The sequence below is a fragment of the Apodemus sylvaticus genome, chromosome 11 (assembly GCF_947179515.1).
Source record: "Apodemus sylvaticus chromosome 11, mApoSyl1.1, whole genome shotgun sequence".
In the NCBI taxonomy this organism is placed as follows: domain Eukaryota; kingdom Metazoa; phylum Chordata; class Mammalia; order Rodentia; family Muridae; genus Apodemus; species Apodemus sylvaticus.
The window spans coordinates 90,373,312-90,517,490 of record NC_067482.1 but is presented as its reverse complement, the minus strand read 5'-3'; the positions used below and the strand labels follow the sequence as shown (position 1 = coordinate 90,517,490).

The 144,179-nt window shown below is 36.0% G+C and overlaps 1 non-coding gene across 1 annotated transcript; it reads right to left on the bottom strand.

The window, feature by feature from the left end:
* Nucleotides 1-24,718: 24,718 nt before the first annotated feature.
* LOC127696975 (U6 spliceosomal RNA) lies at nt 24,719-24,824 on the bottom strand. Its single transcript, XR_007980396.1, has one exon. It is a non-coding gene; the product is annotated as a U6 spliceosomal RNA (small nuclear RNA).
* Nucleotides 24,825-144,179: the final 119,355 nt, after the last annotated feature.

Here is a 144,179-nt window from a genome sequence, read left to right as displayed (position 1 = left end):
ATACTGTCATGTTCATAAACCAGGGTCATTCCTAACTGAATTCTGAATATGTACCTTTTTTTCTATCCACTTAGAAGTGTAGTTCTCATCCTTCATCAAAAAAGGTTCTTTTGTAGTCAATCAAGAGCATTATACAAGGCCACATCTGCTCAAAATACAGATAACCATTGACTGCAGCGTTCCCAATACTCATCAATACATACAAAATAATATCCTTATGTCTACGGCTCTAGGTAAATTGATGAAGAGGTATACAGAAAGATTATAAGGGTTACAAAACCTAGACTGAAGTACATCTGCAGTGTAGTAGAATCTTCTAATAATGGTGGTTCTCAACCTGTGGGTTATGAACTCTTTGAGGGTTGAAAGATTCTTTCATAGCGGTTTGAAAACACAAATGTTTACATTATAATTTATAACAGTAGCAAATGTTATGAAATGGTGATGAAATTAATTTTATGGTAGTGAGTCACCATAACATAAGGAGCTATATTAAAGTCTCATAGTAATAGCACAATTGAAAATCACTCTACTACTGGGAAGCTGCATCAAGGAAATTTCACAAATATGGTCAAAATGACAATTCTTGGCTAAGCAAGAATAGAAATGGCAATAAAAATTGAATGCAAATGCTGATGAAGTTATTCTCATGGTCCTTCACCTCTAGAAAGACAGTTAAGCTAGTGGTTGGAAGAGGGAGAATCAGTCTTCTAGTGGGACAAATGTGATAGGTTAGTTACACCTTTGAGATCAGCCTAGCATATAACAGCAACCCTACATGATTCCTACTCCTCATTATTTTTAATATTTCTCTTTAATCTTTTTCTATAGCCCAGTCATTGTCCCCCTTCTGGTCTAGACTTCTACTGTACTTCATCCTATTCCTCCTCATCCCTGTCTTCAAGATGATGTCCTCACACTTTTAGAAAGAAGCAATTTTGAGTCAGAGTTTTGACTGTAGCCCGGCAACCTCATCACTCTACTTGATTCCCTGTCTTTTACTCCTTCATTTCTGGTGGGATTGACATCTGGTACAATCACTCTGGAAATCAATCTGTAAGTTTTTCAGAAACCTGGAAATAGAATATGCCTTGAGATCCAGTTATACTACTCTTGGGCATATACCCAAAAGATGGATAACCATGCCACAGAGACAAGTGCTTTGCTATGTTTATAGTGGCCTTATTTGTGATATGCAGAAGCTGGAAATAATCCAGTTGTCCTACAACAGAATGAAATGCGATTCATGTACACAATGGAATACTATTCAGCTATTAAGAAAAGGCCTCACATAGGATGATATTTTTCAGTTCCACCCATTTACCTAAGAATTTCATGAGTTCATTGTTTTTAAAAGCTGAGTAGTATTCCATTGTATAAATATACCACATTTTCTGTATCCATTCCTCCATTGAGGGAAATCTGGGTTCTTTCCAGTTTCTGGATATTATAATAAGGCTACTATGAACATAGTGGAGCATGTGTCCTTATTACATGATGGAGAATCCTCTGGGTATATGCCTAGGAGTGGCATCCTCCAGTAGTAATATGGTCAGTTTTCTGAGAAATCACCAAACTGATTCCCAGAGTGGTTGAACCAGCTTGCAATCCAACCAACAGTAGAGGAGTGTTCCTCCCTCTGTACATCCTCACCCGAACCTGCTGTCTCCCGAGTTTTTTATCTGAGCTGTTCTGACTGGTGTGAGGTAAAATCTCAGGATTGTTTTGATATGCATTTCCCAGATGACTAAGGATGTTGAACATTTCTTTAGATGCTTCTCACCCATTCGATATTCCTCAGGTGAAAATTTGTTGTTTAGCTCCGTACCCCATTTTTAATAGGGATATTTAGTTTTCTGGAGCCTAACTTTTTGAGTTCTTTATATATATTGGGTATTAGCCCTCTGTCAGATATAGGTTTGGTAAAGATCTATTCCCAATTTGTTGGTTGCAGTTTTGTCCTATTGACAGTGTCTTTTACCTTAGAGAAACTTGTAATTTTATAAGGTCCCATTTGTCAATTCTTGATCTTAGAGCATAAGCTAGGTAACCCCAAGTGAGGTAACCTAATCACAAAAGAACACACATGGTATACACTCACTGATAAGTGGATATTAGCCCAAAAGCTTGGAATACTCAAGACACAATTCACAGATCAAATGATGCCCAAGAGGGAAGAATAATGTATGGATACTCTGGTTCTTCTTAGAAGGGGGAACCAAAAACAGAAGGAGATATAAAGTCTGGAGCAGAGTCTGAGGAAAAGACCATCCAGAGACTACCTCACCTAGTGATCCATCTCATATATACTTCTAAAACCCAGACACTAGTATTGGTGCCCACAAGTACTTGCTAACCAGAGCTGGATATAGCTGTCACCTGGTTCTGCTAGTGCATGACAAATACGGAGGGGGACACTCACACCAGCAATTGAACTGAGAACAAGGTTCCCAATGGGGGAGCTAGAGAAAGGACCCAATAAGCTGAAGGGGTTTGCTGCACAATAGGAGGAACAAAATATGAGCCACCCAGTACTCCCAGATCTCCCAAGGACAAAAACATCACGCAAATAGTACACTTGGTGTTACCCATGGCACCTGATGGATCAGAAGCAGAGGATGGCCTTGTTGGACATCAAAGGGAGGAGAGGCTCCTGGTCCTGGAAATTCTAGATGCAGCAATGTAGGGGAATACCTGGACAGGGATGAAGGAGATGATTGGGGAACAGGGGAGGGGAAATGGCTTATGGGATTTTTGGGGGCAGGAGAGACCAGGAAAGGGGAAGTCATTTGAAATGTAAATAAAGAATATATCTAATAAAAAATAATTTAAAAAAGGAGAAAAAGGCCTGAGCTTTGCAGTCAAATGGATGGAACTAGAAAATATCATCCTGAATAGGTAACTCAGACCCAAAAGGACATGCATGGTTTGTTCTCACTAATAAGTGGATATTAGCAAAAAGAAAAAAAAAAAGCTCTAGAAGGCTAACAAGCCAAATGGCCCAAGTGAGTGTGATTTAATCCCACTTGGGAGGGAGAAGAAGGCAATCAAGAGGAATGCATAGAGACAGAGAGAGGGAGGGATCTGGGGGGAGAGGGAAAGGAAGGGTAGGGGAAAAGGGGAAAATGATCAGGCATTGGGGGGTGGGAATAGTAGTGAAGCCCTAAGGGTGAGCCAAATGACTGAAACTATGCAAACTCCAGAGGTGGGAGGGAGGCTCTAGAATGTACCAGAGACATGGGAGGTGAGAGACTCTCAGAACTCAAAGGGAGAAAACTTAGATGAAATGCCCAACAGTAGGGAAAGGCAACTTAGAGAGTTCTCATATTTTTAATAACAACTTCTCCTTCAACATCTTCACAGATATTAAGCTGTCTGTAGTTTTAGTCTTTGTATACTTACTGAATTTTCTTTTCTTTTCTAATCAATGGTTAATTGTATATCTATCAAGGATATATTCTCTGTGATTTCAGAGAATAATCTTCCTTACATTATCTTGTCTGATGTTTACATTATTTTAAAGTAAATACTTACTGATTACTAGATTGAACTATTTGAAGAAAAGATGGAACATATATAACTATCATTAGAAAATTTCTGTCTCTGATTTCTGATTATATCCTCCATTCTTACAAAACAAAGGAAAAATGGCAAGAAGAAATAATTTATTCTGAGACTGATGTGAATGTTTGTATCACACAGATCAGGTTGAATGGAATGACATAGTCACTGTAGGACTTTTATAGTCACAAAGCAAAAGAAAAAAAAAACACAAGTAAATAAATTTACCAGACAGATTTTCAAGCATATAAGTCTGGCAGGTTATAGCAAATGAGGCCATCTAATTCTCAATTTGAAATACTGTCTTATGATGACATTCTCAGATTTTTTGGTTGATAGAATTTAGTGCTATATTAAGAGAAAACATTCTAAAGCTGCTGTATAACCATCTCAAGGATGTTAGATCTGATATAGTAGCTGGTAAAAATGTCACATAAGCTAAACATAGCCTAAGGTAATTTTGGTCATCAAACTATATCACCTCAGCTTTTTGTAATGAGAGTTTGAATCAGTCAGTGTGTTTACAGAATCTTTGACAGAGGTGGGGCTTTTATCAGAGAGCTTGAGTTCATAGTTTTATTGTAAGAAGGTCACTGTCAATTGCATGGAATTTTAGAAATCTCTGTGTTTCTGAAGATCCAAACAGATATGTATCAGCAAAACCCAAACCAAACCAGACTAAACCATCAAAAACAACAAACCAGTTCCCTCAGTATCTAGAATAATGTCCTGGGAATTTCTACCTGAACTGTTGGACAGCAGAAAACTTCAGATTCAATTTTGCAGATAATATAACCAAAGGTTGAAATGTCAAGGGGTAAAAAGCTCAAATGAGCCTTGTGTTTTCTCATTGGAAGAGTTTCTTTAACTCAACATCTATTTGCTCTTATTTTAGTTTGTCAACACAGACCAGCAAGCACAGAAGCCTACTTCTGTGTTTTCTTTTCTTTCTTTCTTTCTTTTTTTCTTTCTTTCTTTGTTTCTTTCTTTCTTTCTTTCTTTCTTTCTTTCTTTCTTTCTTTCTTTCTTTCTTTCTTTTTCTCTTTCTTTCTTCTTTCCTTTATTTTCATTGTTTTATTTCTAAAGTCTTTTTTTCGATATAATTTATTTACATTTCAAATGATTTCCCCTTTCCTAGCCCCCCCACTCCCCGAAAGTCCTGTAAGCCCCCTTCTCTTCCCCTGTCCTCCCACCCAACCCTTCCCACTTCCCCGTTCTGGTTTTGCCGAATACTGTTTCACTGAGTCTTTCCAGAACCAGGGGCCACTCCTCCTTTCTTCTTCTACCTCATTTGATGTGTGGATTATGTTTTGGGTATTCCAGTTTTCTAGGTTAATATCCACTTATTAGTGAGTGCATACCATGATTCACCTTTTGAGTCTGGGTTACCTCACTTAGTATGATGTTCTCTAGCTCCATCCATTTGCCTAAGAATTTCATGAATTCATTGTTTCTAATGGCTGAATAGTACTCCATTGTGTAGATATACCACATTTTTTGCATCCACTCTTCTGTTGAGGGATACCTGGGTTCTTTCCAGCATCTGGCAATTATAAATAGGGCTGCTAAATCACTTATACTCTTGTCATTCCTTCTCCTTAGTGTAAATATTAACCAACATGAAAACTGTAGTTTTAAATTTAGAGTGAAAATTTATATTTGCTTGTCTTTTATTTTTTAAATATATACTTATATATGTGTGTGTACATACATATATATGTGTATGTATGTTATTTCTTAGATAGTTTGAAATGTTAATAGTTGTCTTCTGAGATATTAGTTATTATGCACATTTTGAACATTACTGTGTGTCTTGGTAAAGGTAGTCTGAAGCCTTAATTTACCAAAGTCTGACTTCCATTATGTTTTACCTAGTCCCAAGAAATACATGGACTGTTGAGTCTTTTTTGTATTAACCATAGTGGCAATCAGGTTTTGGTTGCTCTGATTGCCAAATTATATCACATACCCTGATGGTATATAATATATAGATTGTCAGTTAGGTCAAAGATGTAGATATTATACTGTTAGGTTCACATTTTTCTGGCATAAAAATAGGTGGCCTCATGCTCATTAGTAGTTGGTAAAAACAAAAGAGCCTTCATGTTTTTTGTTTCTTTCTTTGGTTTTAATTTTTTCCCTAAAAATAGAAAGAAAAACCTTGTTCAGCAGTTCAAGAGATAGAAAATGTCTGACAGGATTTAGGCCATGGAAGAAGTATCCTGAAAACATAATGTATGACAAATTTAAATAGACAGAAAAACAGAGAAACAGGTGGTACTGCATCATGTAACTTTATTATTTATTTATTTATCTATTTATTTTAAACTCCATATTTTATTCCCCACCCGGTCCACTTCCTGCTCCACATCCAGTATCTCCTCCCTGCCCCTCTGTCTCCAAGAGGATGTCTCAACCCCCACCCCCACCCTTCACCCCACCTCTAAACTCCCTGAGGCCTCCAGTTTCTTCAGGGTTATGTGCATCTTCTGTGACTAAATCCAGACGCATTAATCTTCTGTTGTACATATGTTGGGGGTCCTCATATCAGCTGCTGCATGCTGGCTAGTTAGTGGTCCAGTGTCTGAGAGATCTCAGGGGTACAGGTTAACTGAGACTGCTGGTCCTTCTACAGAGTCCTTCTCCTCCTCAGCTTCTTCTAGTTTTCTACAAATTCAACCACAGGGATCAGCACCTACTGTCCATTGGTTTGGTGCAAATATCTGCATCTGACTCTTTGAGTTGCTTGTTGAGTCTTTTGAAGGGCAATGATGATACATCCCTTTTTTGGTGAGCACTCCACAGGCTCAATAATAGTGTCAGGCCTTGAGGCCTCACCTTGAGATGGATCCTGCTTTGGACATGTTTCCTCAAGGTCCTCTCCATTTCTATCCCTGCAGTTCCTTTAGACAGGAACAGTTATGGATCAGAGTTTTGACTTGATGCCCTGTCTTTCTGCTGGAGGTAAGCTCTTCAAGTTCCCTCTCTCCAATGTGAGATATTCCACCTAAGGTCCCTCCCTTTGAGTCCTGTGAGTCTCATCTTTGAGAGTATTTTATTTATTTACTTTTTTGCTTTGTTTCACTCAGAATGTTCATTTTTCCAAATGAGTGGATCTCATTCATTTTTAACCTCAACTCAAAGGCTGTGGGATGGAGGATGTATCACAACTCCACTAAGCAGGTCTTTCTTGACGTTTGTATTTCCATCTCTCATCATTTTTCACCTGTTCAAATGTGCTCTGACATCTCAGTACCTTTCCAGAGTTAGTGATTGAAACTGGCAAGGATCAAAGACCTGCTGCATCTGCTTCTGTAGTGGTTCATCTTCCTTTATACCTCTGTGTTGGCTGTGCTCACTTAAAATAAAAGGCATTTTCATTGTTATTTTCTTGGTTTAATTTGATTTGGAGTTTAGTTCTTTTTGTTTTTCAATTGGATGCTTTGGATATTTTTTGTTTGTTAGTTTGGGTTTTCTGGTTTTGGTCAGTATTTACAGTGGCAGAGTATTGGCAGGGATTTAGTGTATTCATTTGCAATTCATAGAGTGATTTTAGAGCAGTCACAAGTTATAGTTGGAGCTACATAAAAAATAATTCTGTTTTTACTTTAACTCCCAATGAACAGGAAAAATAATCTTTTAAATAAGAACTTTATGGTGTCACTCATCATTATTCTTTAAATATTTATATTATTTATTTTGCTTTACTGAAATACATGCTGATACCTTAAACTCTCCAAAGTAGTGGGATTAAGATTTCTCAACCAGTTGTCCCTTCTCAAACTATCTCAAGTCCTAAGCATTTTGCCCATTAAATATTACTATTGAATATTTCCTATCTTGAGCCAGTCAGCATGAAAATGTATTGCAGTAAATTAAAATAGACAATTTATGTTAACATTATCCTGCAGTGTGATAGAAATGAAGTATTCAGAATTCACCTGTAGAATTAATCTCATCCAATCAATAACATAGACAATCTGATGGTTTTTATTCTAGATAAACAAAACACAATTTATCAAGCAGTACTATTATTAGATACATGTATAAATAATCAGAAGTAGCAATATGTTATGGAGTATATTTTGTAAGTATTTTGAAGATATAAAAGCTTCCAATGTATTTTATATGACACTAGTCATAAAATCATGGCATCCACTTAAGGACATTTTTCATAAATATGATGAGACCTTCTGTAATAACAGTAGAATTTTCAGCATAAACATGAATTGAAATATGAGAAAATTTTGTTGAATGAAGGAAGTAAGATTGTTTTCTTTTCTGAAGCAATAATTTTTCATATACACCTTTTTTTCCCCTCAGAACTTTATCAAGGGCTTATTATTCTAACTGCCTGTCTTGTTATCCCCACAGAAATTCTTCATTGATTTTCTAATATAAATAATTTCAAAGGACCCTATTATTCACTCAAGTCTTAGATTGTATTATTCACACAATCAGGTTACAGAAAGATGTCAAAGTCATCTTTATGAATTTTATATATATATATATATATATATATATATATATATATATATATATATGTACATTTCAGATCAGGGGTTGATGAGAACTTTAAAAGGGCAGTCCTACCTCTCTTTGGTAATGTTATCAACCACTATCCAACCCTTAGATCAGTATAATGTTTACCATTGCTCAAGCTTTATACAGAACTGCTTCCTAGCAACCAGTGACTATTAATGTCACATATACTATTTGTTCAAAATCAGTCAAGAGTTATATACTTTTGTGTAAAAAGGAAGTATGTAACCCACAAAGATATTGGGAGAAGTTTATAATGGAGGTAGTTTTCTAAAAATATTTTAAGTGAAAGCATATACAATAAAAATAAACAGAGTTAATTTAATGACTTCTAATCAAAGCTTCTACTAAAAGTGATCCCCATCTAGCAACTTTCACTGTGTCATTTTTCTTTCTTTAACTCATTGTAAGGATTTGCAATTTAACATGAAAAAAATAAAGAGATAATGAAAGTCTTGGACTTAATTATATAATAGTAAAACCAGCTAACAGCTATTTTGTTTATTTTTTCCAGAATTTACTGTAAATATTATGTGTTAATGAGTCAACTCAGTTCTCTCACCAGTCCTAGGAAGTAGATTTGGATAATTATTTATTTGTCTTTTCTCAGCTTCAAATGCATCCTTTCTACAATCTTTGATGCTGGCCCTGGAAGTTTACTACCTCTTACCCATACTTTCTAACTTATTAACTCTCTGGTGGGGCATGCCAACTGAAGATCTTCATGGTTCTAGAACATTTTCTGTTGATGTTTGACAAATTGGGATTTCATGATTCTAGAAGGTATTGATCTCTATCTTGTTTCACTATGTGCTTATTAATGTTTTACATATAATTTGGGTGGCCAACTTTCTGTATTAAATTTTGAAATACCTCTACTGGTTTCTACTTATTATAAACTATTACACTATTGCTAAATGCTCAAAGGAATCACAATCCCAACCCCCCCAATTTTAATGGTTGAACAAAATCCAAAATTCTGTAGGAAATTAAAAGTCAGTTCACCTCTACCAAAATAAGCAATTCACTTATGTTTCTTAGAAGGGAAAAGTTACTGTGTTTTCTATTGGTATGTTAAAGTACATGCTGCTTTCAAGGCATTTTCAGTACTACAAGTATGTCTTCAGAGTTCATACTAGCTCTCTCTCTCTCTCTCTCTCTCTCTCTCTCTCTTTCTCTCTCTCTCTTTCTCTCACTCTCTCTCATTTGTCCAATTAAATTTATGTATTTATTTTTATTTTTTATATTTTTATTGTTTATTCTTTACATTTCAAGTGTTTTTCCTTTTTTCAGTTTCCCCTCTACAAACCTTCTATGCCCCCCCCTGCCTCTGTGGGTACTCCCCCTCCCACCCACCCATTCCTGCCTCTATGACCCAGGATAGGGGAATGCTAGAGCAAATCCTGTCTTTTATCATCTCCTTTTCTACTTAAACTTCTCCAGGTTGTGGACGTCCCTTCCACTGCTCTTCACTCTTCTTAAAACACTGCTGTTTAAATATGCTCACTTGTTATGTCTCTGCTCTGTTTAATATCTCTCTGTATGTCTCTTACTCTCTTCCCACTGTCACTTTTCTATTTTCTTCCTCTTCCTCTCCTCCTGATCTGGTCAGCTGGACATGCTTGCTGTCTTTCTTTCTATCTCTGCTCTAGATGCCACCAGATGCCTCTGTCAGTTCTCACTTTCTTATCTACAATCCCCACTTAAGAGTACCATGGAGTTTTCATGTTGTCAAATTATATGTTATTGTTCTCATTTCCATTAAATAGAATAGTCAGGCATAAATAAGTTTAGTGGCTTGCTAAGAGTTATTAAACTACCAAGTTGCAGAACAAGAGTCAAAACCCAAGTACCTGAAATAAGTGATGAATTGCATGGGTAGAGATGTATCCATATGCTCAGAGCTGATTCACTGTGGGGAAGTGAGCTGTGCACAGGCAGCCTGGACCTAGTTGGAGCTCTAACTTTGAACCTGAAAATCTGCTGGGTGCTTGTTGCCAGCATGGGACTGCAGGTGTTTGGCCATGCCTCTTGGGCCCCTGGCTCCTGTCACAGCTATAGCCCTCTACAGACCCCGCCCCCGTAACCCTCCCCAGAAGAGAGGGGTGTGGCTATTAGGAGCAGCACCAAACCCTCACACATGTAAATAAGTTTCCTCCAATCTCTCAGTCCAAGCCAATATGTGCCTGCTGTCAAACCCTGAACTACTCAGAAATTGTATATAAATCATATCCAGAATCCTATAGAGTTGTTACTAAAGGTGTGTGAGAACTAACTACTCTGTCTTCTGAGAGCTTCTGTCATAAGAGCTGAAACACTTAGGAAGAGGTCTACTCTCCTAAGAACACCACCTGCTGCTCCACTGCACTCTTCCATGGCTAGACTGCCTCTTGAAGGCCCAGCCTAATCCAGCTCAGCATAGGGTGATGGAGAGTAACTAAGACAGTGGCATGGCAGAGACAGAAGTAGAGCCAGCTGCAGCAGTGAAAAGCAGTTGGAACGACTTCCCCTCCCTGCTTGTGCCTTCTCCCCTCTCTCAGAACTCTCGAAACTGGCTTGACCAGAGATCTCTGTGGGAAGCCTCTGATACACAGGCCCACAATTCATGACTACAGATGTGACTCCAGGAAAATTATAAATATATATACATATAATATATGTTAATAATACATAAATAAATATTTACTTAAATATATAAATACATAAATATATAAAAACATTTATGTGTATGTTTATAAAATCAGAGCAAAGAATTGGTCTACTTTCAGAGATTTATGACCATATAAGTCAAAGAGTTGTGCTGTAGCTTATAGTACAGTATATTAGTATTCTTTTGTAATTGATCACAAATCAATTGGGAAGCAATAGGGAGGCACCTATAACAGTCACTAATATATTAGTGAATTGATCTTGCCTGGCATGGTGGTGTAGTGTACATATTCCATACATGAGCAGGAACATGTGTTAAAATGGTAGTATACATAATGAGTTATGGCAGTACAGAGTCAGAAAACAGGGAAGGAGGTCATAGTTCGACCCAAATTGGTTTCGTCAAAGAATGAAGCATCATTGGCAAAGGAAATTTTTACAAAGTTTTGGCCTGCAATCAATAACAGTAGCAATAGGCTTTATGGTTCGCGGAGTATCAGAGGTTTCTCATGTCAACAACACATATGGGAGTAACCAAGTTCTTATACTGGGATGTTCCATAAAGAACCATATATCCTCTGGGTGTACCCTGTCATGTCCATGAGGGATATCTTTGTTTAAACTCCTTGACTCTTACTTTTGCCACTCCTCCAGGTTTCTTTAAAATTTTATTTGGAAAGGCACCCAAGTAACCATTTATATGAAGGATGATTTTTCCAAAGGTGACTAAGAATTCTGAAGGCTCACTGGTATGGGATTATCGCTAGCAGCAATTAGTCTTGAATAGCTAAGAGATACCAAATGGGGGGCTGCTATTTGTAAGTTTAATGGAGTTTGAAAGATCTATCAATTGTTTCATCAAAAAACAGCAAAGTTGAAGTGATATAATCCTACTCTATTGTAAAAATAAAAAACAAATAAAAACTCATCTAAAAGTAGAAATAAAGCATCAAGTTTTCCAGAAAATAAAAGGAGAAGAAAAAGGAAAACAATACTAGCAAATGCCATCTTAGCATTGCTTTCTTCTTGCCTCGTAACTCACCTGAAAATATCAGCAAACATTCACAGTCAGTAGAACTCAGTTTGTAACTGTACCCTTTTACAATTATTTGCTACTCACAGTTTTAAAGAGTTCAGCACAAATCATCAGATGTATTTTATGTAAAACATTTGGATATATTGGATTTATAGTGAAAGTATTTGCCTTAAAGAGCTGTGTTGGGTGCAATGTTATGCATAGTACACAACTAGATCTAGCCCTCCAAAATCCGTGGTCATGTTCAGGAGTCATTTGGATTTCTCATCCTGGAAAAGACATTCCATTCCAGAATGTCTGAATAGCTTGCTACCTGATGGAGTCAGTGTGATTGTGGCCCTGGCTTGCAACCTCTGCTCAACTCAGTCCCAAGAGGGAGCTGGGACATGCTGTTTTCTATCATTCATGCTTCTGGAAATTTCTTCCTAGTTCTGACAGGATTTATGCCAGTACAATGGCCCTTGTGTATCAACAGTCACTTCTGGCCAATGGCAGGGCCCCAGCTGGAAAAATACTCTGTGCTTCCAGATCATTTTCTTGTAAAGTCAAATGTATAGAGTGTACTCTTCAGGGATGACTACACTCCTCTAAGAGAAGCTTAATCTTTTTTTTTTTTTTCTTGATCTGTTTTATCATTTTGTCTTCAGTGAAGTGTTGTTGAAATTTTAAAGACTTTTAGAATATCATTAGCAGAACACTTAGCTTTCTGTTAACTTTTCACATAATTACAACTTGATATAAATCTTAACACATTTGCCTGCAAGTGACATAGACAGGTTCCTTTGAATGCTTTCCCATCTTGTCTTATCTCCTTTACATTACTTTAGTTCTTTAAGAACTCTATTTATAGGCCTGTCATTGTTACTAAAATTTGCTAGAGGCTCTCCTACAATATAAATCTTTGCTGGACACATGAACTCAATAAGGCCACTAAAGTTCACCAGGCAAAATAGGACTATATTCATAGGAGACTTTAGGAAGAGATGCCTGATGAATTAATCTCTTCCTTAGTTATCTTGTGACTATAATCCTGTCTGAATTGGTTAAATAGCCATCAAACACTGACTGTTACAGGTACAATTTTCCAAATAATGTCCGTGCTTCTATACTTGTAGTACAAACAGAATTAATCTAGTGATATGCAAGATTCTGTCTCAGCTCATAACTCAGTATAACAGAGACAGGTTTCATGGAATGCCTCAGGTTATGTATTTCTGTGCCTTAAGGTCTGCTTTTCTCATTACCCATCAAAATAAGCACATATCCACCAATAGAATGATGTACCATCTTATACACCATAAAGTAAGGCAGACACTGTTAGATTTCCTTAAAGGATATTCTACCCTAAGAAAAAAACATCCTCAGCTGCACATATTCATCTTCTAAACAGATTGCATGAAATACATCCTTCCAAACTCACATTTGCCCCTGAAATTCCCTATTTGGGCATCAATTATGTTGTGTGATTTTTGCTTGGGATATGTGAGCAAATCTGTCCTTGTTACAAATGTGGCACCACAAAAAATCAAAGGAATGATTCTAACCAAGTCTACTTTAGTGAACAAGGTAGTTTGTTGGGGTACTTGTAAAATTCTGTGGGGCATAAAGGAAGCTGCATCACTAAAATGCCTACTCTAGGATGAATAACAACTTATAAAGCTATATCCACATAGCTTCCTAATTGTTTTAGGCAGCTTAACAGGACGGAAAATCTCTTCTCTCCAAAATGCTGTAGCTACTTACACAATATTCTGAGTCTGAGAACACTCTGAACTTCCTAGGTCTGTGGTTCCAGAAGTCCCTGCCTTCTTAGCCAGAAATTGTATTCAGAAAAAAATGGAGGTAAGGCATCTGTTTCTTTTTCTGTAGGCTTTGCCTATTTTATCACCCTTCAGAGACTTTGCTGTGTGCTGATATCTTTTCCCCGGCAACTTAAAATGAATTAAAGGTGTTTCCTTGAATATTATCAGAAGCACATCACTAAGTGCTACGTTTATAGCTAGAAATTGTTAAGAGAGCCATTGGGATTTTGTTATTTTAGTTTAATTCCTCAACCTCTCATACTCACTCAAACATAAAGTTCTCTGTTCTTACACTGGTGGATGGATGGATGGATAAGTGGATGGTTGGATAAACAAATTGTTTGTTTCAGGGACAAACTGTTAGTTGGATGGGCTAAAGCAGAAAGTGTTTCCCTAAATTTTTCTGCTTAATCAGATAAGAAGTGAGACTCTTAGATCAATAACATGGAACCATCTCAAAGAAAACCCAAATTAACTATGACAATCACTTCTAAAAGAATAATATTATGAATTCCATAAACTTTTCAGGTTTGTGTGTATCTTGTAGTCTTTTATATTTTGGGCTAGAAAAAAATAATTCTCTGGCAGTAATGACTACTCTACTATTCATTTTAGGTTTCACAGGTTAAGACAATGTCTTTAAATATGAATTGTTTCATATCCATCAGATTTTCTCTATTACAAATAAGACTCTAGACACAGTAATATTTAAGGCACTCAATAAAGTCATGTACATAAAAAATGGCTAAGTGGGTTCAAAACTGTGGGTGCAAATCTTTACAAGGGTCCAACTAAGTGCAAGGGAACCAACTTTTAAACAGAGTTTACATTTCTAAATTATTACATCATTTGTCATTTTTAATTGTGGAACTTTGTTCTAATTTTATTTTGTTGGATCCCATTGAGAAGGCATGTCTCCCACTGATATGCTTCAAATACTTCATCAAAGTTAAATGTTAGACTTATTACTTATAGTGTGAACTAAACAGGACATTCAGTAATGCAATATAAGTAAGATTAAAACCAAATCTGCACAATAGTGTATTTAGAGAACTCAAAGAGTTCAAAGATTTTTATTCCATTAAATTACAAATCATAGGGCAAAATATTACAATTAATTTAACATTAGGGCTATTCACATAAAACCCTATGATGCCATGTAAATTCAACTATACCATAATAAAGTGTAGAGTAAGTTCATATTCACAAAGATGATTTTAATGTATCTAGGAAGAAGACATATCAGGATATAAATTATGACAATTTTAGTTAATCATATGATTTACATAATAACCAAGGTAATGCTGTTGAGATGCCAATTACTGTTACAACAAATGTCTCCAGGGAGATTCCTACTAATTGTACACACCCCACTTGCTATTTATGATAATAAAATCTTTGAAATATGTATAAATTGGTATGGGGATTTTTTTTTTGGTAAGTGTAGTAGACAGGCTTTTGTAAAGACCAACAACATTCTGAAAAACTGGGACAGGAGGATCAATGGAACAGGATTCAAGATCCAGAAATGAACCCACACACCTATGGCCACTTGATCCTCGACAAAGGGGCTGAAAACATCCAATGGAAAAAAGATAGCCTTTTTAACAAATGGTGCTGGTTCAACTGGAGGGCAGCATGCAGAAGAATGTGAATTGATCCATCCTTGTCTCCTTGTACTAAGCTCAAATCCAAATGGATCAAGGACCTCCACATAAAGCCAGACACTCTGAAGCTAATAGAAAAGAAACTGGGGAAGACCCTTGAGGACATCGGTACAGGGAGAAAATTTCTGAACAGAACACCAATAGTGTATGCTCTAAGAGCAAGAATTGACAAATGGGACCACATAAAATTACAAAGTTTCTGTAAGGCAAAGGACACCATCAAAAGGACAAATCGGCAACCAACAAATTGGGAAAAGATCTTCACCAATCCTACATCAGATAAAGGGCTAATATCCAATATATATAAAGAACTCAAGAACTTAGACTCCAGAAAACCAAACAACCCTATTAAAAATGAGGTACAGAGTTAAAGAATTCTCACCTGAAGAACTTCGGATGGCCGAGAAGCATCTTAAAAAATGCTTAACTTAGTCATTAGGGAAATGCAAATCAAAACAACCCTGAGATTTCACCTTACACCAGTCAGAATGGCTAAGATTAAAAATTCAGGAGACAGCAGGTGTTGGAGAGGGTGTGGAGAAAAAGGAACACTCCTCCACTGCTGGTGGGGTTGCAAATTGGTACAACCACTCTGGAAATCAGTCTGGAGGTTCCTCCGAAAACTCGGCACCTCACTTCCAGAAGATCATGCTATACCACTCCTGGGCATATACCCAGAGGATTCCCCACCATGTAATAAGGATACATGCTCTACTATGTTCATAGCAGCCCTATTTATAATTGCCAGATGCTGGAAAGAACCCAGGTATCCCTCAACAGAAGAGTGGATGCAAAAAATATAGTATATCTACACAATGGAGTACTTACTATTCAGCCATTAGAAACAATGAATTCATGAAATTCTTAGGCAAATGGATGGAGCTAGAAAACATCATACTAAGTGAGGTAACCCAGACTCAAAAGGTGAATCATGGTATGCACTCACTAATAAATGGATATTAACCTAGAAAACTGGAATACCCCAAACATAATCCATATATCAAATGAGGTACAAGAAGAAAGGAGGAGTGGCCCCTTGTTCTGGAAAGACTCAGTGAAGCAGTATAGGGCAAAACCAGAATGGGGAAGTGGGAAGGGGTGGGTGGGAGGACAGGGGGAGAGAAGGGGGCTTATGGGACTTTCAGGGAGTGGGGGGCTAGAAAGGGGGAAATCATTTGAAATGTAAATAAAAAATATATCGAATTAAAAAAACTGGGACAAAAATAAACCATTCTGTTATCTTGAAGCTGGTAGAAAACACACTGGTTCTGATATAGCCCAGAAGTTTGGAAGGCAACTGACAAATTTATGCTGTGCTATACCATTCAGAGAATCAATTAGGCCACTTTTCACAATGGGGATATTTTGCTTATTTGTTTACTCATCTCACAGTCCACTGTAGTCTATCACACAAATTCCTTTCTCTTGCACTGTTAAAAACAAAGAAGAAATGATAAAATCCCAACTGGGACTTTGTCTATTTTTAGTACAAAATGAACATATGTGTTTGGCATCAACATTTAATTTCTAAACTTTTCTAAGTCAAAAATTTTAGAAAGAAAATAGTCTCAAACTTGCATTCTGTATATATTCTTTGTGCTATAGTGTCAAAGACCAGCCTCATCTTGGAAAGGGATTCTGAGGAAGGTGTGTGTGTGTGAGTGGAGAAAACAAACAACTTGAAGTCAAATCATAGGTCCAAGCTGGCAGCCTATGTCCTGCTGGAGACATCTTCCTAGCCTGCTTTCTCTCTGTTTTGCTTTCTCTTTTCTCTCATCTATTTTCCCTCTCTGTTCTCTGCTCAGGACAGTTCTCCATTTAGTTCTCCTTTGCTATTCTAAGAAATTCTCTGGATATTGCATCTTCTGCAGATGCTTATGCCTAGTCTTTCATTTTACAAATCAATCCAATCATTTACATCAAGTTCCCTTTTGATTATTCTATGAATCAGTATCTGTGAACCCAGGCCAGTAATTCTTAGGAGACAGCAAGCACACATATTCTCTTAACACTACACAAGAATTCAGAGGTCTGCCTGCCTCTGTTAATCACAGACTAGCTAAGAGGGAACCCATCCTGAAATTACCATTACTATCACACCTAGGCCTGCTCTGTCCCAGGCTGACCCTGAAATCAGGAATTTGTCTGCCTTTGTAAACATAAACATAGAAGTAAATCACAGCTGGATGGGAACTCCTGGGATTGATCACAACTACCAATTTTTCTTTATTTCTTCCTTAGTATCCTCTGAAATGTTGGCTCATGAATTCCCTCCTAAAATTCATATTGTATTTTACTTTTTTGAGAAATAATGTATTTTTGTACTTATATTTTTAGAGATTTTTTTCCCCACAGCTTAAAGGCCTTTCTTGAAAGTCCCAGAGTTTAGCATTTTGCTGAGATATTAGCCACACCTTTACTCATGCTGTTTCTGATTATCATAGAGAAATTAAAATTAAAAGGTAAGACACTGATTGAAAGAGGAATGCGTTGCTCCGGCAGCACGGAGCTTAGGTTCTAGTCCTAAGGCCTCTGGCAGGAGCCCTCTGACCTAAACTTCCTAATCCAGAAGAGCCTGGGCTGCAATGCCACATCTCTAGGTCATGCGAGAGGACTGAGGGGCACCGGGGAGGCCAGCTGGGAGGAGTCAGTAACCTCTGGTGAGTCCAGCAGGCCCCTGTGGGAGCCTTCAGGGGTCTGCTTCAGGATCTGAAAGTCCTGGGCCACAGCACTCGGTCTCCAGGAAGTGCAAGAGGCCTGGTGTGCACCTGGAAGCAGACTGGGAGCACACAGCTTGCTCCAGCACGGAGCTTAGGTTCCAGTCCTGAGGCCTCTGGCAGGAGCCTTCAGATCTCCGCTTTGGGATCCAGAACAGCCTGGGCTGCAAGGCCACATCTCTAGGTCCTGCAAGAGGCAAGAGGGGCATCCGGGAGGCCAGCTGGGAGGAGTCAGTGTGCTCTGGTGAGTCCAGCAAGCCCCAGCGGGAGCTTTTAGGTGTCTGCTTCAGGATCTGAACAGATTGGGCCACAGCACCCTGTCTCCAGGCAGTGCAGGAGGTCAGCTGTGCACCAAAGGCCACCTGGGAAGAGGCAGCTTGCACTGGTGAGTCCAGCATTGACAAGACCAACTAACACCAGTGAGAACTAGATGGTAAAAGGCAAATGCAGGAACATCACTAACAGAAATCAAGGGAATATGGCAGTATCTGAACCCAATTCTCCTTTAAGAGCATGTCCTGGATACCCCATCACACCAGTAAAACAAGATTTGGATTTAAAATCAATGGTGATGATGCTAGTACAGGAACACATGAAGGACATACTTAAAGAAATTCAGGAGAAAAATGTATCAAAAGTTAGAAGCCCTTACAAGGGAAACACAAAAATCATTGAAAGAAATTCAGGAGAATACAAAAGCCAATAAGGAGGAAACGCAAAAATCACTTAAAGAAATACAGGAGAACTTTGGTCAACAGGCTGAGGTCATGAAAGAAGAAACACAAAAATCTCTTAAAGAATTACAGGAAAGCACAAACAAGCAAGTGAAGGAGCTAAGCAAAACCATCTAGGTTCAAAAATCAGAAGTAGAAACAACTAAGAAAACTCAAAGGGAGACAACTTTGGAGATAGAAAACCTTGGGAAGAAATCAGGGGACATAGATGCAAATATCAACAAAAGAATACAAGAGATAGAAGAAAGAATCTCAAATGCCGAAGATACCATAGAAACCATGGACACAACAGTTAAAGAAAATGCAAAATGCAAAAAGCTTGTAACCCAAAACATCCAGGAAATCCAGGACACAATGAGAAGACCAAACCTAAGGATTATAGGCATAGATGAGAGTCAAGATTTACAACTTAAAGGGCCAGCAAATATCTTCAATAAAATTATGGAAGAAAACTTCCCTAACCTAAAGAGAGAGATGCCCATGAATATACAAGAAGCCTACAGAACTCCAAACAGACTGGACCAGAACAGAAATACTTCCCGTCACATAATAATCAAAATCCCAAATGTACTAAACAAAGAAAGAATATTAAAGGCAGTAAGAGAAAACGGCCAAGTAACATATAAAGGAAGACCTATCAGAATCACACCAGACATCTCACCTGAGACTATGAAAGCTAGAAGCCCCAGGGCAGATCTCACGCAGACTCTAAGGGAACACAAATGCCAGCCAAAACTACTATACCCAGCAAAACTCTCAATCACCATAGATGGAGAAACTAAGATATTTCTCCTTATCTTTTCAATATTGTACTTGAGGAACTAGCTCGGGCAATTAGACAACATAAGTAGGTCAAAGGGATACAAACTGTAAAGGAAGAAGTCAAACTATCATTATTTGCAGATGATAAGATAGTCTACCTAAGTGACCCAAAAACTCCACTAGAGAACTCCTACAGCTGATAAACAACTTCAGCAAAGTGGCAGGTTGTAAAATCAACTCAAGCAAATCAGTAGCCTTCCTGTACTCAAAGGATAAGCAGGATGAGAAAGAAATTAGCTAAATGATACCCTTCACAATAGCCACAAACAGTATAAAGTACCTTGGGGTAACTCTTACAAAACATGTGAAAGATCTGTATGACATGAACTTCAAGACTGAAAAAGAAAAATGAAAGGAGATCTCAATAAATGAAAAATCTCCCATTCTCATGGATCATCAGGATTAATATAGTTAAAATGGCCATTTTGCCAAAAGCAATATACAGATTCAATGCAATACCCATCAAATTCCTAACTCAGTTCTTCATAGAGTTAGAAAGAGCAATTCTCAAATTCATCTGGAATAACAAAAAACCCAGAATAGCTAAAACTATTCTCAACAACAAAAGAAATTCTGGGGGAATCAGTATCCCTGACCTAAACAATACTACAGAGCAATAGTGTTAAAAACCTGCATGGTATTGGTACAGTGACAGGCAGGCTGATCAATGGAACAGGATTGAAGATCCAGAAATGAACCCACACACCTATGGCCACTTGATCCTCGACAAAGGAGTTGAAAACATCCAATGGAAAAAAGATAGCCTTTTCAACAAATAGTGCTGGTTCAACTAGAGGTCAGCATGCAGAAGAATGCGGAATACGAATTGATCCATCCTTATCTCCTTGTATTAAGGTCAACTCCAAATGGATCAAGGACCTCCACTAATTGAAGCTTTGGTCCAATTAGATTTAATATATATATATATATATGTAACATTATATATATATAACATTATATATATATATAAATATATATATATATATATATAATGTTATATATATATATATAACATTATATCCTAAAGCAAAAAAATATACCTTTTTCTTACCACCTCATGTTACCTTCTCCAAAATTGACCATATAATTGGTCACAAGAGAGACCTCAACAAATATAAGAAGATCGAACTAATCCCATGCCTCCTATCAGATCACTATGGAGTAAAAGTGGTCTTCAATAGCAACAAAAACAACAGAAAACCCACATACACATGGAAACTGAACAATATTCTACTCAATGATACCTTGGTCAAGGAAGAAATAAAGAAAGAAATTAAAGACTTTTTAGAACACAATGAAAATGAAGACACAACATACCCAAATCTATGGGACACAATGAAAGCAGTGCTAAGAGGAAAACTCATAGCCCTGAGTGCCTCCAAAAAGAAAATGGAGAGAGCATACACTAACAGCTTAATGACACACCTGAAAGCCCTGGAACAAAAAGAAGCTATTTCACCCAGGAGGTGTAGAAGGCAGGAAATCATCAAACTCAGGGCCGAAATCAATCAAGTAGAAACAAAGAGAACCATACAAAGAATCAACAAAACCAGGAGCTGGTTCTTTGAGAAAATCAACAAGATAGATAAACCCTTAGCCAGACTAACCAAAGGGCAGAGAGACAGTATGCAGATTATCAAACTTAGAATTGAAAGGGGAGCTATAGCAACAGACACTGAGGAAATTCAAAAAATCATTAGATCCTACTACAAAAGCCTATAATCAACACCACTGGAGAATCTGGAGGAAATGGACAGTTTCGTAGACAGATATCCGACACCAAAACTAAATCAGGATCAAATAAATCAACTGGACAGTCCCATAACACCTAAAGAAATAAAAAGGGTCATAGAAAGTCTCCCAACCAAAAACAGAACGGTACCAGATGGCGTCAGTGCATAATTCTATCAGACCTTCATAGAAGACCTAACACCAATACTCTTCAAACTATTCCACAAAATAAAAACAGAAGGAACTCTACACAACTTGTTCTATGAAGCCACAATTACGCTGATACCAAAACCACACAAAGATCCAACAAAGAAAGAGAATTTCAGGCCAATTTCTCAGATGAATATTGATGTAAAAATACTTAATAAAATTCTTGCCAACTGAATCCAAGAACACATCAAAACAATCATCCACCATAATCAAGTAGGCTTCATCCCAGGGATGCAGGGATGTTTCAATATAAGGAAATCCATCAATGCTATCCATTACATAAACAAACTCAAAGAAAAAAAATATGATCATCTCATTAGATGGAGAAAAAGCATTTGACAAAATTCAGCATCCTTTCATGCTAAAAGTCTTGGAAAGAACAGGAATATAAGGACCATACCTAAACATCATTAAAGCAATATACAGCAAACCAGTAGTCAACATCAAACTAAATGGAAAGTAACCTGAAGCAATCCCACTAAAATCAGGGACTTGACAAGGCTGTCCCCTCTCTCCATATCTTTTCAATATAGTACTTGAAGTTCTAACTAGAGCAATTAGACAACATAAGGAGGTCAAGGGGATACAAATTGGAAAGGAAGAACTCAAATTATCACTATTTGCAGATGACATGATAGTCTACTTAAGTGACACAAAAATGTCCACCAGAGAACTCCTACAGCTGATAAACAACTTCAGCAATGTGGCTGGTTATAAAATCAACTCAAGCAAATCAGTTGCCTTCCTATAGTCAAAGGATAAGCAGGCTGAGAAAGCAGTTAGGGAGATGACACCCTTCACAATAGCCACAAACAATATAAAGTATCTTGGTGTGACTCTAATCAAACAAGTGAAAGATCTATATGACAAGAAGTTCAGGTCTCTGAAGAAGGAAATCGAAGAAGACCTCAGAAAATGGAAAAATCTGCCATGCTCATGGATCGGCAAGATTAATAAAGTTAAAATGGCCATCTTGCCAAAAGCAATCTACAGATTCAATGCAATCCTCATCAAAATCCCAACTCAGTTCTTCACAGAGTTAGGAAAAGCAATTCTCAAATTCATTGGGAATAATAAAAAACCCAGGATAGCTAAAACTATTCTCAACAACAAAAGAAATTCTGGGGCAATCAGGATCCATGACTTCAAGCAATACTACAGAGCAATAGTGTTAAAAACTGCATTGTATTGGCACAGTGACAGGCAAGTGGACCAATGGAATAGAATTGAAGATCCAGAAATGAACCCACACACCTATGGTCACTTGATCTTCGACAAAGGAGCCAAAAATATCCAATGGAAAAAAGATAGCCTTTTCAACACATGGTGCTAGTTCAATAGGAGGTCAGCATACAGAAGAATGCTAATTGATCCATTCTTATCTCCATGTACTAAACGTCACTCGAAGTGGATCAAGGACCTCCATGTAAAACCAGACACTCTGAAACTAATAGAAAAGAAACTGGAGAAGACCCTAGAGGACATGGGCATGGGGGAAAAGTTCCTGAACAGATCGCCAATAGCTTATGCTCTAAGATCAAGAATTGATAAATGGAACCTCCGAAAATTACAAAGTTTCTGTATGGCAAAGGACACTGTTAAAAGGAAAAAACGGCAACCATCAAATTGGGAAAGGATATTCACCAACCCTAGATCTGATAGAGGGCTAATATCCAATATATACAAAGATCTCAAGGAATTAGACCCCAGGGAACCAAATGACCCTATTAAAATGGGGTACAGATATAAACAAAGAATTTTCACCTGAAGAAATTCAGATGGCCAGGAGGCACCTTAAGAAGTGCTCAACATCCTTAGTCATTAGGGAAATGCAAATCAAAACAACCCTGATATTTCACCTTACACCAGTCAGAATGGCTAAGTTCAAAACTCAGGAGACAGCAGGTGTTGGTGAGGATGTGGAGAAAGAGGAACACTCCTCCACTGCTGGTGGGGCTGTAAGATGGTACAACCACTTTGGATATCAGTCTGGCGTTTCCTCAGAAAACTGGACAAGACACTTCCAGAGGACCCTCCTATACCTCTCTTGGGCATATACCCAAAGGATTCCCTAGCATACAATAAAGGCACATGCTCCATTATGTTCATAGTAGCCTTATTTATAATAGCCAGAAACTGGAAAGAACCCAGATGCCCTTCAAAGGAGGAATGGATATAGGAAATGTGGTATATTTACACAATGGAATACTACTCAGCAATTAGAAACAATGAATTCACAAAATTTTTAGGCAAATGGTTTGATCTGGAAAATATCGTCCTAAGTGAGGTAACCCAGTCACAAAAGAATACACATGGAATGCAATCTCTGATAAGTGGACATTAATTAGCCCAGAAGCCCTGAATACGCAAGGCACAAATCACATAACTAATGACTCCCGTGGAGAAGTATGGAGAAGGTCCTGATCCTGGAAAGTATTGATCTAGCATTGGAGGGGAATATAAGGACAGAGGAGAAAAAGGAGGGAGGGGATTGGAGAATGGATGGAGAGGAGAAGATTTATGGCACATATGGGGATGGGGCATCCGGGAAAGGGGAAATCATTTGGAATGTAAACAAAGAATATATAAAATAAAAATATTTAAAAAAAGAGGAATGCAAAATATGCAAATTATACAAACAAGCCCTACTCCATCAGCAGCCACCAGGACCACACACCAACTGGCCCTGTCCCAGGCACAGGAACCGTCTCTTTCTTTCCTCCACAAGACCATGCTGGATTCTTCACTATACCTGTCTTTGATGCTATTGATTCTATGAATAAATTTCACTTTCACAATTTATTTTAATCAGTACATGAATATTTTTGCATTCATTTGTTTCATTTTTCTTCCTTTTCAAAATTTTCCTTGTACAATTTACAAAAAACGTTCAAACTGCAATATGTCCTTCCAGCATGATGTGCTGGGGTAAAGATGACATAGAACTTTGGGGGTGGCTAACTACTGACTGGTCCAGCTTGAGATCCATGCCACAGAGGGCGCTTATGCCAAACACTGACTACAGGATGAGGTTCGATCATTATACTTTCAAGCATTTGGAATCTTTTACACATCAACTTTAGAACACATTAGAAGAACACACTTGAGAAATGTGATTCACATACGTAAATGGGTGTTGAGAGACCCTAACTAATAATTTTCTCAATCTGGCTGGATATCAAGCAGAATGTCTTCACAATTATGAGAGATAGCATATTTTTAAATTTTTATTTAATTTTTATTTTTTAAAAATATGAATTGCTTCACAAACTGGCATGTCATTCCTGCACAGGGGCCATGCTAATCTTCTCTGTATCTTTCTAATTTTAGTAAATATGCTGCCAAACTGAGCAAAATAGGTAGTGTATTTGTTGGGATGACATTTTCTTCACATTGTATAAAGACTTTTCTCTGTATTTTCAGTTGTTATTTCTGTATTGACAGAGAGCTGAGTACTGTTCATATTCTAGTTTTATCATTTCTATGTCTCACTATCAGATTTTTCTATTTTGAAAATAGTCATCCTCCCCTGGCTAATGTTAATATAGAATATATCCAATATGGTCTTCCTACTGATAAGTTGTAATAAAGATCTGACAGCCAAAAGGTAGAGCAGGAAGTAAGAAAATTCTGTGCAGATAGAGTTACATGGGGAAAAAGAAACAGAAATGGGTCATTTGAGATTAGACACGAGGGAATATATGCAAACTGTGGCAGAGTAGAGATATGTAGAGCTAGCCATATGGTGGATCATAGGTAGGATAGTTGGATTAAGTCTGAACACTGGCTGGACACTGTCCAGTCAACATGTCTAAGCTTTAAACTTCAGGAGTTTCTATGTCATTATTTATACCACTGTCAAGTTCAAGAAAATCCCACTATACCTATTGCAGACATTCATAGAGTGTGGGTTAAAATGGTGGCCCACATCAGGTCAGCACTCTGGCCACTGGGTGAGGCAGACAGAGTAGTTAGACTGTGCCCAATGCACACTACAAGTGGGTTGGCCTCAGGCTGTGAGAAGCCACAGGACCCCACTCCAGGAGTGGGAAAGTGCAGTCTGGGGTCCCTGGGAACTGGAAGGGCTGAGATCGTGGGTTCCTGGGCACAGGAGAGGCCAGGGACAACAGGTTCTCTGTCTTGGACACCGCAGACACTAATGGAGGTTGCAGAAGAGCCGACAATGGGATGGGGGCCCATGGGCCCACTCTAGCCCAGGACTGAAGGGAAAAGAGGGATAGAAGATCTCCTGCTGGTTTCTGCTGGGAAGTGATTCATTGATTTGTTCAGCTGCTCAGCTTGGGTTGGAGGAGATCACATCTGGATGGACACAGAGGTTTCTTCTGGGAGACTAGACAGGGCTATTACAAGGAAGACCTGATCCATTGCTCCAGCACAGTGGGTCCAGATAAGAAGAGGTAGTCCATAGTTTTAAAGCATTTATTGTTGGCAGAGCATTGTGATAAGTGAAAAGTAGAGGCTGGCCATGGCTACTGTGAAGAGAGGGGGAAGGAAATGGGGAAAGAGAGGAACCCAAGAGGGCAAGAGAAGAGAGTAAGAGAGGCAAGAGTGTAAGTGGGAGAGCAAGCAGCCCCTTTTACAGTGGACCACTGGTGGGGCTCTGGAGTTTAAACATAGCTCGACCAGAAAACAGGCTGCTTTTCACAGTTGCAAAAGAGAGCTAGAGGAACTAACCATGTAAATGTATATATATATGTGTGTGTGTGTGTGTGTGTGTGTGTGTGTGTGTGTGTGTATTTGCATGTGTGTATATGTATACACCTGCACATGCACATGTAATATGTGTATATATAATAAAAAACAAAGACGTGAGTCAAATAGATGATTCTACTTCAATGTTTAAGAATTTATAATACTGTATATTTTGTGCCTTAAAAATACTAGTTTATTCAGTACAACTAAAAAGGGACCAAGTTGTGCTCTAATAAAGCTCACAGCACTCAAGATAGGAAAATAAATTCATTGTCAAAGTTATATGAGTATCTTAGGGTTCCCCTAGTTCCAGCTACTAGTGAGATGATGCTACAGCTGCACATGATTTCTTTTATTACATTCTAATTTCCATTTATTTAATACTGTAGCGGTTAAGGATTTATTACCTATAGTGAATGGGAAATTAGAAACCACCTCCTTGTCTGTTGTACATCATTGCATGTTATATCCTTTTTTGGATTTTTGTATATAAAATAGAATGCATGGGATAGAAGGGGATTTTATATGACTATATTTATATGACTAAACATCCTCTTCCAGATATAATTTTCTTCTAGCTTTTCCCTATTTGGGATAGATAGCCTGATATCAGTCCACACCTACAGCCTGTCTACTTCCCAAGAGGTCCTGGGTAACCAGGATCACAGACTGCCTGCCTCTCAGGAGGTCAGCAGTAACCAGGAACACAGGAGACCTGCTTTAATCAGAAACACAATAGAACCATCCTAACTAGAGACTTAACTGCCTGCCTCCAAGGAGAGCTTTTCTACCTACCTCCAAAGAGGTCTGCTCCAGTCAGAGACACCCAGGCCAGCTAACACCATAGATAACCAGATGGCCGGTGACAAGCTCAAGATTATAAGCAAAAGAAGCTATTACAAATTGGCACCACTAAAACACATTTCCCCAACCACAGCAAAACCATGGATACCTCAGTATGTCTGAAAATCAAGATAATGACTTAAAATCCCATCTCATAAAGATAATAGAGGCCTTTAAAGAGGATATAAAGAATTAGATAAAAGCAGTCATGGGGTTGGGGGCAGGAGAGGGAGAGAAGGATCAGGCTGGGAGGGAATAAGAAGGGGAAGGGGGCATGATCAGGTAGTAGGGGCAGGGGAGAACAGGACTGAAGTCCTGAGGGCCAGCAGAATAGGAATGGAAACCAACAACCTCGGGATGCAGGAGGTAGGGGCACTCTCTAGTATTTACTGGAGACCTGGGAGATGAGAGCCTCTCAGGACTCAAAAGGAAGGACCTTGGATGAAGTACTGTACAGTGGAGAGGGGCAACTTGTAAAGTCAGATGCCAATGTAGGGACAGGACATCAAATGTAAGAATGGGGTTGCCATCCCACAGTCAAAAACTCTGACCTAGAATTGTGTATGTCTGAAGGAACTATAGGGACAAAATTTGAAAAGAGCATGAAAGGTTCTCTGACAGGCCCAAATTGGGATCCAGCCCAAGGGGTAGCTGGGGATCCTGACATGGTTACTGATGCTGCTCTGTGCTTGGAGACAAGATCCTAGCATGGCTGCCCTCCGAGAGACCCAATAAGCAGTTGAAAGAATCAGAGCAGATGCTAGCACTCAACCAATGAAAAGAAGCCAGGGACTTCTGTGGTTTAATTGGGAAAAAGCTAATAGAAACTGAGGAGGAGGGCTGCCCCATGGGAAGACCAGCAATCTCAACTGACCTGGACCTCTGAGATCTCTCAGACATTGAGCCACAAAATAGGCAGCATACACCAGCTGATATGGGACACTCAACACATATACAGCAAAGGACTGCCTGATCTGGCCTCAGTATGGGGAAGATGCACCTAAACCTCGAGAGAATTGAGGCCCCAAGGAGTGAGGAGATCAGTTGGGGTGGGGTTGGGGAATGCAGATGGATGACCTCTTGGAGACAGGGGGATGGATGCATGAGATGGGGAGCACCTGGTGGGGCAGATAGATAGAGGAATGAAGTTTGTACTGTAAAAAAGGAATAAAAATAAAATAAATAAATTAAAAAAAAAGAAATAAAGGAATATATACATGACGGTTAAAAGTACTTAAAGAGGAAACAAATAAATCCCTTAAAGAAATACAAGAAAATACAATCAAGCAGGTTAAGGATTTCAACAAAATGGTCCAAGAACAAAAAATGGAAATAGAAACAAAAAAAGAAAACACAAAGAGAGGAAATGCTGGCTATGGATAACTTAGGAAAGAAATCAAGAAGTACAGATAAATGCAAACATGACTAACAGAATACGAGAGAAGAGAGAATCTCACGTATAGGAGATACCATAGAATATTGAAACGTCAGTCAAAGAATATACAAAGTGTAAAAATGTCCTAACACAAAATATACAGGAAATTAAAGACACAATGAAAAAAAAAACAACCTAAGAGTAATAGGAATAGAAGAGGATGGACAATCCCAGTTCAAAGGGTGAGAAAATATCTTTACCAAAATTATAGAATAAATCTTCCCTAACCTAAAGAAAGAGATGGCCAAAAATGTACAAGCAACTTACAGAACACCAGATAGATTTGTCCAGAAAAGAAAATTCTTTTTTCATATAATAATCAAAATGCTAAATGCACAGAACAAAGAAAGAATATTTATCATTTTTTAGATTTTTATGTGCTCACATTTACATTTAAAAATGAGTTGTACAAGTAACGGGGTATTAAATTCACTTACTGTGGACAGTTGAATCAATGAGTCTTTGGTGAATTCACTGGATTGTATAAATCTCAGAGATACCTAGTTTTAAAATACTTTGGTATTTCCACTGATTCTTTGTGACCTAATTTTAGGTAAATATTTATTCTCATTTTAACTAGAAGGAACTAATATCACCTACTTAAATATGTTTTAGACTATTTATTCCTGTAGAATCATATATTGTATAATAATTGACCTGTGGCTTCTAACAGGAACACAAGATTGTAAATATAATCCACATGAAGCAGGGATTAATTACTTTCCAAGAAAAGACAAATCGTTTGTAAAAATGTGTCTCATGTTTATAAGTTGAGGGACATTTAATTTACATAAAATTTCTACATTATGAAAATATTTATAAAACAATTGATTTGATATATATTTTTGTCCTCTCTTCTATTTTCTTGGAAGATACCAAGCATAAAATTATTTATACACTTGGGCATCGTGGCATACTCCTTTAATCTCAGCACTGGGGACACAAATGCAAGTAGACCTCTGAATTAAAGAACATCCTGGTATAGGTAGTGACTTTTAGGCCAGCCAGGATTGTATAGTGGGGCTTTGCTTAATTGTAAACACAATAAAATAATAATAATTTATTATATTTATGGCCACATCTGTAAGGAGATTTTAAGAATTGTTTTATTTATTTATATATTTATTAATCATTTTATTTGTGTACATGTCAAATTTTGTTCTCCTTTCCAATCTTCCCTCCATGAATCCCCCACCACATCCCTCTCCCCTTTGCCTCTAAGTGGATGGTGCCCAACCCACTCACCCACTCCTGTCTTACCCATCTAGTATCCCCATTCTCTGGGGCATTAGGCCTTCACAGCACAAAAATCCTTCCCTCCCACTGATGCCAGATGAAACAGTCCTTTGCTACAAATGTAACAGAAGCCATGGTACCACCCATGTATATTTTTTTGGTTTGAGGTTTAGTCCATAGTAGCTCTGAGCAGTCTGATTAATTGATACTGCTGTTCTTCCTATGCGGTTGCAATCCATTTCAGCTCCTTTTGGTCTTACCCTCACTCTTCCATTGTGTTACCAGCATCTGTATTAGTCAGATGTCCACAGAACCTCTCAGAGGACAGCTATAACAAGCTAATGTCTGCAAGCACATCTTGGCATCCACAATAATGTCAGGGTTACTGTGTTCCTGGTGTGATGAAACTTAGTTTTAACTAATGTGTAGATAGCATTATTTCAACTCTGTTTTTAAAGGTTATATTTACTTGACATATAATCTTCAGTAAGTTTATTTCTCTCATAGTTTTATTAGTATTCTTTATTTAAACTTTCACTTACCAAAACAAAGTATGCATTTGTCATTTAATCTTTATTTTGTGTCTCTGCCTGCTTTTTTAAATACTATCTTGCACTCTATACAATATATAACACTCTCTCTCTAAGAGAGAATGTATATATAAATTGTAATAAGAATTTTTATTCTTAATTAATATACTCTGAGACTTATTATTGGTGCTAATTTCAGCTTGCCTGTTTTCAATAATTTATTGATTTCAGCTGAATTTCAGAAAGTGAGAATTTCAATATGTGTATCAATTTCTTCTTGCAGGTATGTCTTTACTACATCTAGAATGGTATTAAACTTTAACAGTCTAGACCAATTATTGATGATATTGCAAATAAAGAAATTATTGACAATATTTCTGCCTCATTTACTTGATATGATTTTATTCATTACATATACTAAACTGTGACTACAATAATGTTTTAAAATAGCTATGTCAACCAAATCTTGATTTATTCCACAAATAATTCAGACAGATTCTAATTTGCTTATAAGTTAACAAATGCTACATAGGTTTTTAAAGATCTTCTTAGATTAATATGCTCAAATTGCATTCTTTTTTTGTTTTTTGAAAAGCATGTTCATTTATTGAAAAAGGAAGTAAAACATTTTGTGATAAAATTGAAGCTTTATGTGGAAGACATTTCTGATATAATAGAAGAAATATATCGCAAAACACATTAAAATTGACAATTTTCATGTAAAATTAAAGAATAAACCGATAGACATAAAAACATTGCTAAATTAATTGAAAAATGAAATAGAAATATTTTATGATCAAATCAAAGATTTAAGTGGAAAATATTTCTAATAAAATTGTATAAAAACATGATAAATTGAAGATTATCGTGGAAAATTTTATATAGATATAATAATGGTAGGCATAAATGTATTCCCAAGTTGTTTGAAAGTGGAATTATAAACATTTTCTGATAAAGTTGAAGATTTACATGGAAAATATTTCTGATAAAATTTAAGAAATATATAGAAAAACATTATTTCTCAAGATAATCTTCAATTTTAATATGTTTTTCCATGTATTTCTTCTATTTTATCAGAAATGTTTTCCATGGTTCTTCCCCAGTTCCTTTTCTATTAGTTTCAGTGTGTCTGTATTTATGTGGATGTCCTTGATCCACTTGGAGTTGAGCTTAGTACAAGGAGATAAGAATGGATCTATTCGTACTCTTCTGCATGCTGACCTCCAGTTGAACCAGCACCATTTGTTGAAAAGGTTATATTTTTTCCACTGGATGGTTTCAGCTCCTTTGTCAAAGATCAAGTGACCATAGGTGTGTGGGTTCATTTCTGGGTCTTCAATCCTATTCCATTGATCTACCTTCCTGTCACTGTACCAATATCTAGCAGCTTTTATCACTATTGTACTATTATAGTACTATTGTACTATTGTACTATAGTACAGTGTGAGGTCCCAGGATACTGATTCCCCCAGAGTTTCTTTTACTGTCGAGAACAGTTTTAGCTATCCTGGGTTTTTTATTATTCCAGATGAATTTGAGAATTGTTCTTTCTAACTCAATGAACAACCGAATTGGGATTTTGATGGGGATTGCATTGAATCTGTATATTGCTTTTGGCAAGAATTCTACTATATTAACTCTGCCAATCCACAAGCATGGAATTTTTTTCTATTTGCTGAGGTCTTCTTCAATTTCCTCCTTGAGAGACCTGAAGTTCTTGTCATACAGATCTTTCACTTGTTTGGTTAGAGTCACACCAAGACACTTTATGTTATTTGTAGATATTGTGAAGGATGTCATTTCCCTAATCTCTTTCTCAGCCTGCTTATCCTTTGAGTATAGGAAGGCTACTGATTTGCTTTGAGTTGATTTTATATCCAGCCACTTTGCTGAAGTTTTTCAGCTGTAGGAGTTCTCTGGTGGAATTTTTTGGGTAACTTAAATATACTGTCTACCATCTGAAAATAGTGATAGTTTGATTACTTCCTTTCCAATTATATCTTTGATCTCCTTACAGTGTCTAATTGCTCTAGCCAGAATTTCAAGTACTATATTGAAAAGATATGGAGAGAAAGGGCAGCCTTGTCTAGTTCCTGATTTCAGTGAGATTTCTCCAATTTCTCTCCATTTAGTTTGCTGTTGGCTACTGGTTTGCTGTATATTGCTTTTACTATGTTTAGGTATGGGTCTTGAATTCCTGTTCTTTCGAAGACTTTTAGCATGAAAGGATGATGAATTTTGTCAGATGTTCCTGGGATGAAGCCTAATTGATCATGGTGAATGATTGTTTTGATGTGTTCTTGCATTCATTTGGGAAGAATTTTATTGAGTGTTTTTGCATCAGTATTCATAAGGGAAATTGGCCTGAAGTTCTCTTTCTTTGTTGGATCTTTGTGTGGTTTTGGTATCAGCATAATTGTGGTTTGGTAGAACGAATTGGGTAGTGTTCCTTCTGTTTCTGTTTTGTGGAATAGTTTGAAGAGTATTGGTGTTAGGTCTTCTTTGAAGGTCTGATAGAATTCTGAACTAAAACAATCTGGCGCTGTGCTTTTTTTTTTTGGTTGGAAGACTTTCTATGACCCCTTCTATTTCTTTAGGGGTTATGGGACTGTTTATATGATGTATCTGATTCTGATTTAATTTTGGTATTTGGTATCTGTCTAGGAAATTGTCCATTTCTTCCAGTTTTTCCAGTTGTGTTGAGTATAGGCTTTTGTAGTAGGATCTGATGATTTTTTGAGTTTCCTCAGGTTCTGTTGTTATATCATCCTAAATCATTCTCAAAAGAACAAACATGGAATGCAGTTACTGATAAGTGGCTATTAGCCCAGAAGCTCTAAATACTCAAGACACAATTCACATATCAAATCATTCCCAAGAAGAAGGAAGGAGAGGGCCCTGGTCCTGGAAAGGCTTGATGCAGCATTGTAGGGAATTACCAGGACAGAGAAGTGGGAGGGGTTTGAATGGGAAATGGTTGAAAGGAAGAGGGCTTATGGGACTTATGGGGAGGGGAGAACCAGGAAAGGTAAAATCATTTGGAATGTAAAGAAATAATACAGAGAATTAAAAAAAAGAAAATAAAGATCAAGATCAGATGAGACCTGTCTATACTTGGAACTAAAATAAAATAAAAGTTTTCCATGTAAATCTTTTATTTTATCTCAAAATGTTTTAATTTTACTTTCAATTAATTTAGAAAGATTTTTTTCCTATCTACCATTTTTACCTGTCTTATTTTCCATGAAATAATCAATTGTAACATGTTCTTCTATATATTTCCTAAATTTAATCAGAAATATTTTTCATGTAAATCTTCAATTTTACCTGAAAATGTTTAAAATTCCACTTTTAGCCAACCTAGAATTATTTTTTTGCCTACCATTGTATCTGTATAATTTCCACTATGGTCTTCAATTTTAACATGTTTTTCTATATATTTCTTCTATTGCATTCTTTTTTTTATAATTTCTTTTTTTATTTATTTATTTTTATTTACATTGCAAATGATTTCCCCTTTTCTGGGTCCCCACTCCCCGCAAATCCCATAAGCCCTCTTCCGTCCCCCTATTCTTTCATCTACCCCTTCCCACTTCCCTGTTCTGGAATTCCCCTATACTCTTGCACTGAGTCTTTCCAGAACCAGGGCCCACTCCTCCATTCTTTTTGGACATCATTTAATTTGTGGATTATGTCCTGGGTATTCAAAGTTTCTAGGCTAATATCCACTTATCAGTGAGTGCATACCATGATTGATCTTTTGAGACTGGGTTACCTCACTTAGTATGATGTTCTCCAGCTCCATCCATTTGTGTAAGAATTTCATGAATTCATTGTTTCTAATGGCTGAATAGTACTCCATTGTATAAATATACCACATTTTTTGTATCCATTCCTCCGTTGAAGGACATCTAGGTTCTTTCCAGCTTCTGGCTACTACAAATAGGGCTGCTATGAACATAGTGGAGCACGTGCCCTTATTGCATGCTGAAGAATCCTCTGGATATATGCCCAGTAGTGGTATAACAGGATCTTCAGGAAGTGACAGGCCCAGTTTTCTGAGGAACCACCAGACTGATTTCCAAAGTGGTTGCACCATCTTGCAATCCCACCAGCAGTGGAGGAATGTTCCTCTTTCTCCACATCCTCGCCAACACCTGCTGTCTCCTGATTTTTTGACCTTAGCCATTCTGACTGATGTGAGGTGAAATCTCAGGGTTGTTTTGATTTGCATTTCCCTAATGATTAATGATGTTGAACATTTCTTAAGGTGTTTCTCAGCTCTCCGAAGTTCTTCATGTGAAAATTCTTTGTTTAGCTCCATACCCCACTTTTTAATGGGGTTATTTGGATCTCTGGGTTCTACGTTCTTGAGTTCTTTGTATATATTAGATATTAGCCCTCTGTCAGATTTAGGGTTGGTGAAGATTCTTTCCCAGTCTGTTGGTTGACGTTTTGTCCTTTTGACGGTGTCCTTTGCTTTACAGAAACTTTGTAGTTTTATGAGGTCCCATTTGTCAATTCTTGATCTTAGAGCATAAGCTATTGGTGTTCTATTCAGGAACTTTTCCCCTGTGCCCATGTCCTCCAGGGTCTTCCCCAGTTTTTTTTCAATTAGTTTCAGTGTGTCAGGTTTTATGTGGAGGTCCTTGATCCATTTGGAGTTGAGCTTGGTACAAGGAGATAAGAATGGATCGATGCACATTCCTCTGCATGCTGACCTCCAATTGAACCAGCACCATTTGTTGAAAAGACTATCTTTTTTTCCACTGGATGCTTTCAGCCCCTTTGTCGAAGACCAAGTGACCATAGGTGTATTGGTTCATTTCTGGGTCTTCAATCCTATTCCATCGATCCGCTTGCCTGATATTGGACCAATATCATACAATTTTTATCACTATTGCTCTGTAGTAGAGTTTAAAGTCGGGGATATTGAATCCCCCTGAAGTTCTTTTACTGTTGAGAATAGTTTTAGCTATCCTGGGTTTTTTGTTATTCCAGATGAATTTGAGAATTGCTCTTTCTAGCTCTATGAAGAACTGGGTTGGGATTTTTATGGGAATAGCATTGAATCTGTAGATTGCCTTTGGCAAGATGGCCATTTTAACTATATTAATCCTGCCAATTCATGAGCATGGAAGGTTTTTCCATTTTCTGAGATCTTCTTCGATTTCCTTCTTCAGAGATCTGAAGTTCTTGTCATATAGGTCTTTCACTTGTTTGGTTAGAGTCACCCCAAGACACTTTATGTTGTTTGTAGCTATTGTGAAGGGGGTCATTTCCCTAATTTCTTTCTCAGTCTGCTTATCCTTTGAATATACTTAAGTGACCCTAAAAACTCTACTAGAGAACTCCTACAGCTGATAAACAACTTCAGCAAAGTGGCTGGCTACAAAATCAATGCAAGCAAATCAGTAGCCTTTATATATTCAATTGCATTCTTTATCTGTCACAGATATCTACTTATAGGTGAGTTTACATCCTGTAGTATATCATTTGTTAGTAATCACTAAATCCTGCCCTGTGTATTTTACTGGAAATGCAGAAATATCACTAATATGAAGGAATGCAAGAAAGATAATAACCCAGATCAAAGAGAATTCCTGAGAGAAGAATTTATAAGAATATAATCTAAGGCTACCAAAACCAAACCCAACACCAGAGATGAAAAATCATATCTATATTTCAGCACTCCAGAAATGGAGACTGGGGTTTACTAGTTTAAAGTAATCTTGTACAGTAACATTGTAACCCTAACAGTAGAAAACAGAAACAAAACTAAATCCGCATGCAATCACAGGTCAGAGACAGAATAAAAAATACCCAAAATGAGCTTCTGTTTCTTGAATGTTTCTAGGAGACCTGCCTCAAGACTTTGCTATCCCAGAGAAGCTGTGAGTTCCTAAAGAAATGAGACATAGAGGAAGTTGAGTCCTCAAGAGAATACCATTTAAGGACATATCAAGACTCATTTGCTCCCTGCTTTTCCTGGCAAGCATTTCATTCAACCACATAATTCTTTGCCCTGTCACAATCCCAAAGACAATGAAGTCAACTGCCCATGGCTTAGAAACTCTGAAATCATTACACAAAATATAAATTTTCCAGGTTTAGTTTTGCCATTTTAAGCTTTTTCTCACAATATCAGGTAACTCACTAAGACATCAAATAATATATATTTTCCTTGACAATTGTATGCCTTTTAATAGTTATGTTACTTTACCCATAACTGCCATTCCAACTTTTTCCCCAGCTGTGAAAATGTTGATGAGAATATGAAACACTGCTCAGTGATTCATATGTATTTATTCAAGAAATTTTCACACAAGAAAATTAAGGAAGTTGAAGTGTTTGCCAAAGTTTACAAAATTTATACTTAAAATTGAGCGACACTGTATGGAAATAATTTTTAAACAATAAAAGAAACAGATAATATCTTATAGAAATGTTTACATCTGGTGGAAAAAGAAGAAGACATTCTTAACAACAGTATTTCCAGGTGTTTTCACACACACACACAAACACACACACACATATATCATATTATATATAATTACTGTATATACATATGTATGCATATATATAATAAAAGAACTGGAAGTCATATTTGAGAGATATTAAGGTAAATATATAGGAGGTGTCAGAAGGGAAAGAAGAAGTATAAAAATAATGTAATTTATTATATTTGCATTTTGAAGAAATTGAAGAAAATGGATGATTTGTCCTAAAAAGAGAATGTAGGGTATTGTCACAAAAAATATTATTTGTATAACCGTATGCATTATGTAAATGGACATATAGCAAATGCATATTTGGGTGCTTCTAGAATAATCTCTTTGTTTGCTGTTCATCCTTTCCCAATATGAACTGTCAAAGGAGACACTGACCATCACAACTATATGAATTCTGTAAAGAGTAATGAAAGTTTATAAGTGTATATATTTTATCATTTATTACTGTCTCTTTTGAAGAACATGAATGGCATATTTACCACAAGCAGAGATTTAGCATCTGTTTTTAAGGAGTGTGCTGAACCTGGAGAATGTCATGAGTAGAGACTTTGGCTACCAGTTTCTCTAAGTCTGTATTGAAAACACATCATAACAAAATAACTATGTAAAGTGACTATGCATTTTGGTGAAAAAGAAATCAATCAAAAAATTTGTAAAACTATAGTTGTTTACACATGTCTTTGAGGTAACCCAGGTATAGAAGTCAGCAACTTAAAATCATTTTCTGACACATGATTGTAGCTTATATTTAGTTCTGAACATATAAATGTTACTAGTCTACTTCCTAATGCTGTGACCCTTTAATACATTTCCTAATGCTGTAGTGACCCTCACCAGTAAAATTATTTTTGTTGCTACTGCATAACTGGAAATTTACTGCTGTTATGAACTGGAATGATATGCAGAATATCTGATATGTGATCTCGGTGAAAATATCATTAGACCACGAAAGGATCATGAAGCAAAGGTTCAGAACCACTGAGAAGTGTTTTGCTTTATTTAATTATTTTTGTATACTAAGAGTGACACAGTAATTAAAGTGAGAAACATGATTGATCACTCATATCCGCTAGCTCTATAAAAAAGGCATATAAGTAAATTAATAACACACATATATGTATAAAGTATTTATCAGATATTTTTCAGTACTTTTCAATTGCTACTATTGCTCACTAAAACTGTGAATTTATAATCGTTTGTTGTAAACCTTCGTTGAAATCCAGGGCTTGTGGTACAACTAAGCCAGGGAGCCCAGCTCAGCATGATCCTGTCTGCCACAGGGAACACAGGTTCTAATTTGTCTGATATCTAAATTTGAGAAAACATGTTAAAAAAACGAGTGAGTACAAGACCAATTTTCAGTAAAATAAATTTTTGGGCTCTACAATTTTTGGAAAATTTCTCATCTACCATTAGTATATTAGGCCTGTCTTTTTTAACTTCACCAGTCCCAAACACTGCAAAAAAAATGCAATTTAACTGCAGCATTAATGAAGCTGACCAGTCTATAACATGCAGGCACAGTTTTATCACCCATTAAAATATCTAATTAAGGTATTTTTTATCCCAATCACTAAAGAGCTAATCCAGTAACTGTTTCATAAGGAAAAAAAAATCTAGAAATATTTGTTCTAATTCTGTTCATGATAAGAACTTTAAAGACAGAAAATCTCAAGGTATAAAAAGAATGTACTTTTTAATTTGATTTTCTCAATGTTACTATACATCTTAAAGCATCTGCAAAAATATATTGAATTTGTGATATTTCCAATGCACAGATCCACAGGGAATGGATATCTAGCTAACACTACAAGTTTGTTACCTAAAGTTTCCTGGGTATTAAAAAGCTATGCCTCCTGTAAATTCCCATGACCAGCAGGGTAAAAGACACTGTGTTACATGAGAAACAAAGGTTTCATTTTGTAGCTCTAAAAATAATGTACTATGGAAACAAATTGTATTTAGTTTTGATAGAAATAAAATAGGACATACAGTCTCTGTTATTACAAAGAAAACCTGGTCATGATTGAGAGAACACAGCCTAGCATCAGAAGACTTTGTTGATGTTTCCATTCCTCATTTTTTCATTACTGAGTCACATGGATTGTGCAGACACCAGCAAACCTCACCAATTTCTGAATAACTTTATGAAATATGATATCAACTCTGACAAAGAAGAAAATGATATTACCTGCTTATACCTTGGGATTTTTTTTTGCAGAATACTATTAATCATTTCAAACAATGCTTCCTTTTCCTGCTTGCAGATATGCTTTCTTATGTTATAATCAGAATTGTTCATATCATTCTATAATTGTGGGATTCTTAAACTTATACCATGTCATAGGGACATGGCCTTCATTTCATAATGTGCAGTGAACATTCTTTTTTTATTTTTGATGGCTTAGTTACTGGGACCTATATCTCAAAATAAGTAGAAAGTATTTCTCATGTACAAATTCACTGGCATATTAAACTTTTAGTTTTGTTTTTACATGAATAAATGGGGTAAGATAAATTGACCATCCAGAATTTTAATATATCTTCTTAGGAAGAAATATTCTATTTATTAGTAAATTAATAATTCACATATGATCCCATATGTTCCCAAAACCTGCAGCTTTATCAAAGGTGAGAATATAGCACACTCTGTATAACTTCCTATTTGAAAGTTAATAGAGAATAACTCAGTGAAAATTTAAAAAATACAGTTGACTTTAAAAAGAAAATTTCAAAATAAGTTACAATAACATGTGTTACATTTTCAAGACATTTAAAAAATATTTAAGTTTTTAACTCTGGCCAATTCTTTGGTAACTTTGTGAAGTATCAGGATGTAATTCACTATAAAACAAATTGATGAATTAAAATGCAGCTGTAATGAATATCAGCCATGGAACATGTAGAGCTGAGCATCTCAGACAGCCATTAACAACTATTCTGAAGGTGAGGAGAATATACCTGAAGATTTGGGGAGGTAGTGCCTTGGTGGTCAGTGAGAACTTTTTTTTCAAAGATCCATTACTGCTAGTAGAGGTATATGTGTATTAGGATTAAAGTGCCTAATAAAACTGATATATTGGAAACTTAACTCCATGAAGCTGTGCTTATGCACTATGTGGCTTAGTGAGATGTGGTTGACAGCCACTGGAGAGTTTACGCTCTTTAGTTAATTGTCTTTGCCTATCATGGGATACGACATATCTGCACTATAAAAGCAAGATCCAACTTTTTGGGTTTTCATTTCTCTACAAGGTCTTTTTGTGTATAACAGGTTGGGCTCAAACTTGTCCTCCCAATGTCCCTGCTCCTATATACTAGATACTGTACTACTAGCAAAGTTTTTATGTACCCATTTAAGATTCCTTGTTTTGAGACCATGATCCCAATGGTACAATACCAAGAGTCCCTAGTTCAGTTCCAGTAATATGCATCCCAATGCAGAAATATGGAAGTTAAGTGAAAATGTGTAACCTGTGCAGTATTCTGTTTTTGATAATTCCCTCAAAAGCCCATGAGCTACAGGCTTATGGAGTGGTGCAGCTTTTTTTTTCTTTTTCTTTTTTTGAACAGAACACCAATAGTTTATGCTCTAAGATCAAGAATTGACAAATGGGACCTCATAAAATTACAAAGTTTCTCTGGTGCATCTTTATGTATAAGGAACTTGTCAGAGATCAATAGGTCATTGGAAGCATGTACTGAACAAAATTCCATTAGTACTGAAAGAGATTCTATTAATCTAACATCTTTTAGCTTCCTAGAATCGCAGGCTTACTGTAATCTATGATGACTAACAATGTCATATGCCATACTCATTAGAGGAACATAGGGCCTCTGGATCCTGGTTGAGAAATTCTAAAATATGTGAGTTAAATAAAACTTTGTTTCATAACCTATCTTATACTGTATAGGGACTCTTGTCTGTGTTACTAGCAGAAAAGAATCTCATGAAATGGGTACTGATAGAAGGCTCTTGGCACAAAGTTACCAGTTTCTTTACTATTTTTGATCTTTGGAATATAGAATTTCACTAAAGCTAAGCAGTAGTCATTGTCCTTTTACCCCCAATAGTCTTTGTACTTCTAACTCCTGACTATTATGTCTCGAGGGATCATTTTCTGTAACACGACCAATGTGCACATAATATATGATGTGGGTTCTCCATTCCATTCCACACTTTTTCCATGACTTTTATTCTTTATTCCTAAATAAACTATCTTCTTAGTCTTTACAGCTTTTCCACTGACACACCACACACACACACACACACACCACCACCACCACAACAGCCACCACCACCAGCAGCAGCAACAGCAACAACAACAAAACCCAATTACATCACTGTGAAAACTGAGTAAGCTTTTTCAATGTAAGATCGTATTGGTTCTCTTGTCTCAGTTAAACAAGAGCAGAGGACACAGACTACCAGGGCTAATGGTATGTCCATGAGTACAAATCTAGTCATGCCACTCAAGTGTTGAAGAAGGCAGGAGTAAACAAAGAGTTGCAAAGTGCATCATAAAATGCTCACTACAATGTGGGTGATTACGTATTGCTATTATGATATTTGCATAAACAAGGAAATGCCAATTCCTTAGAACTCCTGGTCCTTTAAAACGCAGAAATAAATTCCATTGTATTGCTGAAGAAAACTTGCTTGTGCTTAGTTAGATCTTGAGAAAATGCATTTCTACTAGAATGATCTGTATTCCAGGTGTTGGCTTTTCGCTTAGCCTAAACCCAGGGCCAGATCATCTGGAAATAGCACCTTAACCATGAACTATGTAGTACAAAGTGAACACATTTTTAGGTATAGTAATCCAGATTCCTTAAGTGCTTTTCTTCATATACTAGGTCAATTTACCAACATTTCCTTTCATTGAGAATTTTAATTCTGGCATTCAAAAGTAGATGTCCCAAACTAGGGTTACGTATGCCACAGATAAGTAGCCTAATATATTTAAACCATGCAACCCGAAGATGGCTACAGATTATCCTTGCCCTGTCAAAAATGGTGTGCATAAAGTAACATTTTTACCATATTTTTCTATGTCTTATATCTTACCTCACCTGATTTAAGGGGGAAAAAACTACAAAGTACCCAATGTTGGATTAAAAACAACACTTAGTCTTGGCTCTCATCAGAGGCATTTATAATAGCTTAAAATACTCTTGGCCATCTGGTATATATAACACTAAATTTATGAAGTGTTTTCACTCTAGTGATTCAGAAATTGTAGCAGCATTCTTTAACTTCAACAAAGTTTAGCTACACTCCCAAATACCCAAAGAAGTTCATTTATTGATTTGTTCTTATTTCTCACACATTTTCATTAGAATAATGGAGAGTCTCTATATAAATGTCTTACAAACCTTTTCTTATAATAGATTTAGAACTGGATATTCTGTTTTATAAAGGTTATTTCGGTTTATTGTGCTATAATTCAGGCCAGGCTCACTTGTTCAAATCACACAATTCTTTACAAACAAATTCCTATCATATACTTTTCTTTTAAATTCCATTTCCACATCATTGTCAAAGTAATGTTTCTCAAAGCATAATATTGGATGTATGAACACATTACTTGGGCTAGTTTTTGCTTCTAGTTGACTGGTATGTTCAACACTTAACTATAGAATATAAGCTCCAGGAAATTTCATAATTGAACACTGAAATTTTGCTTAACATGTAGGTCCTTTCTGTTTTTTCTTTCTCACATCTGAGATTCTTTTATTTTCTTAAATGTCATCCTTTAACTGTCAGGAACTGAAGAAGATCTTCTATCAGTTTTTATCAATTAATAGTTTTAAAGATTATGTTTTAAAATTACAAGTTTTAGTTTTATAGTATTTCTACTAAACATGATTATTACTTGTGTGTGAGTGTGTGTATGTGTGTGCGTGTGCGCATGTGTGTGTGTGTGTGTGTGTGTGTGTGTGTGTGTGTAAGAACCCTAAGATGCAATCTACCATGATATGATGCAGTCAAGGGGGCCTTCCCTATGCTGTTTGATCTTGTGATATGAGTAATAGCTGTTCCCCATACCTCAGGCACTAAAACACTGGTCCCCAGATAAAATTGACTTTAAATTCATTAATATTCCCAAGTTTACTAGCTATTCATTGGCATAAAAGAAAACAGTTATCTTGATTACAAGTTACATAGCAAATATAATTAGAAGGATTATTAAATTTGAAAGGTATGATGAAATGATATGATAAGGGAGTTGCCAGTTAACTTTTAATGTGTTGTCTTCTGAATTTCTTTGTAAGAATATAACTCTCAGAAACAGGAGTACAAATAAGGCAGATCACAGTATCTGGTAATTGTGTGATTCAGAGTAACTCATCAGGAAATTAACCAATAGCAGATATCTCTGAATATTCCTTTTCTAGTAGCTTGCTATAGGAATGATTTGGTTAATTTTCTCCACATGACTCAAGACAGTATCACCAGGGAAAAGGAAATTTCAAATGGAGAAAATGTCCCAATCAGATTGACCTGTAAACAAGCCTGTGTGGCATTTTCTTGACTGGTATAACCATCTACAATGACTGTTAAAATGCCCTAGGCAGTTGGTCCTAAATAAATCAAGCCAAACAAGTTAAGGAAAGAACAATCTAGTAAGCAGCACTCCTCCATTGTCTCTGATTTAGTTCTGCTTCCAGGTCCCTGCCTTAACTTCCTGACTTGGTTTCCCTAAGTTCATCATATTTTATCAAAGCAGTACAAAGGGAACAAAAACAGAAATTAATATAAAAAGTGAAGTATAATTAACAAGAAGGCAGAAAACAGGAACAATTGCTTGAACCTAAACTTCTGGGAATGTTTTAGCTGAAAAGCAGAAGAATTCAGTTTTGTGATAATATTAGAAACAAATAATTTAAAGGTATCTATAAAGCACTACGGCATTCTGCCAATAGTTCACTTCCATATGCAACTTTCTGGTTAGATTTGAATTAATCAAAAATACATCCATATTATAAAAACATGGGCTTAGCTATCAACCTTATCGTTCTCGTTGTATAAGAAAAACAAAAAATACAAATAAAATATTTATGATGTCCTCAAAATAAATTATTTTATACATTTACTAAAAAGACAAAAATAGATACTATACCTTATTCCACACAAATTGAAACAAAAAAGATTTTTGAATATTCAATCACAGAATCAAAAATATACCTCAGAATATTTTGTTTTATTAAGTAACTATATAACTGCATGGAGTGATGAACTGAAACCCATGTAAAAGATCATCAGACAGAGGCCATATTTGCTGTCTGCAGGGACACAAAAGGATCACTAGGTGCTGTATCACCCTGAGCTTTAGATTTCTGGTGGTGCAAACTGCCAGGGGTCTGCCTGCACTCAGGAACTGAGCACATAGGCAGTTCATCTACAACCCAGTCCATCGCAGGACCTGTGTCCTATGTGAGAATCAATAGAGGGAGTGACCCCCACCACAACTTCTTCCCTTCATAATAGAGCAGACAGAGAACACCTGGTTGACCTTGACAACCTAAGTATAGCATTGCTTGAGGCACAAAAGAGGAAGCCAGCATATCAGTAATCTGTGCCAGAAGAAACCCAGTCATCCAGTGTTGCAGAGATAATCTTAAAGATCCACAGTAGGTTGAAGCACCAGCCAGTGACAATAAAACCATCTCACTCCTGGGAGAACCAGATGGCTAAAGGCAAACATAGGAATGTTACTAACAGAAATCAAGGCATTATGGCAGCATCTGAACCCAATTCTCCAACACTAGCAAGTCCTGGATACCTCAACACACCAGAAAAACAAGATTTGGATTTAAAATCACTGGTCATGATGCTAGTACAGGAACACATGAAAGATATACTTAAAGAAATTCAGGAGAAAATGGATCAAAAATTAGAAGCCCTTACATGGGAAACACGAAAATCATTGAAAGAAATTCAGGAGAATACAAAAGTCAATAAGGAGGAAACGCAAAAATCACTTAAAGAAATACAGGAGAACCTTGATCAACAGGCAGAAGTCATGAAAGAGGAAACACAAAAATCGCTTAAAGAATTAGAGGAAAACAAAAACAAGCAAATGACAGACAGAACTGAGCAAAAATTTCCAGGATCTAAAAACAGAAGTAGAAACAACTAAGAAAGCACAAAGGGAGACAACTTTGGAGATAGAAAACCTTGGGAAGAAATCAGGCACCATAGACGCAAATATCAACAACAGAATACAAGAGATAGAAGAAAGAATCTCAGATACCGAAGATACCATAGAAACCATGGACTCAACAGTTAAAGAAAATGCAAAATGCAAAAAGCTTGTAACCCAAAATATCCAGGAAATCCAGGACACAATGAGAAAGCCAAATCTAAGGATTATAGGTATTGATGAGAGTGAAGATTTACAACTTAAAGGGCCAGCAAATATCTTCAACAAAATTATGGAAGAAAACTTCCCTAACCTAAAGTGAGAGATGCCCATGAATATACAAGAAGCCTACAGAACTCCAAACAGACTGGACCAGAACAGAAATACCTCCCGTCACATAATAATCAAAACCCCAAATGAAATATACAAAGAAAGAATACTTAGGGCAGTAAGAGAAAAAGGCCAAGAAACATATAAAGGAAGACCTATCAAAATTACACCAGATTTCTCACCAGAGACCATGAAAGCTAGAAGATCCTGGGCAGAGCTCCTGCAGACTCTAAGAGAACACAAATGCCAGCCGAGACTACTATACCCAGCGAAACTCTCAATTACTATAGATGGAGAAACCAAGATATTCCATGACAAAACCAAATTTATACAATATCTTTCTACAAACCCAGCCCTACAAAGGATAATAGGGGGAAAGCACCATTACAACGAGGGAAACTATTCCCTGGAAAGAGCAGGATATTAAGCTTCTTTCATCAAACCCAAAGAAGATAATCACACACGTATAAAATTAAAATAAAAAATGTTAGGAAGCAGTAACCACTATTCCTTGATATCTCGTAACATCAATGGACTCAATTCCCCAATAAAAAGACAAAGACTGACAGACTGGTTACCTAAACAGGACCCTACATTTTGCTGCATACAGGAAACACACCTCAGTGTCAAAGACAAAAACTACCTTAGAGTAAAAGGCTGGAAGACAATTCTACAAGCAAATTGTCCCACGAAACAAGCCGGAGTTGCCATTCTAATTTCAGATAAAATTGACTTTCAACCTAATGTCATCAAAAGAGATATGGAAGGTCACTACTCGCTGGTCAAAGGAAAAATCCAACAAGAAGAACTCTCAATCCTGAACATCTATGCCCCAAATACAAGGGCGCCCTCATTCATAAAAGAAACTTTACTAAAGCTCAAAGTACACATTGCACCTAACACAATAATTGTGGGTGACTTCAACACTCCACTTTCACCAATGGACCGATCAGGAAACAGAAACTAAACAGGGAGACAGTGAAACTTATTGAAGCTTTGAACCAATTGGAGTTAACAGATATATATAGAACTTTTTACCCAAAGCAAAAGAATATACCTTTTTCTCAGCACCTCATGGTACCTTCTCCAAAATAGATCATATAGTTGGTCACAAGACAGACCTCAACAAATTTAAGAAGTCTGAAATAATCCCATGCCTCCTATCAGATCACTGTGGAGTAAAAGTGGTCTTTAGTAACAGTAAAAACAACAGGAAGTCCACATACACATGGAAACTGAATAATACTCTACTCAATAATACCTTGGTCAAGGAAGAAATAAAGAAAGAAATCAAAGATTTCTTAGAATTTAATGAAAATGAAGGCTCAACATACACAAATCTATGGGACACAATGAAAGCAGAGCTAAGAGGAAAACTAATAGCTTTGAGTGCCTTCAAAAAGAAATTTGAGAGAGCATACACTAGAAGATTAATGGAACAACTGAAAGGACAGGATTTCAAGGCCCATATCTAAACATAGTGAAAGCAATATACAGCAAACCAGTAGCCAACATCAAACTAAATGGAGAGAAACTTGAAGCAATCCCACTAAAATCAGGGACTAGACAAGGCTGCCCCCTCTCTCCATGTCTTTTCAATATAGTTCTTGAAGTCCTAGCTAGAGCAATTAGTCAACAGAAGGAAGTCAAAGGGATACATATTGGAAAGGAAGAAGTCAAACTATCACTATTTGCAGATGATATGATCGTATACTTAAGTGACCCTAAAAACTCTACTAAAGAACACCTACAGTTGATAAACAACTTCAGCAAAGTGGCTGGCTACAAAATCAATGCATGCAAATCAGAAGCCTTTATATATTCAAAGGATAAGCAGACTGAGAAAGAAATTAGGGAAATGACCACCTTCAAAATAGCTACAAACGGCATAAAGTATCTTGGGGTGACTAAACAAGTGAAAGACCTATATGACAAGAACTTCAGATCTCTGAAGAAGGAAATCAAAGAAGATCTCAGAAAATGGAAAAAACTTCCATGCTCGTGGATTGGCAGGATTAATATAGTTAAAATGGCCATCTTGCCAAAGGCATTCTACAGATTCAATGCTATTCTAATAAAAATCCCAACTCCATTCTTCATAGAGCTAGAAAGAGCAATTCTTAAATTCATCTGGAATAACAAAAAACCCAGAATAGCTAAAACTATTCTCAACAGTTAAAAGAACTTCAGGGGGATTCAATATCTGAGACTTTAAACTCTACTACAGAGCAATACTGATAAAAACTGCATGGTATTAGTACAATATCAGGCAAGTGGATCAATGGAATAGGATTGAAGACCCAGAAATGAACCAACACACCTATGGTCACTTGGTCTTCGACAAAGGGGCTGAAAGCATCCAGTGGAAAAAAGATAGTCTTTTCAACAAATGGTGCTGGTTCAATTGGAGGTCAGCATGCAGTAGAATGCGCATTGATCCATTCTTATCTCCTTGTACCAAGCTCAACTCCAAATGGATCAAGGACCTCCACATAAAACCTGACAGACTGAAACTAATCAAAAAGAAACTGGGGAAGACCCTGGAGTACATGGGCACAGGGGAAAAGTTCCTGAATAGAACACCAATAGCTTATGCTCCAAGATCAAGAATTGACAAATGGGACCTCATAAAACTACAAAGTTTCTGTAAGGCAAAGGACACCGTCAAAAGGACAAAATGTCAACCAACAGACTGGGAAAGGATCTTCACCAACCCTAAATCCATCAGAGGACTAATATCTAATATATACAAAGAACTCAAGAAAGTAGAACCCAGAGAACCAAATAACACCATTAAAAAGTGGGGTATGGAGCTAAACAAAGAATTTTCACATGAAGAACTTCGGAGATCTGAGAAACACCTTAAGAAATGTTCAACATCATTAATCATTAGGGAAATGCAAATCAAAACAACCCTGAGATTTCACCTCACACCAGTCAGAATGGCTAAGGTCAATAACTCAGGAGATAGCAGGTGTTGGCGAGGATGCGGAGAAAGAGGAACACTCCTCCACTGGTGGGATTGCAAGATGGTGCAACCACTTTGGAAATCAGTCTGGTGGTTCCTCAGAAAACTGGGCATGTCATTTTCCGAGGACCCTGTCATACCACTACTGGGCATATATCCAGAGGATTCTTCAGCATGCAATAAGGACACATGCTCAACTATGTTCATAGCAGCCCTATTTGTAGTAGCCAGAAGCTGGAAAGAACGTAGGTGTCCTTCAACGAAGGAATGGATACAAATATGTGGTATATTTACACCATTCAGCCACTAGAAACAATGAATTCATGAAATTCTTAGACAAATGGATGGAGCTGGAGAACATCACACTAAGTGAGGTAACCCAGTCTCAAAAGATCAATCACGGTATGCACTCACTGATGAGTGGATATTAGCCTAGAAACTTTGAATACCCAGGACATAATTCACAAATTAAATGATGTCCAAAAAGAATGGAGGAGTGGCCCCTGGTTCTGGAAAGACTAGTGCAAGAGTATAGTGGAATTCCAGAACTGGGAAGTGGGAAGGGGTAGAGGGAAGAATAGGGGGATGGAAGAGGGCTTATGGGACTTACGGGGAGTGGGGACCCAGAAAAGGGGAAATCATTTGCAATGTAAATAAAATAAATAAATAAAAAAAGAAATGCATTTTGAATGTCAAAGATTGGGTTCTTACATTCACTGTTATTAAAAAAATGCATCACAAAGTATATGCAATTTTCCCCCAAGAGTCTTTGAAGGCAGTTGAGTGATCTTCACATTTTCCCAGTCCTTTGGTTTAAAGGATCATAATTGGATGCTGATAAGCCAGATGCTGCCCCATGTCAGAAGGCAGTTGAGCAGTCAAATCCCTTAGCTAGATTCTCTTTAATTTTGATTATCTTATCTGATACTAATCTGGTTTGACTTAAATAGTATATATTTGACTTGGATTATGGCATAACAGAACTTCAGTATTCCTTTCTGCTCATATTGTCTTTCTCTTTTAAAAAGTTGTTTTTATTGACAGTCTCAAACAACCTTTAGATACACTTCCTGCTGAAAGAAAGAGACTAAATGAGTGCTGCATTAAAAAAAATTCTCTGCAGATTCACATTCATCGACATAAACCATGAATCTGCTGAAAACCTAATAGAAATGTGACCAAAAGATTATAATCAAGAATTTCCATTCAGTGGACTTTCTAATGTTCTGAGGTCTTATCCACCTAGAAGAACTTAGTTTTTTCTAGCTACTAATCTTCATGATTTTTTGGGCTTCTGGGTTTCATGTTCTCTATTACACAAATGTAAAGTAACAATCTTTCCAAACCATGAATTCATAATTTTGAATTTCAGGATTGTCTTTCCCAGAATGTTCCTAAGGGAAAATTTGAAATCCCATCAGTGGAGGAAATTAGAAGAAAAAGCAATACTGAGCTACACTTTTCTATTTACTAAATATTTTTTAATGATTTCATAGAATCAAGTTCGAGTATGCATTGCCATATGAAAGTGATTATTATTGAAAAATTAAAGCAAGCCTTCAAGCATACCTGATTCTTAGCTTTATATATATAATGGGGGATCTGAAACCAAATCAGGTTGAAGCTTTCAACACCAAATCTGCTATGTAAGAAAAGTTTTACACACACACACACACACACACACACACACACACACACACACACAATTATTTTTATAATAGTTTACAGTGATTGAAAAGTTCATTATTTATTTAAAAGGAATATTTGCTATAAAAAGATAAAATAAAATATTGACAATGATGAGTCCACCAAAAGGCAATGAAGTCAGGCGAGCCTTATGCAGGAACATTCCTCTGCTACATATACATCTGTAGCCATGGATTCCTCTGTGTATGCTCTTTGTTTGGGAACTTAGTGTCTGGGAGCTCTAGGTGGTCCAGTTAGTTGATATTGTTCTTCCTATGGGGTTTCATTCTTTATGAGTACTCTTCTTGGTTATCAAAATTTCATGTGACTACACATGGAATTAACTAAAATTTATATGAGATATTTTCTTGGCTGAATTATTTGAAGTGAAGACACACTGTAATTTCTGATCTTTTAAAATGGGAAGATCTATCATGAATCTGGGCTACTCCTTTTAGTGGGAGCCTGTATAAAAGGGATTGAGCAAATAAGCATTTTTTTTCTGTGTGGGCTTGCTCTTCCTGTCATGTCTGTTTTCTCACTGACGTTAGAGGCTAATTCTTTTGGAAGTCCAAAATATTCTAAAAACCAGTTGAGACATCCAGCATCATAGACTGAACAACTTCTGTATTCCTGGACTTCCAGTTGTAGGATAGCTATTGTTGGACTAACTTGACACAGCCTGAAAATCACTCCAACAAATCTATTTCTATTTTTTGCTGTCTGGAGAGAGAGAGAGAGAGAGAGAGAGAGAGAGAGAGAGAGAGAGAGAGAGAACTAGGACTATCGCTCTCCCAAAAATGAACTATACAAAGAATTGACAAAACCAGGAGCTGATTCTTTGAGAAAATGAACAAAATAGATAAACTCTTAGCCAGACTAACCAGAGGGCAGAGATACAGTATCCAAATTAACAAAATGAGAAATGAAAAGGGAGATATAACAACAGAAACTGAGGGAAAAGACTATACTCAACACAACTGGAAAATCTGGATGAAATGGACAATTTTCTAGAAAGATACCAAATACCAAAGCTAAATCAAGATCAAATAGACCATCTAAACAGTCCCATAACCCCTAAATAAACAGAAGTCATTGAAAGTTTCCCAACTAAAAAAAAATAAAATAAATAAAATAAAAAATAAAAAAAGCACAGAACCAGATGGTTTTAGTGCAGAATTCTATCAGACCTTCAATGAAGACCTAACACCAATAATCTTCAAACTATTCCACAAAATAGAAACAGAAGGGACACTAGCCAACTTGTTCTATGAAGCCACAATTAAGCTGATACCAAAACCACACAGAGATCTAACAAAGAAAGAGAATTTCAGATCAATTCCCTTATGAATATTGATGCATAAATACTCAATAACATTCTTGCCAACCAAATCCAAGAACACATCAAAATGATCATTCACCATGATCAAGTAGGCTTCATACCAGGGATGCAGAAATAGTTCAATATATGGAAAACCATCAATGTAATCTACTACATAAACGAACTCAAAGGAAAAAAAACTACATGATCATTTCATTAGATGCTGAAAAGGCATTTGACAATATTTAGCATCCTTTCATGTTAAAAGTCTTAGAAAGATCAGGAATTCAAGGCCCAAGCCTAAACATAGTAAAAGCAATATACAGCAAAACAATAACCAACCTCAAACCAAATGGAGAGAAACTTGAAGCAATCCCATTAAAATTAGGGACTAGACAAGACTGCCCTGTTTCCTCATATCTATTCAATATAGTGCTTGAAGTTCTAGCTAGAACAATTAGGCAACAAAAGAAAGTCAAAAGGATACAAATTGAAAGGAAGAAGTCAAAATATCACTAATTGCAGATGAGATGATAATATGCTTAAGCAACCCAAAAAACTAAAAACACGGGAGAACTCCTACAGTTGATAAACAACTTCTGAAAAGTGGCTGCATATAAAATTAACTCAAGCAAATCAGTAGCCTTCCTATACTCCAAGGATAAACAAGCTGAGAAAGAAATTAAGGAATTGACAACCTTCACAATAGTCACAACTATAAAGTATCTTGTTGTGACTCTAACAGGTTGGTTTTATATTTACATATGTATCCACATACATATTTTAATGAAACAATAGTAATTAAACAAGAACAGGTCATGAATTCCATAATAATTTAAGAGGGAATAAATAGGATGTGGAAGGATTTCAACAGAATAGAGGTGGGAAAGGTAAATATAGTACTCATGTTTGAACCTAAAATAATTTTAAAATTCTGGTTAAAAGCTGAGAAATTTTGAAAGTAATATTTTACTATATTTGTTTTGTCAGATTAAATAATTTCTGTATATTCAAATTTTGACAGGTTAATCATAAAGCATGAGCAGCAACATTTAAACATTCCAAATATGAGGTGTTATGAAGGCATCAATTATAGAGCATGAAAATATGTGCTCTTGTATCCAGACTCATCATATGAATCTGGAGAAAAGTATAAATACAGCTTACACCTTTGATAAAGGAGTAGGGAAACCTCTCTGTGAGGGAACTCATGGGACCTGTGTCCCTTTCATTTCTGAACAGGTAAGATTCATCAGCCTTCTTCTCTATCCTCTGGGTATTCCTGGATTGTAGGTAAAGGTGTATCATTCTCTGTGTTCCAGACATTCTTTGGAAGCATTGAGTTATATACTCAGAGGATAATACTTAATTTTAAAAGTTGAGAAAGCATAAATTATTGACTAGATATAAATCAGCATATAAGCATGTCTATAGCAGTTAGCTATCCTTGAAAGTTAATGAAAAAAAGCTACAATTATTTATACATATCTCGGTATACAATTGTGAAATATATCATGGTCACATGCTTTCAATTTGATCTGCATGACATGTAATTTTTCTGACTCTGGGATTATCCTGAAAATGGCAGTAGTGACATGTACAGTGGTTATTATAGCTAGATGATTAACCTTGACTTTCATTAACTGATCATGCCATAAAGACAGTATTTATAACCATTCTATCCATTTATTTGGTACTGATACATTCTGTAGTCAGTAGTACTGCCTCAAATAGAAATACCTAAATATTGACTTCTGCAGGTAATATATTTCTTCCAGCGAGAGAATTTGACTTCTGCAGGTAATATATTTCTTCCAGGAGAGAATTTAAACTCTTCCTGACTCTAGTTCTACAAGGCAGAATACATATATGATAAGATTACAACAATTACTTTGTTGTTAATTTTAGCTTGAAGAAAAACATTTGCTTTTAAAAGTTGCATTATTGTTGTTCCTTGCCAATGATCTAAAGAACACAGGGTTAGGTTGAACTATAATAATTACAAAACTTTAGAGATTGAAGACCTTTTGTGAGGTAAGACATCATTATATTTCTAATGATATGACTATTATAAGGGCATGTGGCTCCCTTTCCCTTGGCTGACTATTTGGACCCTCATCTAGTGCTCACCACACTTTATGGTATGGTTCACCTTTCTTTTTTCACCCAGATTTCAAGAAAAATTATGTTTGTATTAATAAGGAATACATTAAATTTTAAAGTGATATGAATCACTAAATTAAGTACAGCATATTTTTGTAAGATTCTTACTCTTTGAAGTTAGTGGGATATGCCAATTTTTGAATTTTTGAAGCCAACCAGAACAAATTTTATGAACAAAGATTATTATTGTTCATTTCTTTTGATTGTATAAATATGCACATTTATTCTTATAGTAATTAAGAATTTTGGCTTTAATGTGTCTAAATCAACTACACTGTTCAAATTTTAGGAAGAATGTTGTTTCTGAGCTAGGTTCAGAATATAGTGAATTGTTCCTAACCTGTGTGATTTCAATGCAAATTTCAGAATTCTGAGGACTAATTATTATCATCATCAACATCATCATCATCATCATCATCGGCTACTTATGCTGGACAGACTATTTTAGTCATATTTTGTGTGATAATCTGTTTTGTTTCCAAGGTTTACTTCCATAAGTTTTTGAATGCAGGAGTTACAGTCTCCATTAACTTCAAGTTTTACAAAAGACTAAAACTTTCAAATCCAATTGTGTCAGTGTACTAAACAATGATCTCCAAAATTGAAAAATAAAAAATCTTATATCATATTGATAACTGAAATCTGTAGTGTTTCTTGTGTCAGGAGCTTTAACTAAGTAAGCATGATCTTCATCATTTAAATGAACTCATAAATTATGTATTGCCATGTGGTTTTTCACAACTTGGGTATAAAAATGAATAGAAATTACAATCACAAGCCACACGATTATTAAAAGGCAAGAGCTGCAAGCAACATACTAAATGTGCTGGGCTTGTTACTAGGAGTATTAAGATGGCACCAGCATATTGTCATGCATACTAGCATGCTTCAGTAGATTATGACAGTTAGGAGAAGATCAAAACAGATAGTGCTGGTTCAACTGGGGGTCAGCATATAGAAAAATGCAAATTGACCCATTCTTATCTTCTTGTGCAAAGCTCCAAAATGGATCAGGGACCTCCACATAAAATCAAATACTCTGAAACTTATAGAGGGGAAAGTGGGGAAGAACCTCGAACCCATGGACACAGGGGAAAATATCCTAAACAGAACACCAATGGCTTATGATCTAAGATTAGAAATAGATAAGTGGGACCTCATAAAATTGCAGAGTTTGTGTAAGGCAAAGTATACTGTCAATAGGACAAAACAGCAAGCAACAGATTGCGCAAAGATCTTTACCAATCCTATATCCGAGGGCTAATATCCACTATATACAAAGAACTCAAGTAGTTGGACACAAGAGAATCAAATGACCCTATTAAAAAATAGGGCACAGAGCTATCAACAAATTCTCAACTAAAGAATACTGAATAGCCTAGAAGAACCTAAAGTAATGTTCAACATCCATAGTTATCAGGGAAATACAAATCAAAACAAACCTGAGATTCCACCTCACACAAGTCAGAATGGCTAAGTTCAAAAACTAAGGTGAGAGTAAATGATTTAAAGGATGTAGAGAATGAGGAACACTTCACCACTGCTGGTGGGATTGCAATCTGGTACAACCACTCTGGAAATCAGGTTGGTGGTTCCTCAGAAAATTGAACATAGTATTTGCTACCGGAGAACTCAGCTATATCACTCCTGGGCTATATCCAGTATGTTCAGAGCAGCCTTATTTATAATAGCCAGAAGCTGGGAAGAACCTAGATGTCCCTCAATGGAGGAATGGATACAGAAAATGTGGTATATTTAGACAATGGAATACTACTGAGCAATTAAAAACACCGAATTCATGAAATTCTTAGGCAAATGGATAGAACTAGGAAAATAGTATCCTTAGTGATGTAACCCACTCACAAAAGAACACACATGGTAAATACTCACTGATAAGTGGCTATTAGCCTAAAAGATCTGAATGCCCAAGATAGAATACAAAGACCATATCAAGTTCTAGAAGAAGGAAGACTAAAGTGTGGGTGCTTGGTCCTTCTTAGAAAGGGGGAACAAAATACACACAAGAGCAGATATGGAGACAAAGTTTAGAGCAAAGCCTGAAACAAAGGACATCCAGAGACTCTCCCACTTGGGCATTTAACCCATATACCGTCACCAAAATCTGACACTATTGTGGATGCCAAGAAATGCTTGCTGAAAGGAGCATGGGATAGCTATTTCCTGAAAGGCCCTGACAGAGCCTTACAAATACAGAAGCAGATGCTCAAAGCCAACCATTGGACTGAGCACAGGGTCCCCATTGTAGGAATTAGAGAAAGGACTGCAGGAGCTGAAGGGGCTTACAAGCCTGTGGGAAGAAACATTATATCAACCAATCATACCCCCAGCCCCAACATACACCATAGCTCCCAGGAACTAAGCCACCAACCAAGGAGCAACATGGCTCCAGTTTTATATGTAGCAGAGGATGACCTTGTAAGGCAACAATGGCAGGAGACATCCTTGGTCCTATGAAGGCTTGATAGATGCCCCAATATAGGGTAATTGAAGGTGGGGAGGCAGGGGTAGGTGGGTGGTGGAGGAACACCCTCATAGAAGCAGGGAGAGGGGAGATGAGATAGGGGGTTTCCAGGAAAGGGGGTGAACTCCGGGAAAGGGGATAATATTTGAAATGTAAGTAAATAAAAATATCCAATAAAAAAGAGTTGTTTGGGGAAAAAAGAAAAAAAAAAGAGTCTGAATGAAGCTGTGAGCACATAACTACATAGTGCTGTAGCATGTGGGATAGATACATATTTCCATATGTCATGCAACATTTAGAGTGAAAAGTTGCCTAATATACTCAGGTTTCAGTCATATGAAGCAATAGATCCTTCTTGTGTGATGGGGATGGAGAAATGTGCAATGAGACATCACTATCTTCCTAGAGCTATGAATATTCGAAGCTTTCTTTGAATTTTTCATGATTATTTAACTTAATCTCATCATTTCTTTGCATATTCCTCAATTGCTGGAGAAAAATGCTCTTGTTTATAGAATTATGTCTTTTATGGGCATATGGATGCACTTCTGTGGACTGACACTTCAGGATCTTTAAGCTGTCCTCACAGTTTAGACTGTGGCTCAACTTCCGTCATTCCAACCTTGGATTTATATTTATAGACTTAGAAAACTAAATAAGTACTTCTTAAACACATAATGTTGAAGGCACCAGACAGTAATTTCCAGAAGTTTTGATATTTTATGAGAATTGCATGTGTGTGAAAGCAAATATACCCCAGTAGCACAAGGATATTCACCATGATGCCACTATTATACACCAAAATAAAATAACAAAGGACTTCCCAGACTCAGCTTCATGTTGACATAAGTTTTTGGTTAACTCACTTCTGGTTTTATTCAACAAATTGACATTTTCCTTAATACATTCCCATTTCTAAGAGGGAAAGTTTTTAATTTTGTATTTTCTGAACTACCCTGATGACATAATTTTATAAAACATAAGTTTCTCTTTGGAATATTTTAAACAAAGATATTTTGTCCTTTCACTGGGATTATTATCATTAATATTTTATGTTACAAATGTAAGAATTTTATAAAACAGCAAAAAATCATAGGATTCAAGAATTTTGTAAAACAGTAAAAAAAAAAAATCAAGCACCTTCAGATTGATACACAAGGCATAAATTTAACTATTAACCTTTAAAGCCAGAATAATTACCAATTAACTGTAAAAATGTCATTCAGCTCAATAATTATCAGGATCTAAAGCCCATAGTCTGTCAAATCCCTTATATTGTCTTTCCCCTGGCTTGAAATCCAAATAGTAAGCTGAGTGTTTATTAACTGTATTGGAGGTAGTCATCAGAAGAAGCATAAACATGAAGCCCATATGTTACTTATCCTTTCCTGAAGAGCTTTGCCATGGGTCTGAAAGTAATTCCTGACATTAGATACATTGCCTTTTTTTATAAATAAATTACAAAGGTACTGTAATGTAATAATTTTCTAGTCAGAGGAAAGTCTCCATGGACACGTCCAACAAGGATTCACTGCTGCTGACACATCTGACAGGACAAACATGAGCACATTGGTTTGATAGCAGACTCAGTGTAGTCTACAAAGTAGCAAATGAGCTCACACCATTTGGTTTACTCATAGTCTGAATCTCACACCTTGTCTTATACCTTAGTAACATTGTAACCACCTGTTCCTAGAGTAAATGAAGTTTGATTGTAAAGTTAATGTGCTCTTGTCTTCTCTTAAATGGATTTCAGTTCAAGACCTTACATAGGTAGGATACAAAGAATTCCATTTTTGACTCTTCAGTTTTAGAAGCTGATATCCTTTCCTATTTCTCCTTCATGACCATTTATATACAAACATACCGAAGGCTGGGTATGTTAGTAGAAGGGATGACTAATGGAATCTAAATAGTCATAAAAAGAAAATTCCCATGAACTGGATCAACATGAGAATTACAAATGTGATGAATAGGAATGAGATACTACAGAAATTGATATTGCCAAGCGTATCATTTCAGCCACATTTCAATACTCATAACAATTACGTAGAATCAGCAACACTGCACAGCTAATCAACAGCATCTGTTCATCTTCACAGCTGTTACCCAGAGAAGTGCCACTCTCCTCCCCCCTTGGATCTAGACACACTGTGATTGTAATGAACACCTATCCTGATGAGCAATACAGCTTAACATCTTGGAGGAAATTCAAATAGAGGTCCGTTGAAAGTCAGAGTTATGCAGTTACCAAGGAGACTCACTTGTGAGTCAAAACACCAGTTTTACTTTGAGCAAGGCAAGTTTATATTACAGATCCAACCTGCAATTCATTAAAACTTACTCCTCTTAACTGCTGAGGAAACAAAATAGAATTTTAAATAACATTATCAGATATGTACTTAAAAGACTAATTCCCTCACTTACCTATCTATTCAAAGAAAGCACATGTTCTTTTTTAGCCATTGCTTATGCTTTCAATTGAATACCCATAAATATGTTCCCAGAATAATTCATCAGAACAAGAAAATCCATGAGTAAATTACAGAGGAATATTAACTGGATCAATAAAAGGCTATAAAACACTAATGAAGAAGCCCAACTGACACATAGCATCAAGGGAGATTTCTTTTTTCTGGGATCCTATATGCAAACTCATATCTGAATAAAATATTTATGTATGTATGGGATAAATGGACTGACAATAGTCTTGGGAAGCAGAGAGAAAAATAAACACATTTCTCTCCACCACCAGTCAGAATGGCATGGTTCCTTTTTGTGAGTGTTCTATAGCCTCAATAATAGTCTCATACCTTTGGGCCTCCCCTTGAGCTGGATCCCACTTTGAGTCTCTCTGTCGCTGGACCTTCTTTTCCTCAGGCTTCTCACCATTTCCATCCCTGCAGTTCTTTTAGGCAGGAACAATTATGGGTCAGAGTTTTGACTTGAAGCCCTGTCTTCCTGCAAGAGCTGTGCTCTACAAGTTCCCTCTCCGTACTGTCAGGCATGTCATTAGGTTCCTCCCTTTGAGTCATGAGAGTCTGTCACCTCCCAGGTCTCTGGTACGTTCTGGAGCATACCCCCAATCTCCTACCTCCCTAGGTTGCCTGTTTTGATTCTTTCACCCAATACCAGGTCAGGTTCTCCTCTACCTCCACACACCCCTGGGGCCCCTTTCACTCCCAGGTCCTTCCCTCTCTCCCCTACCTGTAATTACTTTCTTCTCCATTCCAAGTGGGACTGAGGCATCCTCACTTGGGCCCTTGGGTATTCTGTAACATTTTTTTTTGCCTAATATCGACTTATCAGTGAGTACATACCATGTCCTTTTCAGTCTGAGTTATCTCACTCAGGATGATATTTTCTAGTTCCATCCATTTGCCTTCATTTTTATTCAGTCATTTTATAAGGAGAGAGATCTGCTTCTACTGAATTCTATAGCATGTGTCTTACAGCTGTCTATGCTGTGACATTAATGTGATATACCAGCTGTGATTTTCAAAAATCCACTTTCATGTGGTTTGTTGCATTTAGTTTAAATAATTCTTTCTACCAGTTACTACTGCTCTTAATCTGTGGAGAGTTTAATGATATAAGATGTATTTTTTTAATTATCAAAGTTCACTTTATGTACAAATAAAATATATTAACCCATTATTTTGTACAATGAATATTCACTAAAAACCCTTTCCCTTTTTTTGTTTTTTTTCCCAATGTATTTTTATTTTATTCGATATATTTTTATTTACATTTCAAATGATTTCCCCTTTTCTGATTCCCCACTCCCCGAAAGTCACATAAGCCCCCTTCCCTCCCCCCTGTTCTCCCACCCACTCCTTCCCACTTCCCTGTTCTGGTTTTGCCCTATACTGCTACACTGAGTCTTTCCAGAACCAAGGGCCACTCCTCCATTCTTCTTGTACCTCATTTGATGTGTAGATTATGTTTTGGGTATTCCCGTTTTCCAGGCTAATATCCACTTATTAGTGAGTACATACCATGATTGATCTTTTGAGACTGGGTTACCTCACTTAGTATGATGTTCTCCAGCTCCATTCATTTGCCTAAGAATTTCATGAATTCATTGTTTCTAATGGCTAAATAGTACTCCATTGTGTGTGTGTGTGTGTGTGTGTGTGTGTGTGTGTGTGTGTGTGTATATACCACATTTTTTGCATCCATTCTTCTGTTGAGGGATAGCTGGGTTCTGTCCAGCTACTGGCTATTATAAATAGGGCTGCTATGAACATAGTGGAGCATATATCCTTATTACATGCTGGGCAATCCTCTGGGTATATGCCCAGGAGTGGTATAGCAGGATCTTTCAGAAGTGACGTGCCCAGTTTATAAGATGTATTTTTAATGAAGTAGCTATCTTGTATGGAATAGCAAAGTTACTGTTTATGGAATGCTTGATAAGTCCACTGTTCTAAGTCTGTTAATTAAGATTGTTGTTTTGCTTCCATTAGCTGTTTTAGTTTAGGAATAAAAGGGTGAGAACATAAATTTTCCAGAGACAAAATAAACATTCCATTGCACTCATCTAACTCTGGACAGGTAGCAGTTTTCAAGTATACATCACTTTTTTTTGGCATATAGAGAATAATCTACCTTCTTTGTATATTCTATTTGTCTCACTCTTGTTTAACTTCTAGCAAACAATGTATAGGTTTTAAGTAGCAATACTGGACTTTTATGAGGGCTGCCAAGTTTGTTTAACAACAGTTTGTTTTACAAATTATGTTAAGTTCAATTGCCAACAGATTTGTGTGTGTGTGTGTGTGTGTGTGTGTGTGTGTGTGTGTGTGTGTGTGCTAGATAGTCCATGGATCTGACTTATTAAATGTTTATGAACATTTTATTACCATGACTATTTTTATTAGTTTCCATGTGGTTTATTTCTAGTTGAATATTTTTCCAATTTAATAAGCTCTTATTTCTGCATTTTTTAAAAATTTTTAATGATTATCGTCCTCATTATATTGCTAATGGTAGAACCTTTCCTGTTATCCCCCCTCCCCTAAGACCTCCCCAGCCCCTCTCCTTCCTCCTTCCCCCTGCCTCCACAAATATGCCCCTCCACACAACACTCCCTACCCCCCTGTTTCCCTTTGTTCGGGCCTCTGTTGAGCTTTTACCTGACCAAGGACCATTCCTCCCACTGATGCCCAACAAGGCCTTCCTCTGCCACAATTTTGGTTTGAACCATGTATGCCCCTTGGATGATAGTTCAGTCCCTGGGAGTCTTGGGGCATCTGGGTGGCCTTAAATTATTGTTCTTCTATCTTCTATTGGATTTGTTGAAAGATTTACCTTGTTGATTTTTCTACGGTGTGCTTTGCTGCCTTGTGTTGGTATTTACCACCCATTATTCTTTGCAGAGCTGGATTTGTGGAAAGATATTGTGTGAATTTGCTTTTGTAATGGAATGTTTTGTTTTCTCCATCTATGGTAATTGAACATTTTGCTGGAAATAGTAGTCTGGGCTGACATTTATGTTCTCTTAGGGTCTGTATGACATCTGCCCAGGCTCTTCTGGCTTTCATAATCTCTAGTAAGAAGTTTGCTGTAATTCTGATAGGTCTGCCTTTATATGCTACTTGACCTTTTCTCTCACTGCTTTTAATATTCATTCTTTGTTTAGGGCATTTGGTGTTTTGATTATTATGTGAGAGGAGGTATTTCTGCTCTTGTGCAATCTGTTTGTAGTTCCATAGAGTTCTTGTATGTGCATGGTCATCTCTTTCTTTAGGTTAGGGAAGTTATCATCTATAATTTTGTTGACGATATTTACTGGGCCTTTAAGATGTAAATCCTTGCTTTCTTTTATACCTATAATCCTTAGGTTTGGTTTCTCATTGGTTCCTAGATTTCCTGGATGCTTGGGGTTACAAGTTTTTTGCATTTTGTATTTTCTTTGACTCTTGGGTGAATGTTTTCTATGGAATCTTCAACATCTGAGATTCTTTCTTCTATCTCTTGTATTCTGTTGTTGATGCTTGCATCTATTACTCTTGAATTCTTTCCAAGGTTGTCTATCTTCAGAGATGTCTCACTTTGAGATTTCTTTATTGATTCTATTTCCAGTTTCAGATCCTGGATAGTTTTGTTCAATTCCTTCACTTGTTTGTTTGCTTTTTTTCTGAAATTCTTTAAGGAAGTTTTGTGATTCCTCTTTAAGGGCTTCTAACTTTTGACCCATTTTCTCCTGTGTTTCTTTCAGGGAATTTTGTAATTCCTCTTTAAGGGCTTCTGCATGTTGACACATGTTCTCCCATAATTCCCTATGGGATTTTTGTATTGCCTCTTTAAAGTTTTCTACCTGATGACCCATGTTCTCCCTTATTTGTTTAAGAGATTTTTGTGTTTTCTCTTTAAGGGCTTCTACCTTTTGATCCATATTCTCTTTTCTTTCTTTAAGGGATTTTTGGTGTTTCTAACTGTTGACCCATTTCTCCTGTATTGGTTTAAGGGAATTATTTGTGTCCTTCTTGAAGTCCTCCATCAACAATATGAAATATGATTTTAAATCTAGGTCTTGCTATTCTGATGTGATGGAGTATGCAGGATTTGCTGTTGTGGGAAAACTGGGTTCTGTGGTGCCATGTTGCCTTGGTTACTGTTGGTAATGATCTTGCATTTGCCTTTTGCCATCTCCAGCTGCCCAGACAACTGTAGAGCTGCCCAGCTCCCATGTGTAGAAGGAACCCAGGTGGACTGTGTCCCAAGCGATCTTTCACTCTGTTGTTCCCTGAGCACCTGGCTGATCTGGCTGCTTGATCACAAGAGCCAAGATGGTGATGACCTCAGATCAACCTAAAGTTGCAGGGCTCCCTCTTTTCTGCATTTTTCAAATATTAAACATTCCTGGCCTTTTTTGTTTTACTACCTCATTTTACTTAAATACCTCAAGTTCTGAATCAGAGTTTTGATTCTTCAGTTATACATCTATGTACTGATTGGCTGGAGTACTTGTTCAGTAATATGAATTAACTTGAATAAAATGGATATGCATTTTTATTTCAACTCCATCCTATTATTTGTATCCTAAATAATAAATTTACCCAGACTCAGCCCCTTTGGCACATCACATTTTCTTTCACATTTTGGCTAAAATCCTTTCCTTTTTGTCCCTTACATTTTAGTAAAAGGATCATACTAACTGTTCTCTTTCTCTCCGTCTCCCTCTCTCTCTCCTTTTAATATTAATACCTCTCCCTCTTCCCTCCCTCCCTTCCTCCCTTCTGTATCTCTCTCTGTCTCTCTCTCTGTCTCTCTGTATCTCTCTCTCTCTCTCTCTCTGTCTCTGTCTCTCTCTGTCTCTCTGTCTCTCTCTCTCTCTCTCTCTCTCTCTCTCTCTCTCTCTCTCTCTCTCTCTCTCTCTCTCTCTCTCTTCCCTCCTGACACCTACACTTGCCTAAACCAACAATATTATATACTTTGATATAGTCCTATTTCTATGACAGATAAACAACATCGGAAAACATATTTGGCTAAAACCTGCTCTTTAGCTCTTTCTGTGTATCCAATTCCTTCCTTTCAGAGACTTTAACACCATTGGAAAACCTCATCAAAATTTGTCATCCTCATACTTCTGTTTCTTCCAAAATGTTTTCCCAAATTATCACAAGCATTATGTATGCATCTCCAGTAGTCATTAACAAATCATACAAAACTTCATAGATTTAGTTGCCATTCAGAAGTAAATGAGTTCTTTGCAGTATTTTATGCAAATGTGCTTCATAAATTAACAGATATCTTTATTAACCGTCCTGGTATTTAGTATCATGTTACTGGCGGATTTGGCAATCTATATTAACAGAGTAAATAAAGTTGCCACCCAGAAGTAGAAACCAAGGGACCAAAAGTGTTCCTTTTTCTTTCAAACATCTTTTTCTTTCAAACATCCTTTTATTGAGCTGACACCAAACTGTCTCACCCATATTTTAGGTATATTTTCCCACTTCAAATAACATTAAAAGACAAAGCTTTACATGTATGCAATGCACCTTATTTAGATTTCAGAGTCATCCAAGCTGACAGTCCAGGTGAGCCGTCATATCCAGGCTTCTGATACTGGACCTTTGGATAGGCTGGACTTTCAAGATGTAAAGATTGGGAGTTTTCATTTTACATACATGAGACTTACACCTTATCTGTCCTATTGAGTAAAGTGAGTCACAGTGTAAAGTCAGGCCTGAGGTGCTAAAATAATGAGTCGGTAACCTATTAGGAACTGACTGGGGTAGAGTTAAGAATATTAACAATTGTTTTTAGTTTGTGATCAAGTATAAACTCACATTCCTTCTCAGTTCTTTCCCTACATAGGTGTCCTTTGAATCTTGGCAATAGTTGGGTATAATCATAGCACTGTAGAGTACTTGCATGACAAAAATACATTATTACAATTCTGTTGCATTTTAATATCAATCAAATATTATTTTAATTTTCTTTTCAAAGTCTCTATTTTCTTGAGCAGATTGTAACATGGCCTCTATCCTGTAGGGAACGAGGGCATCTGTAATCTTGGGACATTTTGGTTTATAAGGTAAGGTTTTTTTCTTTTTGTTCATAGCACAGTAAACATTGAAATGAAGAAAAGAAAATATATGCCAATGCTTGGAAAGAACTGTGTGTATATAGAAAAATGACCTTCTTGTAGTACCAGGTATCTGAAACCCATGAAATCATAACACCGTTTAAATAAAGAGGAGAATTAATATACAAAAGATGGGAGAAAGCTTTGAGCCTAATATTTTTCCTTTAAACCTGTTTCATACAATTAATATGGGGAGATGGTTATGCTGTGGACAAAACACTTTCAGTGTTTTGCCTTTTATTAATCTCTAAAGAAGTTTAACAAAGTGATCAGGAGGAATGGTTATAGGAAGTAATAGGTTTCACATGAAAATTTTATATAGAGATATATAAAACTTAATGTTTAATCTTCTGAAAAATAAAACAGAACTTTTGACATTTAATGGATAAATATTTTAAAATCCTCTTCTTAGAGAAACTTTACTCATGTATTTTTAAAACTTCATTTCTCTCTTTAATATAAGCACATTTACAGGAAAGCAAAATTGTTTTCTATAATTGATATCCATCTGTTACTTCTTATATACTTTGGTAGAACAACTTATTTCCATGGTTATAGTGTAATAACTTCATAATAAACAATGAAGAAACCACAACTTACAATTGCAAGAATTTGAAGAAATTGAAAGTAAACAGTACAATGAATGTTTCCAAACATTTATAATATAATGGTTCTGTTATTCCTTTTATTTGTTTTATTGTGAACAGCTTGAAATTTCTTTATGATATGTTATTTTTAATAGTACTGGAAATGCAATTTTTGTCAGTCAAATGTAAAAGCTTTAAGGAAACCTCAAGTACAGTTTCTACTTTCCCTCACAATGGAATCTGTACAATCCCCTCGTGTATGGAATAAATCTCATTTATAAGTGGATGCAACCTTCAGTCAAGTCTTCACTATTGAAGTAGGATGGATAGCTACTGGGAGATTTGGAAGATAGCTTTTCTCTGGCTTTTAGGAACTAATTCTGCTAGAGTGAAATGTGTGAGCCCAAGTCAAAAAATATGTCATTTCAACTCAATCTTTTGAGATATTAAGTCATAGAATGCCACTAGTTCCTAGTTGGCAAAGCAAGCATATTATTCAATTCTTAAATTGAATAATATATACACATTATTTGGTGAACCTCCCCAAAATTCCCAATAAATATTTGTACTTAAAAACCATGTATGAAGATTTATGAGCAATCTACTGATATATACACATATATAAGCCAAACCCAGAATTTGTGGCTCTGATAACTGATAAAATGTCATTTCTAAGGTAAGCATGAAGAGAAACATGAGCCAGACTAATAATGTATGACACTGCACAAAAGTGGGTGATAACCATGAAGACATGTGTGACCATGTCTTATATAGACATGCGTGACCAGTTATATAGACCATATTAGGATAAGCTAAAATTTAGGCAATGAAAAAAGAAATTTTGATCTCAGACTTGAAAGACAATCCATATTGAAGACAACCCAAGGATACAATTCTGTCAAAATGTCAATATATGGGTCAAGACACGCACATATTCTGTTCTCTCTTCATTAAATATAAGGATATTTTAATGATCACTATCAAAAATAATAAAGAAATGTGAACATTAATGATAAGTTCAGCCAAATAATTCACCTGCATGTGTATGGCTAGAGAAAAATAAACAAGGAGATGATTATATATTTTTTCTTCTTTTTTTTATTCAATATAATTTTTTATTTACATTTCAAATGATTTCCCCTTTTCTAGCCCCCCACTCCCCGAAAGTCCCATAAGCCCCTTTCTCTTCCCCTGTCCTCCCACCCACCCCTTCCCACTTCCCCGTTCTGGTTTTGCCGAATACTGCTTCACTGAGTCTTTCCAGAACAAGGGGCCACTCCTCCTTTCTTCTTGTACCTCATTTGATGTGTGGATTATGTTTTGGGTATTCCAGTTTTCTAGGTTAATATCCACTTATTAGTGAGTGCATACCATGATTCACCTTTTGAGTCTGGGTTACCTCACTTAGTATGATATTCTCCAGCTCCATCCATTTGCCTAAGAATTTCATGAATTCATTGTTTCTAATGGCTGAATAGTACTCGATTGTGTAGATATACCACATTTTTTGCATCCACTCTTTTGTTGAGGGATACCTGGGTTCTTTCCAGCATCTGGCAATTATAAATAGGGCTGCTATGAACATAGTAGAGTATGTATCCTTATTACATGGTGGGAAATCCTCTGGGTATATGCCCAGGAGTGGTATAGCAGGATCTTCTGGAAATGAGGTGCCCATTTTTCGGAGGAACCGCCAGACTGATTTCCAGAGTGGTTGTACCAATTTGCAACCCCACCAGCAGTGGAGGAGTGTTCCTCTTTCTCCACACCCTCTCCAACACCTGCTGTCTCCTGAATTTTTAATCTAGCCATTCTGACTGGTGTAAGGTGAAATCTCAGAGTTGTTTTGATTTGCATTTCCCTAATGACTAATGAAGTTGAGCATTTTTTAAGATGCTTCTCCGCCATCCGAAATTCTTCAGGTGAGAATTCTTTGTTTAACTCTGTACCCCATTTTTTAATAGGGTTGTTTGGTTTTCTGGAGTCTAACTTCTTGAGTTCTTTATATATATTGGATATTAGCCCTCTATCTGATGTAGGATTGGTGAAGATCTTTTCCCAATTTGTTGGTTGCCGATTTTCTTGTTGATGGTGTCCTTTGCCTTACAGAAACTTTGTAATTTTATGAGGTCCCATTAGTCAATTCTTGATCTTAGAGCATATGCTATTGGTGTTCTGTTCATAAACTTTCTCCCTGTACTGCAAAAAACCCAGGATAGCTAAAACTATTCTCAGCAACAAAAGAAAGTCTGGGGGAATCAGTATCCCTGACCTCAAGCAATACTACAGAGCAATAGTGTTAAAAACTGCATGTTATTGGTACAGTGACAGGCAGGAGGATCAATGGAACAGGATTGAAGATCCAGAAATGAACCCACACACCTATGGCCACTTGATACTCAACAAAGAGGCTTAAAACATCCAATGGAAAAAAGATAGCCTTTTCAACAAATGGTGCTGGTTCAACTGGAGGTCAGCATGCAGACGAATGTGAATTGATCCATCCTTGTCTCCTTGTACTAAGCTCAAATCCAAATGGATCAAGGACCTCCACATAAAGCCAGACACTCTGAAGCTAATAGGAAAGAAATTGGGGAAGACCCTTGAGGACATCGGTACAGGGAGAAAGTTTATGATTATATATTTTAATTATGTGTTTTTCTCTAAAATTGTCACTGCATTACTCATCTTACATCTTAAATTTATAAACACTAGTATCAAGAAATTGATAGTAATGAATTTTCACAACTAAAGGCATTAATTTTCAAGGCCTAAGTTTCTTACAAATGCAAAGATTGGAAGAATTTTTTGAATTTTTCAAGCTTCATTTTTAGTTTTAATTATGTGTCTTTATGTGTGTATGTATACATGAGTATAGATGATAACTGAAGCCAGAAATGGCTGTTGGATCCCTTAGAGCTGCAGTTAAAAGTATTGATGAGTTACCTGATGCTTTAAAATGAATTCAAATTCTTTGCAAGAGAAAAACTCACTTGGAATCATGGAGCAGCCATCTCTCTACCTCCAGTTTGAGTTTTAAATAGTAGAATGGAAAGACATCTGAGAATATGGGGAACTGATTAAAAATGTGACAGATGTTAAACATGAAAATGCAAAACATTATTGACACAATCATATTCAATAGCAAGGACCAGAGATGCCGAAATAATATGAAAGACACATAGAAAATAATCTGTCTTAAAAATGATAAAAACTGACAATAATCATGAACACAGCAAGACATTGATTGGCAAGCCATCCAGTTTTAAAAAACAAGAACACTCTACATAAAACTATTAAAAATGGCAAAACTGACGATAATGATCAACAGAGCAAGACATTGATTGGCAAGCCATCCAGATTTAAAAAAAAAAAAGAAAAAAGAAACACTACACATAAAAATACTATAGTAACAGCCAAATATTGACATTTGAAATTTTGTTATGAATAAGTTGTTAGCCCAGAATATTTTTTATACTTTATGAGCACGATGCATAAAAGAAATCTCATATTCTGCCAACATTTTATGATTGTGGAGATGAAGATTAGATTTTTAAAAAAAGATGTCACTTCCTGGAAGTACTGTATAGGCATGAACATGACAGTAAAATTAGAGATTCATCCAATAAGAGATATCTATTTATGTGTTATGATTTTATTAAGAAGGGATAGATTTGGCCAATCACATGTGCATTTTTAGCACCAAAATTTGGGGAGACAGTCATTTGTCATCCACCCTAAGAGCAACTTCTCAGATTTTAAAACTTTTTACTGGTTTATAAATATGAAAATAGAGATCAAACTATTATTTTGTTTTGAAGCTCATTGACTGACTACTTGGGGAAATATATTGCTTTATTTACAACTTAATACTCTTGTTTCTACTCTAACATTCAGTATGAAAATATTCACAGAGTGAAAGGTTTTTATAAACTACTAATTTTTAATTAATTTAATTTTTACACACCTCTTTTATTCCCCTTCATCACCATCCACCATCTGTTCCACATAACGTACCTCCTCCCTAGACCCCCCTTGTGTGTTTCCCTACATCCACCCCACCTGACCTCTAAACTCCCTGGGGCCTCCACTCTCTTGAGGTTTAGGTGCATCATCTCTGAATGAACACAAACCCAGCAGTCCTCTATTGTATGTGTGTTGGGGGTCTCATATCAGCTGGTGTGTGGTGCTGGCTTGGTGGTTCAGTGTGTGAGAGATTTCAGGGATCAAGATTAATTGAGACCCCCTAGGGCTTCTACAGGATTGCCCTTCTCCTCAGCTTCTTTCAGCCTTCCCTAATTTAACAACAGGGATCAACTGCTTTTGTCCACTGGTTGGGTGCAAATATCTGCATCTGACCCCTTCAGCTGCCTGATGGAACTTGTAGAGTAATGTTCATGTATGTGAAAATGTGATTCTTTGGTCCTTTCCGTCCCATGTGGCAATGCTCTACCACAGCATCTTCATATCTTATCAATCTTCACTGCTGTAGTGCCCACTGCATTTACTCTTAAAATACAATATCTGCCGATGAATTAAATTATTTAATTTTTGTTGTTGCTGATTTTGCTGTTTTGATTTAGTTTAGATGATATGAGAATGTATGTGTTTCACAGAAGCTCTATGACACTGAGCTATATTGCATCCATATGAACCACAGTCTTGATAAATAAAAAGCTCCATGCTATTAAACTACAATAATTTACTGCTAGCATAAATATAGATATATTGTCAATTACATGTAATATTTTTGGTAAAAAACTAAAATGAAAATCTAGAAAACGCATGGAAAAATTTCTCAGAAAATAGCTAATTGAATTCTGCAGAACATTCACACAAATCACTTAGAAAATGATAAACATTTCATGGACAAAGTTAAATAAGGTGAAGTTACACATGAATCAAGTTACCTGAAGAGAAAAGTCTTTTTCCATTTAGGATCACAAGAATGAAGACTGAAAAAATCATATTAACCACTGTCTTTTAAAAACTTATATTTTGAATGCGAATGACTAAGAGTTACATCTTGCATTTAGGGATACCAAAATTGCTCACCACATTGTACTATGCTGCTTTCCATAGCTCATACTTTAAAAATTAACATATAATGACTTTGCTCTGAGATAACTGCATCAATTTTAATTTTAACATAATATATTATATACATAATTAAAATTTGTGCTCAGATGTTTTAAAAAGTAGCAAGTGCCAACACTTCATTATGGTTATTATTACTGTGCATGCTTGTCAGTTCTTGTGTAGAATTTTATGTACATATGTGTGAGGTTGCACAGTTACATGATTGACCCTATGTGTGGTGAAAGAACGGTAATTGTAGGTGTGGTCCCATTGTCCCAGTGACCTGTCTCCCTTTTATTGGTTTGTTTTTGTAGATTCTTGTTATGTATGTATGTATGTATGTATATATATATTTATTTATTTATTTATTTATTTTTATTGTTATCCCCTTATCTGGATTTTCCTAATAGGTTGAATGGTCATGAATTCCAATGGTTTAGGTATTTTAACATTGAAAGTTAGTGATTGATTTGTCAGTATTGAAGATCGTACTGTATTGATGGCAATGAGGGAACGAGTCTTCATGAGCATCGCTATCTGTTCACCTCAGAAAGTCAGGTCCCCAATACGGCTATATTTTCAAGGTGAAGTGTGGTGGTACTGCTCACATGCTTCTGTCAGTACAGACTCCCACAGAATGCTAAGATGTGACTACTCTTTCACCTATACCTACTGAGGCCAGGTACTACTAGCACTCGATAGTCAATCAGCAATAGTACTTCTTTATAAACAAAACAGGTCATACCGATATGAAAATTTAGTACAACATAATATCTTACATAGAAATAGTACTAGTAGCAATGAGACAAATCTTAAGTGTTTGTTTCCCCAAGGAAAACATGACTACGGAGAGTAGAAATATTTCTAGTAGCTAAAGATGATCTAAATCCAATTAAATTCTGGCAAAAGAGGTTTTCTACTTCACCTTATGAAAATTTGAAAATGGATATAGTACATACTCTATAATTTCAACCTCTCAGTCCTCTCTAGAGAAAGATGAGAACTTCCTGTGGGACTGAAGCATGAACATCTTGCACCTGGGAAGACTCCAAAGGAGTCCATGCCTTGGGGATAATTTTAATAATTATAGCCATTATAAGAAGTTTCTTAACATTTATACTTCAGGGATGTTTCTTAATCTCTTCTTTGTTTCAAATGCCTCTTTCCTGTTAAATAAGATTGTCATTGCATTTAATGCCTGAAGCTTATTGTATTTTATGGCATTTAAAATAAAGAATGGATATTAAATTGAGATGTTAACTTTCCCATTTTATTTATCATTGGGTTAAAAAACATGACTAAAATTACTTCATTTATTTGTAATGAGCTAGGTTTCTGTCACTGAGCTTTTGTTACAGAATGAGTCATACTTAGAAATTGTTTCCTCTTCTGTCTTTTCAATGTTTTTAGCCACACCATTCTAGTCTTTCTATTGAAATGTACCTAGAGCTAAACTGTACATTATAACACAACAAATATCTTTGTAACAGAACATGAAATATATACTAATAAATGTAAACTTAAAGTCATAATTACAAAACAACCTTAAATTTCCATTTATTCTATGATATTTACATGTTTAAGTAGATTGCAATTTTACTACTCCAACCTCTTCCTTCATTTGCGTGTGCATGTGTCTATTTAACTAGCTAGGCTTCAAGCTAGTTAAAAATTGGAAATAATCTGAATATCATAATTCAATAAGCTGAATAGACAATAGTCTGTTAATTTTGTGCTATACCATATAAAACACCATTACATAATAAATCTATGACTATCACATGAAAAATAATTATTCCTATTGTGACTCACCATGTTTCATGATTGTTTCATTTTATTTTACTCTGTGTGTCATTTTCTTTAATTAATTAATGTTCCTGTGATTTAATGAAGTAGGTAGTGTCCTAGTGTATATATTGGTAATGCTGTTCACTTAATGTATATTACATTTGATTTTGCTTTCTAATGCAATCTATCTCTATCTCTATCGCTATCTCTCTATCATTTATATACATCTATATTCATATCTACATCTGTGTTCACCTTTATATTCAGATTTAGAAAACTAAACAAATATGTTTGCAAGGTATATAAATAAGCAAACTAATAAATCATCTTCTTTGAAAAGATAATTGATCTCAAATAGTCTTATTTCCATTACAAATGATTTCTTGAAATTAAGTGTAAGTCTTTAGCTAATATCATTCTATCATATGGTATATATACAAATAAATCTATGTTTTAGTTTTCCATGGGAAGAACAATGATTTCGGTCACCCAGAAGCCCCAAGACTCCCAGGGACTGAACCATCAACCGAGGAGCACACATGGTTACAGCCAAAAATGTGGCAGACGAAGGCCTTGTTGGGCATCAGTGGGAGGAATGTTCCTTGGTCAGGTAAAGGCTCAACAGAGGCTGGAACAAAGGGAAACCAAGGGGGGAGGTGGGAGTGTGTGGGGAGGTAGAGGGGCATGTATGTGGAGGTAGGGGGAGGGGGAGGGGTTGGAGATCTCAGGGGAGGCGGGATATCGGGAATGGTTTTACAATTGGCAACGTAAATGAAGATGATATTCAATAAAAAAAATTAAAAAAGAAAAATATACATCACAGTGTATTTTGTAGATTGCAAGCTCTTAATGAATTTTTCAAATAATAAACCCTTTTGCTTGTATTTTTTAGACTTAAATCATGCTATGTTTTATTCTCATATTTGTATAAAATTATTAATATCTAATGTTTACTGTAGTTAAGAATACATTTGATTAACTCTTTTCTAAAACTATTTCTAGGTAAGTAAGTAGAACAGAAATCAGTAGCAGCTTATTGTTCATTCCTGAGAGAATCTTTTACATTTGGACATTAAAGGAAACTTATTTTGTCCAAAAGGGTGGGTTTAATTATTTATGTATTAAACTGAAATTTGATTTAAGGAATTCTTCATATGGAGTCTATACGTTTGTAGTGAGATATAAACAAAGGAGAAACAGATGCTTAAAAAGGAAATGCATTGGTTGTGTTGTGAGATAATAGCAGGATATTACTAATACAGGAATAGGGGCTGCAAAGAGGTAAATCTTAAACATAAGAACACAGTAAATGTTAAAATACTGGATATCTGCTATAAAATTCTGTTTTAAGACAGCAAAATTAATATTTAACATGTCAAATTGGTTCTTTAAATATTTTTATTGTCTTTTAAATTTATTTGTAAATCTTCCTATTACTTAGTTCAAGTTATATAATGGCACTTATTAGAAAGAACAAGTTACTCTTCTAATGTGTTTTCAGTTTTCCAAAATTGTGTATTTCACAATGGACTCAATAACAACTTCTTGAATAGACTATATTAGAAAATAGATGCACAAACATATTTCTTCTAATGGGGTTGTGTTACTTAGTGGGGCAAGGCTAGAAAAGATTAAATTGTTAAATTAACAGAGTTGTGGCTTCCTGAAGCTATTTTTCACTCCACATTACTTTGAGAGGCCTGAACTTGTGAAAGCTTCCAGACTGCTTATACCTAGGTGACAAACTTCTTCCAAGGTGTGAAGAATTAGAGAGCTTTCTCTATTAAGAGTGTAATTTAATTTCACAAAATAATGCCCTGTTTGAACATTTTTCAGGACTGAGTTAGATATCTAGTGTGTTTGATATAGAGAAATAATATGGCATCAAATGAATTCTGATAAAATATTTCCTTAAGACAGAAATTATTTAACACAAAAATAAATAGAGGTAGTCTTTTTTTACTGAATATCGTCTTCATTTACATTGCCAATAGTAAAACCTTTCTCAATGAGATGATTTTCCCCCTCCCCAAAGAACTCCAACCCCTCCTCCCACCCCCTGCCTCCAAGTATATGCCCCTCCACTGGATACACTCAGACCTACCCCACCTCCGTTTCCCTTTGTTGGGGCCTCTGTTGAGCCTTTACCTGAGCAAGAACCACTACTCCCACTAATGCCCAACAAGTCACATTTTTGGCTGTAACCATGTATACCTCTTGGTTGATAGTTCAGTCCCTGGGAGTCTTGGGGCATCAGGGTGGCCAAAATCATTGTTCTTCATATGGGGCTGTAAATTCCTTCAGCTCCTCCGGACCACCCTCTAGCTCCTCCATTCGGGACCCCCATGTCCAATAGCTGGTTGCTAGCATCTGCCTCTGTACGGCTCTGGCAGGCCCCTCCAGAGACAACCATGTCATGCTCCTTTTGGTATACACTTCTTGTCATTCATAGTAGTGTTGGGGTTTGGTGACTGTTTATAGGATGAATCCCCAGGTAGGGCAGTCTCTGGGTGACCTTTACTTCAGTCTCTTCTCCACACATTGTCTCCCTTATTGCTCCTGTGAGTATTTTGTTTCCTTTCTCAGAGGAACCAAAGCACCCTCTCTTAAGAAATAATTATGTGTTAGCGACAGATCATCATGGAAAAGAAATTACTGCACTAACCACATGACCTATGTTCAATTCTTATACCTCATATAAAGTTATAAAGGGAAAAGTGACTCCACACAGGTGTCCACTGATCTTGAAGTGAATGTCATGGGGCATAAGTGCCTGTACTCTTGTATACATTACACTAACACAATCATCATCATCATCATCATCATCATCATCATCATCATCATCATCATTATCATCATTATCCCCTACCTGGTACCAATCTTAAATTTGACAGTGATTTTATAATAGTTTTATTACAGTGTAAACAGCATCAATTATATTACAGATTTTATCCTCACATGCCTTTGTTGTAGATTTTACACAGAATTGTACATATGACTGTCTTACTACATTCTGTCTGTGAATCTGTTGAGAGGCTTCTTTTCTGCCATTTTCAAAAGATGAAATTCTTTGAGTTTGATACTTAAAATTCCATCAATACACTTGTAGAAATATTTAGAAAGATAACCATTACCATTACCATTTGCTAATTCGCAAACGAGACAGTGCATGCATTTCTCATCAAACCTGCGATACTTTGGGGCTGTTGAGGAAGTTCTTACAAGTTTTTACTCCAAGGATGTGGCCATGACTGCCAGTTTCCTGTTTCCATTCCCACCATCTAAACTTGCTTATCTCAATAAAGAAAAACTATGTATTCAAAATATTATATCACATAATGTTGAGTATCTTGCCTTCCATTTATAAGAACTTAAGAATGTGTTTTAAACTTTATGGCATAAATTGCCTCAATATTATGTATAAATTATCTGTCCAGTGGTATTTACTTTGATATAATTGAATAAATGAAATTACAGGTTCATTTTTAGGCTAGTAGTCAGTATCTCGTTACTATACTACTTATAATGCCTAATATAGGACGAATGTTTTGAGTCATAGTTGTATTATTTAGAGAACAATGGCCAAACAGGTTGGAAGATGATGAATGTAATTGTAGAAATTTTCAGATATGTTTTACTAAGTTTGATTAAATATGTATATGGTCAAAACTTGATAAAGGAAACAAACTAAATATATTCAGTGTAGTTGTGTGTGTATTTGTGTTTGTGTGTGTGTGTGTGTGTGTGTGTGTGTGTGTGTGAAACAGAGAGATGTTCCCATGTAGAAAATATCTTCATGTAGATAATATAATTTATTTAAAAATCTAGCACTGTGACTATTTTTCCTATTGACATGGTTGAAGATGATTTTTAACATTTTTAGACAAATATGAAAATTATAAGACAACTATGTGTATTAAATATATAATATGTTTTATGTATAGAGCATTGTATATAAAATAAGGCAATAGCTACATGAGTTTTCTTGAAGAAAGTCTAGTCTCACTATATTTTAAATATATGATGTTGCTAAAACAATTTTCCAACATAGAACTAAACAAAATAAAACAATTTACTTAATATTTAATTTTTATTAAATTTCATTATCATGTATTCTATAGAGCACATTGAATACTTTCAGTTATGAAAAGAAATAGAAAACCAGCTAATACATTTCTATGTTAAGAAGTTACCTATAAATACATCTTGATACAAATGAAAATTCAATACTCCAAGCTTTGCTCTGGACAAAGCTATCTACGAAAAAAAAAAAAAAGCCATAAAGCTATGAGCTAGCATCAGATTTATTTTCTGACTCTTTTGAATATCTTTGGTATTGTCACATTCAGAGTACATAGTGAAATTTTCATTTTCACTTCCAAGGTCATTCCTGTTTAGATATGCCCTTCTCTTTGAGATGATTTTCAGATCAGAGGGTAAACCAGTAGGAGTTTTCTGATTTGCACAGGTGGTGCATATTGTTATTCAGTTGCATAGGAAGTCAAAACTAACAAGCATTGTGAACAAAACTATGCCTTGACAGATGACGAATCATTGGCTCTTTCTGTAAAAAAACATGCAAGGTATTGCCTTAAATAATCATTTAAATCTTTAGTTTGAGATTGGTAATTTCAAACAGTGGGGAGTCTGTTCTTGCTCTTGTTTCCTTCTCAAATTCCTTAAATTTAAGAGTTATGTACTTCATTTTTATCTTAAGAAATGAATCATCACAGCAGTACTATAATTTGCATCTACATGCACATTCAGAAAACACCTTCAGTTTTGATTTATTATAAACTATTCCTAATAAATTAGTAATGAGTATTTCCATGGAAGTTTAATTACAATATTAGTTTTACTTCCTTTAAACCAAATCAGCATGATCAGTAACACTTTTTATTTTTTTTCTTGAACTCTGTGGTTCTTAGTTTTCATTTCACTAAAACAAACATGCTCATATGGAAACAAAATAACTATCCACTTAGTGGAATACATTTTTTTTCCAGTTCATTTTCCTACTTGTAGTTTCTTTTGAATTTGAAATTCATTTTTGGTGTTTTTTTTTTTTTTTTTGCTTTTTTTACAATTGGATATTTTATTTATTTACATTTCAAATGTTATCTCCTTTCTTATTTTCTGCTCCACAAACACCCTTTTCCATTCCCCAAATCTGTTTTTATGTGGGTGCTCTCTCACCCACCTACCCACTCCCCCCTCACCACCCTAGCATTCCTTTACACTAGGGCATCAAACCTTTACACAATGAACTGCCTTCCCTCCAACTGATACCAGATAAGGACCCTTCAGCTCCTCAGTCCTTCCTGTCACTCCTCCATAGGTTCCCTGTGTTCAGACCAATGTTTGGCTGCAAGCATCCAGATCTGTATTGGTCAGGATCCAGCAGAGACTTTCAGGAGACAGCTGTATCAGTCTCCTGTAAGCAAGCACTTGGCATCCACAATATTGTCTGCATTTGGTTTCTGCATGTGGGATGGATCCCCAGGTGGGGCAGTTCTTGATGGCTTTTCCTTAGGTCTCTTATCCATTGTTTGTCCCTGCATTTCTTAATCTTTGACAAAGAAGAAAAAACCACACAGTGGAAAAAAGATGGCATTTCAACAAATGGTCCTGATTCAACTGGTAGTCAACATGAAGAAGAATGCAAATGATCCATTCTTATCTCCCTGTGCAAAAGTCAAGTCCAAGTGGATCAAGGACCTACACACACACACACACACACACACACACACACACACACACACACCAGATACACTAAATCTAATAGAAGAGAGAGTAGGGAAAAGCCTTGAATACATTGACATTGGGGGAAAATTCCTGAGACAGAACAACAACCACTTGTACTCTAGATCAAGAATTGACAAATAGGACATCATAAAATTGCAACTAATAGACCACATGAAACTGAAGAGGAAGGAAGACCAAAGAGTGTATGATTCATTCCTATTTAGAAGGGAGAAAAATAATCAATGGAAGTAGAGGGTGAGAGGGACTTGGGAGGAAGGGCAGGAGTGAAAAGGGGAAAAATCAGGTGTAGGAGGAGATAGAGGAGATGTACAGAGGGTCAGGAAATTGAACAGGGTTGTGTAGCAATGGGGGATGTGTAGCTGCGTGTATCAACCAGAAAGTCCCAGTTGCCAGGAAAACAAGAGCCTCCCAGCACCACACGGGGATGACATTAGCTGAAATACTCCACAAAGGGGACAGAGAACCTGTCTAGGGGTTAGGCATGGCCTCCCAGTTGAGGGATGGTGTCACCCACCCATCTCCAAAAGTTTAAGCCAGAATTGTTCCTGTCTCAAGGAACATGGACAAAGAGTAGAGCAGAAGCTGAATTGTACTTTTGTTGATGATAGCATAGATAGAATAATAATGGTATTCTTTGGAAATAGCAACACAGTGTGAAAGGTATGTCTATTTGGGGCTTGGAAGATTATAGTATATTTGATTTACCATTGTTCTGTTTCTTATATGATACTGGAGTATGTCTAGAGTAATTATTGTACCAGAATGAGCCAGTTTCATGATCATTAAATTACTTATATTCCTATGACAATAAAGTTATAAATATGGATGACATGTGAATATTGTCTTACATATTATTACCTAATTGAAACTATTTTCTTTTTACCATTATACTGATAGATTAATGTTCTCATTATATAGAGTGTATTATTGATCATTATAATTTATTTTATTTCAATATTGCTCTAAAAGCCTTACACTTGGCTATTTCATCTACTCAGCTGTCTGGTAGAGTTATTTAGAGAGACTAGTGTTATTGCTAGTGAATTTTTTTAAGATATTAGAGCTACTTATGTAACAGATGCTACACTCTGTAACTATAATCCTAATATTGAATCATGTTCTCTTTCACAGGAATTTGGCAGATTTAAGCATTGTTTTATTGAATAACAAACTAAGTGTTCAACAAAATCTTCTGATAAAATCCCTGAGATTTGTGATTAGCAGAGGGCAGTGTCCTTGTTTTCAACCAAAAATGGACACAAAGCAGAAGTTTTGGGATTCTGCTTAGAGGACACATCATTCTTTTGTAAGGCAAAAGAAAACTCACTGTTCCCTCAAATGTTTTCATTTATTTTTGTTTTATAAATCTTTTCTTTTTTGTTATTTCATAGTATTGCATCACTACCTTAATATAAGTATTGATGAAACAATTATATAAATAAGAATAGGTAACTCTTCCTCTGTAATGCTAGGTAGCCTCAGTAAATAAGAGAATCACTAAACTTGAGCATACCACATCACAGCTGTTGTAAGCATCCAAGTCCTTCCCTAGTCAAATTGTACATCAAGACCCCACAAACAGTCTCCAAGCTATGCATACACATTACCAACCTTCTCAGTTTTTGCTATCTTCAAAAAGCCAGAAGCAGGTCCTCTCAAGTGTTAGGAATAATAAAATGCAGTCTGCAAATTGAAGAGTTGCTGGGACCCCACCTTTTATTCCCTTGTCCTTCTCATCTTCATTAAAGGAATTAGTGAAGACACATAGAGCAGTGTAGGAAGAAGAATTTATTAGGGATTAAATTGAAGTTCTCTTAGATGAAGTAGACAAAGAACAAAAGGAGCATTTAGTAATCTACAATAGAGATAGGCACTGTATCAATTCTGTAGGATCTTGGTCAGGCACATTTTTTCTGAAGGTTTTATTGTTTGTTTGATTTCCTGTGCACATAAAAGAAAGTCTCATTTATATTAAGTCTACTTAAAAGGTACAATGGTTTTTGATTTTTCTTTATCAGAATTAATGTCATAGTAAAGTTTAGATCATTGTCTAAAAGTTTTTACTGCCTATTCACAATGTCACATCTTCATCCAGTGCCAGCTACTTGACTCTGATCCCATTCTTTTTAGCAATAACTAGTATTCAGCTTTTGGTTTTACAAATTCAGACTGTGATGGGTTGTATCCTACCGTAACAACCAATATCCAGAAACATTTACCTTGATACCTAACAAAATAACCTTTAATAGTTTAATAAAGTAAAGTAAAAATCACAAAGGTAGCAGGAATACACACAGTCTATCCTAAGTAAACTCTGTCATGTAGTAATGCTATGAAAGGTCTTCAGGACACCAAACTACTGCTTTTTCTTCATGTGCTTACTATATCTGCAATGGACAATGCTTCTTTAGAGAACTATTTTTTTGTACCTTTTTAAACAAATAAAAGATAACATAATCACTTCTAAACATATCTCCTAAAGATAACATAATCTCTTCTTTCATCAAGTCTTCTGGTGTAGTCTTACATCATTTAGTTTCTTCCATATTTTAAGGAGATTCAATATTTGAATTTATAAACATATTGTTTTTAAACATTATAAATTGAAATTTTATATATTATGATTATGTTTTCTGCTCACCTACCTTCCTCCACCTCTTGCCCACTTTCTGACCCATACAACTCACCTCATTTGTTTTCTCTTTTGAATCTATACAGGAAAATAAAACCAACAAAGTACCCAGGATTTAAAAGAAAATTAGTTGCAAAGTATAAAAAAAAAAACCTACCAAATGTTTTTAAAACACAGAAAATCCATAAAATTCAAAAAAGTATTCAAAATATACAAGCAAAAAGCAGAAAAAACAAACAAAGCAAAGTAAGACAGAAAAAATTACAAAAACACCATTCAGTTTATTTTGTGTTGCTTATCTGTTGCCAGGTGCCCATCTAGTAGGTGAGCCGTGCCTTCTATGTGATTTGTATATCCAAAGAGACCCAATTGGGGAAAGTAATTTTTCAATTGTAAATGTTTAAAAATTGGATATAGCTTCTTCATTAGAAGTGGGAGATTAGCCACTCCCCCTTTCAGTGCTGGGACACCATCTGGCTTGACCTTGTTTAGATGCTGTAGTTGCTTTCATCATCTCTATGAATGCATATGTGCAATAGTCCTATTGGATCTGAAAGACAATATATTCATGGTGTCATCCATGTCCTAGGGCTTTTTTATTTTTACTGCCTTCCATATCACATAGATGCCTGTGCTCTGAAGGGAGGATATTTGTGATGGAACTACACTAAGTATTGGGTGTTTTGAAGTCTAAATCTCAGGCTGGAGATATATCTCAGGAGTTAAGAGCACTGACTGCTCTTCTAGAGTTCCTAAAGACCTCTGGGTTTCCAATTCCAGAAACCACATGGTGGCTCACAACTATTTGTAATGGGTATCTGCTGCTGTCTTCTGGTGTGTCTGAAGACAGTGACAGTATATCCACATACATGAAATAAATCTTGAAGTCTCAACCTCTCTAACATCATATTGCCCATTTATGGTTCTCTCCTGTTACAGGAGGATACATCTTTGGTAATCAGTAATAAGACACTAATCTATGAGTATAGTAGAATGATTTAATGTGTCATGTTCATTCTGTTCTTTTAGCAGAACAGTAACATTTTGTTTTCCTCTAGGAAACTGGCCTATCTTGGCTAAGAAACTTGACCACTCAAGCAGTTTTAGACATGGGAATTATCTCGTGAAATTTTCCTTTAAACGAATTGGATATGTTTGGTTATGACAACATTGCTTTTTTCACTATTTCACCAGTTTATCAAACAGGTAGGCAAACATTATAGACTGAATGTACATATCCAAGGGTAGGTTTTCCTTTCTCATCTGGTAGCATCCATAGTATTTTACAGTACCATGAACAATAGTCATATAGGTATGAATGCTTGAGTAAGGCAAGAGTTCAATTTCTCCAAGTTTAGTGAGATATGTAAGTGTTATCATCATCAATGGAACCCTACCTTAAATTGTTAGAGCAACCAATAGCCTCAGCAATAATGTGAGTTGTTTGGGTACTTTTGTAGGACCCTGTTGCCCAGCAACTTAATTATATATTAATTATATATGCTCATTCTTGTCACTGGCAGGTATGTTTGGTGTGAGAGATGCCTAGTTGAGGTTTTATCTCCTCTATTATTTAGCTACTCCATTTAGATTTCTTTCATATGTATATCTATGTATATAATCTATGTGTATATTTTATATATATATATATATATACATATATATATATATCCATTCACACATATATGTGTGATTTTAAGAAGCTTCAACATCGTTGTTTATCCATTCTACAGCAGCATGACATCTTAGCTGTTTCCAATTTCTGTCTATTAGGAATAGAGGAGAATAAACATAGTGGACCAAGTGATTTGTGGTACACATATGTCCAAGAGTGTACGTGTAGCTAGATCTTACAGCAGATGGATTGGCTTCTTGAAGGAACACTACCCTTATTTCCATAGTGTTTGTATGAGATTGCACTCTGATTGGCAATGGCTGAGTGGTCATGTTTGCATCCTTTTCAGAATAAACTGTCACTATTTAAAATTGAATTTTAGAGTTCTGTCTGGTGTAGGATGCAATCTCGAAGTAGATTTGATTTTCATTTCCCTGGTGGCTAATGATGGTGAACATATCTTTGAGTATTTCTGAGTAATTTGAGTCTTCCTAGTAAGAATTCTCTGTTCATATCTGTTCTCCTGTTTTTAATTAGGTTGTTTATTTTCTTGATATCTAGTATTATGAGTCTTTATATATTTTGGATAATAGTTCTCTTTTAAATGTAGAGTTGGTTAAATTATTTTCTGGTTCTGTAGAATGTCATTTTGTCCAAATGACACTGCCCCTTTCTTTATAGAACCTTCACAGTCTCATGTAGTTTCATTTATTAATTGATCTCTGTGCCTGTGTTCACAGTTTCTGGATTGAAAAGTATTTTCCTGTGCCACCTAGTTCAGGGATATTCCAAATTTTCATTTCCATCCTGATCAGGGTATATGGTTCTATGTTGAGGTCTTTGGAAATTCAGAGGAGAGTTGTTTTGCAGAGGGATAAGAGTGGTTCTATTTGGATTCTTCTATGTGCATCCACTTAGATCAGCACCATTTGTTGAAGGTGGTTTTTTATCCAATGTTTATTTCTGGCTTCCTTATCAAAAATAATTTGCTCACAGGTATGTTTATTTATATGTGATTCTTCAGTTTTATTCCATTGACCAATACGACTGTTTTTACATACCAATACCAGGCTAATTTTAATACTATAGTACAAATGTGAAATTGTTCCTTTACTGTTCAGAAAATACCCCCGTGTGTGTGTGTGTATGTGTGTGTGTGTGTGTGCGCGTGTGTGTGTGTATGTGTGCACATGCATATATGGGTGTGTTTTCCTAGAAAGTTGAGAATTGTTTTTTCAAGATACCTAAAGAATTGTGTTGGGATTTAGAATGAGATTGAATGAATATGTAGATATCATTTTTTAGGATGGCCATTATTATTATGTTAATCTTATTCATGAGCATGTGAAATTTCTCCATTGTATGAACTTCTTCACTACTTCTGAGATTTGAAGTTTTTAATCATACAGGCCTTTTACATTGGTTAGTATTATCCGAAGATATTTGATATTATCTGAGGCTATTTTGAGAATTGTTGATTCTCTAATTCTTTCTCTGTGTATTATTTGTGTACAGGACAACTGGTTTTTGTTGTTGGTGGTTAATCTTTATATCTGGATTCTATTAATTGCTTTATGCATTTCTCATCTTTGGGAGAAAGCCTACTTTATCATAATAGATGATATTTTGGCTTGTTCTTGGATCTAATTTGTGAGCATTCTATAGAGTACTTTTATATCTGTGTTAATAAGGGAAATTGGTCTGTAATTTTCTTTCTTTGATGGAACTTTAATTGATTTAGATATCATAATAATTGTGGTCTCTAAATAAATAGTACAATGGTCCTTCTGCTTCCATGTTGTAGGATAATTTGAGAAGTATGTATTAAGTAAGTAAGAAAGTTTTATCTTTGAGAGTCTTATAAACTTCTATGCTAAATTTATATGACCTTAGACTATGTTTATTATTGGGAAACATTTAATTACTGCCTCTGTTGCAATAGTGGTTACAGTTATTTGGTTCACTTATCTGATCTTAATTTGAATGTGGCAAATGATATCTACTGAGGAAATTATTCATTTTTTTCAGATTTTGTGTAAGGCTTTTGTTGTTTATTTTTAACTTTAGTCCATACAGATGGGCTAGGATAAGTTGGATAGGATGCAGGCTGCTATTTTTATTTTCTAGTATTTGTTGAGAATTAATTGCTTTGTGTCCAAGTATTTGTTCAATTTTAGAATGTTTCATGAGGTACTAAGAAGAATGTATATTCTTTTGTATTTTAGTAAAATATGTTATAAATAACTGTTAGGTACATTTAGTTTATTATGTCACTTAGCTCTAATATTTCTCTGTTTAGTTTCTGGCAAGGTGTCATGTTAGTGAAGTCAACCACTGTGAATGTGTGAAGAACAATATGTAATTTAACCTGTAGTTATAGTTCTTTTATGAACTAGGGTACCCTCATGTTTGATGAACAGATGTTAAATTGCAATGTCCTCTTCAAGGATTCTTCCACTGATGAATATGCAGTATCCTTGTCTATCTCTTCTGATTAGTTTTGGTTTAAAGTCTGGTTTGTGAAGTATTAAAGTGTTTATTACTAGCTTGCTTCTTAGGTCCTTTTTTTTGAAATATCTTTTTCCCACTCTTTTACCTTGAAGGGATGTCTATCCTTGATGTTATGATTCTTAGATGAGCAAAATGAGGGCCCTTGTTTTCACATTAATCCAGGAAATGATATTGTTGATTTTGAGAGATGTAAAGGAGCAGAATTTATTGTTTTCTGCTATATTGTTTTTGTTTAACCTCTTTAGGTTGGAATTTTCCTTCTAATACTTCTGTAGGAATGAATTTGTAAATATATAGTTTAAATATTATTTTATCAAGGAATATGATTCTTTCTCCATCTCTTTGGATTGGAAGTTTGGCTGAGAATAGTATTCTGAGCTGGATCCTGTGGTATAGTATTTAGAACATTTGTATATTCTTCTAGGTTTTAGAGTCAAAGGTGTTTAGAAGTCAGGTGTTCTTCTATTAGGCCATTATGTCTGTCTTGATAAGTTACTTGGTCTTTTTCCCTTGAAGTTTTATATATGTTTTATATAAGTTCAGTGTTTTGATTAATGTGTATTATGGAAACTTTTTTTTGCTTTTCCAGCATATTTGGTGTAATCATACTTCTTGAACCTTTTAGAAGGTACTGTTTTATGAAGAAAATTTTTCTTCTATATTTTTGTTTATAATGTTTTCAGTGTTATGACATGTTTCTTCTCCTTCTTTTGTTTATAATTTTTTTTAGATTTTGTCCTATAATTGTGCTCAAGGCTTTCTGGATTTTCTGTTAGTTTTTCATATGAATATTTTCTTTGGCAGACATTTTTAAATTGTGTCTTCAGTGAATCAGACTCTTTCCTCCATCCTTTGTATTCTGATATTTGACTCAGTGGTTTCTGTTTACGTTCCAAATATTTTCATTTCCAGATTTTTGTAGATTTGAGTATTCTTATTTAATTCCCTTTTCACATTCATATCTTGAACTGTTCATTTCATCTTCCCCCACTTCTTGTGTTTTTATAGAGTTATTTGTCTTTAAGGACACCTACCAAACTCAGGACTATTTTAAGGACTTTTTCTTTTGTTTTCTGCTTTCTTTGAATACTTTGGGCCTGTTATAGTTGAGTTGCTTGACTTCAGTACAAACTGGCTGCATTTTATTGTGACTTTACACTCTATCTATTCATTTGAGTTTTGTAAGATTATAATTCTAGGTGGTCATATCTAGTTTGTATATCTTGGGTATGTGTTTTCTTCATTGATTTCTGTTGCTCTTTCTGATCCTTAGGAGTTATAGTGATTCTGTGTTGCCAGGTAGGAAATTCTTCTAGGATCCTGATAATTGTAGGCATGCACTAGGGTTCCTGAAAATGTTTGTTTCAAAGTATTAGGAGCTAATACCTAGAAATTGAAAAGGTTAGAAGAGATGTTAATGGAGTCTATTGGATGGAGGAAGTAGGGAGTTCCACCAGGATCTACTTAGTTCCTTGGGAACAAAAGCAGAGAGAAGTCAGTGCAATTGGTATGCTACAGAGCTTGATTGAATTAGGAGGAATAGAGGGAGAGGTAAAGATCTTCATTAAGCCTACCTGCATTCCTGGCTGTGGTGGTCTATGTATTTGCATGGGATATCTCTTGGATTTGGGTTCTGAGATTTAAGCAATGAATAAGAGAACGAAGTTGTGTGGTGCACTGAAAAAGGGGAGGGAGCTTGGTGACACGATGCAGCAGTTGGAAGGCTACAGAGCTGTGGAGTTGGTTTCAGAGAAATGGAGGGAGAGGTGAAGATCTTCATTTAGCCTTCTGATTTCCCTGCTATAAGATCTGTGGATTTCCAGGGAATGTGTGTTGCAATGAAGACTGGGCTAAAGCAATTAATTACAGAAAAATAATTTAAAATCATTTTGAGATGACAGAAGGGAAGGAAGGAAGTGAGATTCCATCTACTATTTTGTTATAGAATAATGGATGAGATGGGGGGATTGGATACAGAAAAGAGGATGGTCAGTCTGTATGTGCCCCTTGGCTAAAGTGAAATATGGAGTTTTTAATTTTAGATTTTCCTTAGCTATAAGCAATGAGTCTTTGTAAATTGCTTATGTAATGATTTAATATTGTAGATCACAAATACTAAGAAATTTAATTCCATTCTTTTATATTTCATGTTTGGTGGAGGACAGATTTTTAAAGTAATCTGTATACAATTATTTTCATTTTACAACACAATCACTCTCCCTCCTTCTCATTACCCCTTGCACAGTGCATCCTCCAGCCCTACCCTCTTCTCTTCTGCATATTTCTTCCATTATTATAGACAGCTGGCCATTGCCCCTATTTCTCATGGCACATGATTAATATATGTTGCTTTGATTTTCTGAATTTTCTCAGTGACTGATGTGATGGCCCTTTTTTCCTATGCATTTATTTTAAATTTGTATATTATCTCCTAAACTTTTAATTAGTTTGGACAAGGGTTTATCATTCTTTTTGACTTTATCAAAGAAAAAATTTTATTTCATTGATTCTATGTATTTCTTGTAGTTGTTTATTCCATTTTTTCATTTCAGTCATTAGCTTGAGTATTTTTTCCATCAACAACTCTTGGGTTTTATTCTTTTTGTGTAGAGTGTATAGGTTTGCCATTATGTTAGTAATATGAGATCATTGTCAGTGCTATGTATAATTCATACATTAGAAATACCTTTATATGTTCCCAGAGATTTGGCTATATTTTGGTTTAATTTCCATTCAGTTTTTAAAGCTTTGGTTTTCTTATTAATTTCTCTTACTTCTATTTTAATTAATAGTGAGCTGTTCAATTTCCATGTGCTTGTATACTTTCTCTTATTCCTGTTTCTTTTTTTTTTTATCAAACTTTGTGTTATGTTAGACAAATAGGATGCAGGGTGTTGTTTTAATTTTCTAATGTTTTGTTGAGACTTGCTTTGTGTTCAAGTATGTGATCGATTTGAGAGAATATGTCATGAGCTGACAAGAAAAATCTATGTGCTCTCTTATGATTTGGTGAAATATATAGTATAACTATCTGTTAGGCCCACATGATTTTGGACATTAATTAACTCCAGTATTTGTCACTCTTTTTCTTGTCTTGATGACCTGTCTGTTGAGGATAGGGGTGTAGGGCCATCATCCAATATCATTGAATGAGTATCAGGTATAGCTGTTTTAGTGTTTCTTTTAAGAACTTGACTATCTTTGTGTGTGATAGATATTTAAAATAGCAATTTGTTTCTGATAGATTTTTTTCTTTGTTGGGTATATGGTGTTCATCACTATTCTACTAATTAATATAAGCTTAAAATGTATTTTTTCAGATATTAAAATGGCTATGTTTATTTGTTTCATGGGACTGTTTTCTTGGAGTAACTTTCATTGTCCCTTTAACTGAGATGATGTCTATTCTTGATTGAAATCTGTTATTCTTGGAGAGCAGAAGGATGAATCTTGATTTTGAATCTATTTTTATAGTCTGATATTTATTGGAAATCAAGGCCATTGATATTGAAAGTTATTGATTGGCAGTGTTTGTTGATTTTTATTGTTTTATGGTTTCTGTTGTAATGTTAAAATTTTGCCCTCCTTTTTGTTTGTTCTGTTATTATTTATTCCTTGTATTTTCTTAGATATTGTTAATCTCTTTGGGTTGGCATTTTTCTTCTAGCACATTTTTAAGGCTCAATATGTCTATAGTTACTCAAATTTGATTTTTATCATAGAAATCATGTAGAACAGAATTAGATTGGAAAATAAAAAATAACAATATAGTAATAATGACAACATAGTAATAATATGCTACATAATAATGCAAATACAGAATCAATAGAACAAAGAAAGAATATTAAAAGCAGCAAGGAAAAAAGGCCAGGTAACAGACAAAGCAGACTTATCATAATTAGATTTAAGGATTCAACACAGACTCATAAAACTTGAAGACCTGAACAGATGTATTTCTATCTCTGAAAAAACACAGATTCTGACCTAGATTACTCTTAATCACTATAGGTGGAAAAAACAAGGTTATTTTTAGGGAGATCCAAATTCAAATAATATCTATCCACAAATCCAGCACTATAGATAATACTAGAAGGCATATTCCAACCCAAGTAGGATCACTACATTCAAAAAACACAGGAAATAAGAAATTGCATCCCAGTAAAACCAAATGAAGCACACACACAAACACACACACACAGACACACTCACACACACACAAACACACACAAACACACACACACACACACACAAACATACACCAGAAACATCAAAATTACATTAGTTAACACTCACTGATCAACTAGGAAGAGGATAACATTTAAAATGTATATAAATAAAATAACCAATAAAAAATTTTAAAAAACCCAATCACTGATCATTAATATCTGTCAACATCAATGGACTCATTTTCCCCCGAAGAGGACAAAGATAACAAAATGGATGCAAAATCAAGATTTATTATTCTGCTGAATACAAGAAACGTGCCACAGCAATAAAGATAGTCATTAATCAGAGTAAAGAGCTTAGAAAAGTTTCCAAGTAAACAGACCCAAGAAACAATCTGGGGTCACCTTTCTTATATCTAATGCAATGAACTTTCAGCCAAAATTAATCAAGAGACAGGGATTGACACTCCATAGTCATTAAAAGGAAAAAATACCAAGAGGATATCTCAATGCTGAACATCGATGCTGAAATGCAGGCCACCCATATTTATCAAAGTAACATTGTTAATGCAAAAATTACATATCAAACCCAATTTATTAATAGTGGGAGACTTCAACACCCAACTGTCACCAATTGACAAGTCAAGAAAATAAAATCTACAGGGAGAAATAATGATACTAACAGACATCATGAATCAAATAGACCTAACCGACATCTACAGAATATTTCACCAAAACAGAAAAGAATATACCTTCTTATCCACACCTCATGGATCCTACTCCAGAATTGACCTACGCAGTTGGTCACAAATGCAGGATCAATGGATACAAGAAAACTGAAATAATCCTTTGTCTCTTGTCAGACTACCATGGATTAAAGCTGAACTTCAACAATAACAGAAAGACCAAAAATAATAAACAATAATGGAGATTGAACAATTCTCTACTCAATGATCTCTGGGTCAGGAAAGAAATTAACACAGAAATTAAAGAATTTCTAGAACTGAATGAAAATAAAGGCACAGCATACCCATTTTATGGGGTACAATAAAAGCAGGACTAAGAGAAATGTTTATAGAGCTAAGTGCTTCCATAAGGAAAGAAATTAGAGAATTCTCATTTTAGCATATATTTGAAAGCTCTAGGAACAGAAGAAGAAGTAGAAGAAGAAGAAGAAGAAGAAGAAGAAGAAGAAGAAGAAGAAGAAGAAGAAGAAGAAGAAGAAGAAGAAGAAATAATGTTGAGTAGAAGAGAAGGCAGGAAATAATATAAATCAGGCTAGAATTATAACAGTTGAAAATGAAAACAACATGAAGGATAAAGGAAACAAAGTGCTGGTTTTTAGAGAAAATCAACAAAACAGACAAATCTTTCGCCACACTAAACAAAAGACAGAGAGACCTTATCCAAATAAACAAAATCAGTAATGCAAAGCAATACATAGCAGAAGACACTGAGGAAATTTAAAGAATCCTTGGGTCTTCCTTCAAAAACCTACACTCCACCACCAGACTGGAATAATCTTAAAAGAAATGGACAATACACTTACCACAGATACACTAGACAGATACACTTACCACAGATAAATTAAGATGAGATAAACTATTTAAATAGCTCCATAACCCCTAAAAATAAAGGCAGTCATTAAAAGTCTCCCAACAAATAAAACCCGAGAGCTGGTTAGTTTTAAAGTAGAATTCTACCAGACTTTCAGAAAAGAGCTAACACCAATATTCTTCAAACTATTCCACAAAATAGAAACAGACGGAATACTGCCAAATCCATTCTACTAGGCCACATCGATATCACATATAATATATAAACCACACAAAGACTCAACTTAAAGAGAATATCAGTCTAATGTCTCTTATCAACATGGATGCAAAAATACTCAATTAAATACTCTCAAATTGAATACAAGCAACCATCCAAAAGAACATCCGCTATGATCAACTAGGGCTTCATGGCTAGTTCAATGTACAAAATTCCATCAACATAATGAAGCATATAAAAAATGAAATAAAATGACAGATGATAAACTCATTAGATGGTAGGAAAAGCCTTTGAGCAATTCAACACCACCTTGCGGTACAAATATTACAGATATCAGATACAGGAGATCCATACCTAAACATAATCAAAGCAACATATAGCAAACCAATAGCCAGCATCAAACAAAGTGGAGACAAACTTAAATCATTTTCACTAAAATCAGAAACAAGAAAAGGCTGCTCACTCTCTCACTATCTATTCAATATAGCATGTGGAGTTCTAGTCAGAGCAACAAAACAACCAGAGGAGATCAAAGGAATGGAAATTAGAAGTGAAAAAGTCAAATTTCGATAATTATAGATGATAAGACAGTATCCATAAGCGACCCCTAAAAAAAATCTACCAGAGAACTCTTACATCTCATAAACACACATTCAGCAAAGTGGATACAATATTAACTCAAAGAGATAAATAGCCCTCCTTTATACAAATCATAAATTGATGGAGAAAAAAAGTAGGGAATCAACACCCTTTAAAGTATCTACACATAACATAAAATATCTTGGTATAATTATAACCAAACAAGTATTATAAAGAGATAAATAGCCCTCCTTTATACAAATCATAAATTGATGGAGAAAAAAAATCCCTGAAGAAAGTTGTTGAAGGCTTGGGAGCTGAGAACTGGATAGGATCTCCACAGGAGGAGCAACACAGTCAAGTAACCTGGATGCTTGTGGCTCTCAGGGACTGAACCACCAACCAAAGATCATACAAATTTTGACCTAGGCCTCCCTACACATACGTAGCAGATATGCAGCTTAGTCTTCATGTAGGTCCCAAAGAACTCTAGATGGTGATGTCCCAAGAGCTATTGCCTGTTTGTGGGATATTTTCTTCTAGCTAGGCTGCTTTGTCTGACCATTTGTAAAATGATGTGCCTCCACAGATATTTGGTAAGCAAGGTTTGTGGAATATCCAGAGGGGATCCCCATCAGCTCAGAAGACAAGGAGTGAAAGATTGTGGAAGGTGGTGAAGAGGACGGGGCAGTTATGTAAAGTGAATAAGGTTAAAAAATAAATTAATTTGTAAAACATAGTTTAAAACCTAGCTTAATGTTAGTCCATTCATAGATAGAGGTCTCACTTGAATTTTTGTCTCTTGTTTTTAATTTTATTTTTTTTAATGAACCACAGGCATCCTTTGTTCCAAACTCTCACATTCCTCATTATAGTTGTTTTTCAACCATAATAATTTTCCTTTTTCTTACCCACTGATGAGATCTGGTTTTTTGTTGTTGTTGTTGTTGTTGTTGTTGTTGTTTATTGAGATGGATCTATACCTGTTTATTCAGAACAAGCAGGACTAGAGGTATGGAGAGGTACATGGCTGCAGTGCTGTGATGTTCACTGCATCAATAGTCAAAAAAGCCTCATAGTTGAAAGCCTCATGCTTTCAAATTTTCTAAAACTTTTTGAGCCTTCACTTTTCTTTTCATATTTTCACATGCTGAATACTTTTCTTTTCTTCGAGACAGGGTTTCTCTGTGTAGCCCTGGCTATCCTGGAACTCACTCTGTAGACCAGGCTGGCCTTGAACTCAGAAATCCTCCTGCCTCTGCCTCCCAAGTGCTGGGATTACAGGCATATGCTACCATCACCCACTGTGCCTAATACTCTCAAGCTGATGACAACCCAATCATAAGCTTCACAATTGAGTTGCCTACATTTTGAGTATGCTTTAGCTTTTCAAATTTTCCTTTATGGTAAAATTCCTGTTCATATTAGCATCATGAACATTTGTAATTCAGTATAATGATGTCATATTCTCTTCAGACAATTTTAATTTATATATGCATCTTTATTTAAATGTGGTACATAGAGTGTAATGCTTTGGAATAGGTTTGTAGAGATATGTGCAGTTTTCATTTTCTCCTAGGAAAGCAGTTATTTGTCCTACAATTCCACAATACCTTAAAGTTTTTCATTAAACATATTGTGATTCAAAATATATTAGAGTAATACATTATCTACTTTTTGACATTTCTAAATTTGTGTCATCAGTTTTACTTATTTTTTTCTTTTTTTTATTTGATATATTTTTTATTTACATTTCAAGTGATTTCTCCTTTTCTAGCCCCCCACTCCCCGAAAGTTTCGTAAGCCCCCTTCTCTCCCCCTGTCTTCCCACCCACCCCTTCCCACTTCCCCATTCTGGTTTTGCCGAATACTGCTTCACTAAATCTTTCCAGAACAAGTGTCCACTCCTCCTTTCTTCTTATGAATACATATCCATAAACACTCTGAGAACAGAGTACTGTGTAAATCTTCTACCTTCACATATATTAATCCTTTTAAAAGCTACAGTCATCCCACTAAGCTTCAATCCTCCTATTCCATTTTTTAACATGTTCTTGAGTTTGAACACCAGGACCAGGGTCTTCTGTTTTCAATGAATACTTAAGTTTTGTGTTGACCAGAGCTGTCAATTACATATCCTAAATCCTGATTTAAGAAGCTTTGAACAGATTGTATAGAAATAGCAACTTTCATCAAAAACAAGAAAACAATTTTCCAATTAGATTATATTTTGATCCATGTTTCTAAGGAAGTAAATAGAAAATGATCAGCAAAGACAACATTAAAATGCTAAAGGAATGGACAATAAGTCATTTTGGGGGGGAACTTTTCCCTTTATTACTTTCCAACATTAGGACATATTTTATACATTTTAATTACATTAAATATTATGTTTGTTCATTCATTATAGATTTTGATATATAAATTGTATTATTTAAATTATTTAAATCATTCACTCTATGCAGATAATTATATTTAGTAATGTATATATTTCTGCTGAAATAACTTCACTTTTATATTCCTCAATTTTAGGTTCCCTGATCTTCTTTTTTTTTTAATTCAATATAATCTTCATTTACATTGCCATGGTAAAACCTTTCCAATTTTCCCTCCTCTCCAAAGACCCCCAACTCCTCCTCCCTCCCCTTATGTATACATATATGCCCCTCCACCTGACAAACTCCCACATCCCCCCTCAGTTTCCCTTTGTTGGGGCCTCTGTTGAGCCTTTACCTGACCAAAGACCATTCCTCCCACTGATGCCCAACAAGGCCTTCCTTTGCCACATTTTTGGCTGGAACCATGTTTGCCCCTTGGTTGATGGTTCAGTCCCTGGGAGGCTTGGGGTGTCTGGGTGGCCAAAATCATTTTTCTTCCAATGGGGCTGTAAGCCCCTTCAGCTCTTCTTGACCACCCCCCAGCTCTTCCATTGGGGACCCCATGCCCAGTCCAATAGTTGGTTGCTAGCATCTGCCTCTGTATTTGTAAGTCTCTGGCAGGGCCCCTCTGGAGACAACCATTGCATGCTCCTTTTGGTATATACTTCTTGTCCTTAGTAGTGATGAATCCCCAGGTAGGGCAGTCTCTGGGTGGCCTTTATTTCACCCCCTGCTGCACACATTGTCTCCCTTATTGCTCCTGTATTTTGTTCCCTTTCTTAGAGGAACCAAAGCACCATCACTTATGTTCTCTTTCTTCTTGAGCTTCCTGTGCTGAGAGACTTGTAACTTGTCTATTTTGAGCTTTTGGCCTAACTTCCACTTATTAGTGAGTGCATTTAATGTGTGATCTTTTGTGATTGGGTTGCCTCGCTCAGGATGACACTTTCTAGTTCAATCTGTTTGCCTAAGAATTTCACAAATTCATTGTTTTTAATAGCTGAATAGAACTCCATTGTGTATATATACCACAGTTTCTGTATCCATTCCTCTGTTGAGGGACATTTGGATTCTTTCCATCTTCTGGCTATTATAAAAAAGGTAGCAATGAACATAGTGGAGCATGTGTCCTTATTACATGTAGGAGCATCTTCTGGGTATATGCCCAGGAGTGGAATATCTGGGTCAGCAGGTAATACTATTTTCTGAGGAATCGCCAAACTGATTTCCAGACTAGTTTTACCAGCCTGCAATCCCACCAACAATTGAGAGGAGTTCCTTTTTCCCCACATCCTCTCCAGCATCTGTTGTCCCCTGAGTTTTTCATCTTAGCCATTCTGACTGGTGTAAGGTGGAATCTCAGTGTCGTTTTGAATTGCATTTTCTTAATAACTAAGGATGCTGAACATTTCTTTAGGTGCTTTATGGCTATTCAAGTTTCCTCAGTTGAAATTCCCTGTTTAGCTCTGTACTCCCTGAATCTTCTTAAGAAGTTATTAAATCTGTCTGAATTCTTGGGAAGATCTTTTGAATAGGCTCTAATGTAAATGATTATTGTCCCTCCCTTTTCACGTTCCCTATAATTTTCCCAAAGCTTCTATCATGTTTCAATTATGGCATTGAAAATCTTTTCTAATATTTCTTTATAATTTAATATTTATTCCTTTATAAAGACTTTCGATCAATTTTCAACTTTTGCCTCCCTCCAGAAACTTTGTTTGGTATTTTATTCTATTTAAAAACATGTTTAGTTTGATATTTGGATGTTTCCATATTTCCTTAGTAATGCTATAGTTACAAGGAATTTAAATAGAATAGTGTCTTAATTTAGGATTTATCAGAATAATCATAATAATTTATTCAAAGTGTACTTCTAGGGTATAAATTCTAGCTGGAAATGCTACTTAAATATCCTGGGTTAAATACATATGATATAGCAAGAAAGAAATTACTGCATGATCAACAATGGATTATGCTGTTTAGGATATTGATATAAATCTAGTCTTGAAAGTGAAATTGTATTATCTCTCAAATCTCTTTTAACTAAGTGGCATTTTGTAGTTTCTAGATGCTTTCACACTTCTTAACTGATTTGATTCTTATATTAAGAGGCCAAGACATACTTATAATTCTTTTATTGGAAGAAAAACAGTCAAGTCAGAAGATCATGCCCCATATGCTGTCACAGTTGAGGTGACAAACAACAATCCTGGCCTGACTCTAGTGTTTTGTCAATGGTATCTAATTCTACTGGGGAGTAGGACAGCTATTTCATGAAAGTTTGCACATTGTTTTTGCCCGAGAAACTTTCTCCAATTGATGCTGTCTTTTATCACATCTTTGAGAATATTAGGCCTTCCTTAAGGTAAATTTTCATTTACTTCTATTGGCTAATCATTCAGTAATCTAAACAGAAATAAATAGCTAAGTCATGAATTTGCTGATGTATTTCCACATCGAAAATGAGGGAATTCTATTATTGTCTATAAAAACATCAGCCTCTGAAGATATGATTGAGTTTCCATAAAATTTCTCCTTAAATATTTAAAGGTCATTGCATTTATTTTCAATTGAGCAAGCTCAGAAAACTGGAATGCTTCTAATTTATATTCAGTGTAATCATCTGTTATCTACTTGAGTCAGATAAAGAAAATGAGATAAAGGAAATAGACACCAATTTACACTAGCTATTAATATTCTCAGGGGTATACTATTAGTACTAAAAAGACGTTTGTTGAGATTGTCCTTCAGTTTAATTTCTTCTAGTGATTTCACTAATGACCCTATTAAGGACATTAAAACTTTCCTTTTTTGATCAATCTTTACAATATTGAACTACATAAAGTATCTACTGACTAACCAGCTAAATAAATCAAGGTCACCTTTAAGATGAGTTCTAATCTAATTATGCCTATAAGACTAGTCATGAATCTCATCTGGAGTAAATTCTTTCCCTAAACAGCAGGCAAAAGGCTTAACTTCCCCCATCAGCAATCTATTATGCAAAGTTTGCAATAAATTAGAGAAAAATTTGAGGTCATGGGCTTTCTCAAATCTTAGCATTCCTATGAAATTTGTAAACAATGTGTGGATTAGTGTGGCTTAAAATCAAATATTTCAAACAACAGATTCCCATGTAGTTCTTTCTTCCACTTTCTTTCTATTATTTCTATATTAAAGTAGGAAGGCTAGAAATAAAAAGGATAAGACTTTTGTATAAGAACCTTCCTAGGCATATTGTATTAACAGTAACAAATACCCAGGCCAATGGAAGAGCTTCCTTTATTACAATTCACAGTTCAGAAAATTTACCTGGACTTCTTAAAATGTCTTTTTTCCCCATATCAATGTATCTCTGGGCTAATCTTTGCTCTCTCAAATTTCTTAGAGATATTATTAATATATCTTAATTTATTTTACAAAAAGCTAGATACTATCTCATAATTAATAGATCAGATAACACTGATTTTAAAATGATATTAGGAAATATTGGTACTTCAAAATTACAGTTTAGTCCTTGCAATACTTTATACTACAGTTGTCATATCATCCAGAAAGTAACAAATAATATTATATGTTGGCATTACAATGAGGGAAGCCTTGTAGGATAACTGATCTTTTCACATTGGGATGTAAGGTTGGCATTTATATGTGGAGCTTCATTTGTAGCTTTTCTCTAATGGATTTGGTCTTCACTATTTTGTACTATCCTCAAGTGTTTCAGTTGAGATTGCTAGTATGGGAGCAGAGCAAGTAGAGGTTCTTCCTCTAGGGCATGTTAAGAGACATGCAGCCACAGACATTGAATATAAATGATATACTTGAAAGACAAAATCTGCTTGTTAGAAATGAGTAATGTAGAGAGTTCTGCTGGGGTGGAGGATGGGATAGTGGGGACATCTTTATCCTCATTTCAACACGAGGATGTATGGGATGAACAGTTAGAGGGTGTGCTAGAAAGGGGATAAAATCTGGACTATAAGACAAGATTAAATATAATGAAAAAGAAAAAAAACCATAAGAACCTGATGTTGGTATTTAAGAATTCAGGAAAAGAATCTTGGTGGAGTAGGAAGAACGTATGATCAAATATATTGTATTAATTTCTCAAAGGAAAAAAAATGGATTATACACAGATTCTTAAAAACAGTGGTAATACAAAATTAATCTTTACATGTTAGGAAGAATATGATATACTAATTGTACATTGTGATTAACATACACAATTCCAGAACTGTGGAGCCTGAGACAGCAGAATTGTCATGAGTTGGAGGAAAGACCAGTTAACAGAGTGTGGGACCAGGCTAACTCAGACTTACCGAAAGATTCTATTTCACAAAAATACAAGAAAGAAGAAAATATGTTATATCACTTTTATATTGTTCTGCAATGAGCAGGCAGAAAATGGTTTAAAATGATAGGCCCTCATTTCAAGATGCAGGTAATGATGTCAGTCAGTGTCAGCAAGGATGGTTCTCATGAATGGTATAGCCAGTTCTAATGGAAAATCTGCCACATGCCTCCTCTAGCTTCTGGTTTTCAGCTGTTCTTGGCATTTGTTGGTAGTTGAACCAATAAAGCTTCTGCTTCTGTGTGTGACTATATATCAACCTGAATTCCTAAGTGTCTTAGTCAGGGTTTCTATTCCTGCATAAATATCATGACCAAGAAGCAAGTTGGGGAGGAAAGGGTTTATTGAATTTATACTTCCACATTGCAGTTCATCACTAAAGGAAGTCAGGACTGGAACTCAAGCAGGTCAGGAAGCAGGAGCTGATGCAGTGGCCATGGAGGGATGTTTCTTTCTGGCTTGCTTCCCCTGGCTTGCTTAGCCTGCTCTCTTATAGAACCCAAGAGCACCAGCCCAAAGTTGGTACCACCCACAAGGGGCTCTCCCCACTTGATCACTAATTGAGAAAATGCCCCACAGCTGGATCTCATGGAGGCACTTCCCCACCTGAAGCTCCTTTCTTTGTGATAACTCCAGCCTGTGTCAAGTTGACACACAAAACTAGCCAGTACATGAAGGGAGAACATTATGATATGATTTGCACAATGCTTGTCTCCAAAAGGTGGATTTGCTATGAACTTTATTTCCAATATATCATTAAGGAAGTGTGTAGGAAACTTCAAGATTTACTCTAATAATAAGTATCTGGGTCACTATCACCATTGTAAGGCAAACTTTTAATCTCTTCTATATCCAGAGCTTGAATCACAGCATATTTTCCTGTTTGTTATCCTATCACTCTGCTGTAATATATAGTTAGTGGGTCTTTATCAGAGGGCAAGGATCAAGCTGTTCAATTCTAGTCTTTCTGAATTAAAAAATAGCTTAACAACTATACCCATTTTAACATAGCATTCAGCATCAGGTGTTTGTCATAGCAGCATATGGATTAAAATATTAGTACTTATATTTATGGCAGAGTCTAAGATATACTGAGGTGAGTTAAGATTTGTCACATGGTATAGAAGTTGCTGTTTAGCATGTAGTATTTTCATGGAATCTACAGCTTGTTATTAGAATTAGTGAAATAAATCATCATATAACAAGACTGCTTTCATGAATATGAATCTATGTTCATGGCTTATTTGTAACCAAAACATACATGTCGCATAACATACATTATATTATAATAGGTACAGCAAGAATTAATCCTGAAAATAGGTTTGAAAATATTTACAGATATACTTTCAATATCATTCAAATGCCATCAAATGCATATAAGCAATTCATTTCACTGAAGAATCCATGTATTGTAAGTAGAGCAGCTGATGGTATAACATAAACTATTGTGAATATCATACTTTATTTACTGAAATTAACACAAAGGATAAAATAGACTTCCATTTAAGTGCAAGCAAATCACAAATGAACAGAGAATCATTTAAAAGATTATTCATCTTGCTTTAAAACATGAAAACCGTATAGAAAAGTTTGACCTTGTACATTATTTTCCTGGCTAAACTTCTTTTCCCCTTTGAGAAGCAGATATTCTAATGTAGTGCATTATACTGAGTGCTGCCTCACAGCAGTTATGTGGCCTTCCACAATTGAAAGTGATTGCATTCATCTTTATGATGGGGATGTTTTTCTCAGTTAAAGATATTTTTATGTAAGGTCTGAGTCAATATTTATGTTCTTACTTATTTCATTTTCTTAAGATGTTAAATGTTAACCTTAATATCTGATCCTTGAAATGTTACTGAGAAACTGGTACCTATCAGAGTGTTGGCAAGATACTCTGATTTTTAGAACAGCCACAGCTTATTGCAAAATGGACTATGGAGTCTCAGAAAAGAATCTAGGCTATTAGAACTGCTAGCAAATTACACTGATGTACAGTCCTGTAAGGTTTCAAAAGTCAATAAAACAAGCATTATATGATTTTAAAGGTTCTTTTCAAATGCCACTGAACAAATTTTATTTAAAGTTTATGTGTTTTTTCCTTTATTTTTTCCCAAATGTTCTTTGGTTTTTCCAAAATTATGATGAAGTGCAGGTATATAGTTCTTTCTAATTCAAGCAGTGACTCTCCATTGTTAAAAAGGCACAATTAAAAGGATGAAGATAGAGAGTTGTGCTCTTTTTTTAAAGATTCTATGAAGGTAATTGGCTGTTCAACTAAATCAGAGGTAGAAAATTACCTAAAAGAAGACCAAAGAATCGGAGACCTTCTCATTCACACACCCACAAGTCCTAAAAAATTCCTAAACTGAAAGCAAGGTCACAGAAAATATGGTACAGACCCCACAAAGTCTCTGTGAATTAATATGTGTTTTGTTCAGTTGATTTACAGATACTTGTGATTCTTGTATGCTGTATCTACTCTGGCTTTTATACTGAGTGTGTCTCCTCTTCCTCATTGTACCCCGACCTCTGATAGAAGGGATTTAATGGAGAAATAGCATTTGGACCTGTGTGTACTAAGGTCTTTCTGTGCAGTTTCTATCTGTGCATCTCTGTATTTGCTCCTGTCTATTAAAAGTGGAAAATTTTCTGATGATGGCATTGAATAGAGCACTGATCTATATGTCTAGCAGAATATTTCATCACTACATTCACCTTGCCTTGTATAAATTTTATGGGATGTTTTTAGCTTTATTTTGTAAGATTTTACTGTAGAACTGGTAGTAGATACTAGAAAGTCTCAGATGTCTGTGACCAAGAGGTTCCCAGGACCCAATGGCAATGACATTAGCCAAAATACACAACAAATAGACGATACAACCCATAGAGACCACATCCAGTGGTTAGGCGTGGCCCCTGGTTGAGTGAAGGGGCCACCCTCTAACCTCAGAAATACTAATCCAGAATTGTTCCTTTCTAAAGGAAATGCAGGGACAAAGAGTGGATCAGAGACTGAAGAAAAGGCCATTCAGTGACTACCTCTCCTGGTATCCATCCCATATGCAGACACCAAACCTAGATACTATTGCTGATGCCAAGAATTGACAAGAAACTAATATGGGTGTCTAATGAGAGGTTTGTCCAGAGCCTTACAGATACAGATCCACATCTGTGGGTGAATGGGTGGGGAGCACCCCGACAAAATCAGGAGGGAATGAGATAGGAGGTTTGTTGGGGGGCACCCAGAAGCACAATAACATTTCAAATGTAAGAGTCACCCCAAGGTACTTGACAAGAACTTCAAGACTATGAAGAAGGAAATGGAAGAAGACCTCAAAAAATGGAAAAACCTCCCATGCTCATGGATCGGCAGGATTAATATAGTTAAAATGGCTATTTTGCCAAAAGCAATATACAGATTCAACACAATAGTGTTAAAAACTGCATGGTATTGGTACAGTGACAGGCAGGCAGATCAATGGAACAGGATTGAAGATCCAGAAATGAACCCACACACCTATGGCCACTTGATCCTCTACAAAGGGGCTGAAAACATCCAATGGAAAAAAAGATAGCCTTTTCAACAAATGGTGCTGGTTCATCTGGAGGTCAGCATGCAGAAGAATGTGTATTGATCCATCCTTTTCTCTTTGTAGTAAGCTCAACTCCAAATGGATCAAGGACCTCCACATAAAGCCAGACACTCTGAAGCTAATAGAAAAGAAACTGGGGAAGACCCTTGAGGACATCGGTACAGGGGGAAAGTTTCTGAACAGATCACCAATAGTGTATGCTCTAAGATCAAGAATTGACAAATGGGACCTCATAAAATTACAAAGTTTCTGTAAGGCAAAGGACACCATCAAAAGGACAAATTGGCAACCAACAAATTGGGAAAAGATCTTCACTAACCCTACATCAGATAGAGGACTAATATCCAATATATATAAAGAATTCAAGAAGTTAGACTCCAGAAAACCAAATAACCCTATTAAAAAATGGAGTACAGAGTTAAACAAACAATTTTCACCTGAAGAACTTCGGATGGTGGAGAAGCATCTTAAAAAATCTCAACTTCATTAGTCATTAGAGAAATGCAAATCAAAACAACCCGAAGATTTCATCTTACACCAGTCAGAATGGCTAAGATTACAAATTCAGGAGACAGCAGATGGTGGCGAGGATGTGGAGAAAGAGGAACACTCCTCCACTGCTGGTGGGGTTGCAAATCAGTACAACCACTCTGGAAATCAGTCTGGAGGTTCCTCCGAAAACTGGGCAAATCACTTCCAGAAGATCCTGCTATACCACTCCCAGGCATATACCCAGAGGATTCCCCGCCATGTAATAAGGATATATGTTCCACTATGTTCATAGCAGCCCTATTTATAATTGCCAGAAGCTGGAAAGAACTCAGGTATCCCTCATCAGAAGAGTGGATGCAAAAAATGTGGTATATCTACACAATGGAGTACTATTCAGCCATTAGAAACAATGAACTCATGAAATTCTTAGGCAAATGGATGGAGCTGGAGAACATCATACTAAGTGAGGTAACCCAGACTCAAAAGATGAATCATGGTATGCACTCACTAATAAGTGGATATTAACCTAGAAAACTGTAATACCTAAAACATAATCCACACATCAAATGAGGTACAAGAAGAACAAAGGAGTGGCCCCTTGTTCTGGAAAGACTCAGTGAAGCAGTATAGGGCAAAACCAGAACAGGGAAGTGGGAAGGGTTGGGTGGGAAAACAGGGGGAGGTAAGGGGTCTAATGGGACTTTCGGGGAGTGGGGGTGTAGAAAAGGGGAAATCATTTGAAATGTAAATAAAAATATATCGAATAAAAAAGAATATATTGAATAAAATAATTTAAAAATTAAAAAACATTTCAAATGTAAATATATAAAATAATCAATAAAATATTTTCTAATATTTAAAAATCCTTGCTAGGACTTTTTTGTTATAATTAAATATATTCTTTATATTTTAAATGTTCTGTTTCTTGGTTCCCCCTCCCTGAAAATTCCCTAACCCATAAAAAGTCCCCCTGTTCACCAATCAACCCACTCTTGCTTCATTGTCCTGGTATTCCCTCCACTGCAGCATAGAGTCTTCTATGAACCAAGGGCCTCTCCTCGCTTTGATGTCCAACAAGGCTATCCTCTGCCACATATGCATCTGAAACCATGGGTCCCTCCATGGGTCCTTTCATACTCTTTAGTCCCTTGGAGTTCTGGGGGAACTGGGTGGCTCATATTGTTGTTCCTCCTATGGTGCTGCAAACTCTTCACCTCCTTGGGTCTTTTCTCTAGCTCCCTCACTGGGAACAGTGTGCTCAAGTCAATGGCTGGGAGAAAATGTCCCTCTCTGTATTTGTCATGTACTGTCAGAGACTCCCAGGTGACAGCAATATTAGGATCCAGTTACAAAACACTTACGGGAATCCAAAATAGTGTCTGGGTTTTGTAACTGTATATGGGATGTAACCCTATGTCAGGCAGTCTCTTGATGGTCTTTCCCTAAGACTCTGCTCCACACTTTTTCTCTGTATGTCCTCCTGTGGGTATTTTGTTCCCCATTCTAAGAAGGACCAGAGTATTCATACTTTGTTCTTCCTTTTTTTTTTTTTTTGAGCATCATTTGATCTGTGAATTGTGTCTTGGGTATTCCAAACTTCTGGGCTAATATCCATTTTTCAGTGAGTGCATACCATGTGTGTTCTTTTATGATTGGGTTCCCTCACTCAATATATTTTCCAATTCTAAGCATTTGCCTAAGTATTTCATGAATTCATTGTTTTTAATAGCTGAGTAGTACTTCATTTTGTAAATATACAAGATTTTCTGTACCCATACCTCTGATGGGACATCGGGATTGTTCCAGCTTCTGGCTATTACAAATTTGGATGCTATAAACATAGTCGCACATTTCTCCTTACTACATGCTGGAGAATCCTCTGGATATATGCCCAGGAGTGGTATAGCAGGGTCTTCCAGTAGTATTATGCCCAATTTTCTGAGGAACCAACAAACTGATTTCCAGAGTAGTTGTACCAGCTTGCAATCAAAACAGCAGAAGAGGAATGTTCCTCTTTCTCCACACTATCAACAGCACTTGCTGTCTCTTGAGTTTTTGATCTTAGCCAATCTTGATCTTAGCCAATCTGACTGTTGTGAGGTGACCTGCTGTATCAGGGTTGCTTTTATTTGCATTTCTCTGATGACTAAGGATGTTAAACATTTCTTTAGGATCTTCTCAGCCATTCAATATTCTTCAGGGGGAAAATTCTTTGTTTAGCTCTGTACCCGATTTGTAATAGGGTTGTAGGTTCTCTGGAGTTTAACTTCTTGAATTCTTTGTATATATTGTATATTAGCCCTCTGTTGGATATAGGTTTGTTAAAGAACTTTTCCAAATTTGTTGATTGATGTTTTGTCCTATTGGCAGTGTCCTTTGCCTTACAGAAGCTTTGTAATATTATGAGGTCCCATTGGTCAATTCTTAATCTTAGAGCATAAGCTATTGGTGTTCTGTTCAGGAAATTTTCCCCTGTGGCCATGTGCTTGAGACTCTTCCCAGTTTCTTTTCTATTAGTTTCAGTGTGTCTGGTTTTATGTGGAGGTCCTTGATCCCCTTGGACTTGAGCTTTCTATAGGGATATAAGAATGGATTGAAGTGGATGTGCATAAAAGTAGAAAACACTGGGAATCCCAGTCTTAGATGATGGTAATTGACAATTCACTCATCCTGAGTTTATTGAAGATAAGCAAACCTAACCAGGCAAGACAGGTATTTAGGGTCTGTGGATTCATTTGAGGCCTGAGGTTAAAGGAAGTTGAAAAGTTGATCTATAAACCTGTAAACTAAGGAGCATCAAGGACTCTATCTGTTGGGAAGAAATCAATAGAGTATTTTGACTAAAACTAGCACATGCCCTGTTTTGATGTTGACTTAGGAAAAGTGATAATCAAAAACTACCTTAAAAACTCTCTTCCTGAAAAGATTTGTAACAACAAAATTGGTCTTCTTACTTGAAAAAGAATGCCAATATCTATCAGACAATGAATTTCTAGTTGTTCCATGGTTCTGGTTTGATTTTTCTAATTCTTTGATAAAGCACTTTGACCCCAATCAATTTGAACAATGAAAGATAATCATTATATCTAAATATCTAAAGTAACATATATTACTTTATATATCCAAGTGCTTATGAAATTCAGATCAGCAACTGAGGAAGCAAATGAACCAGAAACCATTCAGGAATGTGGCTGACTACCTCAATTTGGTTGTTGGTAAGCTCATACTCAGCTAGCTTAATTAAATAACCCACCTACCTAGGGATAATGCCACCCACAGTAATGGGAGTTCTCTCCTATCAGTTATTATCCAAAACAATCTCTCAAATGCATGACCATAGGCTAATCTGATCTGAGAAATTATTCAGTTGAAGTTTCTACTTATTTAATTGTATCAAGTTGACAATAAACATGACTAGAACATAGACCTTAGCTTGTAAAGTGCTAACTAGCTTGAATCCATAACAGAACCTGCCAGGCTTACACTTCAGCTAAGTTTTTAGTGTTCTGCCTGAAGGTAGAATTGCTTCTCTAAAATATTAGCTGTTGTTATTAAAGGTTTCAGTTGGGTAGATGCAGCTCACTTGAATTATCAAGAAAAAAAACCTGCCGACATAGGCCCAATCTAAAATCCCTAGGGTCTCACCCTGTCATGCTTTTGCCTGTACCCAGGGCCTGGGCAGCTCTGTGAGCCATCTGTGTGCCAACCCTGTCAGGGGTCCTTTGCCCTGCAGAGTGATGAACACTTGGAAAAGGTCCCCGCAGCATGAACCATCTTTTCTCCTTGACAGAGCAGACAGGCAGCATCAGGTTCACAGAGACAACATGAGGATAACATTGCTTGAGGCAAGACACACAAGGTCTCCAATGGCACCCAAAAGGAGGGCAGCACATCAGCAATCTATGCCAGCGGAAACCTAGTCATCCAGCAGTGCGGAAATAGCCTTACAGGCTCACAGGAGGTTCAAGCACCAGCCAGTGACAACAAGACCAACTAACACCAGAGATAATCAAATGGCAAAAGGCAAATATAGGAATATTAATAACAGAAATCAAGGCAATATGGCAGCATCTGAACATAATTCTCCAACAACAGCAAGTCCTGGATACCCCAACACACCAGAAAAACAAAATTTGGATTTAAAATCACTGGACATGATGCTGTTAGAGGAACACAAGAAGGACATAAATAAATCTCTTAAAGAATGAGAGAGAAAATGGATCAAAAGATAGAAACCCTTAAAAGAGAAACACAAAAATCATTTGAAGAAATTGAGGAAAATATGAGTGAAAAGATAGAAGCCAATAAAAAGGAAATGCAAAAATCACTTAAAGAAATACAGGAGAACATGGGTCAAAAGGCCGAAGTCATGAAAGAGGAAACATAAAAATCTCTTAAAGAATTACAGGAAAACACAAACAAGTGAATGAACTAAGCAAAACCATCCAGGATCTAAAAACAGAACTAGAAACAACTAAGAAATCACAAAGGGAGACAACTTTGGTGATAGAAAACCTTGGAAAGAAATCAGGGGCCATAGATGCAAACATCAACAACAGAATACAAGAGACAGAAGAAAGAATTTCAGATGCAGAAGATATCATTGGAACCATTGACTCAACATTCAATGAAAATCAAAATGCAAAAAGCTTGTAACACAAAACATCCAGGAAATCCAGGACACAATGAGAAGACCAAACCTAAGGATTATAGGTATAGATGAGAGTGAAGATTTACAACTTAAATAGCCAGCAAATATCTTCAATAAAATTATGGAAGAAAACTTCCCTAACCTAAAGAGATAGTTGCCCATGAATATACAAGAAGCCCTTAGAACTTCAAACAGACTGAATCAGAACAGAAATACCTCCCATCACATAATAATCAAAACCCAAAATGTACTACACAAAGAAAGAATATTAAAGGCAGTAAGAGAAAAAGGCCAAGTAACATATAAAGGAAGACCTATCAGAATTACACCAGATTTCTTACAAGAGACCATGAAAGCTAGAAGTTCCTGGGCAGATCTCATGGAAACTCTAAGAGAACACAAATGCCAGCCAGTATTACTATACAAAACAAAACTGTCAATCACCATAGATGGAGAAACCAAGATATTCCATGAAAAAAATTTTTTGCACAATATCTTTCCACAAACCCAGCCCTACAAAGGATAATAGGTGGAAATCATCAATACAAGGAAGGAAACTACACCCTGGAAAAAGCAAGATAGTAACCTTATTTCATCAAAACAAAAAGAAGATAAACACTTAAATATAAGAACAACATAAAATGACAGGAAGTAAGAATCACTATTCCTTAATATCTCTTAACATCAATGGACTCAATTCCCCAATAAAAAGACAGACTAACACACTGGATACATTTTGCTACATACAGGAAACACACCTCAGTGTCAAAGACAAATATTATCTCAGAGTAAAAATATTACCTCAAGATAAAATATTACCTTGGAAATCAATTTTACAAGCAAATGTAAAATTAGGAAAGAAGCTTCTTAGGAAAGAAGCTGGAGTAGCCATTCTAACATCAGATAAAATTGACTTTCAACCTAAAGTCATCAAAAGAGACACAGAAGAACACTTCTTACTGGTCAAGGGAAAAATCCACTAAGAAGAACTCTCCATTCTGCACATCTCCAAATGTAAGGACACCCTCATTCCTACAAGTAACTTTACTAAAGTCAAAGCACACATTGTACCAAATGCAATAATTTTGAGCGACTTCAACACTCCACTCCAATCAATCAACAGATCAGGAAAACAGAAACTAAACAGGTACTCATTGAAACTAATTGAAGCATTGGACCAATTGAATTTAACACACACACACACACACACACACACACACACACACACACACACACACAGAGAGAGAGAGAGAGAGAGAGAGAGAGAGATAGAACATTTCATCCTAAAGCAAAAGAATATACCTTTTTCTTAGCACCTCATGGTACCTTCTCTAAAATCAACCATATAATTGGTCACAAGACAGACCTCAACAAGTATAAGAAGATCACACTACTCCCATGCCTCCTATCAGATCACTATGTATTAAGAGTGGTCTTCAATAGCAACAAAAACAACAGAAAGCACATTCACATGGAGCCTGAACAATACTCTACTCAATGATACATTGGCCAAAGAAGAAATAAATAAAAAACTCAAAGATTTTTTAGAATTTAATGAAAATTAAGGCACAACATAACCAAATCTATGGGACAAAATGAAAGCAGTGCTAAGAGGAAATCTCATAGCCCTGAGTGACTCTAAAAAGAAACTATAGAGAGCATAACTTAGCAGTTTAATGGCAAACCTGAAAGCCCTGAAACAAAAAGAACCTAATTCATCCAGGAGGAGTAGAAGACAGGAAATCATCAAACTCAGGATTCAAATCAATTATGTAGAAACAAAGAGAACCATACAAAGAATCAACAACACCAGGCTCTCGCTCTTTGAGAAAATCAACAAGATAGATAAACCCTTAGCCAGACTAACCTAAAGGCACAGAGACAGTATCCAAATTAAGAAAATTAGAAATGAAAAGGGAGATATAACAACAGAAACCTAGGGAATTCAAAAAAATAATCAGATCCTACAACGAAAGCCTATACACAACACAACTGGAAAATCTAGAGGAAATAGACAATTTCCTAGATAGATACCAAATAATAAAATTAAATCATGATCAAATAGATCATCTAAACAGTCTCATAACCTCTAAAGAAAAAGAAGGGTCATAGAAAATCTTCCAACCAAAAGAATCACAGGACCATCAGATGGTTTTAGTGCAAAAATCTCTCAGACCTTCAAAGAAGACCTAACACCAATACTCTTCAAACCATTCCACAAAATAGAAACAAAAGAAACACTACCCAACTAATTCTCCAAAGTCACATTACACTGATACCAAAACCACACAAAGATCCAACAAAGAAAGAGAACCTCAGACCAATTTCTCTTATGAATACTAATGCAAAAATACTCAATAAAATTTTTGCCAACTAAATCCAAGAACACAGCAAAAGGATCATTCACCATAATCAAGTAGGCTTTATCCCAGGGATGTAGGATGGTTCAATCTGCAGAAATCCATCAATGCAATCCATTAAATAAACAAACTCAAAGAAAAAAAAACCACATGGTCTTTTAATTAGATGTTGAAAAAGCATTTGACAAAATTCAGCATCCTTTCGTGTTAAAAGTCTTGGAAAGAACAGGAATTCCATGCCCACACATAAACATAGTAAAAGCAATATACAGCAAACCAGCAGCCATTATCAAAGTAAATGGAGAGAAACTTGAAGCAATCCCACTAAAATCAGGGATTAGACAAGGCTGTCCTCTCTCTCCATATTTATTCCATATAGTACTTGAAGTTCTAGCCAGAGCAATTAGACAACAAAAGGGTGTCAAAAGGATACAATTTGGAAAGGAAGAGGTCAAACTATCACTATTTGCAGATGATATGATAGTATATTTAAATGACCCAATAACCTCCACCAGTAAACTACTACAGCTGATAAACAACTTCAGCAAAGTAGCTGATTATAAAGTCAACTCAAGCAAATCAGTAGCCTTCCTATACTCAAAGAAGAGGCTGGCTGAGAAAGAAATTAAGGAAATGACACCCTTCAAAATAGCCACAAATAATATAATGTATCTTGGTGTGACTCAAACCAAACAAATAAAAGAACTGTATATCAAGAACTTCAGGTCTTTGAAGAAGGAAATTGAAGAAGACTTCACAAAATGGAAAAATCTGCCATGCTCATGGATTGGCAGGATTAATATAGTTAAAATGGCCATTTTGCCAAAAGCAATATACAGATTCAATGCAATACCCATCAAAATCCCAACTCAGTTCTTCATAGAGTTAGAAAGAGCAATTTTCTTGTGTAAATATACCACATTTTCTGTATCCATTCCTCCTTTGAGGGGCATCTGGGTTCTTTCCAGCTTCTGGCTATTACAAATAAGACTGCTATGAGCATAATGGAGCCTGTGTCTTTATTGCATGCTGGGGAATCCTTTGGGTATATGCCCAGGGGAAGTATAGGAGGGTCCTCCGGAAGTCTCATATCCAGTTTTCTGAAGAACCTCCAGACTGATTTCCAAAGTGGTTGTACCATCTTACAGCCCCACCAGCAGTGGAGGAGTGTTCCTCTTTCTCCACATCCTTGCCAACACCTGCTGTCTCCTGAGTTTTTGACCTTAGCCATTCTGACTGTGATGCCCATGAAGAAATATGGAGAGGGTCCTGATTCTGGAAAGGATTGATCTAGCATTGGAAGGGAATATAAGGACAGAGAAAAAGGAGGGAGGTGATTGGAGAAGGGATGGAGAGAAGAAGGTTTATAGGACATATGGGGAGGGGGGATCTGGGAAAGGGGAAATCATTTGGAATGTAAACAAAGCATATAGAAAATAAAAATATTAAAAAAAAAGAAAAAAGAAAAAAACTCAGGAGACCTCGGGGGGGGGGGGGGAAAAGAAAGAGCAATTCTCAAATTCATCTGGAATAACAAGAAACCCAGGATAGCTAAAACTATTCTCAACAATAAAAGAACTTCTGGGGAAATCGGTATCCTGGAACTCAAGCAATACTACAAAGCAATAGAGTTAAAAACTGCATGGTACTAGTACAGTGACAGGTAGGTGGATCAATGGAATAGGATTGAAGACCCAGAATTGAAGCAACATACCTATGGTTACTTGATCTTCAACAAAGGAGCGTAAAACATCCAGTCGAAAAAAGATAACCTTTTCAAAAAATGGTGCTGGTTCAATTGGAGGTCAGCATACAAAAGAATGTGAATTGATCTGTTCTTATCTCCTTGTACTAAGCTCAACTCCAAGTGGATCAAGGATCTCCACATAAAACCAGACATACTGAAACTAATAGAAAAGAAACTGGGGAAGACTCTTCAGGACATGGGCACAGGGTAAAAGTTCCTGAAGAGAACACCAATAGCTTATTCTTTAAGATCAAGAATTGACACATGGGACCTCATAAAATTACAAAGTTTCTGTAAGGCAAAGGACATTGTCAAAAGGACAAAATGGCAAGCAACAGATTTGGAAAAGATCTTCACCAACTCTTCATCCGCATAGGTCTAATATTCAATATATATATATATATATATATATATATATATATATATATATATATATATATAATGAACTCAAGAAGTTAGACCCCAGAAAACCGTATAACCCTATGAAAAATGGGGTACAGAGCAAAACAAAGAATTTTCACTGAAGAATTTCGGATGGCTGAAATGCACCTTAAGAAATGTTCAGCATCATTAGTCATTAAGGAAATGCAAATCAAAACAAGCCTGAGATTTCACCTTACAGCATTCAGAATGGCTAAGATTAAAAACTCAGGAGACAGCAGGGGTTGGTGAGGATGTGGTGAAAGAGAAACACTCCTCCACTGCTGGTGGGATTGCAAGCTGGTACAACCACTTTGGAAATCAGTCTGGCAGTTTGTCAGAAAACTGGGCATGTCTCTTCCAGAGGACACTGCTTTACCACTCCTGGTTATATAACCAGATGATTACCCAGGATGCAATAAGGACACATGCTCCACTATGTTCATAGCAGCCTTATTTATAATAGCCAGAAGCTGGAAAGAACACAGATGTCCCTCAATGGAGGAATGGATACAGAAAATGTGGTATATTTACACAATGGCATACTACTCAGCAATTAAAAACAATGAATTCATGAAATTCATAGGCAAATGGTTAGAACTGGAAAAAATACCATACTAAGTGAAGTAATTCATTCTCAAAAAAAAAATAATAAAATACACATGGACTGCAGTCACTGATAAGTGGATATCATCCCAGAAACTCAGAATATGCAAAGAACAACCCACATATCAAATAATTCTCAAGAAAATGAGGGAGAGGCCAGCGTCCTGGAAAGGTTTGATGCATCATTATGGCGGATTGCCAGGACAGAGGGGTGGAAGGGAGTTGATTGGTGAACTGGCAGAGGGAAGAGGACTTATGGGACTTAGGGGTATGGGGGAACTGGGAAAGGGAAAATCATTTGGAATATAAACAAAGAATACAGGAAATAAAAAATTAAAAAACTGAAAAGTCATTTTGAAGACTAAGAAATAACTATTAAAACAAACAAACAAAATCAAGTATTAGGAATGATGGGAAGGGCACACTTGTAAATAAAACTCTTTTTACAGTGAGATAAACATGTGTAGTACTTAATCACAGTTAAAATTGTATTTGAGGAACATCTATTCTGATAGTGACTAAACATCAGTATACCATAGTCTAGAATGTTGGCATGGCAATTTAACCATAACAGTAAGAGGCAATGTATGGTTTTGAGTTTATTGTAGTTGAAGGACACAGCCGAAGAGTTGGAAATATCATAGCATTTAGTGTGTGTTTATGTAGCTTGCAATATTTAAAAAAATCCATGCTATCTCCAGTTAGGCATTGGCTGGTGGTCTCAGTATGTTCCCACCCTAGTACTAAGTCAGAGACTGGTTTTCCCTTATCAAAACCTTTCCAGATCTCCAACATAGCTCTCTCCTCCACAAGGCTAGCTGTTGCCAAACACACTCAGAACTCCCAAATTTCAACATCTAGCTGGGGTGCACACTTGCAAACATACTCTCTGGCTCAGTTACCTTCCTCCAACAACATTCCTAGAGCTCTGTTGAATTGCTGAAAGGTAGAAAACACCAGATAATCTTAGTTTAGAATCTATAGATAGTACAATTACAAGTTACAGAATCTAGCAACCTAAGTTCACAAAGTATTCTACATTAGAAACCTTTTGGTAACCATCCTGGTAGATTCCTCCTGGGCTACATCTTAGTTGCTTTGTTCTCAGCAGTCCAAAAAGAAGTACCCTCTTCCTGCCTCCCCTCTTCCTCTCTCATACCCATATGTTCTGCCTTCTAAATACCCAGTAATTGGCTTCCTGTTGTCTTTATTATTTAGTCAGTTAGGGGAAATTCTGCCACATGTTTAACATATTTTCAAGAAGAAATTTTCTACTTGAAGTTAGAGGATAGATATTGGAAGAGTCTGAGGGCAAGTTCCAAGCTTATAACAAAAAGAAAAATTAACCCTATTACACATGGATCATATATAAGAGCAGACTTTATAAAACTGGAGAAAGAACAACCCTTAGTCATAACAAATGACTGATTCTGGTGAGAACAGTCCATAACTAGGGGCTTCTACTAGCAGACAGACTTGTGAGTCCATCAGTTATAAGCTGCTACAATTGAGTATAGCAATGAATCTGTCCAACAATTAATAAAATCACTGAGTTTTTATAACAATCTATCTGCTTGTATCACTTTGGTAAAATCTTCCTCCAAGACAGTAGGTCTCAAATTCCTTCATGCTCTGATCCTTTAATACAACTCCTCATGTTGTGGTGATCCCAACCATATGATTTTTTTCATTGCTACTTCATAACTGTAATTTTGTTATTGTTATCAATAACAAAGTAAATATCAATATTTTCTGATGGTATTAGCCAATTCCTGTGAAATTCTCATTAAAACACCAAAGGGGTCGTGACCTACAGGTTGAGAACAACTGTCTTAAATAGTAAAGGTGATGACAATTATCGTGTCTCATATAAAATAGGCTTCAAGTATTAACAGAAATTTAGACTTCAAAATACAAAAGGTTTTTTGAATTACATACATGGCAGAAGACACAACCCTCAAATGCATAAAAACAAACTATACAAAAGCAAAGCAAGGAAGAAAAAACATTACAGGCTTTGATAAAATATTGTGTGGTGTAATTCCATGAAAAAGTTGTGTCAATCAGTGTCCCATGGAAAGAAACAAACGAAACACATTGGGGATATCAATTAACATTTTCTAAACGAGTTGATTTATAAACATAAAATGTATTTGTGAAAACTGTATTAGATTAAATCATAAATTGTTCTAAGGATATAAGAAAATGCAATTAAAGATAATTCTTGTTATTCCCATGTGACAATAATCATAATGAGTAAATTCAGATGTCTTGCTTGAAAAAAATGGAGAAGAAATGGTGTAGCTTACTCAACATTGAAAGAGAACAAGTCAAGCATATAATCCTGTGCTCAGCAAAATAGCTTCCAAAGCCAAAACTAAAACAAATGTATTTGGCATTAGCAATCTTAAAAGGATGAGTTGACTTTTCACCTGCACTACATGAAACATGAAATCTACATGTCACAGATATATGTATCTGGGAAAAGTAATAATGAACATTAGAATACTGTACATGGGTAAATATTCATGAATTTTACCATCATTTGACTACTTTACAATAAAATTTAATTCTACAAAAAGAAAAAATGCAATAAAGTATAACATGCAAATGTATATCTTCGTATATGTAAATGTATTTAATGACCACAATATCAAATTAAATGCCTAAAAAGTAGCTAATTAATATAAAAATCATGAAATGAGAGATGTGGAAATGGATTTGGACAAACTATTAATGAATTCAACAGGAATAAGTAGTTGAAGTTGTTAAATGTCACTGTGTTAGTTATTGTCTTAGTTAGGGTTTTTATTTGCTGTGAAGTGATACCATGACCAAGGCAGCTCTTATAAAGTCAAACATTTAGTTGGGGCTGGCTTCATCATGGCAGGGAAGCATGGCAGTGTATAGGCAGACATGGTACTAGAGGAGTAAAGAGTTATACTATATCTGGATACTAAGGCAGCAGAAGAAGATTGAGTTCTACACTGTGCAGAGCTTGAGCATATGACACCTCAAATCTCACCTTCACAGCAACACAATTCCTCCCACAAGCCCATACCTCCTAAACCACCACATTCCTCATACAAATTTAAAACTATAATTATTCTAACTCAGAACATATGCAATCTGTATTATGGCATATAATTGGCAACAGAGTGTATGATAGTGTTACCTGTTGAGAAAAGAATAAACTGATTTTTAAGAGTGTACCACTTGCTAAGTTGTTCTTGCTTTAGTAGCCGATATATGCAAGCATTGGAGTGGTACAAATCATCATAATCAATTTAATATAATAACTACAAAGTTGGATGCTTAGGGAGGGTGAATCAGGGAAGAGTGGGGCATGGAAAAATTTAGGGCAGTATATGGTGGGGTTTGTGTGTATTCAGATCTACATTTTCATTAGTATATATTTTGTCATTTAAAACATTAGCTCAATACACTTGTCCATTTTATTTTTCTATTTCAAATCCTTTCATATCTTCACCCCTCCCAATCCTCTCAACTTTAAGCTCTTTCTCAAAAGAACAGAAAAATTCAATACAACAGCAAGAAATCTCCTGTAACCAAGCAAAGTGAATAAAACCACATTCAAAATAATAAGAACACTGAAAACAAAAATGTTGTCATTAATAAAACTGTAACAAAATCAAAATATACACACACAACATGTGAAGTCCAATTATATCTTGGTCAAATGTTATTGTGCATAAGGCCTGTGTTGGACTGTATAATATATCTAGTGTCTCTTTATAGAGAAACTGACTTTCCTTCTTCTAGCAGGTATAAGTGTCAGTTCAGTTTTTAACATTTACTTTTCATTTACTTATTCAACTAAAATATTTGATGAAGTAAAATATAATAAAATAAAACCAAAACTATCACATCAATGTTGGGCAAGGCAATAAAAGATGAAGAAAAGACCCAAAGAAAAGGCACAAGACTGAGGGATCCACTGTTTTGCACACTCAGGCATCCCATAAAAGTACCCAACTATAAGATATAATACATGAAGAGACAACCTGGCATAAAACCCTACAGAACCTGTAAATGCTGCTTAAGATTGTGTCAGTTCAAATAAGCTTTGCTTTTGTTAATTTAGATCACTTTGTTTTCTTGTTTACATGGCCTCTTGTTCCTAAACTGCTTTCCTGTCCTTTCCAATAAGTATCACTGAGATCTGAGTGAACAGATTCAATGATGATATTCCACTAATGACTGTGTGAGTGTTCCAAAGTCTCTCACTCTGCAGAAAATCGGTGTGAGGCTTATCATATTTCTTCCCATCTGCTCCAGAAGGAGGAAGATTGTCTGCTGATAGCTTAATCAGGCACTGATCTATGCATACAGCAGAATATACCTAGAAGTTGTTTTTGTCATTATATAATCTGTCTCTCCCTCCCTCCCTCCCTCCCCCCCTCCCTTCCTCCCTTCCTCCCTCCCTCCCTCCCTTCCTCTCTCTCTCTCTCTCTCTCTCTCTCTCTCTCTCTCTCTCTCTCTCTCTCTCTCTCTCTCTCTCTCTCATTACTTCAAGGGATTTGCTAATTTCCTTTTTAATATTTTTATCATCTTTACAAGATTAGATTAAAACTTCAAAAACCAGTGTGGAATATTGGTAATGTAAAATATTCTGAGAAAAAAAGTAGGAAAATTGAGGCAAAATTCCAAATTGAGTTTCTTTTAATTTTATATATAAAGTGAATGTTTATTCTTGAAATTATTGTTCTTGTTTAGCACAAAGGTTATGCCTACCTTCCACAGTCTGCCAGAGATATATCTTTTTTATATTATTTGACAAGCCACATGAAAACTTTTATTGGAAAAATAATCCTCTGCTTATTATTTTCCATAATACTTCTGATATTCTGGACTCACTGGAAGAGAGATTTATTTTGGTTTCTTTTAGGGAGATCCTGAAGATCAGTTTTGGGGTCTGAAAATTATCAGGGTCAAAATGTGTGTAAAATTTAAGGAAAACTTAAATTTTCATAATAAAAGACAAATTTCAACAAAGATTTTAGATTATAAATTTTACATTAAAGGGAATAGACCTAATAATAAAATTGGAATTCTGACATTTTGTTATAATTGTGTGCTAATGACCAAAAAGGCTAATCCATATTATGTCAGGTATTTTGCAAAACTTAAAGAATTAAGATAACTCCTTCATGCTGAACCAATCATTAATATTAAAATTGTTTATGACTTTTGAAAATTACACTGTTTGAATCCACACTTCACTTCAGACTGGGCAGTTGTTGAGAAAACTATAGCAATTCTACAATGGACTATAAATCTGTGTTTCTCTGTGTTAGAGATATGCCATGTACCTTTATTGATGAAAGTTAAATTCTGTATAATCCCTGCATATATTGTGAGAAATCATTGACTGTTCAGAAAATTTTTATATTTATAGAATTTCTGTGTGACATGGTGTTTTGAATAGGTTTGGCCTACATAGACTCTTTGAATGCTTAACCCACTGAAAATTGCACTAGTGGGAGGTGCAGCTTTGTTAAAAATGGTGTGTTGTTGTGAAGTACTCTTTCAGGTCAGAGACGCTCAAGGCAGTTTGTTCCTGGCTGCCTTCAGATCTAGACAAGAAGTGTCAGCTTATATAAGGAAATAGGACCCTACATTTTTCTGCATACAGGAAACACACCTCAGTGTCAAAGACAAAAACTACCTTAGAGTAAAAGGCTGGAAGACAATTCTACAAGCAAATGGTCTCAGAAAATGAGCCGGACTAGCCATTCTAATATCAAATAAAATTGACTATCAACCTAAAGTCATCAAAAGAGATTCAGAAGGATACTTCTTCCTCCTCAAAGGAAAAATTAATCAAGAAGAACTCTCAATTCTGAACATCTATGCTCCATATGCAAGGGTACCCTCATTTGTAAAAGAAACTTTATTAAAGCACAAAGCATACATTGCGCCTAACATAATAATTGTGGGTGACTTCAACAATCCACTCTCCTCAATGGACTGATCAGGAAAACAGAAACTAAACAGGGACACAGTAAAACTAACTGAAGCTTTGGACCAATTGGATTTAACTGATATTTATAGAATATTTCACCCTAAAGCAAAAGAATATACCTTTTTCTCAGCACCTCATGGTACCTCCAAAATTAACCATATAATTGCTCACACGACAGACCTCGACAAATGTAAGATCGAACTAATCCCATGCCTCATATCAGATCACTATGAAGTAAGAGTGGTCTTCAATAGCAAAAAAACACAACAGAAAGCCCACATACACATGGAAGCTGATCAATACTCTACTTAATGATACCTTGGCCAAAGAAGAAATAAAGAAAGAAAGAAATGACTTTATAAAATTCAATGAAAATGAAGACATAGCATACCCAAATATTTGGGATAAATAAAAGCAGTGTGAAGAGGAAAACTCATACCTCTGAGTGCCTCCAAAAAGAAACTGGAGAGAGCATACACTAGCAGCTTAATGGCACACGTGAAATCTCTGGAACAAAAAGAAGCTAATTCACCCAGGAAGAGTAGAAGACAGGAAATCATCAAACTCAGGACTGGAATCAATCAAGTGGAAACAAAGAGAACCATAAAAAGAATCAACAAAACCAGAAGCTGGGTCTTTGAGAAAATCAACAAGATAAACCCTTAGCAAGAATAATGAAAGGACATAGAGACAGTATCCAAATTAACAAAATTAGAAATGAAAAGGGGGATATAACAACAGAAACTGAGGATATTCAAAAAATCATCAGATCCTACTACAAAAGCCTATACTCAACACAACTGTAGAATCTGGAGAAAATGGAGAATTTTTTAGACAGATACCAAATACCAAAAATAAATCAGGATCAAATAGATCATCTGAACGGTACCATAACCCCTAAAGAAATAGAAGGGGTCATAGAAAGTCTTCCAACCATAAAAAGCACAGGACCAAATGGTTTCAGTACAGAGTTCTATCAGATTTTCAAAGAAGACCTAACACCAATACTCTTCAAACTATTCCACAAAATAGAAATGGAAGGAACACTATCCAACTCCTTCTACGAAGGCACAATTACGCTGATAACAAAACCACCCAAAGATCCAATAAAGAAAGCGAACTTCAGACCAATTTCCCTTATGAATATTGATGCAAAAATATTCAATAAAATTCTTGCCATCCGAATCCAAAAACACATCAAAACGATCATCCACCATGATCAAGTGGGCTTCATCTCAGGGATGCAGCCATGGTTCAATATACAGAAATCCATCAGTGCAATCAGCTACATAAACAAACTCAAAGAAAAAAAAACCACATGGTCATGGTCATTTCATGGGATGCTGAAAAAGCATTTGACAAAATTCAGCATCCTTTCATGCTTCAAATCTTGGAAAGAAAAGGAACTCAAGGCCCAAACCTAAACATAGTAAAAGCAATATACACCAAGCTTGTAGCCAGCTTCAAACTAAATGGAGAGAAATTTGAAGCAATCTCACTAAAATCAGGGACAAGACAAGGCTGCCCCCTCTCTCTTTATCTTTCAATATTGTACTTGAGGTACGAGCTAGGGTAATGAGAGAACATAAGGAGTTCAAAGGGATACAAATTGGAAAGGAAGAAGTCAAACTATCACTATTTACAGTTGATATGATAGTGTTACTTAAGTGACCCAAAAAACTTCACCAGAGAACTCCTACAGCTGATAAACAACTTCAGCAAAGTGGCAGGTTATAAAATCTACTCAAGCAAATCAGTAGCCTTCCTATCCTCAAAGGATAAGCCATATGAGAAACAAATTAGGGAAATGACACCCTTCACAATAGCCACAAACAGTATAAAGTACCTGGTGTGACTCTGACCAAAGAAGTGAAAGATCTGTATGACAAGAACTTCAAGACTCTGAAGAAGGAAATGGAAGAAGTCCTCAGAAAATGGAAAAATCTTCCATGCTCATGGATTGGCAGGATTAATATAGTTAAAATGACCATCTTGTCAAAAGCAATATACTGATTCAACACAATACCCATCAAAATCCCAACTCAGTTCTTCATAGAGTTAGACAGAGAAATTCTCAAATTCATCTGGAATAACACAAAACCCAGGATAGCTAAAACTATTCTCAACAACAAAAGAAATTCTGGGGAAATCAGTATCCCTGACTTTAAGCAATATTACAGAGCAATATTGTTAAATACTGCATGGTATTGGTACAGTGACATGCAGGCAGATCAATGGAATAGGACTGAAAATCCAGAAAGGAACCTACACATCTATGGCCAATTGATCTTCGACAAAGGGGCTGAAATCATCCACTGGAAAAAAGATAGCCTTTTCAACAAACAGTGCTGAATCAACTGGAGGTCAGCATGCAGAAGAATGCGAATTGATCCATCCTTATCTCTTTGTACTAAGCTCAACTCCAAATGGATCAAGGACCTTCACATAAAGCCAGAAACACTGAAGCTAATAGAAAAGAAACTGGGGAAGACCCTTGAGGACATTGGTACAGGGGGAATGTTCCTGAACAGAAAAGAAATAGCTTATGCTCTAAGATCAAGAATTGACAAATGGGACCTCATAAAATTACAAATTTCTGTAAGGCAAAGGACACCATCAAGAGGACAAATCGGCAACCAACAAATTGGTAAAAGATCTTCACCAACCCTACATCCAACAGAGGGCTAATTTCCAATATATACAAAGAACTCAAGAAGTTAGACTCCAGAAAACCAAATAACCCTATTAAAAAATTGGGTACAGAGCTAAACAAAGAATTTTCACCTGAAGAACTTCAAATGGCTGAGAAGCATCTTTAAAAATGCTCAACATCATTAGTCATCAGGGAAATGCAAATCAAAACATCCCTGAGATTTCACCTTACACCAGTCAGAATGGCTAAGATTAAAAATTCAGGAGACTGGATGTGAAGAAAGAGGAACACTCCTCAACTGCTGGTGGGTTGCAAATTGGTACAACCACTCTGAAAATCAGTCTGGTGGTTCCTCAGAAAACTGGGCACCACTTCTAGAGGACCTCACTATACCACTCCTGAGCATATACCCAGAGGATTCCCCAGCATGTAATAAGGATACATGCTCCACTATGATCATAGCAGCCCTATTTATAATAGCCAGAAGCTGGAAAGAACCCAGATATCCCTCAACGGAGGAATGGATACAAAAAATGTGGTATATATACACAATGGAGTACTATTCTGCCATCAGAAACAATGAATTCATGAAATTCTTAGACAAATGGATGGAGCTGGAGAACATAATACTAAGTGAGGTAACCCAGTCTCAAAAGATCAGTCATGGTATGTACTCACTAATAAGTGGATAATAGCCTAGAAATTTGGAATACCCAAGGCATAATCCACATATCAAATGATATCCAAGAACGGAGGAGTAGCCCCTGGTCTGTAAAGGCTCAGTGCAGCAGTATAGGGCAATACCAGAACAGGGAATTGGGAAGGGCAGTAGATGGGGGATCAGAGGGAGGGTGGACGGCTTATTGAACTTTCGGGGAGTGGGGAGCCAGAAAATGGGGCAATCATTTGAAATGTAAATAAAAAATATAGTGAATAAGAAAAAAAAGGAAAGAACTGTCAGCTTCATCTCCAGTACCATGTCTGTCTGCAAGGTTCTATGCTTCCTGCCATGATAGTAAAGGACTAAACCTCTGAAAATATAAGCTACCTTCACTTAAATGACAGTCTTTATATGTGTTGATTTAGTCACAATGTCCCTTCACAGCAAGAAAACCCAAATAAGGCAGACATTTACATTTTTGTGTAAATTGCGCCACAGTGGCTTTTCTTCTTGTATGAATGAGCTGCCTGCAGTTCTGCTTGCAGTTGGTTCTGACTCAGGACAGTTGAAATGCTGCATGTAACTGGCCACAGATTGCAGTGAAGCTCCATCCACATCATTCCCAAGGGCAATGCTCTTCATATGTTGAAGCCGGCTTCCTCTCATTTATACTGTCTGCTCTTAACTGTACTCTTCCAGGCAAAGATAGATAGGAGGTAAGTCTAGAAGATTTAACTGCACTTTCAAAACCTGTTTCCCCAAACCTTGTTTACAGGCTATTGACTACTCTTTACATTGTTATTTCTCAAATGTTAAAAAGCAAAAATCTATAGATAAGTAGCACCTCAGCTGTACCATTAAAGTTCAGAAAGTGGGCTAGGAATAAGGCTACTACTTCACTTTGTAAAGGAATATTTAAAGACCCTATGAAAAGTCCCAGCTAAAAGAGTCAAGAATGCACTTTATTCAGAACAGGGAAAATTCTATTCACACAATGATTTTATTGGTTCTTTAGAAATTTAACTGAATTTGATTGTCATCAATATTTTGGGGCAAATAAAACATATTTAGGGCTGAAAGGGACAAGTAACTAATCCATTTTCATTTGTATAAAAAATAAAAAAGATAAATAAAAATTTTTAAAACCCTTTTATCCAAAAACCATCTTAGCTGTCTTTTAAAACGCACCCTAGATGATATCAGCCAAGCAAAGGGATATCATCACACTGGGTTTGTAGATCATTAAATTCTAAAATAGATCACTGACCAAATAACTCATTCTTTGGCATTTCAAGTTTAATAATGTAATCAATCAAATAAAAAACAAAATAAATCTGTAAAAGAACATAATTTCAAACAATATCTTGGTACATGAATTTTTGTTTCCATATATTAAATAAATTCTTGAGGAAAATTTTATTTGTCACTTGCATAGGTTATTTATTAATAAAATACAGTTGTAATCATCAAGGTTTATCTGTCATGTACCTCATAACTCATAGCTAGGTTCCATTAAAATGAATTAAAAACCCATATTTATCAGTCATATTATGAGAGTGAATAAATAACAAATAGAATCATTAAACCTAGCTTTTAAAGAAAGAATAGAGAAATCAAAGTCACATCTTGAACCCCAGTTCATTACATGAAGGATGACCTTCACATTCATTCCTCCATCCCTTATCAGAGACCATACAAATTGCTATACCTGATCTTGTACTTTAAAACTAAGTTAAAACACTAAAAATCACTTTACTCACTTAAGAATATTTTACAGGTATTTTACTGTGGTAACACAAATTCTACTAATATAGTATGTTATCTTTTTTTCTATATTGAAGGAGTTTTATATAAATTATACTGTTATGTAAAAACATCAGCCAGGTAATGTTTCAAGTGCTTTAGAAGTCATAATAGAAATATGAAGAGAAATACACAAAAATAATTTTAATTGTATGCTCAAAAATCTTCCATATAATATCATCAATAAATTTATCTAATATGACCTGTATTGAGGAAATTTCCAGTCAAAACATTTTTACTATCAGATTTATTAATGATCTATTTTATTAACTTGCTTTGATTAAAACATTAAAATCTGTCTTATACTTTAGTCTCTAATGTCAAATGAGATTAGAATTACTTCCACCATATAAGAGCTAAACTGCTTATAGTCTTCAGTCTTAGTAAAGCATTGTTCTAATATCTCAGTCATTACAAGTGTAGCACACAGCAGAAATTAATGATAATTCTGAAGGATAGTAAGTGAAGCAAGGTTGGGTTGTTATTTTTGTAGTTCTGTTACGTTTATTGAAGGAGTATGTGGAGGAAGTGCATTTCTTCTTCTACAATGTGGGAAGTCCCAATTTGATGGGTGCTCCATGCTCTCTGTACAGGGAACATGCCTACCCAAGGCAGGTGGGGAACTTGTATGAAAGACAAACATCTCCAGTGGTAATAGTGTTGTGAAGGAAATACAGATGACTTGCTACTGCTTCTGAAGGGAGTCGTGACTAAGGAGGCAGGGAAGTCCTCTCCTGTGGCAAGGACTCTCCCTCCAGGAGCCTGATTACTTCCAGCTTGGTCCCTGAAGCTCTCATCGCCAGCACTACATGTGACCAGGAGCATCATCTCCACCAGACTAGCGGTGATGTCATCAGTTAAGACCTACACACAGAGGGAAGGCCAGCTCATGGCTTCTCAGTCCCTGCTGGGTACCCAGTAAGTACCTTTTTTTTTTTTGGTTTTTCGAGACAGGGTTTCTCTGTGCAGCCCTGGTTGTCCTGGAACTCACTCTGTAGACCAGGCTGGCCTCGAACTCAGAAATCCGCCTGCCTCTGCCTCCCAGAGTGCTGGGATTAAAGGCGTGTGCCACCACCGCCCGGTGATCCTTCTGCCTTTTAATGCTGGGAATAGAGATGGGTACCACTATATCCTATTGATTGACTTTTTAAAAACTGTTTTCCTATTTATTTCATATGTACATATGCTGCAGATGCCAGCATCAAATTTACTGACAAATACTGTTCCCACTATTTCATGACCTTCAGATAGGGATTAAAAAAAACAATTTGGTGTAAATATTTTGTTATCTGTATGTCTACAACTCATGCATCTCATTCATGTAGAAGCCAGATATAAGGACTGGATTCACTGAAGCTGGCATTACAACCTTTTGTAAGCCATATGAGTTAACAAGATATACTGTATAAAAAGAAACTTAAGATCTTCTATGATTTCTTTCTTCAGAGACTTAAAGTTTTTATCATACAGATCTTTCACTTGTTTGGTTAGTCACACCAAGATACTTTATACTGTTGTGACTCTTGTGAAAGGTATCGTATCTCTAACTTCTTTCTCAGCATGTTTATCTTTTGAGTATAGGAAGGCTACTGAATTAGCAATGTCATCATTAGTATTGTGACTAATCACAAAAGAACGCACATGATATGCAGTCATTGATAAGTGGATATTGGCAAAGAAGGCTGGAATACACAAGATACAATTTACAGACCTAATGAAGCTCAAGAAGAAGGAAGAACAAAGTATGAATACTTTGGTCCTTCCTAGAATGGAGAACAAAATACCCACAGGAAGAGATACAGACACAAACTGTGGAGCAGAGTCTGAGGGAAACACCATCCAGAGACTGCATCAGCTCGGGAACCATACCATATACAGTTTAAAAATCCAGACACCATTGTCTTTGCCCACTTGTGCTTGATGACTGGAGCTTGATATAGCTGTTACGTGGGAGGCTCTGAAAGTTCATGACAAATACAGAGGGGGACACTCTCAGCTAGCCATTGAACTGAGCACAGGGCCCCCAATGGAGGAGCTAGAGAAAGTACCCAAGGACCTGAAGGGGTTTGCAGCACCACAGGATGAACAATAATATGAGTGCAGTACCCCTAGAACTCCCAGGGACTAAACCATTAACCAGAGGACACATGGAGGGATCCATGACTCCAGAAGCCTAGGACGCAGAGGACTGCCCCGTTGTACTTCAAATGGAGAAACGGTCCTTGGTCCGGAGAAGGCTAGATGCCCCAGTATAGGGCAATGCCAGGACAGGGAAGTAGGAGTGAGTGGATTGGTGAGCAGGGGAAGGGGGAATGGGTTAGGGGATTTTCTGGGGAGGGGGACCAAGACAGGCAACAGCATGTGAAAGGTCAATAAAGAATATATATATAATAAAAAAGAAAATTTAATAAAAATTTCTTGAAATAGGAGAATGGCTTAGCAGTTAGGAGCAAGAAAAGCTTAACTAGAGAACATTGGTTCAAATATCAAGCAACATACCCATGTCTCACACTCGTTTAAGTTAATCAAATTTGAAGGGATGTTTTAGAGTCATGAAGGAAATTAATTTTCATAATAATAAAATCAGTGCATCTCTTCATTCTCTTGATAGAGGATTCTTCTTACATAAGATGGTGATTTAACACAGCATTTATATAATCAAGTTAGCAAGAATGTAAACCTGGAGTACTCACAGTACTTTTGTAGTAGGATCTGGTGATTGTTTGAATTACCTCAGCTCTATTGCTATTTCTCCCTTTTCCTTTCTCAGTTTGTTAATTTGGATACTGTTTCTGTGCCCCCTGGCTAGTTTGGCTAAGGGTTTATCTATCTTGTTAATTTTTTCAAAGAACTAGCTCAGGGATTGGTTGATTTTGTTTTATTTTTGTATAGTTCTTTTTGTTTATACTTAGTTGATTTCAGACCTGAGTTTGATTATTTCCACCATCTATTCATCTCGGGGATATTTGCTTCTTTTTGTTCTAGAGCTTTCACATGTTCTGTCAAGCTGTTAATGTATGCTGTCTCCAGTTTCTTTTTGGAGGCATTCAGAGATTTGAGTTTTCCACTTAGCACTGCTTTCATTGTGTCCCATAATTTTTGGTATGTTGTAGCTTTATTTTCATTACATTCTAAAAATTCTTTATTTTTTTCTTTACTTTTTCTTTGACCAAGTTATCATTGAGTAGAGTGCTGCTCAGCTTTCATGGGTATGTGGGATTTCTAGTGTTTTTGTTGTTAATGAAGACCAGCCTTAGTCAGTGGTGATCTGATAGGATGCACGGGATTATGTCAGTCTTGTTGTATTTGTTGAGGCCTGTTTTGTGACCGATTATATGATCAGTTTGGAGAAGGTACCATGATGTGCTGAGAAGAAAATATTCTTTAGTTTTAGGATAAAATGTTCTATAGATATTTGTTAAATTCATTTCCTCCATAACTTCTGTTAGTTTTACTGTGTCTCTGTTTAGGTTCTGCTTCAATGATTTGTCCATTGCTGAGAGTGGAGTGACAGAATCTCCTACTACTATTGTGTAAGGTACAATATATAATTTGAGCTTTAGAAAAGCTTCTTTTATGAATGTGGGTGCCCTTGCATTTGGAACATAGATGTTCAGATTTGAGAGTCCTTTTTGGTAGATTTTTCTTTTGATGAGTATGAAGAGTCCTTCCTTATCTTTTTTTGATAAATTTAGGTTGAAAGTGGATCTTATTTGATATTAGGATGGGTACTCCAACTTGTTTCTTGGAACCCTTTTCTTGGAAAATAGTTTTCCAGCTTTTTACTCTGAGGTTTGTTTGTCTCTCTCACAGAGGTGGGTTTCCTGCATTCAGCAAAATGTTGGGTCCTGTTTACATATCCACTCTGTTAGTCTATTTCTTTTTACTGGGAAATTGAATTCAATTATATTTTGAGGTATTAGAGAAAAGTGATTGTTGCTTCCTGTTATTTTTGTTGTTAGACATGGTATTATGTTTATGTGGCTATATTCTTTTTGGTTTGTTCAAAGAGGATAATTTTCTTGCTTTTTCTAGGGTGTAGTTTCCCTCCTTGTGTTGGAGTGTTCCATTTATTATCAGTGGAAGGGCTGAATTTGTTGAATGATATCGTATAAATTTGGTTTTGTCATGGAATATCTTTGGTTAGGAGCTTTTTGCCTTTTGTATCTTCTTTGACTATTGTTTCAATGTTTTATATGGTACCTTCTGCACCTGAGACTCTCTCTTGGATCACTTTTATTCTTTTGGCGATCCTTGCATCTATGACTGTTGATCACTTTTCTATGTTTCTGTCTCCAAGGTTATCTCCCTTTATGATTTCTTTATTGTTTCTACTTCCATTTTTCGATTTTGAATGGTTTTCTTCAATTCCTTTACCTGTTTGTTGTGTTTTCCTGTATTTCTTTAAGGAATTTTTGTGTTTCCTCTTTAAGGGCTTCTACCTATTTACCTGTGTTCTCCTCTAATTCTTTAAGGGAGTTATTTATATCCTTCTTAAAGTTCTCTATCCACATCATGAAATGTGATATTAAATCCAAATTTTCATTTTCAGGTGATTTGGGGTAACCAGGACTTGCTGTGGTGGGAGAACTGGGTTCTGATCATGCCATGCAACCTTGATTTCTGTTGGTAAGATTCTTATGCTTGCCTTTCACCATCTGATTATCTCTGGGGTTAGTTGGTCATACTGTTTCTGGCTGCACCTTGTACCACCTGTGGGCCTGTAAGCCTGTGTCAGCATTCCTGGCAAGACCAGCTTTCTCCTGGACAGGGTTTGGGTCTGGAGGTCTGTGGAAGAGCCTTAGCTCCCAGGTGCAAATGAATATGGAAGTATCCTCTCACAGCTGTTCCAATGTTCCTGTGCCCATGCGCTCCTGACCAGTCCTGCTTTGGACAGTTATGGAAGGGAAAGTAGAGATCTCACCTCTGAGCTCCAGAGTGAGAGCACTGCTGGGATTGCGCCTCGCTCCTGGTGGAAACTCTTTACAGAGCACTGTGGAATACCCCCAGCTCCAGGTTGCAGATAGAGACTGCAACAATCAAGTTTTCTATTTTTATATTGTGCAATTATTAGGATATTCATCTGTAGACACATACATAAAGACACACACACACACACACTCACACACTTATCACATTCAAAAATAACTATATTATTTTCATCTTATACAAAATCTGATTTTAATACTTGTTGTTTTAAATTGACTATCTGAACTTACATCTTATACCTATCTTCTCTCTAAAGTTCTGTCCCTTTCTGAGAATCTGATTAAGTCATTAATGGAGAAAGCAGCTTTAATGTATTAGGTAAATAATCTCTAATTGATATTAACTTTATTCTTCCTTTCTATTCTAATTATATCTTGTCCCCCCATATCCCCCTTCTTCCTGATTAATTTGCTTCACCTAAAGTTGTAGAACTTTCAGTTTTAAAATTGAATTTTAGTTAGAGTAAAATTACTGTTGGACTAATTATTGATAAGAACTGAATATAAAAATAGTGTGAAAAATACATACTTTTTATGATATTCAGTATTTGTGCAGATATTTAATTTATGTTTCCTTTAAAGCCATACAATAAAATTTTGTGTTATTATAAATTAAATACACTCTTTGTTAATCTATTTCAAGAAAACATTGTTTTTCAAGTCAGAGGTGATTTAAAAATGCTTTTGCAAAATAAATACTTCATTATATACACAGACAATAGAAAGATGTCTGGTTTAATGAGAAAATTAATGGCCAGCACATTACAACCACCTCAGTTACATTTTCTGTGAGGGAAGGCAAGGGTCATCATAGATTATATTGTAGAAATGGCTGTAGTTATCATCAAAGTCCCATTTTGCATTCTTGAATTTTCTCCCAAGAAAGCCTTGATTCATTTGTGCTTCTATGAACTGTAAGATCTCCACATGGACCCTAGAACATACAGAAATATGAGTAGATATCTATAAACAAAACAAAATAATATGCCTCAATAGGTAATGGTTTCTCATTCTCCTTGTTGGCCTCTTACAATGTAACAATGAAAAAAAAGTAAAAAACAAACATTTTTCTTGTACAGAAATCAGATATTTGGAATTTATAGAGAACAGATTTCTGGAAACAAGTTATAATGTAGCAACTATTCTGTGTAAATGAAATGTTTTTGTCTTGGTTCAACAAGATGTAAATCTGGACAAAAATAGTGAAGTATGGAGAAAAATATCCCAGAGCATGGGTTTCTAAACTGAACAATCACACTTATCATGGGTGGTCTTGGGCAGAATATTTATTTAAAAATATTAGTTAAGTTTTTTTAAAAAGGGAAAAGTAAAAAAAGAATTAATGAGAAGAGCCTTGAGGGGACAGCATGCTTCTTTGCTATAAAGAATTATAGTGAATTGGGTAGTGATGGTGTATGTCTTTAACCACAGCATTGTGAATCTCTGCCTTCAAGGCTAGTGTGGTCTACAGAGCAAGTTCCAGGACAGCAAGGGTTACACATACAAAAAAATCTTGTCTTAAAATAAATGAAGAAGATGAAGAGGAGGGGAGAAAGAGGAGGAGGAGGAGGAAGAGGAGGAGGAAGAGGAGGAAGAAGGTGAGGAGGAGAATTCGTTGATGGATGGAGTTATTCTGAACAGAGACTCTCAAATAATCACCTCGCCATAGAATACCATGGGTTCGATTAGAGCTCCTTCAGTAAACACCAGTATTACATGTTAATAGAAGGATAGAGTTGGTGTGAATGTAACATGATTTTAACCATGATTGCTGGTGATGCCAGGAAACTATTCTACCATTCAGAAATCTTAAGGGCATGTGTATTCTTTCAGAGTTCTCATCTTTCTATGGATAGATCTCCATCTCTACTCTGCTTTAGAAAACACTTCTTGAAAGACCAACATAAGCCATTTCCACTGGAAAATTATGCTATAAAGGTACATTTTACTAAGAGAGAGATGAATGGCATTCCTTGGTGTTTTCAAACTTATCTTTCCTGTAAAAATTTTCATGAACCATTCATATTTAACCATGATTATGTTGTCTTGGTGGCATAGAACCATAATTCTTATTCCTGATGGACCTCAAGCTGTAGCAATCTTCCTCATCATGGGAATAAAGCTGTGTTTAATATTACTTACTCTTACACTTGGACAAATAATTCAGGATCCATAATTAAGCTTCATTAAGTGAGAGTTACTTGCTTTGTCAGCACGGCAGCTCCCCTTCTTTTGAAACTTTGACAATTAATTCAAACTATTCTCATGGCAATAGCATTTTCACTCCCCAATGCCAAAACAAAAACAAAAACAAAATAAAAAACAAGAACCTCCCTCCAGTGATAATGTTAGTTCTCTTTGGGGACCACTGCTGTTTGTTACTTCAAATCACACATTTGAATAAGTGGGAAACAATGTATTTCTACCATCCATGAACTGACTTCTTCCAATGCTTATGAGATAACGGGCTCTTCTGTTGTTTCACATAGTTTCATAATGCGATCTTTCATTGTGTGCACATGCTTTAGCCTCTAGCCAGGCTTTTTGTCTTCTCAGAACAATTTTCTCTCTCTACTGTATTGAATCTATAACAGCAGTGCTTTATTTGTTCAGTTGTATCTACCATTCCATTAATTATATAATTTTGTTTCTTACACACACAAAATTCCTGGCCCCAGATGGCATGAACCTTCTCTGCTTCAACCTTTAGAGTGCAGAAGTAACTCTTTTTTTTTTTTATCAGTTCTGGTGGGTGACTATTGCCAAATGACTTTGATTAGTAGAAAGAATATGTATAGGTTTTTGATCTCCAAATTCTATATTCTCCAATCAGATCTGGCATATAAGGAAAATGTCAAAGTGATTCAAGTGTCCATTTAAAACCTTCCCTGTGGTTTTGCTGAATAATATTATACTTAAATCCCAGAGACCATAAAATACACTGTAGTCTCCAGTGTTATCTGCATTCCAAAAGTTCCATTTCCCTCAACCTCCAATCTTGCACCTAACACCTGCCATCAATTCAGACATTTCTGCATGACTGCCTTGGCTACTGCCTTTTCTACTCTCCTAAAAGTTTCTCTGCAGAAAAATTTTTATTTTTTACATTCTTTGGCAGGGATATAATTGAAAAATCACAGTGGAGTTTGAAAACTATAGTGTATAGAATCTTAAAAGTGATGTATCTTCTCGACTCATAGATCCTCATGATAACATGGACATAGTTATCTACTTAAATAAGCAGGAATATCTGATTGTAAAATGAATGATTATAATAATATAGCAATTTATAATTAAAAAGTTAAATAAATATTGTCTATTATTAGTGCTGTAATATTCAATTCAGTTTTCTTTGTTGTGGTTGACTATGTATAGATAACTACAAACTTAGAATATAGAAAGGTATATTATACATATTAACATTTCTTTTTCCTTAGGCAACACAAGATGTCCCACATTCCTGCTACTTTATATGTGTGGAGTTGCATTTCCTTCAGGCACATCATTATTAGTGTCTACTTATCTTGGCCTTTACCCCCAAGTACAATCCTTTGAGCTATCTTTCATTAGCACTACCATTTCCAAGAAGGCAGAGATTTTGCTGAGGTATCCAGTATAAGGCCATTGTCATTAAGAATGAATAGCTATTTAGGCGATAGAGGATATCTGATCTAGTCCAGGCTTCAGTTTGGTACTTGATTCTATTCTAGACCTGAGAGATTCCAAAGATCTATTGATCTTTCAATTGACATGTAACTGTTCATTAATGATAGTTGTGCATATGCTGTGTCTAAAAGTTCATGTGTATCACTAAATTTTCAGAGCAACCAGCCACTCACTTGACCTTAGATGCCCAGAATCATGAGTTTTGCCGTTTGCCTGGACTGCTTTCCCAGCTAACTCCCATGAATTAGAAATAGATCTACTTTCCAGTGTAGGTTTGAGTCTTCTCCATGAATCTAAACTACACAAATACACAAGGCATAATTCTGTTCCCATATCCCTTTTGCTCCTAAACAACGTGTTAACAGTTTCCATGGCTTATCCTATAAAATGTTTCTACACAATTCTGTGACGACTGTGTACTCCAGTTGTATCTGACCAAGAGAGTCTATTGTTGGATCAGATATACCAAAAATTTGATGAAGGAAATGCAACTCCACACATATAAAGTAGCAGGAATGTGGGACATCTTGGGTTGCCTAATACTTTTCCTGAAGATTTATGCTGTTTTCACTACAACTCCAATGCTGAGAAGATTATTTCACCACTCTCAGTCTTCTCTAAGCTGCCTATATATTTTATTAATTATCTACATCCTTGGAATTATTTTAAAAGATTTATAGTGAATACAGTTATTATTTTTGACACTATCACTTTCTGTTCTATTCTAGTTCTGTTTGGAAAAGAATTGCACAAATAGTACAGCCAGTAATATGTGGTTATCATCTGATGTTCCAAATAGAATACTATCTACGTTAACTCCAAAATTAGAATAGACGCTTTAATTCATTGAAATTATTGGAAAGTTTTGAATACTTTTCAAGATAACAGTATCAGATATTTTGTGAATCACTTCAAATTCAGTTAAAAATTTTAAGCAGAAAGAATCTGGCAAATAAAATATATTACCTACTTTACTAAGCAGTTAAATGTGAATTGTTGTAATATAATGTACCAGTATGCCATACTCTGCTAATTTTAATCAATGAAAATGGGTGATTAAAATGGTTATAAGGAGACCTTGGCCTAGATTATAGCTACTTAAAAATTAGGGACAAGAAAATGGAATTTTGTATGGAAGACAGTATTGAGGTTTTCCATGGAACAAGCAGCTATACTCAGAAGAGCTAGTGCATGCATAAGGAAATACTGGCAAGTATTTCCATCAAAGACCAGTCTCCTTATGTCCTTACAGAAACCCAGAACACAATCCCCTATTATACTTGTTGGTACCCTGTGCTGGTTCCACCCATCCTCTCAAGCTGGTTTTCACTGAAAGTCAGGGACCAAACAAAATTTTCTTTCCAAGTTTTCCAGAGGAAAGAATTACAAAGTGATCTCAAGGTAAAATATTTTATGTAAGAAGGAAATTTTTATATATTAAATGAGAAGGCATAATATAAGGTATTATAAGGTAATAGATTAGTTATATCTTCACATACACTGATTTGCACTTAGTTATAGGTTATTCATATTTATGCAGAAATTCAGCTTGTAATCTCTCCATTCTAAAAGTGATATTCTTTAGCCAAATAAAGGAAATTGTTTTATTCTGTTTTCTGTTTGAAGTACTTAAATTAGAACAATTTAAGCATAGAGCTTCCTATTTTATTCAGTTTGACTCCTCATCTCACCTGTCAAAACCTTAATTAAAGTTCTTTTTTCTATGAGTGTTACATGTTGATGCAAAAATCACAGTTGTCCCCTCAATGGGCATAGGAAAAAATTTATGTTAAATCTAATAATGAGTCACCAGGGCCTATGAATATAGAGCCATATTTTCTCCAATCCAGTTTTTGCCTAATAAGTGATTACATGAGATGGTATTCTGCACAAAATAGAGAAAATTATAATGCAACTTATTTAATAAGCTCACTCATATGAATACTAAGGAGATGGGTGACAACAAAAGTGATCAAAATTCTGCCAGTGTGTCTGACGGCTACTTTTGGATTGGTGAGTGTTGTGTAATTCTAAGAATGTTTCAAAGTTTTGAAAGTTATAATAATGTTAGATCAGACAAAAATGTGCATAATATGTCTATTCCTTTCAAACGAAAAAAAAACAAACATTTTCCAAGGTAATCTTATTTTGGTTTGTCATGCTTTGAGAACTCCATTGGTGGCCAGTTAAATTATTTAGCTTTATAGACTTTTAAACACAGGTACAGTTCTTTTTTTCTTTTTTTGCTACCTTTGTGTAATTTGTTTAATACATGTACAGGCTATTCAATTGTTTAATATTAATATTCAATTGCTGACCATCCCACACTGTAAAAATTCCTAGGTAAAGTCAAATGTATGTTGTTATGTTTTGTAAATTAAAGTTGAGATTTCTCTCGTAATTTGCCTTAAGCATCCCTTAATATACTGTATTTAAAATTATTTCATTAATTTACATTTAAAGAAGGCAAATGTTTCATATTTAGTAGAAATACTGGTAGTAGAAAATATGTGACATCATATTAATATGTATCTTTGATAATGGTATGAAATTGTCTCAATTCTTGTCTTAGGGTTTCCATTGTTGTAAAGAAACACCATGACCAAGGAAACTCTTGTAAAGGTCTCCATTCAGTTGTAGCTGTCTTACAGGTTGTGCGGTTCAGTTCATTATCATCATGGCAAGAAGACTGTCAGCGTCCACACAAGCATGGTGCTAGTGGAGTTGAGTTCTAAAGTTCTACATCTTCTCCTGAAGGTAAATAAGAAAAGATGTGGTCTCTGATGAGAAGTCTGATGTGATTCTGATAGGTCTTCCTTTATATGTTACTTGGGCTTTTTCTCTTACTACCTTTAATATTCTTTCTTGGTTTAGAACATTTGGTGTTTTGATTATTATGTGACGGGAGGTATTTCTGCTCAAGTCCAGTCTGTTTGGAGTTCTGTAGGCTTCTTGTATATTCATGGGTATCTCTCTCTTTAAGTTAGGGAAGTTTTCTTCCATAATTTTGTTGAAGATATTTGCTGGCCCTTTCAGTTGCAAATCTTCACTCTCATCTATACCTATAATCCTTAGGTTTGGTCTTCTCATTGTGTCCTGGATTTCCTGGATGTTTTGGGTTACAAGCTTTTTGCATTTTGCATTTTCTTTGACTGTTGAGTCAATGGTTTCTATGGTATCTTCGGCATCTGAGATTCTTTCTTCCATCTCTTGTATTCTGTTGTTGATATTTGTATCTATGGCCCCTGATTTCTTCCCAAGGTTTTCCATCTCCAAAGTTGTCTCCCTTTGGATTTCTTTAGTTGTTTCTACTTCTGTTTTTAGATACAGGATGGTTTTTCCCAGTTCCTTCATTTGTTTGTGTTTTCCTTTAATTCTTTAAGAGGTTTTTGTGTTTCCTCTTTCATGACTTCTGAGGTTCCTCAGAAAACTGGGCACGTCACTTCCAGAGGATCCTGCTATACCATGCCTGGGCATATACCTAGAGGATTCCCCACCATGTAATAAGGATACATGCTCCACTATGTTCATTGCAGCCCTATTTATAATAGCCAGAAGCTGGAAAGAACCCAGGTATCCCTCAACGGAAGAATGGATGCAAAAAAATGTGGCATATATACACAATGGAGTAGTATTCAGCCATTAGAAACAATGAATTCATGAAATTGTTAGACCAATGGATGGAGTTGGAGAACATCATACTAAGTGAGGTAACCCAGTCTCAAAAGATCAATCATGGTATGCACTCACTAATAAGTGGATATTAGCTTAGAAAATTGGAATACCCAAAACATAATCTACACATCAAATGAGGTACAAGAAGAATGGAGGAGTGGGCCCTGGTTCTGGAAAGACTCAGTGTAGCAGTATAGGGCAAAAACAGAACAGGGAAGTGGGAAGGGGTAGATGGGAGAACAGGGGGAAGGAAGGAGGGTCATGTGACTTTCGGGGAGTTGGGGGGGCTGAAAAGGGGAAATCATTTGAAATGCAAATAAAAAATATGTCGAATAAAAAAAGAGAGAGAAAAAAAAAGAAAAGATGTGGACAGAAAGAGGTTCTCAATCCCATCCCCACAATGACATACTTTCTCCAACATGGCCACACTTACTCCAAGAAGACCGTACCTCCAAATAGTGTCATTTTCTGGGCCAAGCATATCCAAACCACCTCAATCCCTAAAATAATTAAAATCACCACCAACATGCCTTAGACAAAATGCAATCAGTGGAACAAAGGTGTCAACAGATAAGTGAAAACGCTTTGAAAAGTGCTTAGATAAAATAAATGATTTAAACTAATTTAGAATGTTTCTGATAAAACACTAAAATTTTTAATTAGGATACACAGAATTTGAATTAATTAATTAATTTATTTATTTATTTATTGGTTTTTTCGAGACGGGGTTTCTCTGGGTAGCCTTGACTGTCCTGGAACTCACTCTGTAGACCAGGCTGGCCTCGAACTCAGAAATCTGCCTGCCTCTGCCTCCCATGTGCTGGGATTACAGGTGTGCACCACCACCACCCAGCTGAATTATTTTTTATACTATCAAATTAGGGTTGTTCTGAACTAAAAATAGTAATTTTTAAAAATTTCTTTTCAAACTTTTTTCTCTACTAGCTCCAGTACCATATCCTCACCCTACTTCTAACCTCTTTCTGTACCCATGTCACATATGTCCTAAAGCCATATCCTCAACATTTTGTTGCCATTTTTGGTTTTGTATCTTATATCTAGATCCACTTTATATATATATATTTTTTTTCTTTAGTTATCTCACTTACCTGTCTATAGTCATCACAATGTCTTTAGTTATAGCATCAATGTAACACTGTTCAAAACTGTACATTTTTCATTTCATTTCATGAATTCCCTTTGACTACAACTAAGAAAAATTAAGTTTTATATATGTTCCTTTTCCCCCACATCCTCTCCAGCCTCTGCTGTCCCCTGAGTTTTTACTCTTAGCCATTCTGACTGGTGTAAGGTGGAATCTCAGTGTTGTTTTGATTGGCATTTCCCTAATAACTAAGGATGCTGAACATTTCTTTAGGTGCTTTAAGGTCATTCGAGTTTCCTCAGTTGAGAATTCCCTGTTTAGCTCTCTACCCCATTTTTAATAGGGTTATTTGACTCTCTGGATTCTAACTTCTTGAGTTCATTGTATACATTGGATATTAGCCCTCTATCAGATGTAGGGTTAGTAAAGATCTTTTCCCAATTTGTTGGCTGCCATTTTGTCCTATTGACTGAGTCCTTTGCTTTATAGACGCATTGCAGTTTTATGAGGTTCCATTTGTCGATTCTTGTTCTTAGAGCATAAGCCATTGGTGTTCTATTTAAGAACTTTTCCCTTGTGCCCATGTGTTCAAGATTCGCCCCCCACTTTCTCTTCTATAAGATTCAGTGTGTCTGGTTTTATGTGCAGATCCTTGATCCACTTGGACTTGAGATTTGTCTAAGGAGATAAGAATAGATCGATTTTCATTTTTCTGAATGCAGATCTCCAGTTGGTCCAGCACCATTTTTAAAAAATGCTGTCTTTTTTTCCACTGTACGTTTTTAGCTCCTTTGTCAAATATCAAGTGACCATATGTATATGGGTTCTTTTCTGGGTCTTCCAGTCTATTTCATTGATCTTCCTGCCTGTCTGCATACCAATACCAAACAGTTTTTATCACAATTGCTCTGTAGTAGATATTGAGGTCAGGGATGGTAATTCCCCCAGAAGATCTTTTGTTTTTGCTATCCTGGGTTTTTTGTTATTCCAGATGAAATTGAGAATTGCTCTTTTGAGACCTATGAAGAATTGATTTGGGATTTTGATGGGGATTGCATTGAATCTGTAGATTGCTTTCGGCAAGATGGCCATTTTTACAATATTGAACCTGCCAATCCATGAATATGGGAGATCTTTCCACCTTCTGAGACTTTCTTCGATTTCTTTCTTCAGAGGCTTTGTAAACAAAATGTTTATGAATAAGAAATAATTAAAAAGTACTAGGATTTGATGACATCCTTAGTTATCTATCATTTTTAGGAATTACTGATTGTTCATGACATGAAAGGTAATGTAACCATCTTGAACCAAATATAGAACATCACCACAAAGGATCTGGAAAATGCAAAGTTTTTGTTATACCCAATACAAATATTTTACATTCAAAGTGTCACAGACACATTGTTTCATTTACATAATTACGTATGATAATTATAATTGCTTGAGTTCACAGCTATTTCCATGTCTATTTTCTTTTTTTTTTCATTGTAGATATTGTTCTCGGTTTAATTTTTTTAATTTACACTTTTGTTTCTTTTTTGTTTGTTTGTTTTCTAAATTTTTTGTTTACATTCCAAAATGCTTTCCGTTTTCCCAGTTTCACCCTCCCCATATGTCCCATAAGCCTTCTCTACACCCATTCTCCAATCACCTCCCTCCTTTTTCTCTGTCCTGGTACACCCCTACAATGCTGAATCAGGCTTTCCCAGAATCAGTGCCCTCTCCTTACTTCTTCATGGGAGTCATTTGATATGCTACTTGTGTCTTGGGTATTCAGAGCTTCTGGGCTAGTTAATATCTACTTTTCAGTGATTGCATTCCATGTATATTCTTTTGTGATTGGGTTACCTCACTTAGGATGATATTTTCCAGTTCCAACCATTTGCCTACAAATTTCATGAATTCATTGTTTTTAATTGCTGAGTATTATTCTATTGTGTAAATATACCACATTTTCTGTATTCATTCCTCCACTGAGGGACATCTAGGTTCTTTCCAGATTCTGGCTATTATAAATAAGGCTGCTATGAACATAATGGAGCATGTGTCCTTATTACATGCCGAGGAATCCTCTGGGTATATGCCCAGGAGTGGTATAGCAGGGTCCTCCGGTAGTGTCATGTTCAGTTTTCTGAGGAACCTCCAGACTGATTTCCAGAGTGGTTGTACCTTCTTGCAATCCCACCAGCAGTGGAGGAGTGTTCCTCTTTCTCCACATCCTCACTAATACCTGTTGTCTCCTGAGTTTTTAACCTTAGACATTCTGACTGGTGTGAGGTGAAATCTTAGGATTGTTTTGATTTGCATTTCCCTAATGACTAATGATGATGAGCATTTCTTAAGGTGCTTCTCAGCCACCCGAATTTCTTCAGGTGAAAATTCTTTGTTAAGATCTGTACCCCATTTTTTAATTGGGTTATTTGTTTCCCTGGGGGTCTAACTTCTTGAGTTCCTTGTATATATTGCATATTAGTCCTCTATCTGATGTAGGGTTTGTGAAGATCTTTTCCCAGTTTGTTGTTTGTCGTTTTATCCTTTTGACAGTGTCCTTTGCCTTACAGAAACTTTGTAATTTTATGAGGTCCCATTTGTCAATTCTTGATCGTAGAGCATAAGCTATTGGTGTTCTGTTCAGGAACTTTTTCCCTGTGCCCATGTCCTCAAGGGTTTTCCCTAGTTACTTTTCTATTAGTTTCAGTGTGTCTGGTTTTATGTGGAGGTCCTTGATCTACTTGGAATTGAGCTTAGTACAAGGAGATAAGAATGAATAAATTTGCAATCTTCTGCTTGCTGACCTCCAGTTGAACCAGCACCATTTGTTGAAAGGCTATCTTTTTTCCACTGGATGTTTTCTGCTGCTTTGCCGAAGATCAAGTGACCATAGGTGTGTGGATTCATTTCTGTGTTTTCAATTCTATTCCATTGGTCCACTTGTCTATTGCTGTGCCAATACCATGCAGTTTTTAACATTATTGCTCTGTAGTATTGCTTGAGGTCTGGGATATTGATTCCCCTAGACATTCTTTTACTGTTGAGAATAGTTTTAGCTATCCTGGGTTTTTTGTTATTCCAGATGAATTTGAGAATTGCTTTTTCTAACTCTAAGAAGAACTGAGTTGGGATTTTGATGGGGATTGCATTGAATCTGTATATTGCTTTTGGCAAGATAGCCATTTTAACTATATTAATCCTGAAAATCCAAGAGCATAGCAGATTTTTTCCACTTTCTGAGGTCTTCTTCAATTTCCTTCTTCAGAGACCTGAAATTCTTGTCATATAGATCTTTCACTTGTTTAGTTAGAGTCACACCAAGATACATTATATTGTTAGTGGCTATCGTGAAGGGTGTCATTTCCCTAACTTCTTTCTCAGTCTGTTTATCCTTTGAGTATAGGAAGGCTACTGATTTACTTGAGTTGAATTTATAACCAGCCACTTTGCTGAAGTTGTTTATCAGCTGTAGAAGTTCTCTGTTGGAGTTTTTTTGGGTCACTTAAGTATACTATCATATCATCTGCAAATAGTGACAATTTGATTTCTTCCTTTCCAGTTTGTATCCCTTTGACCTCCTTATGTTGTCTAATTGCTCTAGTGAGAACTTCTCTCAAGTAGAAAGAAAGAGAATCATTCAAAATTCAACAAAACCAGGAGCTGGTTCTTTGAAAAAAATCAAGATAGATAAGCCCTTTGCCAGACTAACCAAGGGGCACAGAGACATTATCCAGATTAAGAAAATTAGAAATGAAAACGGAGATATAATAACATGTCTACTTTCATTTTACCAATATATTGGTATCTTCCTCCATTAATTTGTTTGTCTTTCTGTGGCCTGGTTTTATTACCTTGCTTCTACAAATTTTTAATTCAAACATCCAACAAGTAATGTAGGAAGTGCATGCAACATACAATGTTTTTCTCTGAGCCCAATTGAATATATCAGTATAATTTTTCCAAACACATTGATTTTTTTCACATTGGAAAAACATTCCATTATGCATACATACATTTATTGCATCCCTTGCTTGATGACATATATCAAGGCTGACTCCATGTCTTAGTAAAGGTGAATACAGTGGTGATGTACATAGATGTGAAAGCACATCGTTAATAACGTATATAGTCCTTTGATCATATGCCAAGAAGCAGTATAGCTAGGCTATATGGTGGATCCATTTATAGTCTTTTTCTTGTCTTCTTTGTTATTTGAGGAACTATCAAACAACTTTGATAGTAAAAAAATCATCAAGGTGATTTAATAGTTTATACTTCTACAAACATTGTATAAGGCTACTCATTTCCCCATAACAAATTCAGAAATTGCTGTCTATTTTATTTTTATCCTGATCCCAGCCTGTCTGTTTGAAGTCAGATAGAACCATCAAGTGAAGGCTCAATAGATGCATCAGCATGGGGAAATCGAGGGGGGTAGGTGGGAGTGGGTTGAGTGGAGGGACATATTCTTAAATGCAGGGGGTAGGAGGATGGGGTGGGGATTTTGGGGGGGAGGGACGAAACCAGGAAAGGGTATAACATTGGAATGAATAATATATATTCAATAAAAAAAGAATAATCAAGTGTGTTTAATCTGCATGGCACAAAACTAGAAATATTGAACACCAGTTTTATTACTTATTTATGTGTTTTACTTCTGTATTTTATAAGTGATCTGCAATCTCTTTGTGAGAATCAATTTGTGCAGATCAAGCTCATCTAGTTTTATGGTATTAAGGTTCATTTCTGTTTGCTGTACATGTGCTTATTCTTGAAATATCTTCATATTGCTGATAAGAGAAACAAAAACAACTCAGAAAATTCTCAGTGCTCTTCTAATCAAAGAAAAGAATGGGTATGATAAATACCCACAATATCTAAATACTACATAGGTACAGGTGTTTGCATATTTCTCTAGAGTCAGTGGAAGAACCTCTGAATACATGTTATTTGTAAATCTTAAACATTTGCTAAAATTTATAAAAATGAAAAGGCTTCTGAATGTATCACAGCTTTATGCAAGTTTCTAAAACTCTGCTCAAGGGATGGAACACATGACAGGGAAGACAGGCTAGAAGATCTCCTTGGTACACAAAATTGGTCACCTATCTATCCCAGTTTTAAAGTAAATATTCTTAAATGTGTGTGTGTGTGTGTGTGTGTGTGTGTGTGACCTTTTGTAATTTTTGCAGAATTACAGAAAGCTTTTATGTAATGGTGAAGGCCTAGTCATATAAAATTATTTCCAGAGAACATGAAGTTACATCTTTGTAAACACATCATAGTTTGAAAATATTAGAGTTGAGCAATGGATTTTCAAGCCATGTATAGAATATTTCTATAATTTAGTATTTGCAGGTAGAAGCAGGAGGATGGAGCATCATGGCTTAGCCCAGAATCATGAGCTAAGAAGGGGTATACAAGACAGTACTTGCTGAATATGAATTAGCACACTCTTTTAATGAATTCATTTTATCTCCTGTAATTCACTGAAGATCATGACTACTTTCATAAAAGTAAAAACAGAATGGTTATGTGGATATCATTCCATGGTACTGCCAATTTTTAAAGCCTCATTCAAACCATGACAAATTTAGCGCTGTGTGTCATGCTTCTAAAACTGTAGCTTGTCACATCTGATCCTCAATGATGGCACCAGCCAAGCACATACACTAGTCTTGAGCCTGTGGTTTTGCTTTAAGAGCCATAAAGGAAGCACTTTCCGTTAACTATCTGCTCTGCTCATTTGAGTTCCTGAGACATCTGCTTTTCTTTACAATTTACTTCTCCGGTCTTGAGACACCATTTCTGACACATCAGCAGTTTACCTAATGAGACAAATTACTGGCATTTTTAGGGATGGTGTGCTATGGGCCCTTAGGAACTTTGTGTATGGATGTGAGTACTCTGGTCACAATTCACTATGTTCCTGAGTATTTCTGCCTCAGTGACTGCATCTATTTCTGATTTAATTGATTTATTTAATAGCAATTCCCCAAGATCAGCAACCTGGAGTCTCTGTAGCATTTGCTGGAAGTGGTGACAGTTGCATCTAGAATAGCTTCATGGGATGAAATGGAGCCACTACTTCAGGATAAGATTTTTTTGTTGTGGTGTCTTTCAAATAAATTTTTATTAGATATTTTCTTCACTTACATTTAAAATATATAACATTTTCCAGTTTCCCAAGCAGAACCCCCACCATCACATCACTCCCCTACTTCTATGAGGGTGTTCCCCCACCCACCGACTAACTCTATACCCTAGTATTCCCCTACAACGGGGCATCAAACCTTCACAGGCCCAAGGGTCACTCCTCTCATTGTTACCTAACATGGCCAACTTCTGCTACATATGTGGCTGGAGCCATGCATTCCTCCATGTGTACTCTTTGGTTGGTGGTTTAGTCCCAGGGAGCTCTGGGGGATCTGATTGGTTGATATTGTTCTTCCTATGTGATTGTATAGGAAGAACTCCCCCACTAAGGACTCTGTGCTCCATCCAATGGCTGGCAGAGTGCATCCATCTTTGTATTTTTCAGGCTCTGGCAGAGCCTCTCAGGAGACAGATATATCAGGCTCCTATAAGTAAGCACTTCTTGACATCCACAATAGTGTCTGGGTTTGGTGACTGTATATGGAATGGATCCCAGGTGGGGCAGTCTCTGGATGGCCTTTCCTTCAGTCTCTGCTCCATATTTCCTTCAGTGATACTTTGTGACCCCTTTTAAGAAGGACATAAAATTCACATTTCTTCTTCTTGAGCTTCATGTGGTCTGTGAATTGTATCATGGGTATTCTAAGCTTTTGGTTTAATATCCACTTATCAGTGAATGCATACCATGTGTGTTCTTTTGTTATTACCTCACTCAGGCTGAAATTTTCTAGTTCCATCCATTTGCTTAAGTATTTCATGAAGTCACTGTTATTAATAAATTAGTAGTACTCCATTGTGAAAATGTACCATATTTTCTGTATCTATTCCTTTGTTGAAGGACATCTGGGTTCTTTCCAGCTTCAGGCTATTATATATAAGGCTTCTATGAACATAGTGGAGCATGTGTCCTTGTTATATGTTGGAACATCTTTTGAGTATATGGCAAGGGATGGTATAGCTGGGTTCTCAGGTAATACAATGTCAAATTTTCTAGGCAACCTCTAGACTGATTTCTAGAGTGGTTGTACCAGCTGGAAATCCCACCAACAATGGAGGAGTCTTCCTTTATCTCCATAAAGGGAGATATCTTCACCAGCATCTGCTGTTACCTGCATATTTGATCTTAACCATTCTGACTGGTGTAAGATGGATTCTCAGGGTTGTTTTGATTTGCTTTTCCCTGATGACTAAGGATTCTGAACATTTATTTAGGTGCTTCTTTGACACTTGATGTTCCTCAGTTGGAAAGTCTTTGTTTAGCTCTGTACCTCATTTTTTGATAAGGTTACTAGATTCTCTTGTGTCTACCTTCTTGAATTTTTTGTATAGATTAGATATTAACCTTCCATCAGATGTAGGATTGGTAAAGACTTTTCCCCAATCTTTCATTTGCTCTTTTTTTCTTTGTATTGACAGTGTCATTTAACTTATAGAAGCTTTTTAGTTTTATGAGGACCCATTTGTCTATTGTTGATCTTAGAGAATAATCCATTGGAGTTCTATTCAGAAAAGTTAACCCTGTGCTCATGTGTTCAAGGCTCTTCCCACTTTCTCTTCTATAAATTTCATTGTATGTGGTTTGATGTGGAGGTCCTTGATCCACTTGGACTTGAGTTTTGTACAAGGAGATAAGAATGGATCGATGTGCATTCTTCTCTGTGTTGACTATCAGTTGAATCAGCATCAATTTTTGAAAAGGCTATATTTTTCCCAATTGAAAGTTTTAGATCCATTGTCAAAAACCAAATGATAATAGGTATGTGGGTTCATTTCTGAGTCTTCAATTCTATTCTGTTGCTCTACCTGGATGACACTGTACCATTACCATGCAGTTCTTAGTACTATTATTCTGTAACAGAGTTTGAGGTTAGGGATGGTGACTGCCCCAGAAGTTCTCTTGTTGTTGATAATAGTTTGCCCTATCCTTGTTTTTTTATTGTTATTCCATGTGAATTTGACTGC